This window comes from Conger conger, chromosome 11, assembly GCF_963514075.1.
Source record: "Conger conger chromosome 11, fConCon1.1, whole genome shotgun sequence".
Lineage (NCBI taxonomy): Eukaryota > Metazoa > Chordata > Actinopteri > Anguilliformes > Congridae > Conger > Conger conger.
Window position 1 is genome coordinate 34,668,839 of NC_083770.1, and position 125,584 is coordinate 34,794,422.

Genomic DNA, 125,584 nt, shown 5'->3' on the forward strand with positions numbered 1-125,584 from the left:
CAGCACAACACTGATTCTCATATTGACAAACACCAATAACAGACTCCAAAGCCAATCAATAGCCAAGAATCAAGACTAGATACTGAAAAGAAGCAATTGAACACATTTGACTAATCACACCTTTGAAGCTATTTGTCCATAACATTATGGTGCCCTGAAACAAAGGGGGTGTGGATTAACCACATGTGAATTGTTAGATTACAAACATTTTGTCATACAGAACCAAATCAAGAAAAAAAATGATTTGTTGCAAACAGTATGGCGGTCATTGTATGTTTGTATAAGTTCCTCAGGATGGGAGTGCAATTAAAGCAAATGGAGGACATAATGTAATTTACTTATTGGAAAAGTAGGCCATCTGATGTAGCATCTTCTAAAATTCATGTAAGTGCTATAATTCCAAACCCCTCTGTCAAAATTTCTTTAATAAATGTCTCGTTGGGACAAAGGTGTCCATTCGGAATCTGATACCATGACTGAATGATGGATGTTTGACTTCTGAGCGTGATGAAATTTAAAGGTCATTTACAAATCAAAGCTCGGCCCCAGACGGACGTGGAGTGACGTTACACGCCCGTCTCTCTCGCTGTGCTTTCTTTCACTCCCCTTTAAAAGCCATGTCTGTCCCTCTTATTTTTAGCAGCACGTTGGGTGGTAGAGACCCAATTTATTCCAGCATTTTCCTTCTTCACCGTTGGCATCTTCGTTGATTACTCAAGACTGCTTCATTAAAGGTGAAGTGCGCTAAATATGCATTTCCTTCCAGACAAATTCTATTTAATAATCACACAGAGGACTTGTCATGTTGTAGAAAGGGGAATTTCCAAAGTTTACATGGCCCCATTTGACTGCAGAAAAGACTATGACAGTGCAGTGGTGCGAGATAAAGTCAGTATTATTTCAACATTCAGTATGTATCTTGTTTAATCACAAAAAAAAAGTTTTAAGTGAAATGTTTGCATTTGCCAAAAGCCTCAAAAGACAGGGGATTAAATTGATCAGCCCTAATGCTAACCTCAGCCTGTCCGCCATCAAGGTGTATCAGCACAGATCTTTGACAACTGCTAAATTAATGATACCGCTCCTTGCAATAACTTGATACAGGATCAGTCAGAAGATGCCATTCGCTTATAGGACAGGAATGACTGAAGATTATAAACTAGCAGCAGCTACACATTGGCATATGCGTGTGATGACAGTGAGGAAGACCATCCCAGGCTACCGTAAATGTTGTTACATAATTTACACTGACCTAGCTGGTCTCTTTGGGCCATCCTCACTTTACTGGAATTCACACCATGTTATTCACAGATTGAGTGCTTGCCACTTGAGGGAGTCAGTGAGATTGGCTCTGGCTGTTGCTACCAGTGGGCTATCTGCTGCCTGGCTGACAGTGCCTGGTCTGCCTGCCATGCGACGCTGTTGCTGGACATAACGGTCTGTCATTATTCTCATGTTCGGTTAGAATTTAGAACGATTCAATCTTGGTGAAGCCAGCCTGATTTATAATATTGTGTCTCCCCAAGTTATAGTAAGTCTATAGGCAATTCATCGTCAAAATTTGCACAAAATTTAAGGATATCCAGAACATATTAATAGCGTAATGTAGCTAAACCAAAACATTTGCAGAGCCCATTGCCAGTGTACTAGACATGTGAAATACCATTGAGTTTGCTTTTGAAACGGGTGAGATATTGAGGTTCAAATTTTGTTGTTTTACATGGGAGAGCTGACCAACGCAAACATATACTGAGCGTTACCACAACCACGCTCAGTATAATTAGTAAGTGTCAAGTAGTCCAGTCACTGCTGGAGCTGTAGTACCTTGTGATTGGTTCAAGCAAGTCCATGATCCACAGCTCATTGTAGCCTCCCATTATGGGGTTCATTTAATCTCACCTATCAGTGGGATAGGAAGTAGGCCTGTGGATGAGGTAGCTGACTGCAACAGGGGTCAGGCCTGTGAGAGGAGGGAGGCAGAGAAGAGGCAGACTCCCGGGTAAGTAGCAGCTCATGTAGAAGCGGTGGCTAGTGCAGATGCTAGCTCCTGTTTCAGATGGTCACAGCTCCCCTGTGATGTAGCAGATCACTGATGAAATCGCCTACCTCCTCCATACGCTGTGCATCTCAACCTGGGGGGGTGGGGGTTTAATCATTCAGTTCTGAGTGTATTTCTCCTCGTGTTTACATTTAACCTCGTCAACACGAATTAAGGAGAAAGAATATCTATCAATCTCTCTATTTCTTTATTGTTGTGCCCCCCCCCCTTCCCCTCCCCACCCCACCAGTGTCATTGTTCCTCTCTTTTCTTAGAGCTCTTTTGTCAGAAGCCACTTGGGAGAAGAGAAAATTACAGACTACCTGGTAATTAGCAAAGTTCGGCGCAAACTAAAATGTGTGGCTCTCTCCGAGCTCCCCGCTACCGGCAGCTTTCTCTTAGCAACTAATTAAGTCCGCCTCTGAGGTTTCAGACAGCGGCAGTGGTACATGCTACAACAGCAAAATTAAAGGGGGGTGGGGGGGCGGGGTGCGTGTGAGTGAGAGCAATTTTTTTTATAGAAGAATAAAAATGACACCGCCATTCCCGGGGGGTTATTATTGTTTCATACTTGAATGGATTTTTCAAATAGAAATAACAGTGGTGGTCACCATTATGCGCAATTCCAAATAGCAAGGCTCACTCTGTTCTTAATATTCTTTAATTATTATAATGTCATTATCCATATCTGGCAATGTAGCATGAAAAAAAGAACACCGGGGCCCACTGGGTATTAAGCGCAGGTTTTTAATCTTCCTGATGCTGAATTAAATCACATTTTTAAAAAGGCATTATTAGCGATGCTATCATCAGCGCTGTGAGTGAATATTGTGGCGCCGACATCATCAAATGAACCCATGTCTTTCACGGACTGAGTTTGTTTAATGGTTGCCATTATTACTGATGTGGCAGAGTGATTACTGTTTATGTATTTTTGTTTGTTTCATGTTTGTTTTACAAGCTTAATGTTCCAGTCAAAGTTAAGGGTTGTAATATGATTGTGTACAACACACTGACTGTCTAACATTTCAGCTACCTTTTTGAGACTTTGGAATGGAGAGCTCTAAAATGATTTGAACAGCACAAAATAAAGGCAAATAACACAATGCAGAGAGACTGGGATCGGCATAATGAAACAAAAATCAAATGCTGACATGAGATCTAAGTGAGAATGTTTAAAAAGACAATGCCTGTAGTTTCCGACTTTGACACCAGTGCCATCAAGTGTAGACTGTATTTGAATTGAACAGTGAATTGAACCAAATCTATTTGGACAAGTAGTAGATGATTTAAACATAGCAGTGTGATGTCCTTGCAAAAATATTGCAACAGCATCACACTGTTTTATGACACATTAAATACATGTTTCTAGGAGCTTCAAACAATTTGGTTTGGTACCATAGGCCTACAACAAAATTAAACCCAAGGTTATTTGGTTGGATTTCTCCAGTAGTTGAAGGTCTAGACAGTATTCACTAAGTAGCTAGAAGGCCTGCAGTGGCATTAAAATCCTCCAAACAGCCAACATGTATTTCTCATAAAACCTTTTTTCCAGGGAAAACCTTCGGCAACCTTTAAAACACTGAATTTAAAAATAAAAAATAAAACATTTATTTTGTTTTTGTGCTACATGGAACCACAACCAACAACAAAATTATTTTAATTCAAAAGAAAAGGTCAAACCTTCCTCTTCTGGATTCGCAGACTCAGAGGGGGATGGGGCACATCCTTGTTGTGATGCAATCCATGGGAGACACACCTCCACCGGTTGGCAGTCATTATTTTCTTCTCAATTAAGAAGAGCTGAAACCCTCGATAACGAGCTAAAAAAATGCCACATAATTAGAAATACACCGCAAACACTATTATTGTCAGGAGAACACGACGGTATAATGAAGCAATTATAAATGAGAGGCAGTGCGCTCGTTATTAATTTCGGCTTTTAGGAATCTCGAGACGGAGCGCGGTTAAACGTTTGAGCGAGAGCCGGGAGAACGCTGAAGGTGCTTTAAACTGGCGAACCCACTTGAGGTTGCCTCTTTGAGGAGAGACTCCTGTGGGAGGCAGGGGGACTGGTAACTGCCAGCTTAGACAGTTCTGTTTGGGACTACTGTACCAACACTGGCCTTCTTTCTGAAACCGGGTTGGGCCGTTGCTCCAGTCTCGTGCGTTACTCATTTTTTAAAATGTGGCAGAAATATGACTCGGAATATGCAAATAGATAAGTCTACTAGCTTGCTTGATCACTTGTGCCTGATCCATGGTGCGATAATTGTTCTTAATTGTTTGTATGGGTGCATACGCCTCTTTGCATGTGATGTGTTCATTTGTGTGGGTTGAGGGAGATAGACGAGTTTTTTTTTGGAGCTCTGGAACCTGCCGGATAAGTTTTAAGGATGAAAAGACAGGGCCAATTTCTGGAGAGCTGTCTCTTAAGCGCACTTTTTGGGGGGATCTCATCACATTTCAGAGAAAGAAAATTCCTTAACCCTGACTGGGGGGAAAAATCACACCACGTATTGATCTCTCTTTGAAATGCACGCGGCGCTCTGCGTCTCCTTCTTCTTAAAACCGCGCAATTAAAAAAAGGAGTTGCATTTCATTAAAATAATAAATGCTTTCATTTCGCCCCCGCCCCTCCTCCCAGACTGCCAAACATACTGGAGATGTGCAGACGCAACTTTTTATTAATGAGTTGTTTTTCCCTTTGATTTTGCCCAAATATTTAAATTGCCCGCGACGTGCACAACTCCCCGGTTCCTTGGGATAGCCTATTTGAAGAGATTCTCTTCCTTGGCTTTTTTATTTTATTTATTTATTTTTCCTCCAGCTCGGAGGCATCAAACAACAAACACGTGAACAAAGACGAAAAGGGGGAAGAGTAAGAAGAGTCACTCCTCTTTGTATATACAGGGAATTGAATTCCAAAGGAATTGTCCTCCTCGGATAGAAAAACCATCTTATTAACAGACAGAGGTATACGCTATGGGCCCCCGCTACATCATTATTGTCTGGAGAATGCCGATGTGTGGAGGGGCAATTAGAATGGAGAAGCTGTGAGCTCGCCATTATTTTAGCGTTTAATGACCAGGCAATACGGCGGGAGCTTGATGTAGAAATGAGGGCCGCGGCACTAAAATTATGCATAATCTGGCAAAGCTCAGCGCACCCCCCGCACGTGTTTCCTTGGTCTTGAATAAATTTACATGGAAATGCTTATTTCTCTAATTTAGGGAGAGGAATTAGAATATACATTACAAATCTCTCCACCTAAGACACCGACTGGATTCAGTTTAGAGTTTTTTTAATGACTGCGTTTTTTTCCCCCTACCAGCTCTTTAAGGTTATATTGGATTTCTGTCATCGTGTTATGGAGGAAGGAAATGTGTATAATTATATATTCGGTAAAGGGAGGGACTGTCTAAAATGCATTTGAAGCTTAAAAGAAGGAGGCACCAGAATTAATCTAGGTGTTAGGGCACTTTCCCCAAAACACGAAAACTCTGGATGACCGCGGTGTTCTGAAAATGTGATTTTCTTATTTATTGGTGCTGAATGTGTATTGGAATTATGTGTTTTCATACCAACGTGTGCACTGATGTATGTGTATATGTACGTGCGTGTGCATGCAAATTTGTGTATTTACAAGCATATACTTAAGAGACATCCTTTTTGTACATTTGTGTGCTTGTGTTTGTGTGTGGAGGTGAGTGTGAGAGAGAGAAGATATGTGCATTGGGTATGGTGTAAGAAGTATGGCCAGAAATACAAAAACAGGTTTAAGGTCCCTCTAAACACCCCCACCCTTACACAAGTAACCAAAAACTGGTGGCCTTGTTCCACTGTTGGTACTGTGACTACTACCTTTGTTTATGCTGTTCATATCAGGTCAAGCTAACTTAATTCTGGCCAGGATTCAGTCAAAGATTTATCCATCCAGGTTTCACTTACAAATAACTTCCAAACATCAGCATTTGCATTCAACAATCGGTCATTTTCTCAGTCTCAGATACAAAGCTTTTTTTCTTCAAATTCAAGTTTTATCTTTGGCTGCCACTGGGGTACAGGGGGTAAATTCTCCCCTTACCAATATAGTGACAGAAAACAAATCATCATATAGGCATTATAGATCCCTACATTTCGCTACAATGACATAATTGTTCAAATTAAATGGTGTCTGTTGAAATTTGATTGATTGATTTGACGACCCGATTGGCTCCACGGTCGACGTGGCGACAGCCCGGTCTGAAGGGCCCGGGACACTCTGCAGGTCTGCGTCGCCTGTGATCCGCACAACGTTGTCAAAGCCAGCTCAGCTGCACAATATGTGGCTCACGCGCCTGCCGCTGTCAGCGGGCGTAATTCCTACGCAGGGAAACTCCAGCGTGTGCGTAAGTGATGGGAGCGAGAGTTAGGAGACAGAGTTTTGTGCTGCTGAGACGCGCTCATCACTCTTGATCTGACTGTGTCAGGCCCGAGTGTTTTAGTGCCGCTCGCGATTAGGAGGAGCTGACAGGCCAAGAAAGCAGCAAACAGGAGAAACGTGTGAAATTAACAAGGTTTTGTGTGTGTGTGTGTGTGTGTGTGCGCGACTGTGTGTGCCTGTGTCTCTGTGTGTGCGTGTACATGTGTATCTCTGTGTGTGAGAGTTTGTGTGCACATGTGTGTGCACGAGTGTGTGTCTGTGTGAGAGTTTGTGTGTGTGTGTATGCTTGCAGGGGTGCAGGGTGAAGTGGAGTGTGGCAGTCACTTAATCTGCAATGTATCAGTTTAGGCAGCACTGTGTTACATATATCGCACTCTGAAGAGGAAAGCCTCTACCAGTCTTATCACTCCCAGGCCACGTGCTTCTTAATGTCGTCTGACAGTGGGGGGTAGCGAGTGGAGTGATGTGATGATGGGGTAACGCTTTTTTTGTTTTGTTTTTTGAAACTCAATCCACATGATATTGATGCGGTCACCGTTACTATAGGTGAGTGGTGCAGCCACAGTGATGCTTACAGGGATTGAGGGGCTTGATGTTACTCACTATTGATGGGCTATTTTCATTGGCTGTGTAATCATGAACATTCATAAAGGATGTGGCCAAAGGTAGAATATTCATAATTACCACATCAGCATGGATAATACCTGAAATTTCCAGCAGTAACCACGGATCCATGCATATTGCCACAAACATATGTAGCACAGAGGAAGGCAGAGTTGACAGAATAGACTACATTTACAATTCTGACAATCTCCCATGATGCCTTGTAAAGGATGACATTAGATCAATACCTTGATGTCTACAAATTAAACAGCACAGCTGAAGTAACATGATGTGTTAATGGTACTCATATTTAGCTAGTGAGTTAGTACTCTTGCTAACTTAGCAAGGACATCTTAGCCAACTATTAGTTTTGACTTATGACTATGATAACCATCTACTGAGCTTACAGATCAAAGATATGCATCGGCATTTATCACACTGAAACAATAACTTCCACATTGTCTCCAAGTATGAGTGTCATAGCACATGCTGGGGAGTCATTGTTTTGACATTTAACTAGCGATCAATTCAGTTTTAAGTTGAAAAGTCTGTATTGACTTGCAAAACCTGCATAGATTTGTAACATTGTTGCCTACAATCAACTAGTAAACAGAAAGGATACGTTCATGAAACCCTGTCAATCTAAGTACATAGCAAACACAAAATAAGGTAGCACATCTCATGAGAGAATCATTGGCAAGCAAACATACACCTTAACCATCTAATCCAAGTTGAAGGCTTCTACATTGTTGTTGTTGTTGTTAAATTTACACTGTTACATTTCATTTGTAATATGACTGTACACTTGCTATTACTAATTAATTAACAAGAACACTGGTTCACCTAATGTGCCCTTTCTGTAAATTGTATCACTAGCATGAGCAAGGAATGAAAGCTAGCCAATTTACAGAACATTGGGCATTTTTCTTGGTCAATGTTATGAACTAAAGAAAAACATTCAAACTATCAAATAAAGGATACAATGTACCAGTTGTTGGCTGGCAGCCAACATTATGTGCTTTGAAACTTTTACCCCAGTTAAGCAATTAACATAATCTGTAGTGAGCAGCAAAAGCACTTATTATGGAATACCGCTTGTTTGCTACATTAGCACTTAGCACTGTCTGTGTCCGTCGCATCATTTTGGAGTTATATTGCTCTGTGTAATTCATGTTTTGATGCTCCAAAATGTTGAAAATGAAAGGTGTGTGTTTGAAACACAGATTAATTGGTCAAAATGCAGTTCTGAAAGCCAGTGCGACCTCTGTCTGGGTACAATGGCCTGAATGGACACCTTTCAGTTCACCGATGGTACTGAATGTGTAAATACCCAGAAACATTGGTTAGAACCCTTTAGAAACGGATACCTTGGCCTAAGTCTTGGATGAAGGGACCATAAGCACCAGTGTAGATACTACTGTATCTGGCTTTCTGATGAACATGAGATCTGCTGCAAAGCAAATGGTAGCAAATTCTACTGGAGGCAACTTTGGAAAAAGAAGTAACGCTGCAGACCTTCCTAACAGTGTGGTGGGGGTCAGTTGTCCACCTGTACTGTATGTATGGACTGGGGGAAGGTGACAGGTGAAGCCCTGGGCACCTGTATTCTCTTGGCTTTAAGGCTGCCGGACTGACAGGACAGGAGCCCAGCTTCTGACCTTACAGAGCCAAGGTACACTGAACAGCACAGCACGGGGCCAAGTAATGGATGTGTGTGTGTGTCTGCCTGCTAACCAGAAGAAAGAAGAGAGCAAGGGATGGAGGAAAGAACGTGAGAAAGAGAGAAAGCAATAGAGTGAAGAAAAGAGAAAGGGAGAGAGAAGGAGTGAGAGGGAACATGAGGGAGAAATGGAAAAAGATGATAAAGTATTAAAAGTAGGGCAAAAAAGTTATAGTCCAGAAGTGTGTTCAAGATGGCAAAGATTAGCGGCAAACTACAGGAGGTCAAAAAATCTAAGACCACTAGTGATTGGTCCACTGTTTTGCATTATTTTGGTAAATGGCAGGCATTTATATAGCGCCTTTATCCAAAGCGCTGTACAATTGATGCTTCTCCATTCACCCATTCATACACACACTCATACACCAACGGAGATTGGCTGCCATGCAAGGCCCCGACCAGCTCGTCAGGAGCATTTGGGGGTTAGGTGTCTTGCTCAGGGACACTTCGACACGGCCCGGGGGGGGATCGAACCGGCAACCCTCCGACTGCTCTTACTGCCTGAGCCATGTCGCCCCATTTTCTAATTTAATAAAAACATAAAATATATGTAATTACTAATTATATTATCGGCATACCAATTTGAGTGAAAAGTTGAATCTTAATACATTAATTTCAGAATTTCTTAGTATTTGGTATGTCCACCTTTTGCTTTAATGGCAACATGCACTCAAGCTGGCATGGACTGATTCATGTCAACCTAGCGTTATTTAACAATGCTCGGCTTTTGTCAGTCTTCAAGTGTCCCCATAAATGTTCAATGGGGTTGAGGTCAGGTGGTTAACTGTGCAGCACTCCTTGCTCTTCTTTGGTCAAAAACCCCTAAACTTTCTAAATGTCTTAGAAAAAGACATCCCAGATTTTCAATGTAGTCTCAGACATTTGCACCCCACTGTATGTTTGCAGAAGACAGATACAGTACTTTTGAGTGATTTTAAATTAACATTCCATTTTGTTTTCCATAATAACGGCTATTTAATGCAAATGGATGAGACTTTGGTCTAAAAAGTGAATTATAACATGCCAAATTTTTGTCAAGTTTAGTTATTTCGGTTCTGTTCAGAATATGTTGGTAAACATTAGCTAATGTTCACAGTCTCGAGCACATGTCAGGTACAAGGACATCAAGTTAAAACTCCAAGCTGGTTTTCTGCAGCTTCACAGTTTGTACAGTTGTCCGATTCCGTGCGATGGATTTACTAACTATCCACAGAATTAACCATTTTGTCACAAGCAAGTTGTAGTCATAGGCTCGTCTTTGTCCTTACAAATAAGGAAGTGCTTTCACAGCCAAGTAAACAGCTCTCTCATTCGGTCAGTGGCCGGGTTCAAGGTCGGGTGGGCTGCTTTAATGGCCAGTCTTCATCACAATAACAGCACATAGATCCTGTGTTGGGGTAGGTGGCTTCGATCATGAGTGAAGGAGGCCAGAACCATCCAGAACAGAGGTGTCCTGCTGACAACGCCACCTGAATCGGCCGTTTCCAAATTCCTTCACCACCGTTCCACAGCCTCCTCTCCACTTTGGCTCAGAATCCACCCTCCCACCTTCCTCTTCCTCCTCCTCGTCTACCTCACCGTACACCAGCTTTTACAGTCAGCAGGACTGGGTTCTGTCCTCTTTTCCCCACGGCTGAGAGTAAGGCCATCTGTTCCCTTCCTTCCCAGATCTCTCCTGCACAGCGCGTTACCCAGTCACCAGACTGCAGTCCCCGGGGCAACCCCCGGGGCCAATCAGGGCCCTTCCCCCATCGACGGGCAACTCATTGAACCCTGCACCTGTACGGAACACTGCTAAGCTTTAGACGACTGCCGCAACAACCGATGTGAAGAGAAACTATTGAGAACGCACATATTTAACCTGTGCAGCATAGCTATTCCTATTCCTGTGAAATGTTTAAAATGGTGTAATGATGCCGCACAGCCTGACAAAATAAACCCATGCTGTGATGTTATGTCTATTTCCCATGGGGATGCTTATCTAAAGACATGGAGGATCTTCTCGACATCTCTGCAATGTCCTTTAATAATTTTTATTCATATTATATTTTAGAAGAAATAATTTCTGAAATATGAATTGAGCGGCCCCAAGATGAAGACGTGACGTGACATCCCGGGGTCACCGAATGTCAGTGCCGGGACGGCTAATTCGCAGATCGGGCACTCCGCCAGACAGCCCTCTCCGGGTCCTGTGAGCCAACACGCCTGTTTCGGAGCCAGTAATACGGACAACTCAAGTTTCTTTGGTACCCCAGAACCCGAGGCGGGTAGCACAAACATATCGATATGAAGATCTCCTCAACGTAGGAGTCTGAACACTCCCTCCACCAATCGGACAGCCACGCTCAGGATCTGTGTTCTGGCTCTTACCTGATCTCTGAGATCAGCTCTGACAGAAACGGTCACAGCGGGCGTGTGCATCACACGTCCTCTCCAGATCATCTTCATTTAGAAGGAGGCCATTGCATCCAGCCTGGGATGAGCATTACTATACCGCAGCCTGGCCCATTCAGTACCGAGCGCTCAGGGGAGATACGCTAAACCTTGTTCCTTATAAACTTGTTTCTTTGATGGTACTCTTTTATTTTTACTTTCGATAAATCTAATATGCATACTTTGAGCTTTTGCTGTTTATGGTGGGATGGGGGGTTATGCTACTTTATAAAATGTATTTCTTTCAAAGAGAGAAAATGCAAACAAGTCAGTTTTCTTTTTTGTAAATCTCTTACTGCATCTATGGAGGAATCTTCAAATAATTTCCTTGGAGATCCACTAATTTGCAGCAGGTCGTTTCAGCACACCATAGTCAGTCTCTGTTTCAGTTCAAGTACCCCCCGACCCACCCATACACCTCAAGCACTAAACTACATTTGAGAGAGGGAAGGGGCGATGCAGCCTTGTTGTGCAATGGCAGTGGCCAAGGGAAACAAATAAAACAAACAAAAAATAGGCAATAGGTTTCCATTCAGCATTCCACCGCTACTGTTTGTGTGAGTGTCTCAATAATACACACAGAGAAAATCTGAAATTATTTCTGCAGCTCTTGTCAAGGTGCTGAAGTGAGAAGGGTAATTGCTCGCTGATTGTTGCCATTAACATCTGATGGCGAAGTGCTCCTCACTCTTGTTATATTTCGATTTCCATTGTGTAATCTGGTGTCACCACCCACACTCCCACCCACGGGTGATTAGCTTTGATTACTGAACTGTCGTTATCTAATGAAATAAGTCTAATTTAACAAAGCTAGCCACAGATGAACAGAGGTAATTGACACCTGTACTGTCTTGTGCACACACAAACAACAAAGCCATGTAAATGATTTATTTTATTTTATTGTGTATATCAAGTCTGATTTCAGTTTTTTGGGTTAATGCTACTTTCAATTAACTTTACTTCACCACGAAACTGTCTTACATATTACCTCGGATAGGGTCTTACTGGAAAAATTGCCCTAATAAAACTACTGCCTTTTCTCCATGTACGGAAATGGTGTGATTTGGAAGCCAATTTTCTCTATGCGCTGCTGTATCTATTTTCAAGTATTTTGCAAATATAGTTCTTTAAAAATTGTCTGTTCTGAAAATGTAGGTATGGTTATAGACAGGCACACAATGTTTATTTCTGTACAGCACTTTTAATACATTTCAGAGTGCCACATTTGTTTTGGTCAGCTACAGCATCAGCATGTTTGGAATCAAAACAGAGATGCATAAAATAATAGGCACCTCATACCCACAATATGGTGGTGGATCAGTGATGTTTTGGGGTTGTTTTAATTCCATAGGTCCAGGGGCACTGGTTGAGATCAATGGTAATATAATGGATTCCATAAAGTACTCTGGAATTTTGGCTGACAATCTGGTTGCCTCTACCACTATGCTGAGACTTGCCTGCAGGTGGACTTTTTAGCAAGACAATGACCCAAAGTATACCTCACAATCCACACAGAAATGGTTCCTTGGATAAGAAAATCAATGTTCTGCTTTGGCAGAAGGGTACTTAGGCATCGGACCTCGAAAAACTGAAAAGGATCTTGAAGGCATCTGCATACAGGAAAAAATCCTTCCAAATGTGTTCCTTAACCTTGACAGGCATGACAGGGAAAGCTCTATGCTGCAATCCTCACAAAAGGAGGTGCTAAACTAAGGGTGCCAATAATTATGAAATCTTGACTTTGATGAAATGTATTTTTTATTAATTGAATGTATACTTCTGGTTGGTTCCATTGAAACATTAATACAGTACAGTACAGTAATTAGTACAGTATTTTTCACATGATGGCATTTTCAGTTTCTAATTATTTTGTTTATTTTTTGTGCATTGCCAGACAGGGGTGCCAATAATTCTGGAGCCCACTGTACCTATATACATACACTCACTGAGCACTTTATTAGGTGTAGACCTGTACACCAGCTACTTAATGAAAATATTTAATCAGCCAATCATGTGGCAGCAACTAAATTAAAAAAGGCATGCATACCTGGTCAAGACCAAATGTGCGAAAGGGGAAGAAATGTGATCCAAGTAACTAAGTAAAGTAAGATAGGGTGGTTTGAATATCTTAGAACCTGCTGATCTCCTGGGATTTTCACACACAACATTCCTTAGAGCTGGCAGAGAATGGTGTGAAAAACAAAAAACATCCATCCAGTGAGCAGCAGTTTGGTGGGCAAAAAATCCTTCTTAATGAGAGAGGTCAGTGGAGAAGGGCCAGGCTGACAGGAAGGTGACAGTAACACACATAACAATAGTGGTATGCAGAAGAGCGTCTCTGAACACACAACGTGTCAATCCTCTTCAGTGAATAGGTTACAGCAGCAGAAGACCAATAAGTCTAATAAATACCTAATAAAGTGTTCACCCAGTGTATGTACATAAACAAATAAACACATTTTGAAATAAACAAATAGCCCTATAGCAGGTTGTGGTACATATTGGCTTCCTGTGCCACTGGGGCATGAAATCCTTGTTTAGCCCTGAAGCAGTCTGATTAGTCAGTCGACTACAAGAGTCCTCTGTGCGGATTCTGATCTCCATCACTGAATTTCCATTTATGGCAATAATTTCAATTCATCATGTAACACTTCTGTGTTACTCTGGGTTACAGGAGTCCTACAGATACAACATTAAAATTATGCCATGGATGTTTTATGCTGTATAGTGGGAATGCTCTATAATAAGGAAGAGGTGCTATCACGCATGTTAAAATGCATAGTGTAAATTCTGAAAGCCTCCCACTCTCCCTGGCTCTCACAGAAAAAATGCCATTACTGTAAGTTGTATTGTTTTATGCAATGTGAACAGCATACGGATCCTTAAACCTCAAAATAAAAAGGGGATCCTCTTATTTAATATCATTTATCATGTTAATATCATGTTGCATTTTCTTCTTTTAATAATTCTGTGTCATGAAACTCTTGATCATGAAATTCCTATTGAATGGGTTACACAATAAGGATTTCATGAATGAAGTTTGTATTTTATATTATGTGAATCATAGCTGTGAGGAACATGCACTGTCAGGGTTGAAGGTGATTGACAGCAATGCGGTATTTATGTAGGCTTCGTACTTTAGATGCCTAATGAAATAACATTTTTAATCCAAATTTATCTTGCAGCAGGTAATGGGTCAGTACAGTATAGCACAACAGTGGCACATTTTGGTACCAGACAAAAATGTGAAAAAAGTGGAAAGAATCCTATTCACTTTTGACGAAGTTCAGAAAACGCCTCGTGATCTAGGACTGCTGGTATCTTCAACGGTCTGGCTTAAACCTGCGAATCGGCTCGAGAAGTTCGCACACGGAGCCAGTGCCAAACGCTCCGGGTCTCCACACGATGCGTAGTGCGGGGCCGGGCCTCGGAGTGCAGGCGAAGATGGTGAGAGAGCGGTGTTTCATTATTAACGTCTCTCATCACCTCTGGCAGAAGGGTTTTTGTTTCCTCTTACTTTTAATCTGCACGTACCCCACACGCTCACGGCGATTTCATTTAAGTTTTAATATGTGCTATTTGACGTTTCTTCATTTTGCCTTCTACTTTAATTTAGCCTAACTGACAAGCAGCTACATTGTTTTCGTTCCTGTTTATTTATTTATTTATTTATTTATTTATTTATTTATTTATTTATTTATTTATTTAGGTCAGGGAGGCGTTTGCATTCACATGGTACAATATCACATAATCTGCGGTTCGTTTCTCACTTGTAGACTGCAATAGCCTATGATCGCGTTGAGGGCAGACGCCAGCACTTGGAGCGGTGACATGGTAGCAGACTACGAGTCTGTATCATGTCAAGTAGATTTGCACTCTCATTGTCACAATGAAGACAGTGCTCCCGAACCAGCAGTCAGCTGCCAGTCATAAGTGATCTACCTTGCCCAAATCACACTCCGGAGAGATTCACACACATGCCGCCTCGGAAAGCTGAACACTCATCAATATTATAACAATTATAGCCTAATTATTCTAACACTGTAGCTCCTCACCTTCAGTGGAGGCTACTTAAATGCACAATGATAAGAATATAATACCCCCCGCCCCCAACACATACACAGACACACACAGGAAGTTCACTCTAAAATCCCCGTGACTATGCTATGGATTTCACAGACTTTCCCAATGGCTTAATCAGCAAGTCCTCTTACCCACTTCTGATCGATCGAATGTCTGAATTAAAACGTGTAAAAAGAATTATGAACGATTTTGATTGATATAAATAAAACCGTATATTTATTGTTTCAGGCTCGCTTGCCGCCAGTAATTCGAATGTACTGCTTAATAACAGTAATGTGCATTAATCTGTAAACAGCTTTAGCTGTGACAGTTTGCATAGAGTGCAACGCTAATGGTGAACCGGTTAAATTAATGGTGACGCACACCTTTCATTATCGCTATTAGATTAGGTGGCGCCAATTGATGGATTCACTTGTTGCCCACCTAAAAGCATTACCGCGGTTTACATCCATTTGGTTTTAGAGCAAATTCTGGTTTTAATGTCATGGCCGCTAACTGCTGAGTTGCTCTTTGTCTTTGCCAGCCGTTAATGAATTGAACCGGACGTCTTTCAATATTTTTTGAAAGGGCCGTTGCTTACATTTTCAGGAAATAAGACTTTTTGTGTAGGGGATGCAGCTTGTCTCATCAAGCTGAAAGCAAAGGTAAAAGTGAGTGACAGTTGATGAACCTCCTGCTAAACAATTCCCAATTTTAACCATGTAATATAACTACAAAATACGGTAGGCGATGCATTTCCTATGGACAAAACATTTGACACTTTAAAATAAATAATAAATAATAACATTGTTCCACTCTGTAGGAAGCCCACCCTACATTCAGAGACAGAATAAACGATTTGAAGGTTAAATTATGACTTTTTTTAAAATATGAAAATGCTTTCTGGACATTTGCAAAGTGAGTCGTATTTGTGAATTAATATTGTGCTTGATTGGGGACACTAAAGTTTTTGTAAACACCCTGAAGTCAACATGTAGCACTAGGGCCTATTAAATGCACTTTCACTGCGGGCCGACGTAACATATGTCGGTTATTGATTAAGAACGCACAGGTCAAGATTAAACTGTAGCTCACCCTATTTACAGACTGCATGTGCACGTCTATTGAATTCATGCGTCGGTATCGTTTCGATAGGTTGGATGCCGCTGACTGAACAAGGCTAGGTCTGTAAACAGCAATGTATGGCAGAAGTAATAATGCTTTCGTGCGCTACACATATTATATACATTTAAAATACTAAATCAGCAGGGCAATGACCAAGTTCTTGCTTGAAATGAACTATGAATGTTTCCACACTCTCAATTTCTGGCATGCAGAAAATTAAACCGTCTGCATAGACTACGTAGTAGGAAGTTGCTGCGTTTCAGTCCGGTCCATACGTCATTTGCTCCATTTGCAATGGCATATTTTGTGAGGAAAATCGATTAGGCTACAGACTGCATGTTTATTAATAGCAAATATGCGAAAGTCTCCCGCCCCTTCCCCGAATGCTAAATTATTACGATAATGATAATGGCTGAACATAAATGTTGATAAATCTTTGGCTCAAATGTTTTAAAGGGGTTAAAATATTGTAGAACACAATCTCCGTGCCTATGTGTTTTCTGTGTCTAATACTGTATCTCGTAAGCAATGTGATACTAAACTGTTTTGCCAATATTATTAAATCTTTAATATACCGTGTTAATATATATGGGCATGTGTGACTGTGCTGGTTACTTAACCATATAAAAACTCATACATGAAAATAGGATTAATAATCCCAAAAATATAGTAACATAAATAATAACATGTATTATTATTATTATTATTATTATTATTATTATTATTATTATTATTATTACTGCTACTACCACTACTACTTGTCTATAAACATGTTGGGGAAGTTTTTGAGCCACTGGAAAATGAGCGTATTGACATTTTAATTTAAAGCAATACGTTTAAACCCCGATTAAAATAGTAGTAAAATATAAATAAAATTTAAAAAATCCGAATGGAAACAGAACGCAAGGAGTTTTGCCGAATAGGGCCACCGAAACGTTCTTATTAAAACGTTACTTAAGAATGTTACCATATATATTTTAAAATCACGTATTTTAGCCTACTAGGCTACCGCATTGCACAAAGCTAGTTCTAGCATTTCTGATGCCACAAAAAGGGTCTTACTGGGGGAATTTCAGGTTGTTTATTTCTTTTTCTTAACTGGCACAAAGTCCCTCATCATAAACACAATTAAAGTGATGTGATTTATTCTAGATTTCTTTTTTTGGCATTTCGGTTTTTAACATTGCATTTGACTGGGGTCTGTTATTCCTCTGCGTTCTTTGTCTTTCAAAAGCTGTGGAGACGGTCGTCACGAATGATACGCTTGCCATCTGGAGGAGAATTTTGGCAAACCACTTTCAGAGCTCACGGTCAGCTTTCTTCCACTATGTTGCCTCCACTCTCCAAGCATATAAACCGTTCAATCGAATAAAAAGAATAATTAATGTCTGTAAGACGCTTTATAAAAACCGAAGGTCGCTATAATATAGACATTATTTGGGATGATACATTTTTTTTTTGAAATTTCAAATCCTTAAGCCCTTGCGTTTTACTAATGATAATGGAATATCCAACATAGAGTAGAACATATACATTATATTATACTTCAGAAAATGGATTTCCATATCAGTTACTATCAATGCTTAATTGTTATTATTGCCATCGTTAGCCTCCTAAGAACCAATTATTTTAATTGATCTCGTTGTTAATAGTGAATGTGACTTTTCGAAGTGTCTAGTTTTAGTATATAGTTTTAAAAACAACGAGGTAGGCTAATGTGGATAATTCCTGGTACGTTCGTTGAAATATACTGTTATTGATACAGACAATATCTATGTGTTATTCCTTAAACATATGTATCGCGAATTGTAAATTATATTCAAAGAAGAACCCCGAAAAAACATATACATAAATTTAGATCTCAACAAAGCCAGCGCGGGCAATGCATTGGATTAGAATGCAGACTAGTCTATATACAGTTCTAAAAATGAATTAAAAGTAGAAACAAAGCTAGTTAATGCCCCACATCTTCGTATTAAAATACAACCACCCTCATGTGCCAGTGATATTCTTAGTCTTATTTGATCACATTCTATGGACCTCCTCAAATAAGGTGATTGCACCTTTCCTAGAAAAAAGCAATTTGGAAACTGGTCTTTAGGGCAGGTTTTGCACACAAATAAAAGTGATTGTTTTTACTGCTCCAAGGTAAATTCAAAGCGACGTTCAAATAGCAACTTAATTTGACCTCAAAAGGTCACATATGGGTTTGGCTGCCATGTTGACATTTTACCGCCAGTGACGCTGAGCCATTTCAAAAGGCAGCTGCCCCTAAATTAAAAGTCTAGCTGCGCAGGAGCACCAGATGGCATTGTGCCACACAGGCAGGGCCACAGTCGTGGTAGGACTCACATACAGTATGTGAATGGAAGGGACTTCTCAAGTCCACTGAAGTGTTGAAGATACAGAGATAACTATACCTTTCCACTTCTAGTACCAAGATATAGTAAAACTCAGCCACTGAGTAACATACTTTAACCAATCTGGAACCTAAATGGTTAAATTCTGTTCCCCCCCCATGGTCCACTTTTTAAGCTATTCTAATTCCTTGCTATTACCATATGACCACACTGGTGTGGCCAAACGATACCGTCTTTACCATTATATTTTTCATTATTAAATGGTAAATGGTTGGCATTTATATAGTGCCTTTATCCAAAGCACTGTACAATTGATGCTTCTCATTCCCCCATTCATACATACACTCACACACCGACAGTGATTGGCTGCCATGCAAGGCACCGACCAGCTCGTCAGGAGAATTTGGGGGTTAGGTGTCTTGCTCAGGGACACTTCGACACAGCCCGGGCGGGGGATCGAACCGGCAACCCTCCGACTGCCAGACGACTACTCTTACTGCCTGAGCCATGTCGCCCTCATTATTAATAGTAGTAGCAGTAGCAGAGGAAATAGTTGTGCATTAGAAGCAGAACAGAACATTTTTGTCAACAAATTGTTGTGTAAGTATAGTAATAGCTGGAACAGTATCAACACAAAACTTATTGGAAAGGTGCAGTTGTGGCATCAGCCTACCATTAGATGCAAAACTACATTATGAACGAAATATAATTAAATATGAAGATAACGACTTGAAAATGTTTTGCAGTCGGGACCAGAAGGCGTGGGATCTGAACCAAGGTGGTAAGCACTGTCCTTAAGGCCACCCTGGTGTTTTGACCTACTGACCAACAGGCCAAAAAGCCTCCAGATAACAGCTTCCATTCACATGTTGCCTTGGAAACATGACAGGAAGTCACAGGAAGTCCATAGGCCTTCAATCCTCTGGTGGGATGTCCCAGAGGCACTGCATCCTGCTGTCCCAAAGGCACTGCATCCTAGGAGGAACCGGTTCTTTGATAGAAGCCCTGAGATCCGGTTAAGTTCCCACCTCCCTCCTCTTACCTGAAGGGCTAGCACAGCTGCCACAATGTCAGCATGCATACATTATGCAAAGCTGACGCTCCGTTGCTAAGCATTACAGGGAGGAACAGTACAGATGAACTTTACTGAGTTTAATGAGAAATATTATCGATATTGTATGTATCAAATATAGTATTAAAATATTGAAAGCTTCTATTTGATAATGTGCAATAACATCAGAAGCCACAGTTCTGCGTAAGCATGTATGTACAGTACAGTTTGTCTGCTAGCCAGAGTTGACAGGTAGCATGAAATGAAGCCGCACTAGACACTACCGACGGACATGTCAGGTATGAGTGTTCCCGAGTTTTTGTCATGTTCCTCAGAGTCCTTCCAGCAGGGGATGGTTTAAAGGGTGGTGCACGGTGGCTGACAAGCTCCGAGCTACAGTCACATCAAGACTACATTTCTGGCCCCAGGCAGAGAAAGAAATGTTGACCGACAAAGAGCAGCGGTTTAAATAACTTCCAGTAGTGCCCAGATGGAAAAATCAATACAAACGACACCACGTCATATTCAGCTTTTGCACAAATCAAACATATTTTTAGTTGTGTATGGGCGTACGGGGAATTGATGGTAGGGATTTTAAATTTAACTGAGGAGGGGGCTCGAAGAAGGAATAAATTGTGATTCTGGCACTCGCGCTGCAAACTTGCAGTTTGGGGCTAGATTTGTGTGTTTGGGGTGGGAGAGAAAACAGAAGGCATGGAAAGTGAGAGAAGAATGGGAGGGAGGGAAAGGAGGAGGGAGGAGAGAGGGAGGGAGGAAAGAGGGCTGGGGGTTGGCACTCGTCGTCCTCCCCCGAGACGAGGAGCGCTTGGTGCAGGCCAGTGTGTGAAGTCACGCGAGCTCCACGCTGGACTGATTATCTGTGATTGCAGTGCCATCTGGGCCAAGCCCCTGGGCTGTTTATACCCCAATGCAACAATCTGACAGCAATATGTACCAGAGGTGGCACGAAGAGGCCCTCTCCAAATCTCCACAGACCCCTGCCATAGACTTCCACATATACTATCATTTCACATATGGTATGTGGTCAATTGTATAGACTAGATTTCTCTAATATTTTCTTAATGGCTTATGCCTGATAATTGTTTGTAAGATTTTAAAGCAAACATGACCAAACTATAGCCGGAGGGCCACACTTGGCCCACCAAGCTCTTAGGATTGGCCTGTTTATTTATAATGTTTATAATCTTATAATGTTTATTAACATTAAACATAAAATGAGACAGAAATGAGGGGGAAAATATCTCAAATGCTAACAAAGTTCTGTTTGGTTAATGAAAAACATTGGATTGTTTATGAAATAATTGATATACATAAATTTATGTATTACTGTATCCCAATAACAACTGAATGTACTTACAACACAATATTGCCTGTAGCTGCACAGTAAAATGTCCAGTGTCATTTCAACTCTAACAGAGTACATGAGTCAAATAGGGACCACATGTACACCACAACAGCGGATTTAACACTGAATATTTTACTGTGTGTGCTCACATACATACTAATTGGCCATGCAGGGCCATGATGTATTGGTTTGCATGGTATAGAGCAGTGGTAACCTCCCTGTTCCTGGAGATCTACCATCCTGTAGGTTTTCATTTCAACCCTTATTTAGCACTCTTGACTGTATTAATTTGTAGCACACCAAGATGGCTAGCTGTTGAATGACGTGAGCTTTGTTAGGGTTGGAATGAAACCCTACAGGACAGCAGATCTCTAGGAAGAGGGTTGGTTACCACTGGTATAGAGGTTACCACCTCAACCTATACCTTAAAGGTACAATAGGTAAGATTTTTGTGTTAAAACATTGTGACAAGACTATTGTAAATCCCTTCCTATCATTGAAAAAGGGTCACTGACATGTTGACTCAAAATATGCAGTTGATGAGCCAGCACTCTGTACCAAAACATTGTATAGCTGTACAATAATTCAAGCTCATTGGTTGAAAATTGGTTCTAATTGCCACAGCCAATGGCATTTCAATGTCAGCGCGTTCACAGAGAAGGGGTGGGATAAACAGTGTTCTGGTTTGAGCGTGTTTGTTGCTGCAATTCCTCTCTTGACCATTAGAAGTCCGAAATTACCTATTGTACCTTTAAATAACAAGGTATTTGAGTACTTATTTTGGTTTAATTTGGCCCACTAAGCTTTGGAACCTGCGTGTTTCACTGTTTTTTCACCGTTGCAGTGCAACCCCATTTAAGAAATCTGCAATTACAATCGCATGGAAAATAGGTGGATATGCTAATTTGTCGGTTGTTATTTACAGATTTCTCTATGGTTAGATCTCCTCATTAAAGAAAGCTCATTGACATTAAAAGAAAGGTTGGCTTAAATTGGAACTTTATTTAACATGCAACTGAGAGGAAGCAGCCCGGGTCTCAATTTCCGCTGCAACGGGGCCGTCTTATAGAACAACAATCAGATAAGAGCCGTTCAGGGAGAGAGGTTCGCTCTGGAAGACAAGGACCCCCATCCACGTAGCCTAAATGAACCCAATATCGCATGTGCGAAATGGGCCATCTCCAGAACCCGGGAACACGCAGCCGATTGTTTATTAATACAGCTAATTAAGTTTCCACACCAAATTTGAATTTAAATGAAGGCTCCTGGAGATATCATCAAGAGCAGCAGGCACCCCACTGCGTGGTTCTCTGATACAAAGATTACAATTAGGGCAGGAGAGTTCTGGGCTACAAGTGAGGACAGATATTAGACGGGGGAAAGGCTCCAATTACAAAACCCTCCATATAGTTGTCAGTAGCAATTAGATGTTTGGTGAGAGCTTTCTGTTTGAGCCTCTGAGATTGGGTGACTGGACGCCACTGCCCTTCCTCACAGCACATATTCAATAATAATGAATTCATATAATCAAAGCCTGTTGTTGCCCATTGTTTAATGCCTGAAACATTAAATAACACTTATAGATGATAGCTATTATAGAAGATACCACTTAATGTATATCCAGAACATTTATTAATGTGCCATTTTCTCAGCTTAAGCCTAGAACCGGGCAACTTGGGATTGCTTGCATTATCATATCCATTTATAGAGATGGAAGCCTTGCTGTTGAAATTCAGATTAAATATGTTACTCGAGGGAGAGTCTAGAATCGAACCTGGAACCTTCCGGAAGTGGTCCCTAACCTCCAACAGTTCACTGCTTCAGCAAGCTGCAGCTGAATGCATTTAGAAGCGCACTTCCGCTCTCCCGCCCTGTTTTCACCTCTCCCTTCGACAGAAAAGGACTTCATCCCGCAGTGTATTACGGCCATCGATTGGCAAGGGAGGCTGCGGTTGCCGATGTATCAGATTTATGGAGTAAAACACCGAAAAAAAAAAAAAAAAACTAATAAATTCTTTAGTATCGACCTTGAGAGAGACGGGACTTTGTTGTCTGCATGTTTGTTTTCATTACTAGTTGTTCTGCTTTGGGATCGAGTTAAGAAAATATCTTCCCATTGCATATTAGTGTTTTTTTTCATGTTCTCAAAAACACACTTAGAAAAAAAACGACAGAAGTGAGTTGGCCAGGCTTTGGTTCTACAGGGCTAATTCCCCTCCATCACGGCGATATGAGAACGGTAGTTTCATGGAGAAGAGAGCGTCGTAATCTATCATTTAAATCATTTCCGCAGCAGTCCGTTCCCTGGCTAATGCTTCCAGTGGGAAGCTTGTTTCCCACCTAAAACAGCAGCGCGCTGCAGGAATCACAACACACAAAGAAAATAACATTATGTCCAAATTCTACTGAGAGAAGGAGGAATGGAAATGAATTTTAAAACTACTGTGCTTCCCCCGATGTGCTGTGCAAAAGGATTTATTATTTATATATAAATATATATTTTTTGGCAGAATTTTGATAACAGCAGTGCTGTCTTGAGCGGCTCTATGGAGCAGGTGAGGCAGATTTTTTTAGTCCCAGCAGGTAGTGGCACCTTTCCCTCAGGTTATTATTGGCCACTGCTGCACCCCTCCAGGGGCTATGTGCAATGCGGGAGATATGTCAATTTCAGTGGCTGGGGTAGCCATCATCAAGCCCCCATCAACCCAGATATAGTACAGGATGATAGTAGAAGCTAACAGGATGTACTGCTAATGGGGCTAAACACACACACACACAAACACACATTCAGATAAACTAACCCTGAGACCATAGTTAAATACAGCCAGTGGCCAAATGGACAGACCAAGACACGAACAGACACACACACACACACACACACACACACACAGTCAAGGCAGAGACTCGCTATAAGGCAAAGATATTTTTATTATTTCAGACCACACTTAGACATGTTTAAGCGTGTCTACCCAATTCATCTGATCCCAGAAATGTCTTAAACTTTGTATCCACTCAATGTCAATGCTCATGTGCATTGTAACTCTCACACAGATTGAAAAACCAATTAAAGGGATAGTTGACTTGAATATGTCAGTTTCAGTGTAGGTTTCCAATGGGCTCAGATAGATTGTGTATGATGAAGGGTCTTTTAGGTTTTTGACAACTTTCCAGATTTATAATGGTGGGTATCAGGGTATCCAGCGATTTGTTTTCTTAAAGAAGACAATACAATTTCATCAGTCCACTTACACAAAACATCTCAAAGTTATTCAGGGAATAACCTTCAGTCTCGGGGTGTCCATGATGACTGAAGTGGAATACTGCAATTTACAATCCTCCCAGTTACTCAATCCTCATGCCCTAGATCCAAAAAAATAATAATTAAGTTACCACTTGTATCTTAGATACCATATTTGGCTAGCAAATGCTTGGTATTTCAAAGAATATTCTGTATAAGACATTTCCTATAGTGGTAACTGAAAACACAAATCACAACACTTCCCCTGGGTTTAATCAAATTGATTAAATATGTAATCAATATTGTGTACTAGCTGGGATGCTAGAAAAGACATTGATATTGTTTGAACCATCTGCACTGATCATATGAGAGTACAGGCTACGATGGACATATCAATTTCATATCAATGCACTTTCTTTTACGCCAAAGTCAACAACATATTGTGATATTCATAATACAGCCAAAATACGTAATTGTTTTGGATTCAAATACTTTTCTACACTTTTTTTTCTACCCATTGGAGATATGATGATCCCATTACCTGCAAATGTAATGTGCTACAGTACAGCTCAAGGCCTGCTTGATGTCAAAGATTCCCTCATAAATTCTTTAAATTTTTTTATTAAATGCTGTATGTGCTATGTTCCCTTGTAGCTTTACACCCTATACATTTGTTTTTATACGTGTTCTTAGAGGGTTTAGTGAGTTTGCAATAACAAATTTGACATTTTGGAAGAACATTTTTCTGCATTTCATGAAATTTGGGTGAGTAACACATTAATGGAAATCTTTTCTTATAAAAATTTGCAGCTGTCTGGGATTACCGGAAGCGAGCCAAAGTCTGCAGAAGAACTGCGGCAAATTCACTGATGCATTTGGAACAACCTGCCAGACGATTTTCTTATAAAAATACAGGACAATGTAACCAAGAGAATTGAAAGGGAAAGGCTGCTCACAACAAATATATTGATTAGTCTTTAACCGTTTACTGCTCTTTATTGCGATATGTTTTATTATTATTTTTGAAAGCATCTTTGCTTTACAGAGTTTTGTGTACTGTATATGCATTCAGCAAGTGACGCACAGCCAGAAAAACACAAAAGGTCATTTTTGTTTGTTTTTGAGTTTTTAAGCTTGCTTTTCTTCAGACCCAGAGGTTAAGCTTTGGGACAATTCCCCTATACACCAATGATGCACCCACTGTGAGTGCAAATGTGCTCTATCCAAACACATTAAGTCAGAGTATCTGTAACCCAACCAAGGGAAAACCACGCTGACTTTTTATTCAAAAAGAAAATAATAATACGCTTAAGGGGTTCACATTATAAGTGACTTATTAGGAGACTGGGTATATTCCAGAAAGGATATTTTTCAGGCCATTACTCTGGAACTAGTTAGATCAGTACAGAATAACAGCCATAATGTTGCCTATGGACATCATCAGGCAAACGCATCAAAAGAGAACCACAGGACTTACTATATGTGCAGAAATGAAAGCACCCAAAAATCCTCATCAGTATTTATTACAAAATATTTCATGTAAAATGATCTTTGAGAAATATCTACATTCTTTGGGTGAAGTGTTGACAGTCATGCAAGTGGTCTGTATGCATCAGGTTTCTGCAATTTAGGCAACTAGCAGATGCTTTTTAGCTAAACTCAAAAAAGGTGCTTTTAACATGGTAAGCACACGCCACCAGAGGTAGAGAATTATACAAGACTAACCACACAGAAGCGTGGACACAATTTATAAAAAATAAAAGAAATGAAAAAGGAACACATCCATGCTTACACCTCGTACACGAGAGTAGAGACAACATACCTTAAATGGCGACAGGGGGAGTCTTATTGGTGGCAGTGTAACTGTCACTGCCGTAATCATCCAATCATTCAACACCTGTGCTAGAAACTCCATTCAAACAGCTCAAAAAGAAAAAAAAGCAGGACAGGGAGATCAACTTCGTTTTTAATTAATTTTTTTATAGAATAATATAATACATTAATCACATTAAAGACAGAACACCCCTCCCCCCCACCTATGCCACATTGTGCAAGTTTGTTCATGTTCATTTGCTTGTCGTCCATCTTGTCTATCCCATAGAGTAGACAGACAGACCGCTGAATTTTCACTCCAGACTGGCACCAAAATTTAGGGGCAAACTACCGAGGCCAGTATTCACACTATTGTACACATAAACAGGTTTCAATACGGATTGGACAAGTCTTCTTCAATGGGCCTTAGAATGCATGAGCACTTTATCAGAACATAAATTTATCCACAATGTGTCTGAATTAGGCTTAGACATTGTTTAGGATGCAGTAGCAATGCTTTTACAAGGGTCAAACTACTGACAGCTAAGGGCAGGAAGTCTGGAAACCTTTGACAGGAAACACAACTCATTACAGAACCAGACTGAATCCAGATTATACACGTGTGATTGCTCCAGTTTCACTTTGGTGATCAGTTAAGAGGTCAACATTCTCTGAATGATGCATATAAGATATAAGACAGTGTTTAAATGCCTGTGAAAAGACATTCATTTTTTTTTTTTTTTTTTTTTACCATGGAATGGATTCTGGAGTCTATCACTTGAATTGTTATCTTCTACAGTGAGGGTTTCATTGAAAATTCTGTTTTCAAACAGGCCCCCTTCCTAAACCCTAAGTACAACATCTGAAAATAAGCATCTGAAGGTATTCACATTGGCATGTCCATCTTTTTTGTAGCTATTTCCGATTTACATCGATGGAAGAAGGAATAAAAAAAAAAAAAGAAGCAAGACAGGTCAGAATGAAAGCTAACGCATCTAATTGCCTGAATCTATGATACTACTGTTAATGTCACAGGCGCTATGCTTTAATATGAGTATCTCACGGCTAAGCACCTATTAGTCGAAAAATGCACACTGATCAACTGATATGCTTGCCTTGAGCTCAGAGCCATTACTGTTTATCCCAGTGGAAGGTAATCATCACAATTTATTTTTCTTCTTTCTACCAGTATCTCGGATAAATCTGCAGGCAATCCAAGAAAGCGTAGATTAAAGCTTCGACATTCAGCGTGAAATAGGCATGACAATTTACTTCTTGGCGCGTACATACCTTTAAAAACAATAAAATCTAGAAAATAAAAAACAGAAAAGCTAAATTTGGCATAGGTTTTTGATATGTCTTCATTGAGAAAAGAAGGTAGTGAATGGACAAAGAGTCGTGGAGGAAAACTCTTCGCTCTTCCAGGTGCGGAGAAAGTCCAACTCATTCGGTTCAAAATAGACAGCGTTCGGTCTCAGCTGCCCACCGTAGTGTCCTGCTCAGTAAGGGGTTGCCCTTGGGAATGTAGTTTCACAGAGTCATTGCGTTAATAATAACCAAAACAAAGCAAAAAAGACATGTCATAGCAAAGGGTCAACTAATTACCGTTTGGTGAACAACCAGACCGGCAACTGCACAGCCAACTGGCGGGTGAGATGTACTTTATGTATTTTAATGTGGACTGTGTCACTAGCCAGTGAAGCGAATTAATATTTGTTTGGCCAGAGCTGCCCACAAGGCATTGCCACTTGTGAATGATCTCTCCGAACTTTGAAGTTATTGACCAGTGTATGACCAGCAGAGGGTCACCATCTTGAAAAACCCTCACACACAAGTCACTGTCAGTTAACAGTCACAGTGTTTGGATATTTTATTGGCTTTTCTGTAATATTTTGATTAAATATAAAATGGGGAAACTGCTTAGAAAATACATCTATAGACATACAATCCATAAGCGAGTAGCAAAGTGCATTATTTTAACATTGGAAATTGCGTTCTTGCCTTTTAATAGCTGCAACTAGAACATGGATGGCTGCCATTTTTTTGTGTTTGGCTGAGCAGCCCTACACTTTCGACTTTTAAAGGACTGGGGAAGAAGAAAAAGAAATACAGAATCCCATCCCTTCTTTAAAAATAGAGAAATACAACAGAAACAACAGTGTACAACCAATTTTAACAGTCCCTTTCTTTAAGTTGTAAGGAGGTAGACTTAAACGGACCAACTGCATTTTTTTTCTCCCCGCTTTTGTTTTTCGCATTGATGTACTTACATCCTGGATATTATGGGTGCAATTATACAATTTTGCAATTCTATTGTTCGTGAGCAAATTACAAAGATGTTGTAAAGACACACAGCTCCTTTGGACCAAATGACCAGCACGACAGAGCCAAGTAAAATGCGGCTTTTAGGATACAAGCCAAATTGATGGATTCGGATTTGCAGTGCCCAGGGCCAGCAACGAACTTGGAAAAAGAAAAGGAAGATTTGTTTTTCAGCCTTGTAACAGGGTGCCTGGGGTCTCAAGTTAATCTGACAAGATGCTCAAAAGTACTCTAACACAGGTCATGACCTGCTTTCTGTGTTCTCCAGAAGAGAGCACCATTGCCCGCCCACAGTCTACTTCTAACGCTCACGCCACGCCACTCCACTCAGTCATACACCTCAGCCCAGTCCCTCTGCCCAAAAAAACAGAACAATAAATAAAGTCTATAATACAAACTATACATTCATATTCATGAACTAGGCCAAAAGCTGAGATTCCCAATGTTCAGAAGGATTTTGTTCTCGTGAGGTAGCCTCAATGACAGGGTTGCGGGTATGGCAGGGGAGGGTTCGGTCACGGACACGGTCCACGCTCGAGGCACGCTTTGTGTGCGAGCAAAGGCCTGACCAGAAAATCCAACACAGACCTACGGAAACTAAATGGGGTAAAAACCATGAAGCGGACAAAACGAGGGCAACGTAGCAAACCGCCGGTGGTGTGCTACGAACCGACGAAAGCACCCGGAGCCGCTTTCTTCAGACACCGAGAGAACAAGGCCGGCATCTTTCATCCTCTACTGCCGGAACTTTCTCCGCACACCAGCCTGGCACTCAATCCTTCTCCAGCAAGGCACCGAATCCGCAATGCTGACTGTTCAGAGCAACCCGATGAAGCCGTTTCTCATGTGCACAAGATACTTCTAACCCACTAAAAATTGTTAGGATGATCTATCTGGCAACGGGATTTTTCTTCTTATAGCTCACCTCATCCAGTCTCTAGTTTTGTTTTCAATTCAGCCTCTTTAACATCATTCTGCCCAGTATCTTAATACAAGCAGTAACATTTTAATGTGTTTTTCCAGACAAAGGAAAATATCAATAAAGCATTAAACAGACAGCATTAAATAACATATACAGATAGATCTAAAGACAAGGGGCCGTTTTTTGTCCAGTCGGGAAGGTTTTCTTTTTTTCAGCTCGTTATGTTCCATAAAACAGAAATGACTGGCGTGTGCTTCCCGGGTGATTTGAGTAAAAGAACCGGTCACTTGAAAACACAACGTGGTCGTCGTTTAGCGCGACCTACTCTGTGAACAAACCAGAAGTAGTGAACCCTACGCATTTGATCTGGCTGGAGAGCCTGTACCCTCTCTGTTTCACAGGTGGATATTCTGGCTGCTTCCATCCGTGGTCTGCGTGTCTGGGGAAGGAGAACGCTTAGTGCTTGTAGGCAGTGTCCTGTAGGGGCTTCCAGGAAGGAAGGGAACCCACAAACAGCCTGAAGAATTCTGGTCCCTTCTTTTTAAATTGGATTAAATATTAAATTTTAAATCATATTCATGATCCTGTTTAGATATAGAGCACCCAAACCCCTCACCGAGAGAGAGAAAGAAAAAAAAAAGACAGAAAAAGAGAGGCGGAGAGAGAGGGGGGCAATTTAGTCGCTCAAGGTTGTTCCTTGTAAAACCAACTTTTTCCTCCTTGCTTTTGTTATTACGATATACTCTTTGATACTAAAATGTCTCTTACTCTATGTACAGCTATACAATACAGAGTGACAAACGGGGAGCAGGCGTGAGCGGGGGGGGGGGGAGGGGGGGGAGACGTGGGCGTGAGCGGGGGGGGGGGGGGGGGAGATGTGGGCGCGGTCCCAGAGCAGTTGGCTGGGCGGTGGCCCGTACAGGTGGCAGTTCTGCATCACTTGCGGTCGTCGATGGTCTTAATGAATTCCACCGCTGCGGTGAACTGCATCCACCAATAGCACTCCTCCCCACTCAGCCGACTGGCGTAGAAATTATTGATGTACTGGATGGTGGACAGCAGGCAGGGCGGGTTTGCCTGGGGGGGGGGGGGGGGGGGGGGATTAAACGGGGGAGGAAGTTAATGGCTAGAAGCCACACATATGCACGCTTGTATCATCTTTGCTTGCATGTATGTGAATTTACAGTACAATACGTACATACATACATACACTCACTGAGCACTTTTATAAGGTATTTAATTAGACTTATTCTTTTGAGTTATTGGTCTTCTCCTGCTGTAGCCTATCCACTATAACAGATTGGACACGTTGTGTTCAGAGATGCTCTGCTGCATGCCACTGTTGTAATGTGTGGTTATTTGCGTTACTGTCACCTTCCTGTCAGCTTTGACAAGTCTGGCCCTTCTCCTCAGACCTCTCTCATTAACAACGTGTTTTTGTCTGCAGAACTGCTGCTCAATGGATGTTGTTTTTCGCACCATTCTCTTGCTAACTCTAATCATTCTAAGATCAAGGTGAACAGCTGAACCTATTGATCATGTCTGCATGCTTTTATGCATTTAGTTGGTGCCAAAGGATTAGCGGATTAAATACTTGCATTAACAAGCTGGTGTATAGGCCTACCTAATAAAGTGCTCACTGAGTGTACATACATACATATACACACATACTGTACACTGAGATTACTTCATACAAAATATTGAAACATGAGAGTAAATGTATTGAAATGTATAATTAATTTATAATTTAATTGTTTGAACATAACATTATTATGTGTCGTTTATTATATGCAGCCTTTTTTCTTCATTTTTACCAAGGGTGCCAATAATTCTATATATATATATAATATATATACACTCACTGAGCACTTTATTGGGTAGACCAGTACACCAGCTTGTTAATGCAAATATTGAATCAGCCAATCATGTATATAATTAATATAATAAATACCTAATAAAGTGCTCACACATACATATATATTTCCACATTCCATACAAACACAAATGTCTACACAAGTGTCCACACAAATTCAAAACAAAGCATTGAATTATAGACATGAGAAAAATATCTGCCCCATTTCTGAAGAACAGAAATACATTTTCTTTCTAAAGTTCATTTTCACCAGTTCTAGTTTACTTTGTTTGGTTAATGAAAAACACTTAAGATATGTCAGCCCATTATGGTCTTAAGAATTATTTTAAAGTCGGACGCCTGAACAGTAAAGTTGCTGTCGGTCTAGTGGGAGAAAAATGCTGTTTCAGCGAGGAGCCCTCTGTCAAACTCACTGATATGAAACTGTGCCGTGATTAAAAGAGAACTGATTAATTTGTAGATTAATTAATGGCAAAGAAAATAACTGACTGACAGCCCTTGAACAAAATGCACATCATAACCAACCGAACATTTAAGACTCTTTAAAATTAATTATCAGTTAAGAAAATAGCCACTGACAGGGCAGCTATGTCTGACTACTCGCAGTTTAGACAAGCATTTCTGCAGCTTTCTTATGCAACGGTGTGTGCGTGCATACATTTCCTTCTGCATGTTACTACGCTTGTGTGCGCGCGCCTTTTCGTGCGTTTTCCATCTTGCACATTACTGGATCACACGCGTGTGTGTCACCTTTATTAGCACGAACACGAGCACAAAGTCGTGTCCACATTGGCCAGGCTCAGCAGGTTCATGATGGTGGAGCACGTGTGTGTATGTGTGTGTGTGTGTGTATGTGTGTCTCTCACCTTTATGAGCACGAACACGAGCACGGGCACAAAGTCGTCGGCTCCGGGCAGAGTCCTCGTTGGCCAGGCTCAGCAGGTTCATGATGGTGGAGCACGTGTGTGTGTGTGTGTGTGCGTGTGTATGTGTGTGTGCGTGCGTGTGTATGCGCGTCTCTCACCTTTATGAGCACGAACACGAGCACGGGCACAAAGTCGTCGGCTCCGGGCACAGAGTCCTCGTTGGCCAGGCTCAGCAGGTTCATGATGGTGGAGCACATGCGCAGGATGCACTGCACCTTGTCCCGCGGCGTCTTATATGCGCTGATGGTCCGAATCTCTGACTGCGCAGACGGCCACGGAGCCTCCTTTAAGTACACCTGCACGCAAACCACACACACGCACGCGTTATGACACTTTACACACAGTCAGCTAACGCTCTTCTGCAGCACAAGGGCTTTCACCTGGGTAACATTAAGCAACGGTACTCACTACAAATCCACTAACTATGACATGACCTAGCGGTTAAAACTGGGCTTTGTTTTTTAAGCTAATTTCCTGGTCTTGAGAATTGAGAGATCTTAGCGTTTCAGCTACCCAAAGCAAGTCAATGATAACATTACCATTGTATGTTATACTTGCCATTGCCTGATACAATGAGACATTGTATGACAATGCTAAGCTGCTGTTACCCACGCAATCAGTGTACGAGGACTTAATTCCCATATAAGAGCTACCAGTTTCCAAACTGTACAACATAACGGCGCCCAGAAACTACACTTCCACAACAGCAAAACACTTTTCACAAGCCCATGTAAAGTCAATGGTTGGTTTCAGATATCTACACATCCACACTACACACCAACTACACACCAACTACACAAATGAACCAGCTTGAATACAGCATATTCCTGGTTTGGCCAATAAGTCCTGCTGGCATAAATGAAGGAAGATTTGTTCAGAGTAGCAAACACAGATATGTTTTTTCCACTGCGGGGGCAGTGCATTGTTAAAGCGAAGCTCCGCTGAAACAGGGCTTTAAGAGTGAGGCAGCCGCACTACGGCCCTGTTTATTAATTACCTGAGATGTGCTTCACTATAAATCTGGCTCAAGTTTAATGAACTTGTGCACACGAGTAGAAAAATGCACTCCTGTGGTCCTAATAAATCCAGGCCAGCCACACTCCATAAACGCACGTCTCTCCCTGAATGTACGGGCCATCTTAAACATGCACCTTAATCTCTGCGTCCGGGGGACAGTCTGCGACCGTCCACTTCCACGGATCCAATGCCTAACGCCTCCATATTTAAGGAACGTTTTTACAGTTTAAATATCTCCCATTGTGACAAATATACAAATGTTATGTACTCTGCAGAAAAAACCGAGAGAACCACAACACTTTACGGGTAAAGAAAATATTTATTACCGCTAGCCTGTTCAGTTCTTACTTTAAAACAAAAAACGCCGTTGTTTTAAAACAAAATTCAGCTGTTGCCCCCCAGTACCGACACAGAGTAAACTCTGCGTCTGGTGGCACTGCCTGGGCGACTGCATCGGCAGGGGTGTTAACGAGAGGAACGCAATTACCCAAACTCTCAGACACCTGCACACACCTCAGGCCTGTTAGCTCTGTTAGCGCTACAGCAGCTGTGGGCACACAACCTGCCTGTCATCCCATTCACTGATGAACTAAAGCTGCTCAATTGAATTTTTATTACTTTATTTATTTTACATGTTATTTTCACAGGTATCTAAGAGCCGTTAGACTTAAAAACAGTCAGGATTTATAGATTCGGAAGTATTTCTGAAAACTTGGAACTAGTACATGGGAAATCTGACAACCAAAACCTCACCATCCACTGATGAAATAAATCTGTTCTATTTTCTTTGTTGTTTTCACAGGTGTCTAAAAGGGGTTACACTCGAGAACAGTAGGGTTTATCATATTCATGAGCATTCCTGATAATTCCCATATTTCATTTCTAGTGTTGTGACAACCAAAAGTAACCATACACCAAATTAAATGAATAAGTAAATGTATAATCACAAACAAAATAGTTATCTATTTTAAAAAAAGGCTTACATTTTTCTACTTTTCACAAACATAAAAAGATATTCAGAGAATTGGTCGCTAAGCAGTGACAGTGCTCAAAATGTAAAAAAAGACCTCAGATGAGGTAAAACCTGTTAAATCCTGTTGAAGATATGAACCCACATCGCCCTGGTCACACAGGCGTGATCCACAACCACAACGTCTCACTGCTGCCGACAGGCCAGAGAGTCTTACCTCTGGAATCTGAAGAGCTTTGTGATTGGCTGTCACCACTTTGGAGAGGCGCTGAATGTGTTCCTGTAAGACCCTGAAAGAGATGGGCTGTCGTGATGCAGCTGTAAAGTTCCACACATCAGCCTTTCAGAGCGCCTGTAAAATGACCCTCAAGATATTGATAGGCTGTAAAACAAACCTTGTATATTGCCCAGTAAACTGAGAAAACCCACAAAAAAAATAAAAAAAATAAAAAAAATAATTCTGAATAAAGAAATTGTAAGGTAAAAATAATAAAATAAAAACGTATTTTACAGTGATACTAACCTAAAGAACACAAGGGAATGCTACAGGAGGGTGTAAGCAATTTATAGACAGGGCTCATGTTTTAAGATAAGTCCAAATGAACATGCATACTGTAAAGATATATAAAGTGCATGCATGGACTTACTGTCTGGAGCACCTGAGCCTACATTAATTCAGGGTGCTAAGGAGATCAGAGGTTCTGTGCAGATGTTGCCAGTGTACCGGTGACGATGCCCATGTTTTAAAAAAAGTCATTCTGCTGAAGTATACCGGAAGTAGCCTACACAATTGTATACTTCATACTTAAAGTACAATTCAAGCTTATATCAAGTACGCTTAGGGTATTATTAGTACTGTTATTACTATTGCGTAGTGTTAGGGGTTAAAGGCCTGCCTACACCAACTATAACAATAATGTTTGAAAAATCCTTCTGACTCAAGTGGATGGCACCACACCACAACTATAAAGACAACGACAGTGACAAATGATATCATTGTAATCAATGTTTTTTTCCAGCTGCATGAACGATAAAACACGGAGAGCCAATCAAAATCCCTCTGAATTTATAGGGTGTCACGACAAACTGCAGACAACATAGCCGAAAGGCTATTTTATAGAACATTATCGTTTATCAGTGTGGATGCTCACATTGTTATGGCCACGGTTATAGTTATAGTTATAGTTCTTGGTGGGGATGAGCGTTAAGGGTTAAAAGCAAAAACATACATATAAAGAAACCACTTGTCTTTATATACCATACGCGTGTCTATCTGAGGCTATAAACTGCCAATCCACAAGGTGGCAGCCTGGGCTAATCTGGCTGGAGTTGGAAGGATTACTTCTTCATGTGTAGTCGCTCGTTGAACAGTTTAACCTCCCGTTTACATTTAGCGCCGATAACGGAAACTTGTGGAAACGCAGCGCACATTTGCATCATGATAGGAGAATTAATTCATCATGACTTGCATCGCTGCCCGTGTTCGCGTTTGCGCTCCTGGTGTAGAGTATATAGCAGGCTGAAGCCTCAGGGTGGGCGTGGGGCCTTACTGGTCTCTCAGGATGTCTCCGTCCTGGTTGGGGTAGAAGGCGAGCTTGAAGATGCGGTTCATGACGCTGCGCTCGATGGCCATCTGCGCGTCCTGAAGCTGCTCCTCGCTGGCGTACTGCCAGATGGCATCGTGGGCCATGGCGCCGTAGAGGTAGCGCAGGAAGTCCTCCACCGACGCGGTCTTGTCGTCGGCTGCCGTGCAGCCCTGGAACGCTGGGGTGGGGGCACGGAGGATGTCGCGTTATAAAAAAGAACGGTTTCTCCGGAATATTCTTTCCATTCAGTTCAACAGGAAAATTTGTCAGGAGGAACTATTCATTTTGTATCTACTGCATATCTGGCAGCAGCACGGTGGTTTGAGGGTCATTTGACACCTTGGACACTAGATGACTAAAAACCATTTAGCCATGTGTTCCATACTGTATCAGCATAATTTACAGCTGAATCTAGTCCCACCCCCCAATTCCCATAAAGATCCATTTAAATGCAAAGAGTTTTAGTATCGCTTGTAGGACAACCAAAAAATAAGATATCCAGACAATGATGATGTTGAGACATCAGGAAGTCATGACATGCCAAGGATATGCAACAAAATACTAAACATGACTACTTTCATTTACATAACATTGCTATGTCCCAAGCATTATGGCCCTGAAATGAAGGGGGGGGGGGCTTGTATAAACACTGCTAGTATTTCTACATGGTGAAACCAAAATATATAAAAATGTCCTTTCGCATGTGGTTAAAGTGCACATTGTCCGATTATTAAAATATAAATCTCAAATTGGGGAGTACAGAGGCCCAAACATCGTGGAGGCCACTGTGTGCGGAATATGTTCATTCCGATTTGACTTTCTTACATCAATTGGCTGACTCCCAAAAATGGTATAAAAAAAGCATCATTTGAACTTTAATTGCAAACTTATAACTAAAGTTAGTTTTTACAAAAATGTGTTATTGTTTTTATCAATATTATTTGAGGTGTCAAGAAGCTGCACCAAAATATATTGCGTTGTAATAGAACTGCGCTGCAGCCTGAACTTAATTTGCCATCAAATCAGTCTGCGAACAGAAGCTCAAAATGTTTTCATGCTCAAAATCCCCTCCAGTATTTCAAGCTTCACAGATATGTTCTGATGGCTTTGTTTCTTCATAAATTTCAGCTCAATTTTATATCTCCAAAAGCAGACAAGAACGACTGTTTTAAGTTAATCTCTGGATGCCACAAGGGGACATTCAAGGTTTTTTTTTCCAACAGTCTCTCAAGAGCAAACTGAATAAATAGTATCTGACAGTAACACAGTGCACTTTGATATCTTTCCCTCTCGTATCTAGCATAGATCAACCGAATCGCACAGTTTCGGTTAGTATCACCAAAGGCAAAAATAGAGACATTAGTTGACCAACTTTGCTGAATAAATGTAAAATAAAAAAAAGATGAAATGTGTTTTTAATAAAATGCACTGCACGATGAAGTGCCAATGGACAGGCGTTAGAGTCTGGTGCCCTCTAGAGTGTGTCCTCGGCCAGAGTAGAGCATGCGGGGCAGGTCACATGACTCCGGACACCGGCAGAGAAAGGCCTGGAGCTCGGAGGCAGGGCCAAGCGAGCTCATTCCGGGGGACGTGAATAGCTTTCCGCAGGACCGCATGGGGAGCGGTGCTCTTTCAGAAAGCCCAATTTTACACCGCGCTGCCATTTCCACTGAATTAATATTCACATTACGAGGTTACCTCCGAGCCAGCGCTCCCTTGTCTTAGAAACACCCCCTCCTCCCTCCATGGCGCCCCCATAAAAAAAACATCCAGAAGATCATCAAAAGTGCTTCTGCATGCAAATAAACTCAAGGAAAGTCCACGGATGGACAAGTGAAGCTTTGAGGAATCATCCCGGCAAGGGCTTCCGATAAGTCGCGTGGTTAGCGCGCGCAGCTAAACTCCTCCCCAGGGCTGCATTTTCCAGTACTCATTGACTTTTTTTTCCTCCGCGAAATTAAAATGAATTTAACTGATGATATAAAGTTAAATGACAACAGTAAATGTAAATCTCCTGATGATCTTTCTGGAGCAGCAGCCCAAGGCAGCGCTTAGCATTAATAGGAAAGACAGGAGTAATACAGACAGAGAGAGAAAGAGAGCATGAGAGAATGGGTTATTATAAAAAGTACTTTGTGCTCAGAAATATATTTGAAAAATGGAAAACTTGACACAGAAGGAGACCTTGAGAGGGAGAGGGAGGGGGAGGGAGAGGGAGAGGGAGAGACAGAAGGTTGGAAAGAAGAGAGACATTTTTGTTATATTGTAGTTTCATTATGTAACCTCTGCTTCGGTAACACAAGTGCCTATATTTGTCATGTCAATAAAGAAATTTGAAATTGATAGTCAGGCCAGGGTGGAAGGGAGGGAGAGAGATAGATAGACAGACACACACACACACACACACACACACCTCTGATGAAGCCCTGCATCTTGGCCTCCATGTGTTCGAGCAGCAGCCGGACGCAGACGGTAGTGAAGTAGCGGTTGGCCACCTCCTTGTCCCTCAGCACCCTCTGCAGCAGGCGCTCCAGGTGGGCCTGGGAGGTCTGCAGGCCCTGCCGACACCTGGTCAGGTACGCGATGTAGGGAGCCCGCTTCCTGTAACGGCCAGAGGCATCGCGTCACAGCACGCACAGGTTAGTTGGTCAGTGAACTGTACTTAGTTAATCACAGGTAGGGGATCCAACTAAGACAGGGGTGCATGGTCCTAGAGGGCCGGTCTGCGTGTAGGTTGTCGTTCAACCAGTTACCTTGGTTTTAGTTTTCCAACAATTCTATAAACGAGGATGCACTTTCCGTCTGCAGCTGTAGCTGGTGCTCATACAAATTTTCAGACCAAAATATGATTGAACTAATTAAGTAATTGAGAGCAGAAGTTGGCAGAAAGTCCTGAAATGGATCGGCCCTTGTTGTGCACCCATGAACTAAGAGGACACAACTCTTAACCATAAAAGTTAATTTCTCAGGTTGTGCCTTTGCAAATGTTAAAATTAATACACTGAATATAAAGCTGTTCAGGATTTCAGTGCTTACCAAAATGGCTCCGCAATTGAAAATACTAAAAGTATGAGTGAGTAGAAAGCATAGACACATAAAAATAAATAGCGTGACGGCACTAGACACTCCCGCTCTGGTCTTTTGGGTGCACCTGCTCAAACCCACCCCGCACCCCAGGGGATTGTGGGTACCTGTAGTCCTCGGCGATAGCCGCCAGCAGCTTCCTGCAGGTGCGGCCGTCGAAGCGGCTGACGCAGCGCGTGGTCTCCTGGATCTGCGCCATCTGGCTCTTGTCCTGCAGGTTGATGGCTTCCGCCAGCTGCACCTTCAGGAAGCACACGATCTCGTTGTCTGGGAAGGAAGAAGACGTGAAGCAGGGGGTCAGGCAATGAGCGCCGTCAGGAAGTGAGCAACAGACACAGAGTTCCGCAGACGCAGTTCTCCACCAACGCAGCAGGTCCTGTCAGGAAGTGAGTGGCACACATTAAGTACCATGGGGCTCAAGGGATTCAGTATGATACAGTGGGGCTTAGTGTGATTCAGTATGATACAGTGGGGCTTAGTGTGATTCAGTATGATGCAGTGGGGCTCAGTGAGATTCAGTATGATGCAGTGGGGCTCAGTGTGATTCAGTATGATGCAGTGGTGCTCAGTGTGATTCAGTATGATACAGTGGGGCTTAGTGTGATTCAGTATGATGCAGTGGGGCTCAGTGTGATTCAGTATGATACAGTGGGGCTCAGTGTGATTCAGTATGATACAGTGGTGCTCAGTGTGAATCAGTGCAGTATAGTGGGGTTCAGTGTGAATCAGTATGATGCAGCGGTGGGTGCTCAGTGTGAATCAGTATGATGCAGTGGTGCTCAGTGTGATTCAGTGTGATTCAGTCTGATACAGTGGTCCTCAGTGTGAATCAGTGCAGTATAGTGGGGTTCAGTGTGAATGAGTACAGTGCAGTGTGGCTCTGTGCAGTATAGTGTAGTGCCAGTAGTACAGGTAGACAGTAGACAGAAAAAAGTATGCCTGTTCTCTGTACCTTCATGGTCGCCGTGGTCAGGCAGGCCGTTTCGGGTAGAGGCCGGGAACGTGATGGGACAGACCACAGAGTCCGCAGAGCACAGGGCTAGTCTCAACTTCTTCTTTGCATCACTGCCAGAGAACAACAGAGAACCGTGAAGAGCACAATACGACAGACAGAGAGAGACAGAGAGAGACAAGAGAGACAAGACAGACAAGACAGACAAGAGAGACAAGAGAGACAAGAGAGACAGACCTGAATGAGAACTTGGAGTCCTGAGGTTGGGCTGTCTGGCTGGCTGAGTCGGGCAGGTCGTCTGTGGAGATGTTCTGTAGAACCTCCTCTCTGGGAGAGTCGTGAACACTTTCTCCTTCTGCTCCACAGGCCTCTACAAACACACACACACACACACACACACACACACACACGCACACACACACACACGCACACACACACACACGCACACACACGCACACACACACACACACACACACACACACACGCGCGCGCACGCACGCAAACACAAAATACAGGCCTCTGTTACAGAGGGAAGGGTTCTATGTGTGTGTGTGTGCGTGCGAACATATGAGGTGTAGTGTGAGGTGTGTGGGGCATGTGGTGTGTGTGTATTTGTGTGTGTGTAAGTGCATGCAGTGAGGTGTGTATTCTTGTGTAAGTGCATGCAGTGTGGTGTGTATTCGTGTGTGTGTAAGTGTATGCAGTGAGGTGTGTATTCTTGTGTAAGTGTATGCAGTGAGGTGTGTATTCGTGTGTGTGTAAGTGTATGCAGTGAGGTGTGTATTCTTGTGTAAGTGTATGCAGTGAGGTGTGTATTCGTGTGTGTGTAAGTGTATGCAGTGAGGTGTGTATTCTTGTGTAAGTGTATGCAGTGAGGTGTGTATTCTTGTGTAAGTGTATGCAGTGAGGTGTGTGTTCTTGTGTAAGTGTATGCAGTGAGGTGTGTATTCTTGTGTAAGTGTATGCAGTGAGGTGTGTATTCTTGTGTAAGTGTATGCAGTGAGGTGTGTATTCTTGTGTAAGTGCATGCAGTGAGGTGTGTATTCTTGTGTAAGTGTATGCAGTGAGGTGTGTGTTCTTGTGTAAGTGTATGCAGTGAGGTGTGTATTCTTGTGTAAGTGTATGCAGTGAGGTGTGCATGCGCTCACCCTGGCTGTCATACGATGTGGCGGTGCCTCTCTCACTGGGGCTGGTGCGTTTGATGTTCCTGTACTTGTCCAGGATATCTTCAGCCGCCTGGTCCTGCGTGTTGTGTCTGGGTAGAGGGTCGTCTGACAGACACACGGACAGACATAAAGGTTAAAGCCTTTGTCGCCAGCAGGAATAAGTGCCCTACCTCTCTGTCATTCCCAGTGGGGGGAGGGAGCAGGGTTTCCGAACTGCCTGCGATGACGGCACACGTGCGCACCAACCTTGAGGGACGCGCTCGGACAGCACGTCGTCCTTCTCCAGCTTGTCCTTTTTCCGGAACGCCGCCATCGGAGCTGCGGATAGGCGATGTCGTTAGTAACCAGGGAAACCAGGCGAGGGAGGGCTCAGTGACATGGCCCAACAAAACACAACCACGTTTCATAGTGGGAAAAACGTAACTATTTCAATTGATGTGTGGCGGCCAACAGAATCCCAAAAGCATTTTTTTAAATGACTGGCTAAAATGCACTGCTCGGGTGAAAAGAGATGATTCATATGACCATAAAAGGCAGAAAACATTAATTCTCTGATGTTTCATGTTTATGCTAACAATGATGCTATAGAAAGGCATTTGTCCATTTGTCTCATTCCGAGCTCTCATTAGCCAAGCAAACAAGGTATTGTGAAGGGCAGCTCATTTAGCATGCTAACTGTGTAGCTAAGCTAGTGCACTGCGGCTAGCTGCATGCATGCGTTTTAATGGATGCAGGTAGGCCTACATCCGCTCCCCCATCCGAATTGACGAAGGATGCTGCGGCACGCTGATGAGCCATCGGGTGTTCAAATTCAAAAAAGAAAAAAGGGGAATAGAAAATTCCAAATATTAATGAACAGAGCAAGACTTTTTCCACACAGGAGATTTCGGCAGACCGCCACACTCATTTTTACCGGTCCAAAAACACTTTTTAAAAGGTCCTACATTTACGGGTAAATACATATCCCAGTTAAGAACAGAGTCACACCGCGTGGGAGCTTTTACAAGCTAAGAAGGACATACTGCAGCGATGCTGGAAATGGATAGCTGCTAGCAAATTAAAAACAGCACAGCCTCCTTAGCACTGCAAATAAAAACTACGGCATCATATATACACGTGTATATATGTTTGCGAACGCCATGAAATGTACACGATTGTGAACAGCGCATAACGTAGGTAAGGCATTTGTAAAGACAAACAGGAAAGGTTCATCTTTCTTGATGTAATGAACAATGCGCTTAACGGGGGACCTAAGTTCTTATATGGAGGTGCCTGCTATTGACACTTTCTTTTGGGAACTGTCCTGCATGAGAATTAATTTGATTATCTGCCACACGCGTATCCAAACGTTACGTGACGAACGGCTCTGAATCTTGATCAAAATCAATGTTTATTCAGTCACTCGTCCTTGTGTGTTTTCAGTAGCCTTACGTTTAACCTTGCACTGGGCCATCCTCACTTGGATCTCCTGGGTCTCGGGTTGAGATACGAAAAGCACAGAGGCCTTGAAAACGTCTCTCGGGTAGGAGCACAGCCATTTCTGGGGCACGAAGACTATTTTTGGCGCCCTGAGCATCCGAGCGAAAACACACTGATCATCAACTCTGACTACGGAAGGACGTCAGAGACAAAAAAACCCAGGTGCAAACCGCAAGCTTCACCGAGACGGCCTGACCGCTTTCCCCCGCCCCGGTGACATCGCCTTTAGGAGGAGTCAGGTACTGTGTGAATAATGTGACAGCCCATTGGAGGTTTATAACTGTGTGACACCACGGCTGGCATGGAGGCCAATGAATTCATGAGGGGAGAAGCTACCATGCACGGTCATTCATTAACACGGTGGAATCAGTGGAAAGAATTTGCTCTCCATAGCAGAAGCTGGGTTATCGATTTGAATCGGTAGGGTATTGATGGCACTCCCACTTGGGAACCCGCTAAACTCATGAGCTGAAACTGTTCTGCAACAGCGAGCGAGTGAAGCATTGGTTTTTGCACCTAAAGCAGCTAATGCTATTAAAGGGGTTTCCCCTCAGGTACGCTAGCACATGTAATGTAGGTAATGCTAATAAAGGCTATTTTCCCCTCAGATACGCAAGCACATGTAATGTAGGAAATGCTAATAAAGGCTTTTTTCCCCCTCAGGTAAGCTAGCATATGTAAAGTAGGTAATGCTAATAAAGGCTTTTTTCCCCTCAGGTACACTAGCACATGTAATGTAGGTAATGCTAATAGAGGCTTTTTCCCTCAGGTACACTAGTGCACGTAGGTAATGCTACAGTAATATATGCTTCTCGGTTGGATACACTGCCGCGTGTAATGCAAAAAGAAACCAGCAAAACAAAACCAACATAAATGAGGCCTTCAAAATAAGCCACGTCACAACACGGCCATAGCTGTGGCGAAGGGGGCATGGCCAGAGGAATGGCGGACGGCAGCTGAAACGCTAGGTCACCGCGCGGCTCACAGCTCAGCTTAGCGAGGGGAGGGGAGGGGGGGGGGGGGGCAGCGCTACTGCGCGTTACCTGGTCCTTCGCTTTCAGCAGTCCAGTACAGCACTGTGTGAGGAACAACAGACACGCTCACTAACTCCACTCCCGCCTTTTACCGCTGAAAACCTACGTCTGGGCTGCCCAGCCCTGTTCCCGGAGGTCCACCGTCCCGTTTTCATTTCAAACCTCCTTTTCCACATCTGATTCTATTACTTAGTGGCTCAACAAGTTCTCTAGCTGTTGAATGAGGTGTGCTTTGTTCGGGCCGGACTTAAAACCTACAGTACGGTAGATCTCCAGGAACGAAGTTGGGCAGCCCTGGTCTACGCCTTCACAGTCAGACAATACCTGCAGTTTCTTATCTTTTACCACTGTAACTTAAGCCATATGAAACCTGAAATAACCTTAGACTGACATGTAGCCTACTATTAGGACTGGCAGGAGTGTGAATCACAGCACAGCACAGCAGTGAAACAGCACTTCCACATCTCTGTTACCCTTATACGTTCTGAATTTCCATTAAAAAAAACATGCACCCCAGTCAGTGGCTAACTATTTAGCAATATTTTAACAACCTACTCTATAGACAATCTATCGTATTAGAAACATTTTTAAAATATTTGGAGTCGATACAAATGACGCAAAATGGGTGGAACATCATCATACAGACACTATGAATCTATACCCCCCCAAACCTGTATCTTCCAGTTACCTTTTGGTATGGCCGAAACAAAGCGTTTTTTCCACCAGGGTCTGTTGCGATCGGACTTCTCATCATCGCTGTCTTTCCTCTCCTCCTGCAAGTACAAAAAATGGTGGGGAAATTACCCCGCATTCCTTGATCTATGCCTCTGGTAGGTGGCTATGCACAAAGTGTTGCTCATGGCCAATAGGTAAGTGATGACGGACTAATAACAGCCAATGGGAAGGCCAAGGGGGTGGAGAAGCGCAGACCCATTACAGCGAATGAAAAGGTTAAGGGTGTGGAGGAAGGGTGCACTCATTTCAGCCAATGGGGAGTTTGGAGCGATGGTGGACCTATTACAGCCATTGGGGAGGTCAAGTGTGTGGATAAGTGCTGACTCATAACAGCCATCGGGGAGGTCAAGTGTGTGGAGAAGTGCTGACTCATTACAGCCATTGGGAAGGTCAAGTGTGTGGATAAGTGCTGACTCATTACAGCTATCGGGAAGGTCAAGTGTGTGGATAAGTGCTGACTCATTACAGCTATCGGGAAGGTCAAGTGTGTGGAGAAGTGCTGACTCATTACAGCCATCGGGGAGGTCAGGGGGCGGACTCACGTCTCCTTTCAGCGAGTCCTTGCTGGGCGAGGACGAGGGTCCCAGGGAGAAGCCGGAGGCAGGCTCGCGCTCCTCGGTGGCGGCGGCCCGGCGGTTGAGGCCGGGGTCGCTGGTGGGCCGGCGGCCGGCGCAGACGATGTCAGAGCTGCGGCTGCGCACCAGCCGGTCGGGGTAGGAGTGGCGCTCGGCCTGAGCCAGGCCGTGCAGCCCGAACAGGGAGTGCCGCGCCTCTGACACAGGGGGGTCCGGGGGAGGGTGGGGTGGCCGGGTGCAGTGCACCTTGGGCCTCACGATGGTGCCCGTGGAGGAACCTGTGGGGGGCAGAGCCGTGTGAGGTTACTGGGGTCACGTCGCCAGGGGTGCACTTGTGGAAGAACTCAATGGTCGTGTTTTTCTGCTGTAACATAGCTAGCTAGCTAACGGTCACTGCCAGTCGCTGCTGCGAGTATAACCTGCACCGGATGCGTTTCTTGTTATGGTAAGAGGAATCCTGACATTAAAGTACAAGCACGGCTCAAATGAATGAAGAACTATTTTGTCTCACGAGACGAGTGTGCGTGTTCTAACACACGTGACACATTGAGTGTCGAGAAGGTTCCAGAAGCTGCGGAGAGAGCTGTCGGCGAGAGGCGTGCCTGGGGTGAGGGTAAGCCACCTGTTCCAAGGGTACGCTCTCTCTCCTGAAAGCCTTCCAGAGCCGGCCTGGCGGCTAGCGCAGTCAGACAGGGCCCGTGCCAGTCCGCCCGCGGTGAGGTCTCGCAGCCTGCCGCCGCACCACCTTGCCGTGCGCCCTGGCGCCGTCTCCACGGCAACGCGGGGCACGGACCCCATCCTACCACAAACGCTCAAGAAACGGGGCTAGGGAAATAGAGAAAATCTCTCCCAAATCCCAAAAGAGTGACCCCTCACAAAGCCTGGAGCCCCAAAAAAAGGATATAGGAATACTTGGGTGTCTATTTATAGCACAATAATACTGTGTCCAGTGACTGGGTGGAAGGGAAGGGGAGGGGAGGGGAGGGAGATAGAGAGAGAGAGAGAGAGAAAGAGAGAGAGAACAGGAGGGAGGGAGGGAGGGAAAGAATGAGAGAGGATGGGTAGAAGGGGGGAGGGAGAGAGACACAGGTTCTCTTGTTCATTATTTTTTTCCCCCTCCATGCTGTTCGTTTGAGCCCGTGCCATTAGCGGGGAGTTAATGATCCCGATTTTAAGCAGATTACCTTCTCCGGAAGACAGGGGATCAAACATGGCCAGCAGGGACTCGGCCTGGGATGGGGGAGACGTCAAGTGGTGCCCTCCTGGAGGGAGAGAGAGAAATGGAGAACCTCAGCCTCCCCCACCGCTGGCGCTTACGCTCAATAAGTATAACGGCACCTCTGCCAGAACTTACACTCCGTCTGACCTTAACTGCACCTCCACTACCACTTCTACTTACGCTAACGCTAACTGCACCTCTGCTAGCACTTACACTCGATGTAACCTGAAGCACACACCTCCGCTAGCACTTATACTCAATCTAACCTCAACCACACCTCTGCTAGCAGTTATACTCAATCTAACCTCAACCACACCTCTGCTAGCACTTATACTCAATCTAACCTCAACCACACCTCTGCTAGCAGTTATACTCAATCTAACCTCAACCACACGTCCGCTCGCATCAGAACTCAAGTCTGCAACTACACCTCTGTTCGCACTAAAACTGGGTTTGTCTTTAACATGCCTCAACTAGAATCTAACCTCAAACACACCTCTGTTAGCACTCGGCCAGCCACACTGTGTGTTATTAGATGGTTAGTGGCCTAAACCCTAGGGCTGACAAAACAGGATCTGGGAGAACTTGGTCTGGAAAATTTGAACCATTAATTTTACAACAAAAATTCCTAAAGCTGAAACTTACTGTTGACAAAAATGTGGAGTGCTGGCTGTAAACAATAAGCAGGTTATTAAAATAACGGCAACACCTTACTTGAATCCGTCACCATAAGGCAGACATAACATCGCCATACACATGATGGCATAACAGATGATGTCAGGTCATGTCAAATTAAATTAAACTGTCATACTTTTATTGGTAAATGTTCTGCTGTTACTGTCATGAAATTTACCAATAAAATTATGACAGTTTTATGCAATTTGACATAACCTGACATCATCCGTCATGCCATCGTGACAGCGGTTATGTCAGTCTGATGGCGAGGAGGCAGGTAAAGTGTTACCAAAATAACTTTATATACACATATATACACAGTGAGTGAGCACTTATTAGGTATTTATTAGACATTTTTTAGACTTATCAGGTCTTAAACTGCTGCGGCCTATCCACTTAGAGGTTTGATGCGTTGTGTGTTCAGAGATGCTCTTCTGCACTAAACGCGTGGAATGGCCTTTCCAAAGTCCTGACCTCAACTCTATCCAAAATATGTGGACTGAGCTTAGAAGTCAGGTCCGTGCCAGGAAACCAACAAATTTGGTTGAACTCCAATTCTGCCAAGAAGATTGGTCAAATATGGTCGTCAAAAATTATGCCAGAAAATGTGCTCAGGGACATTTAAATATTAGGTGTGCTGTATGTATACGTTTGACCCTGTAAATATAATTTTGACCCTGTGTTGGTTTCATAAAACCCACACGAAATTCAAATTTGTGTGCCAAGTTAGATTTTTTTTTCCAATAAAGATGGTTTTTGCACAAACATTCTACCACAGAAAAAGAACAATTGCAGAAATCACTGAAAGTGCAATACTGCCATGACATACATATCCGTGATAAGTCTGTAAACTTTTGACCACAACTGTACGTATACATATACAGTATATTTAAATGTTCAAATCCTCAGTTGGAGAAGTTCAGGACAGATGTGAAGTCTTTTGAGGAGACACGGTGTAAACATTTGCGTGTGAGCTGGATGGGGAGGGAAGGGGCCGGGCCCCCTGGAGGGGTGGGCGGTGACAGCGATGGATAGGCCCTGATGGCGTCTGCCCGTTCAGAGGGAGGAGTGATGGTCGCGGAGAGAGACTGAGTGACGGCCTGCTGCTGGCCCCTACCGTGAGCCGACTCGTCCCCATCTGGACTGGTCACCGAGTCCTTCCCCCCGAAGTCCGAGCTGCACTCCGACCGCAGGTCCTCCATCTTGTTGGGGATGTCTTCCGAGGTGGCACTTATGCCTACTCGCCGTTGGCCCACCAAATCATGAAAAACAAACACCAGAAAGGGCAGTGTGAATAACGACTCCCCACCACAGGATTCAGTACGACTTCCAGACATATTAGATGCATTAACCTTTAATAAAAAAACTAATACTACTGAGTACATCACTAAAAACACACTGTAAATGGTTAGTCAATATTCATGAAAGTCAGTAAAAAATGTTATTAGGGAGGAGATCAGGGCTTCCGAAATGTCACCCAAGGGTACAATTTTTGCCGTCGATAAGTTACCCTCCCATCTCAGCACTGCATACTTAAATTTTGCATCAAAACTGGCACACTTTATCCTCCCCTGTAACAACTCGTTTACTAACATGTATAACTGCTGACAAGCCATTAAAAATATATTCTAATAAAGCAATAAAATATTAAGCATTTTCATTTTTGAGTAGCGCACTAAATATAAAAATATTACACAATTACATAACGTTACATTGAAAGATGTACATGTAAAATAGATTTCAATAGTGTTGAAATATCACTAAGCATACAGCAATACATTTAAAGAAGAATTGTAACAGTTTTCCGCATTTCAGAATGTAAGTTTTTACACTGGGAGGTGCAATTACGAATTGATAGGTCATTTTAAATAGGGATTAAAAATAAACCCTTGGCTGAGAACTTGCCTTAGCGACATTAAATAATCTATTCGGCCCACTTGCCAACATTAACTAGAGTTAAAAGAAAATCTAGTCTTGCAGGCCCTTCCTCCCCATTTCTTATAGGTGGATATTTTTTTATCCATATATTATTTATCCATGCATTGCCAATACATTCTTGGTTGAATGTTCTCAACCAAAGGTTTTGTGTCTATAGCTAGCATGTATAACGATTCATGATTGCAACGTATAGCTAGTCAGTGCCAATCTTCACTGATAATTCTGCCTTTCTTCAGTCAAATCTTATGGAGACGGCAACTGTGATCAACACGGTATTTGCGTATTAACTGTAGCTGGCTAGCTAGTTAACTCGCTGTCATTAACACAGTAATTGCCATTTTTCTGTCTAGCTAGAACGTTCTCTTTTGGTCAACTCGAACGCTTCTTCTTATGTCTGTCGGATCTTTAGATAAAGAACAGGGTGAAGAGAGCTAAATGTGCCTAACCAGAGGTCCTGTATGCCCAGGTACACAAATGGGGGGGTGGCAGACTCCACCTCAGACAGGATCATAGGCAACAGCTGGCCAGACGGAGAGCAACAGGAGAGTGGCGGGGCGGGGAAAGAGATGGAGCGTGGGCCCTCGCAGAGAGCGTCTAACTGCCCCCCTCCCTGTACCCATGCCCCGCGGGGAGCCCTAAACTGGCGTCAGAACCCCCGAGGGACGCGACAGGATGGACGCAGACAGACTGACAGAGAGCGATAGCCGGGGGGAAACCGGCGGAAACCATCAATCCAAAGCGTAATTAATGAAAGGGCGACTTCTGCACAGTGACAGCGGTTCAAATCGCACCGGCTGCACGGACACCCACCCACCAGGCCCAATGCAAAGGCACGGGCCTGCCCACCAGGCCCAATGCAAAGGCACGGGCCTGCCCACCAGTCTGAAACTACGTAAGGAAATTACGGTGTATATGTTGGAGGGACAAAAGGTGAGAGGTTGAGGGCGCTGCGTACCGGAGACCACGCTGAGGCCGGGGGTGCTGGGGCGGGAGCTGACCTCCCTGACCTCCGTGTCGTCTGAGGTGCTGCCCACCCCAGAGCAGCTCTCCAGCTCCTGCAGACGCTCCTCCTGCTTCAGGTCCGGGGCCTCTGGGGGCCAAAACACACGGTCTGACATCATTAACACACATAAAAGATATACAACCAGGAAAACAATAACACCCCCCCCCCCCCTCCCACCAGTCACCCTGAAGGACCCCAAGTGAACCCACATTTAGCTCGATATCGCAGCATTCCTTCAAGCTCAGCTCCAATATCACTCCACAACCTGACATTTCTTTCCTGAAGTATCGTGAATGCAAACAGACACACCTCAACGTGCACCACATCCATAAAACAGAGAGTCCAGTTGCAGAGAGACAAAGAATGTGTTGGCTTGGACCAATCACTTTCTTCACTGAATATGAAGAAACCATGCCAGTGAAAATGAGAGATTGCCTAAATCTCATCAACAGAACTTGGATGTCAGTGGAATATTTGTGAGGACCATTGTGGAAAGGCTCTCAGCAACATGTTCCCAGAACCTCAAAATATTTGGACACCACACATGAAAAAAGGTAAGAAGCATGCCATCTGTCCACAATGGACAAGCAGGGCTGAAACTCATCTTCATGATAAACTGTTTTACGGGAGGTCAGGTACACCCTATCAACAACATTATTGTGAAACACCTGGAGACTGGGTTTATAAAAGCTTAGTTATGTGCTTTAAACATTATCACCCAGAAAATGTATTAACGCAGCAAATTTAATAAGAAATGCTTTTCTGAGAAATAACAAATCTGCCAAACTGCCCCCCTCCCCCCCAAAATAAGTGTTGTCCACTGCACTTTCCCGCCAACAGGTCTTCACCTAAAAACCCCAAAACTCTTATTCACACAATCAATCGCTTCCATTCTCACAAAATTAAACTGCCGTTTAGTCACAGACAGGGAAATGGGCAGGTATTCAAAGCACTCGTCCTCCGGTGTGAGAGACAGAGGTAAGGAGAGAGGGAAAGATGAACGAAAGAGAAAGAGTAGGGAGAACGAAAGAGAGAACATACGGTCGCCGGCAGAGAAATCATCAGAGAGAGAAGAATGAGTGTGAGGGATAAAGGGGAGCAAAAAATAGCGGCTGATTTAGAGAATAAAAGAATGAGGACACGAATAAAGAAACATCAAGACCGAACAACAGATATTTCTGTCCAAACAGACACAATTTCTTCACGCAGGACCAACCCGGGGACCAGTAGAAACCATCCACAACCAGTCACTTTCATCCTGCAGGACAGGGATCATTAAATCTGACCTTAAATCCAAATCCAGCCCTGGTTTTCTACCCTCCCGGGTAATTAACTGAATAATTAGCGCTGCTGATTGGCCTGGCTGTCTCCGTACACGACACCCAGGTAAAGGGTGGGTGGGAAAACCAGCGGTCCTCTGGCCCCTCGACGACCGTGATTTGACGATCCCCGCTGCAAGAAAAACCTTCGAAGCCTCGTGCTTGCTGGCGCGTCAAACGCTCAGCGTTTTCACCTCCAAGCGCTCTTGCGACGTCTCCTGGCCTCCCATTACGGACGTGCTTAGCGCACACCTTTCGCCCGCTCGTTATCCACTCACGCAGCTGCCTGGCCGCTCGAGCGACGCCGGCTAACTGCCTTGTCCGGGGGCACGGAGTCAACGCCCCACCTGAGGACTGACATCGCAACCTTCGCCGGTTACCAGGCGGGCTCCTTAACCTTCCAGTCGGCCGTCAGGAGCCGGTGTTCGCGCGTTCGATCCGCGCGGCCGTTACGCGCTTTTAATCGGCCGCCGCAGCTGGAGCCGGGTAATGCCTCGCAGAGGGCCGGCGCCGCTTTGGCGGGAGAGGCTCGTTCACCGGGCCGGGAATTCGCCCGCGCGCTCGTTTGCGATAACGTGCTGGCAAACTGCTCTTCCGAGTCCGGTTTTACGCCGCTTGGCCGCTGAAGACACGGAAGGCAGAGGCGGCAAGAGGAGAGACTAAAGGAATCAAAACACCCGCGCCGATCGAACCTCGGTTAACACGGGGCTCCAACCCAGACCCGGGCTCAAATAGTATTTGTTTTGGATTCAAATACTTTTCTGTGCTCTATTGATCTTGCCTGGTGCATTTGAGCCTCCCGAGAGGAACAGATGAGCAGGGCTTACACACATGGGATCATTTAATTTGTTCCAATCCAGCAGGCAAGCTTAGTCACATGGGCGGTTCCATGATAACCAACAGTACAACTGCAGGTTATCTGAGTCCAATACAGCTACATAACAAACTGACATATGCTTTTATAATGCTCAGGAAGAAATATCTCTCAGCCTCTATGGTGCAGCTGTGTTGGGCTACACCGGGCTGAACCCAGGTCAGCTCCAAACCCGTTCCAGGGAGCACTTCTTACGCTCCTGCTGTTTTTCCGCCGTACACATTCCACAAATGCCGAGCAGCGGCGCTCACCGAGGTGTATCGCAGAATATTCAGAAGCGGGGACATGAAACACGCAATTAATCAAACAGTGAATTATTAACCGCAGTACGGTCAGAGGGAACGGGTGGAAATCCGCAGAAGCGCTGCATCTGCGCTGGAGGAGAAACACAGGATGTAAGTTAACTGCAGAAATAGCGGCTCAGACCCGCAGAGGATATTATAGCTGCGGTCTGGCGGCCTCTCTGCGGGATACAAAGCTGAGATTACGGGGAGGGCTGCGGGGGAGGGCTGCGGGGTGCGGGGGAGGTACGCGCGGTATTCGCGGCTCGCCGTGGCAGCGGGGCGGACGGCCTGCTCTGCTGCAGGTGCAGCTGCAGGTGCACCTGCCGGCTCGCCGGGAGGAAGCAGAGCCGCCCGTTACCCTGGAGACCGGGAGTAGGCCTCAGAGACCGTAAATGCTCGCTAGCACACTGACAGTTTTAAACATTTATTTACGGGTGTGCATATTTTATATATAGAGAGAGGGAGAGAAAGAGAGAGCGAGAGGGAGGGGGAGAGGGAGAGAGAGAGAGAGAGAGGGAGAGAGAGAGAGAGAGAGAGAGAGAGAGAGAGAGAGACTCTCACACAAGCACACGCTCTCACATAAACACAGCAGAACACATGCACAAGCTCACTGATATACAAACACACAAATACGAATGCGTGTACATACTGTACTCATATAATCACATACGCACAGACGGGGACTCACACACACAGACACACGCGCACACACAGACACACACAGACACACACAGACACGCACCTGAGTCGCTGGGCAGCACTTCCACGCTCCAGGCCTCGCTGGTGGTCTCTGAGATGGTGGAGCCGTAGGGGTCCAGCAGCAGCGGTCCCGAGCCGGGGAGGCAGAGCAGGCTACCCAGCATGCTCTCCACCGTCGCCCCTGGCAACGCACACACAGAACAACACGAGGTCACGGGCACCGCAAGGGGAGACTGGAAGACTGTCGTGCGGGCTCGAGGGGGGGCGGGGAGGGGGGTTAACAGCCGTAACGCCCCGTCCTCTTCTCCCCGCAGTCTTGCGCCCGTGACTTTGGGTTGATGACGAGGTGAAGCATTAGTCACGGCCAAATTAACCCCCAACCCTCCCGTCCACCCCCCTTCCCCACCCCCCCACCAACGCAGCCGGGCCTTCAGTGACCACGGTCAGCCTGTAACCCAGGGTTAAAAACCTCGACGAAAGCAAGCGTGAGAGGGTCAGTTTCAGCAGCAGGCCTGTGGAGCGGCCAGCTCCCGGGTTCAGCCCCACGCCCGCTTTCACTCTACTCTCCAAACGAGACGCTACTTCACACCTTTGTGTTTAAATGCGGTATAAAACCGTCTCTCTGGTAGCACCAGGCCGGCGCGTGTAAGCTAGCTGTCTGCACGCGCGTCGAAAACCCGTCCCAGGGAGCCCGCTGTTCCCGCCGCGCCCGGGCGATGGTCTCCGGGCGTCGGCGGGGGGCGTGGCGGCGGGAGAGCCCCCCCCCGCCGCCCCTGTTTACAGTCCTCCAGGTCGGAGCGCTGAGGCGCCCGTCTTTCAGGTGCGTGATTGAGTGACTGGCGCCAGCCGAAGTGAAACAATTACAATTTCTGCCTCATTATCATGGTAATCTTATCAGTGGGATAATGAGGTATTAATGGATATTTAATGTGCAGCTCATACTCCGATCCCTTGGAGAAAACACATAAGGAAATCGCTGTAAATTCACTTAATGATGGAAAAGTCCCCCAACGCCATATTCCGAGGAATGAAAAATGCGGGATGCAAATGAGAGAGAGGCAAGGTCAATAAGACTGCGGGGACCCCCGTGAATGTCAGCCTTTCAAATAATGAGAGAGAGAGGGAGAGAGAGAGAGAGAGAGAGAGAGAGAGAGGGGGAGAGGGGGAGAGGGAGAGGGAGAGAGAGAGAGAGAGGCAGGAGGGAGAGAAAGAGAAAGAGGGGGAGAGAGAGGGAGAGAAGGAGAGAGGGAAGGAGAGAGAGGGAGAAGGAAAAAGGGAGAGACGAAAAAGGAAATTCATTTTATGCAATATTCATATGCTTTAGCAGTACAAATGTGTGTTTGTCAAGCCAATAAAGCAAATCAGAAAGCAATTTAATTGACAGGGGAAGAGGGTGAGAGAACAAGAGAAAGAGACAGAGAGAGAAAGAGAGAAGAGAAGACAGGAAAGAGAAAAATAATGATCAAATAAATTAAACATTTTATACTGCATGAATATAATATTTCCCCCCCCTCGCCATGCAATTCAATATTTTGAAGAGAGGTTCTCCAGCAACAGTAACCAGTAACCAGCAGGTAGGCAGTCTGAGTGAGGGATATTTAAGCCATCTTTCACAACACATCATGCTCTAGATCTTGTATCCTGACAAACTTACAGTACATTCTATGTACCCATACTGAGAAATAGCTACACTAATATTCACATTGGTGGATCAAACACATTAGTGTATTTAAAGTTGGAGCCAGTCTTTTCTAAGAGCCGGAAATATAAAAAAACTAATAAACATCGGTGTCCAATAATAGCCTTCATCTCCCTGGTAACAGAGAGGCAATCTGTCAATGGCCCACCGCAGTGCAGTTAACATGGGGCAGACCGCTAGTTTACAGACACTGGCCTGGTGCAGCCGGAGAACATTTACACTACATTTACACACGCTATCAAGAAACATCTCATTCTCAGATTACAGTGATGTAGCAGCAAGTCACTAACTGTATAGTATACAGAGCTGGACCCATTTTAGACCTCTTTGCAAAGTTTGGAAAGAGGTATAAAATGAGAAGAGGTTGGGTTATTAAAATGTACAAAAAATATATAAACCGTAGAAAAAACATTGTTTCAGAGACAGGTTTTCAACAATTGATAAAAGCAAATCTATAGTAATGCAATATTATTTTGGTTTCAAATGTATGTGCAGCTTCAGGAAAGCACATGAAAGGAAGCTGATATCGATAAAGGATACCTCGGCAATAGCACATGGCAATAGAAATATGCTATTTCAAAACTACACCACAAGGTGGCAGTGTTTCTAAAGGAAGTAACTGAAATTGCAAAATCAGAGCATTAGAAAATATCACAATTTAGTTGAACTTTAAGAGTACTCTAATTAAGCATACACATGAAGTTTTCAGAATGCAGAGTGCATTATTCCATGACCGACAGATAACAATTAAACAGGAGCCTACCTTCTGCACGAACAGAATTAACACAACTATAAAAACATCCAAAAGCATACAATTCAACATTTTATATTTATTATTTACCAAACCCCTGTTCTGCATTCATCTTCAGCCAAGTGGCAGACCAAATCTGACCTCAGATCAGTAATGTCAGAGACTGTCAAAGGCCTGATCTGTCAGCTGATCCCAGATCAGTAATGTCAGAGCTAGTTAAAGGCGTGATCTCTGTCAGCTGATCCCAGGTCAGTGAGAAACGCTCACCAGCGATCTCCTGCAGGCGGTCCTCATCCACGTTGGGGTCGAAGTCGCTGCCCAGCACGTCCGTGCTCCACGTCTCGCTCACCGTCTCCGAGATGTCGCGGTCGTCCGTCAGGCCCATCATGTCCCGGATCTCAAACTTTCGCAGCTTGTCGTCCAGGTTGTCCTGAGTGGTGGCTGGGGCGCACAGTGATGACATCATCATCATCATCATCATCATCAGTATAACAATGTCACACTTTCAGATGCTTCTTAAGCCACAGGCTATCAGTGCTGGGTCAAGTATGTAATTGTTTTGGATTCAACACTTTGAAATACTCTCAAGTATGAGGTATCACCGCCTTCTGGTCCTCTCGGTTGGCTTAATTGCTCCAGGGAAGATCAATCGAGCACAGAAAACTACTTAAAATCCAAAACAATTACGTATTTGAAGGAGGTCTGCTGGCTATTGTATGACCCACCCTAATAAATTCTCAACCTTAAAAGCTTACCGTTAAAGACCATTCAGCTACCCGCTAAATCGTTTAAATGCATGTTCTGTATGCATATTACATCAAGGCCTTAGTGAGGCAGCTAAAATTACATTTTGCCATAGCCCGAAACAAAAATAAAGGTTAATGGAAAAACGGCTTATTCAGATTTGCCAAGTAGCTAAGACGCCACTGGCCCTCACAGGGCTTAATAACGTGCTGTGTGACGGAAGCCTCGGGAAGCCATTCTCCCCTGGTGCAGGCGCACCTGGTTGCCCGGGAAACAGGCGTACCTTGCTCGTGCTCCAGCAGCTGGAGAGCCTCCACGCCGTTACTCCCGGACGGCCCCGCCCCCAGCTCCGACACCGATTCGCCCTCCAGGTCCAGGGACGACACGGAGTTCGAGCGATTGGACGGACCTGTCGGGATTAGCATATCAAAAAACCTTGTTCGCCATCTCCCTGTCCGCATTAGCCAATAAAACCATCCGTCACAAATCAGAAGCTCATTTAGTCTGGTGCCTCCGCGGAAACGTCACCCGCTGGGGGTGATGCATGCTGCCTGTTCACTTAACATGGCAGGTGCTGTACAGAATTATGTCAGCCTTGTCAGACAGCACGCTGCGTCCCTGTCATTCAACAGTAAGAGCGGCTAATGCAACTCAAAACTGTGGCTGTTACACCTGGAGTACTGGCACTCAGACTCAGACACACACACACAGACAGACAGAAAAGAATACAAAATAATAATAATCTTAATTGAGAGAGGAACTGAAAAGCAGGCCTTTAACCGCTGACTGAGTGTAACTCACAGAGAGAAATGGTGCCCTCTGGTGGCGTAAAGCTGAATGCTCACCTTCAGAGATGCCCTCCAGGTTGTCGCTGCAGAGGGAGAAGCGCAGCGTTTTGTCCGGTTTGCCGTGGAGCTTGGTGTCATCTGCCGGGGCGTCGCCCTGTGCACCGTCGGTCATCTGCAGGACCTGAGGGACAGAGGCAACAGCCCGTGTCACCGTGGTAACGGCCCATATCACTGTGGTCACAACCCACATCACTGTGCTAACAGTGCATGTCACTGTGGAAACATAGCTCATGTCACTATTACTAACTGCCCTAATCACTGTGCCAACAGCCCACACCACAAACCCTTGTTTTAAATATTCACACAACAACCAAACTGGTTTCAGTGCATCGCTGCTTTCAGTAATAATGAATCTATCAGAAAAAGTTCTTCCATGGCTTAATTATAGCGTCTGCACATGAAATTCAACAAGTACAGCAGTACAGTACACCAATCCTTAATCACTCCCCAATCCTTAATCACTCCCTACTCCCCAGCTAGACCACTCCGGTCTGCCAGCTCTGGTCGCCTTATGGTTCCCTCACTACGAGCACCTGGTGGTTGAGCTGCACGTTCACGCCTGTTTTCCGTTCTCAGTGGTGGAATGACATGCATACCACTGTCAGGACAGCAGAATCCCTCCCCCTATTTCGACGCAAACTAAAAACACACCTTTTAAAACTTTACCTTAGTCCTACCTCCTGATTTCCCCCCCCTTTCCGATACCCCTATCCCTCTTGTCTAACCCCCGCAAAAAATATGTTTGGAACAGCACCTCGTGTATTTTCCTAGTTATGGATGTGTTGCTTTAACTTGTGGAAGAACCTATGCACTTGTAAGTCGCTTTGGATTAAAAGCGTCTGCCAAATGACTAAAATGTAAATGTAAATGTACGCAAAATGTATTGTATGTATAATAGTAATAATAGTAGTAACAATCATCATCATCATCTTTTCCATTCTTATTTTCATTTGACAGCAAACTGATACCATTAATCCATGGGGTTCCCCTCTGGCTCATTACCACATTCTTACCACGTTCTCTGACATCATCCCAGGAACTATCTGAGGGGCAGTCCCCAAAGATATGACCAGAACTTCCTCCGGCACCACTTCCTGTATGGACTCCTGGGAGCTGACCTCTGGCTCCCCCTCCTGGGCAATGTTGGAACGGCTACGGCTACGAGAGGCTGCTGGGGGTGGGGGTGGGGGGGCAGGCATTAGAAAAGGTTGTTTTAACTTTGACGCTAAACAGGGAGCGGTTCACAGGCTTGCACAACATCTAAAGCAAAGCTGTCTTTCACTCACTGAAATCCAGGATGGCCACAACACAAACAGAAACTACACATGGGCACATATGATAGCCAGGCAGACGCAAGCAAATGCACACTAGAGCCTGACCAACATATGGGATGGCTGATATAGTGGGCCGTTATTTGCATTTCTGTACCCTATGTATGTATATCGGTAGTGAAGTACGGCATGTGGCCGATACATAGGACAAATATATTCTTTAACACTGACATATGGGCATTCCTAGGAATCCATCAAACGTTTCTTGTGGCCCACAACCTCACGGCTCACGTGAACCTTCACTATCGATAACGTTACCTCTGGCTTTACTCAGGGTAGAGCAGGAGACTGTCAAGGCCAAGTACTGTTGTCTCTATGGTAACAGGATTCCAAACTCCTAATCATTTTTTTCAATTTGGTATTCATAATCTTTCAAAGACAAATCCCATTGAATTTATTCTGATAGTTTTTCCTCTGTGCTCTCCATGTATATAAACACTACTCAAAAATAAAGTAATGAAGTGAAGCAAAAAAAACAAGATAAAAAAAAAACAAAACTATCCATGAAGAATTTTTGGTGTGAGAAAACCGCAGTGTGCAACACTGAGGAAGTGTTGAGACACTTTTTTCAGTTGAAAACACATTTTTGTTGAGCGATGCAAAGCAAAAACTTGGCTTAGACTAGTAACAAGCAGTCGGCTGGAAGCAAAGTTATGAACAATGGCAGAAACAGTCACTGCCATTTCTGCCCATGGGTGGCTCATCCACCTGCTGGCAGATCCTCAGCATTTTCAGACATATGTTCACTCGCCTCTTGTTTATCACAGATTATAGTTGGCAGGTTACTGTTTGACCTCTGCTCATCTTCTCTTGTTTATAGCCGACAGTAAATGTATTTCTGAACATAGAAATGGATACAAATCATCACTTTTGTGAATTCGAGAGCACACCAGGGAACATGCATGAGGACAAGTGGAGATGCCTGGCTGGTGGAAATGCAGAGAAGCAATGCTTCATGGTTGATGATTCACTAATTGACTGATAGTATTCATGGTTAGCGGTCAATATAAAATTGGCTTATATAATGTTAATAACAATTTACAGTTAGTTCTGACCTTGTATTGTGATTGGCTGACAGACATTCGAATGAGTGACATCATCACACGAGAAGACACGCCTAACTTGGCAAAACCAAACTATTGTCAATGTTTAATAAAAAGAATTAGCCAGAGATTAGACTCCATTTTGAATCGAGTGGAAGAAATCGACATTTCAAACAAAGGTGGGTTTAGGCAGCCGTCTTGAGCGGCGAAAAACAGCTCTGTGGAGAAGAAGCAGGACGAGGATAAAAAAGCGGAATTATTCCTGCTTCTGGAAGATCCGAAGAGGCCAACAAAGTTTATGCGTGGCATTATGCAGAGGATATTTATCTCCGCACTTCAAGTCTAGCACCCTGCCCAAGGGTTCTACTGCAGCGTCTCAACATGGAGTCCACCCAGGGCGCACGTTTGAATCCTAAATCGCTGAGAGCCAAGGGTTTGAGAGTGGGGCCTCACGAATAAAGGCTCAAACCAGCAATCAGCTGGGTGCACTTTTAAACCCTAAACCAACCGGTCCTCGCCCCATGTTGAGAAGCGTAATCTTAATCCCCCCGTTTCATAAATATTCAACACCGTCTGAAGAGCAGGACGGTTCCTGAGTGACGATAACAGATTTAACAAACAGCGATGTCTAAATTATAATCTACCCAGCCTCTATGATTATAGGCTCCAATAAAATCCAATTTACCACCATATTAGCATTTAGCCTAGCCTGAACTATTGACACAGGGTCAGCCAGAAAAGGAGAGACCTCTATGGCCTAGTCCTTGCTGAGATGTATTTCAGAGAGGTTTTTCTCTAACTTCACTTGCTATTTTTGGGATGTTCAGCACTGGTCTTTCCCAATTTTGCAGCGAGGCCTTTTTGCGGGTCTCACTTCAAAGAGGAATAAGTAAATAGAACTGAACTGAAATATATTTGCTATTTATCTGACGCTTTTAACCAAAGTGACTTACAGTTGATTAGACTAAGCAGGGGACAAACCCCGCCGGGGCAATGGGGGGGACAAGGGCCCAACAGCTGCTTATCATGGCTGCACTGGGGCTTGACCACCGACCGTCCAGGTCCCAGTAGGGTACAGGCTGCTGAATCAAAGGGCTGTGTAGACGTCAGTGAGGGCCAGGGGGCACACAGGCAGCAGTCGGGCATGGCGCTATCAGACTGGCACGGCGCTGCAGGGGGCGCATGGGGACGATGCACACGGGCACGAGCACAGGGGCACGAGCACACGGGCACGAGCACACACACGCAGGTGAAAAGTGCATGGGGAGGGTGGCGTGGGATGGCACGGGTGGCGCAGGGCTGGGGCAGCATGGTCAGGCAGGCGGCATGGTCAGGCAGGCAAGCAGGACGGGTACACGGGGAGGGGCCGTGCCCGTTCCTCTGGCATATTCCCCACGGGGGGTTGGGGCAGCACGTTACCCACCGAAAGGGGTGACTAAGGGGATGTGTGCAGACAGGGTGGCAGAGGAGGGGTCCCAGGAGGTGATGGCCGCTATCTGTTGCCCTGATGTTTGACAGCGGAGGAGGAAGAGTTAGAGAGAGAAAAAAATGAAGGGGTGAGAGGGAGGAGAGGAGGAGGAAAGAGGACACAAAACGGGCAAAATATTTGCTCCATCAACCGGTGAGCTGGGCCTCTCAAAGATCAAAAGGTCCAGCCCAACCCGGAAACCAGTAGAATAACTAATCTTTCAGAAGAAATCTTAATAAACTTAAAAGGCAAGCCCATTCACCCATAGGCCACACCACATTCCCCTTTTGGCCAGTGACAGAGTTCATTGTGTGGGGAAACCGTTCCAGTGCAAAGCAATATACCCTGTGCCTTCAACAACAAATACTCATTATCTAAATTTCCCTGATTAGAATTAAATGAAATTGACAGGATCTTACAAAATTCATGTTTATAGGTATGAAATGTTGTAGCTAAAATCACATATGTACCAGCACTATTTCACTGCAAGCCGAAATTACATTACGCTGATAATGTGGTGCACAAGTTTAAGCTAGTTCTGAATATTCTAGCGAACAAAGTACTCTTAGACTGGGGTCTAAGATTAAATCATTACCGATCATATACTTTAGTAAACACCCTTCGTAAATGTAGAGATGGCACTAGTTGTATAGCGCACCGCCTTTTGTTAAGTGGACTCTCCACTTTTGCAGAGAACCACTGCTTGAACACAAACCCATTTAAATCCAAACGCGCGAGAGGCATCAATTTCCCGTGTAAGAGGCCGCATTCGCATAAATCTCCCTCCAGAACGCCAAGGTGCGCGTTTCTTCATCTACACCCATTATAATTAAGAGGACTTCATTTGTATTTTCTAATATAATTGGTTGTCATTGCCGTAATATTGCCCCTTTCCAGATGTTGTTAATTGCTCCTCTAACTAAATGAGCACCTCATTAGCTTCCCCTCGTAGCGCGGCCGGCTCCGCGCTACAACTCATTTTAACTCGCCAGGCACTAAACCCTCGACAGGTGTTCATTTTTTCCCATAAACGATACGGCTACAAGAAAGCGAAAAAAAAAAAAAAAATGGAAGACGAATTGAAAATAGAAGGCGAGTCTCAACCTAGCGCCGGGTTTCAAAGGTGTCTGGTTTCGAGCCTCCGCCACGCGTGTAGGTCACAGAAACTCATTAAACGCCTCCTCCCCTCCCCTCTGAGACGCTGCGGCTTATTTTTAAACTATCCTGGGATGACCCTGCACGCAAAAAAAAAAAAAACTTTAAGAGTTAGTGGTCATTAGCATGCACGCGGGGCCTTGGGCGTGGACGGCTCTAATAGGTACCTATGGGCAGGCGGTTCTTCTTGTTGGCGGGGGTGGTGGCCGGGGAGAGCTGTGGGGTGTTGGAGGGGGTCAGCTCCAGGCTGTTGCTCTTCACCGCGTGGGATTGTGGGATAGTGGCCAGAAGAGTCTCCAGGGCTAGGCGTTCCTCCTCAGACAGCTGGTCCCCCGTCATCACGCTCCGCACAAACTCCACCTGGGGGCGGGGCGGGGGTGGGAGGGTAAAGTGTGTGACCATTCATCTTCCCTTACTCGCAAGAACTTTTCCTAAACACTACCTGGTGTTTCCCTTCTCAAATGTTGGCTCGGAGCCAAAATGGCCGCCCTCGTAATACAGTGCAATTGGTTTCCGATGCAATGTCTACAACCCGAGCAGCAGCACAAACACCAAAAAAGAAAAAAGTGCAAGAGACAAACCAGAGCAATACGTCAGCCTACATATAAAAATCTAAGTTTTCCCTAAAGTTCACTACACAGTCTTTTTAGGAAAGATGTACATAGCCGACTAATGAGTGACACTACTGGGCTGAGCCGAATCGGGTAAGTGCAACAGAAATGACAATGGCAAAACCAGGAACCAGAACTAAAGGAGCCAGCCTCTTTGCAGCCCAACAGAAAAAGTGTGAAAATAGCTGAGGCAAGCCTCTGTGAACTCCTGAGGAAGATTACACAGAAGACTAGTAAAATGTTCAGTGTTAATTCAACTCTACTTTATACGAGTCCACTATGGCCAGAGTTAACTCGTATAAACTTTGTTAAGAGTTGAATTAACACTGGACATTTTACTGTGTAGAGATTCAGGAGACTCCTTAAGGAAGGGAATGCACTGAGTCAGCAAATTGTGCGGTTCTGCCCGCAGGCAGACTGAGCGTTAACTCAGCACGGTCAGAGGCCGTCGGGCGAGCTGCCCACAGGCCTGGAGACCAGTCCTCGTGCCTGTTATTAGCAGAGCAAAAGGCTTTAACTCACACTACAGCGCGCGTCAGGTTCAGGCTTGTTACTCCAGTCCCTGTCTGCCAGGAATTTTCCTCACTGACACAAGAATGCTGCTGCATGATCGATACAGGGAGCAGGGCTTTGGGCCTCATTTTTATATGTTTTGAGGGCTGTGCGTTTGGGAAGGCTGTACAAAATAGGAGTCTTCGACCTTTCACCAGCTCACTGCCTCTCTGTTATATCTTGCCTTTCTTAAAGAGCGGCACTGTGTTACAATACAGACTTTAATTATTTGCTTCCTCTTAACTGGACATATGATGTAATGACATTTTTCTGAATTTAACTCAAAAAAGGGGTGTTACCAAGTGTCCTTGAATTAATGCATTACACCAATTCCTCAAGAATTTACACATGTTAAAACTGACATGAAAATGTCTACTAATGTCAACATGAACATTCACTTTATATAAAAAAAGAAAAAAGAAAAGTGAATTAGCAGCTAAAACGTGTTACATTCTGCAATACATCCTCATGGCCTGATTCACTCACAGAGAAGATGAATTACGTTAAATGCCTTCCCAGCTAACACAAAACATTGTTACAATGTTATACCATTGACAAAACATTCAAGTAACATTGTGAGAACATTCTGTGTTAGCTGGGTTAGCCTCCGTCTTACCAGAGCGAGCAGCTGGTTGTGCGTCATGTACACAACTGTCCGGTTCAGGCCCTCAAGCAGGTTCATCGTGGACATGGGCGGGGTCTCCACAGCCCTTCCACCAATCACCACGTCCAGGAAGGCAGCCACACAGCTCTGAGAGAACGAAGCAGCCAATGAAATCGCACATTGGTCAAAGGAGAGCAGGGAGAGACATTTTTATTTGCATGACCCCAGGGTTAGCGTCTCTCGTGGGGAGTATCAGCCTTGTGAATATGATTTATATCAGCGGTGTCTTGGGAGCAGGAATGCACACGCTCGCTGAAGCTCTTACTTTATCAAACTTGGACAGGCCGCTCTTCCGACGAGGATCTGCTTCATCAGCATCTGCCATGGCCAACTGCTGAAGCAACTGCCCCACCTTCCAGAGAGAGTTAGAGAGAGTTAGAGAGAGTTAGAGAGAGTTTGAGAGAGTTTGAGAGAGTTTGAGAGAGTTTGAGAGAGTTTGAGAGAGTTTGAGAGAGAGAGTTTGAGAGAGTTTGAGAGAGTTTGAGAGGGAGAGTTTGAGAGAGTTTGAGAGAGAGAGAGAAATTAAAAACAATAACTCAGGACACACAAATAAAGAGGTCATTCAAGCCTTTACTCTACCAAATCAGAAAAAAAACAGAAAACTGAGGACAGCCCCCGCACCCTCCCTGTAAGGAGCGGTCCCCTGTGTACCTGCATGAGGTTGAAGCGGGCCACCTCGTTGACGGGCGCGTCGGAGATGATGCCGTACTGCTCGGGGTTGACCACGGCGGGGCAGATGAAGCAGGTGAGCAGCAGGTGGGTGCACATGCTCCGCACCTCGGCCACCTCCAGCCGCTCCACCCGCGACAGCGTCCGGTACATCTGCGACACCACCCAGCGCAGCCCGTGCGGGAAGCAGTAGGTGTTCTGCCGCAGCGAGCCGATGAACTTGTTGACCAGGCTCACCAGCTTGGCCTCGTTGACCTCCACGGCCGCCTGCACCTTGCGGCGGTAGCCCTCCGAGCCCTTCTCCCCGAAGAGGCGCTCCTGCTGGGCCGGGGTGTAGCGCTCGGTCAGTTTGGCCGGGTCCGTCTCCAGGTGGTCCTCGTCCTCCACCAGCAGGTGCATGATGGGCTCGTGGAGGGTGGCGGTGAGGAAGAGCTTGGCGGCGTACAGGCCCTCGGTGAAGAGGCGGAACAGGACGCTGAAGGCGCACGTGCCCCGGCGGAGGAGACGGCGGGGGTTGTCGCTCTCCTTCAGCTCGAACTCGATCAGGTACCGCAGCACCTGAAACGCACACAAATGGTAAATGGTTGGCATTTATATCGCGCCTTTCTCCAAAGTGCTGCACAATTGATTCACCTACTCATATACACTCACACACCAATGGCGACTGGCTGCCATGCAAGGCACCAACCAGCCCGTCAGGAGCATTTGGGGGGGTTAGGTGACACCTAACTCAGGGACAACTTTGACACACCCAGGGCGGGATTGAGCCGGCAACCCTTCGAGTGCCAGACAACTGCTCTTACCACTTCAATGACACAAAGTAAAACGCTCAACGTCATCGTACAAAGACATGCAGGGGACACTGCTCTATAAGCTTAGTATTAGCATTAATTAATTAAAGGAAAACCCATTTGATATTAAGGTTTATAATTGGTTGTTCTTTCATACTGCAGTATGATCTAACGGTATGCACATTCAACAATTGTTGAAGTTAGAATGAACAAAAACACAACTTTTTGCACAACTTACTGAAACTAAAGTTCTCCTACAATGCATTTCTTTCTTTCTTTCTTTCTTGGCTACAGCCATGCAAATCCCATGCACTGCAGTTTGGAAAAATGAGGCAGTGTGCAAAATAAAACACTGGTTTGCTGTCCATCTGGTGCAAATACTACATAGTGTCACTGTGAGGTCAATAGCTCAAAGTGTACAGGACAACTGCCACAAAACCTGCATTAGGCTGTCCAAACTTGCTGCAGATGGCAAAGGTAGAAAAGAACACTGAAGCCTTCATGTATCATACATTTTCACAGCAAAAGCAGCATCCAATTACCAATGGTGTGCTAATGCATTAATCAATGCATTAACTAATGTTGAGGGTTAAGGTGTCGACCAAACCATTTATTTGTGATTAGTTAACACACTAGTTACAATTTTTGTAAATTCATTAGTGGATGACTGGTTCACGTTAATGCATTAGCCGATGTTAATTAAGGCAACAACAATCTTGTGCTAACGTGCTACGCCCCTTCCCACGGGCACCCCGGGAAGAAAGATTAGTTTTTGCCATCGTCATTAAGCAGGAATCATTAAATGAACTTGGGATTCAGTTAATACACCACCTGGGGAGTGCACAATGACAACTTCATCTTTAGCATGCACACAAACTTTCTACCCGAGTTTGAAAAGTCAAAGCGCCGTTTCCTAAACACAGGCATTCCTGAATATCATCTCAAATTACCCCGACAATGGTTATTTTTTATGAAATGTGGAATGAAATGTGGAGTATGTCAGGGGACGTCCAGACTCCTTGCCACACAGTATTCACTCTCTGGGAGAGTGGGATTCATCTTACACAAACCAGCCAGCCCATCCCCAGGTTATCTTTGGTCGACAGTTGTAACTGGCGCTGTATTTGATGACAGGTTTGACTTGTCTATCTAAACCCGAGTCTCACAGCGTCTCCGAGGCCCTGCGTGACCTCACTCCAGAGCTCAGACATACGCACACACACACCCGTGCTCACAAACACTAACAGATACGCATGTATGCACACAAGCCTGGTGTGATATTCACAGTCGTCTCTGGACAAGTATCCTAAAGGGAGTGGGAAGGTTTATAGGTTGACAACCCTAACAACGCATTCTTCATTCAACAGCTAGAGACCTTGTTGAGCTGATAATTAGTAGAATCAGGTGACAGTATCTCAAGAAACATGGTTGGGAACCACTGCACTACAGAGGGAGAGGGAAGGAAAGAGAGAGCGAGAGAGAGTGAGAGAGAGTGAGAGAGAGCGAGAGAGAGAGAGAGAGAGAGAGAGAGAGAGAGAGAGAGAGCGAGAGAGAGCAAGAGAGAGCGAGAGAGAGGCAGTCCTCACCTGCAGCAGGTAGCTCTCGTCCTCAGGCATGATGCAGTTCCCATAGAGCGAGGTGAAGACGCTGTGCACCACGCCCTGTGCGGGCTCCTGGTTCAGCCGCTGCCCCGCCACCAGGCAGGAGGCCACCAGCCGCGGGTTCTCCCTCAGCCGGCTCAGGAACTCCCCATACACGCTCTCCTGGAAGCCCAGCGTCTTGTAGCCGTCGACAAACTGCGTGTCCTCCAGCACCCCGGCGTGCTGGCAGCATTCTGCTGGGGACGCCTCCGCACTGGGCCAGAGAGAGAGAGAGAGCATCACCATCACTACAACCGCTGTTACGAGTATATCTACTACTATTCCTCTTACTACGACTACTACTTCTACAGCAACAATGCGCAGAAGACTGTGTCCACTTTAAAGTCATCGCGTGTGCTTGTGTCTGTTTGTCGGCAGTCAGAGTTGTTTAGCCCAGGCTTATGATGAAGATGTTTTGCTTAAGAGCTCATTCAGCAGGAACAAGAATAATATGTACATGGCTAGAACAACATAGAATGTGCCAAGTGTATAGATTTGAGGTAAAACACAGTATATATATCAGAGAGCTTGCAGCTTTGTATCAGAGAAAGCACCGTGCTGATGTATTGTTAATAGTCTCCATGGTGCAAGCAATAGAGTGCCTTATCACAGTGGGCCTTTCCTTTTTTATCTACATATGTCTACCGCACAATTACAACTGCCATTACTGACTACTACTGACTACTACTAATATTGCTACTATTATGACTACTGCTACTACTGCAATAAATACTGTATTCATAAACCTACTATTAACAATACATTAATAGTATGTTTATAATTTAAGCAAAATAATAACAATATCAGAACAATAATAATAATAATAATTATTATTATTATTATTATAATAATAATAACAACATGACAACAATGGCCATAAATAACAAAATCGTGTAGCCCAATAATGGAATGCATCCATGTACGTTTTTGCGCCAAATCACACACCCAACATGCTGTACAGAATGAACAGGCAACAGGAATGTGTGTGTGTGGGGGTGGGGGGTACATGATGGGGACCTGGAATGTTGGTGGTTCAAGCCCCCCGGTGTAGCCCCAATAAGATCCAGACAGCTGTTGGACCCTTGAGCAAGGCCCTTAAACCCGCATTGCTCCAAGGGCAAGTCACAGTCCGAGAGCGTACAGCAGACAGGCTGGACAGGGGCCCACACCCTGGCACACTCCCCTCGCAGGTACACTGCACCTCCTCGTGTAGTACTACGAGATATATGCATCTGCTGTGTAAGGCTATTTTCACCTGCTCCTGTAAAAAGTCTCGATTGCTCAGCAGCCAGCAGGGGGAGTACAGACTGTTGTTTAACAAAGAGACCCGCTGTACTGCTACCTCAAACCACACTGATTCCATGTTCTCCTGTCTGCTTAAACAGGATGGCGTAGGAGGAAGGAGAGGCCTGGCTCAGCAGAACCAGGTCAGTTTTATCAGGGGTTTTCGGGTCAGGAAGGTGTCAGGAACGCTTAACTGTCCTTCTGCTCCTGGTGAAGCCAGGGCAGGCACTCCTAAGAACCGTGAAAATACACTGGAGAGCTAAAATGGGTTTACCTACTGTACTGGAGACAAGCCTGTCTTGTTTTTAAAAATAAAAATAAGAAACACAGAGCTGTAGTGGCACCTTAAGAGTGCACACAATGGCCACAAGCCTGGGGCAAGAATACGCCGGACCTCCAGGGTGACTCTCTGGAGGAAGCGTGAGCCGGGGGGTAAGTAATGTCACCCTGCTTCCCTGGATGAAAATAGCCAAAAATCACACTGCTCCTTCACCACCATGACTGCTGTGCCATTTTGAAACCGCACTGGCTTTTAGTTCACTGAACATTTTTACTGGGAGCTGGACCGTAACACTAGGGCAATGCTTATAAGCACACACTGGAACAGAGAACCATTAACATGTCATAAAAAACTTGTATAGCAAGCAAATTGAACTTGTATAACAAGCAAATTAACCCTGCTTCTTGTGAACATTACCTTCCGGAAAGTTCAACTGTAATCGCTGTGCAGTGTTTACACACACACACACACACACAGGACCGAACAGAGACAAACATTAACCTACCTTAAGGAACTTGTAAGGCAAGCACGTGCTCTAACAGGCTAAGGGTGCGTATGGGTCAACAGTTGTGTTTGCTGTGCACTGAGTAATTACGGAGACTGAGGTGTATTTATACATGACCCGTATTTATATTTTTGTGGTACCGTACCGACACAAGACCCCGGGGACAGAGGTGGCCAGCTCACCTGGTGAGGATGAGGCGGTCCAGGTTGATCCGCTGCTGCTTGGCGATCCAGGCGGCCCGGTAGAGCTTCTCGGCCGTCTTCAGGACCTCTGCGTTCAGCCTCTGGATCAGCTGCTTCTCCGAGGCCACGTAGAGCCGCTCCTGCTTCAGGTGGTGGGCCAGCGTGTGAACGTCCGGCTTCACCATCTTCTCCAGCTGGACCCGACTGGACAGGGACTGGGGGAAGAGGGGGAGAGAGGCTTAACCAGGCACGTTCGTACATACGGACGTACATACATCACAGCTCAAGATCCCCGTGCTGACATCACAGCTCAACATCCCCGTACATACATCACAGCTCAAGATCCCCGTGCCGACATCACAGCTCAACATCCCCGTGCCGACATCACAGCTCAACATCCCCGTACATACATCACAGCTCAACATCCCCGTGCCGACATCACAGCTCAACATCCCCGTGCCGACATCACAGCTCAACATCCCCGTGCTGACATCACAGCCCAACATCCCCGTGCTGACATCACAGCCCAACATCCCCGTGCTGACATCACAGCTCAACATCCCCGTGCTGACATCACAGCTCAACATCCCCGTGCTGACATCACAGCTCAACATCCCCGTGCTGACATCACAGCCCAACATCCCCGTGCTGACATCACAGCTCAACATCCCCGTGCTGACATCACAGCTCAAGATCCCCGTGCTGACATCACAGCTCAACATCCCCGTACATACATCACAGCTCAACATCCCCGTGCTGACATCACAGCTCAACATCCCCGTGCTGACATCACAGCTCAACATCCCCGTGCTGACATCACAGCTCAACATCCCCGTGCTGACATCACAGCTCAACATCCCTGTACATACATCACAGCTTGACATCCCCGTGCTCTGAGGTCACATATTTCAAATGGGATACAACTGCCAATGGAAGACCGCTTTCGTGAGCGCCATTCGAACGAGCTGAGCTAATTTAACTTAATAGAAAGAGGAAGAAAAAGGAAAAGAGAGCATTGAGGGTCTTTTGATGCATTTATCCTCGGGTGCATTCTAAAGATGAAACGTGAGAAAGCACTGGAGGGGCTCTACACAAGCGTCTCCACAAAAGCAAGCTTCAGGGTCCTTGGACCTTCAATTTCACACCATAATGTGAGAAAATCGAATGGGTCCTCTGTCCTCGAGCAGAGTGCACACCTGAAATTTCTTTTGATGTCTCAGTTTACTAATTTAAAGCGCGGCATTATCGTCTCTGCACGTTTATGCAAATGCAGTTTTGAGAGATAAAGCGATAGCCTATTTGCTTATTCAGGTTCCTGGCACAGTTCTAGTGTCCCATGGTCTGGTTGGCCCCACAGGGCTACGCAGAGTTGACACTAGCTTCTTCGAGAGTTTCAATAGGTCAGGATTATAGTGACTTGATGATCGTTAGCGACCGGTACTGACCGATGAACTGACCAGCTATCCACCTGCTGGGGTACACTTGAAGCGTCTCCCTCTGTCTGCGTAAACATGACCTGCAGACTGTGGTGTGAAGAAATACTGGCTGAAATTATGCACAAGTTTGTCTGGGCACTCCCAAATAGTAAACGATGATAAAATATGATCTTATATGATTGGCCATTCCAACTTAAAGGGGAAGTTGGGTCAAGAAAGATATTTGTATTTTGAGAACAGTCAAAAAAAAAAATGGGTCACATTGGAAGATGTTGAGCGACAGGCCTTGCTGAAAAGGCCTAATTCAGCACTTTAAAGGAATATGTAGTACGTTTTAGCTCCTATTGTCCACAGATTCTGGCCTTTTTAGCAAGCCACATTAACAGCCATGTGACAGCACAGAGGTTTCCAAACAAATTTTAATTAAATTTCAACTCTCAGGTTTGTCAGACTGCCTCAGACTCAGGTTTGTCGGTGAAGTTGGCAGAAACTTATTTCCTGTTAAAGGGACGGACGGAATAAAAGTGAATACGAGGAATAAGAAGAATTACGTAAACAACCCTGAAGTCATTTCAGAAGGATGTCACATGCTATACAAGGCACCGATATTGTTGTAAAGAAGAAAATACGCACAAGCAGGGGGCAGAACTCTGCTCTGAGGAAAAGGAGTCAAGACAGCCTAAAATAAAAACATCTTTTAAAATAAAAAAATCTCTTAATAATGGCATGAATTCAGTCCCAGAGCACATCAAGGGGCAATGTAGACTCTCCACTGAATCTAAATTGCAAGTCTTTGGATTTTGGGAAAATATGCCAATTCAGGTACCAAACTGGGGCAAAGTCTGGACCAGGTTCAAAGCAAGTGCAGTGGGGAAGTGGAGAGTTAGCAGCAGGGCAGTGATCATGGGATTCAAATTATAATCTCGACGGCACGAAAAGCTGAGTAGGCTGAAGCAGAACTGGTAAGAACTTTCGGCCTCTAATCAAAACTCCTCTGATTACTGCAGGCCCGACATGCTAGTATTGTCACATTCTAATACCATTTGTAAAGATAAATACGGTATGCTGTGAGACCTGAAAATGATCAGTCGTGCGTGTAAATGCAACTGAAAGGTGTTTAAAAGTTGAAAAAGGGAGAGGTAAGCAGTTAAAAAGAAACAGGAAGAAGCCAGTGTCCTCAGGGGAGCGGCCAAAGCGCTGAGACAGCTGGCCGTCAAATTCACAATTCGTGCGGCCATCAAAGCGGCAGTGTGGCTCGCGTTTAACGAGCTTCGGCTATCAGCACAGGGGGGAGAGAGGGAGAGAGGGAGCAAGAGAGAGGAGAAGAGATTCTTTCCTTTCACTGTAATTGTATTTCACAGCTATTGTTTCCTTGCATTATTGCTGCTCTATTTGTTTATGTAGGCTACGTGGTTCGGCAACACGAATGCGCATTTGTCATGTTAATAAAGCAAACAAAAATAAACTGAGAGACGGACAGAAAGAGAGAAAGCAGACACTACCACCCGCGGCAGCTGGACCCAACCACAGAGACGCAACGCAGACCCCCTCCTCCTGAACAATAGGACCCCCTCCCTGTCCTCGCCAGCATCTGCTAAGATGAGGAACAGCAGAGCGGCTGAGATATGCAAATGACATTAGTCTCCCTCGCACACACCGACCAGAGAGAATGCATAAAATTTGAATGATTTCCTGAAGCATTCCTTGACACAAAAGGGTCTTTGTAGGTGGATGCCAACCAGAAATTCAGAGGCGCTGACGAGCCCACAGAGGGAAAGAGGAAGAGAGGGAGAGATGCAGGCGCTGAAAACGCAGCCCTTGAGGACAGACTAAACAACCCACCCCCTAAACCACAACCACGGCACGACCATAACTCCGCTGACTGTGGCCTGTAATGGAATTTGCCGTGTTATTTCTACACGGTCATGCCAATTTCATCACAGTGTCATACTGTGTAACGTAATTACAGGCCGGGTTCAGTGTTCACAGACATCGGGGTCTCCTGTCCTCCAGGCTCCTCCCCTCTCCCTGTGGGGCGGGGGGGATTCGGGAGGGAGAAAGCACAAGTCGGAGCACGCAGGGACACGATGTTCCGAGGGGTCTTCAGACAGAGCTTGGTCAGGGGATTTAGAAAGAGGGAGAAAATGAACGCCCAGATGACCCCCAGGGGCACCTCCGACAGGAAGCCCTCACTAACCCCGATACCACAACCGCACAGCTCCATGCTGTAGTCTGTCTGTGAACCAGACCAGGTTCAAGTCAAAAAGATTTTTGACTCACCAGGAGCTGCAACCACTCTGACTGCCTTTTGCAGTTTTGCCACCTAGTGGCAAAACACGGTACTGCTGCTAGCTTTGGAAGCGAGCCAGTCATTAACTATCTTTTCCACACGAGGCTGCCTTCCTTTGGTTGCAGCCAACATCTAATCCGCTAAGCCCGATACATTTCCCGGGCATGCACACAAACGCCCACTGGACAGACTGATCGAAGCACAGAGACAGGTGCAAGCACAGGCCCCCTTTCCAAGTTCCGAACCAGAACAGCGTTCATCATGCCAAAGGACGAAGCACCAACGAAGAGGGGGAGGGGGGTGGTGCGCAAGTAGCCCATGAAGACATAGAGCAGTGGCGGCGGGGGAAAAGGAAACAGGAAGTGAAACTTTATGGGAAGTAGAGAAGCCAGTAACAGAGAGACCAGGATGTGACATGTGAGGACAGGAAGTGGGAACCAGTGAGCCAAGAGCCAGAAGCTTTTACCTCTTGTGCAGCCCAAGGTCATTAATGAAAGTGCCATGCGGAAGCTTTCTCCATGGAAAGCAATGACTGCACCCACTATGCCATTTCTCAGATGTTCAACGCATTCACAAAGGATGAGAAATGACTGATGACTGATTGCAATAAAACTAAGGAGAGAAGTTTTTCTATGTCTCGTCACAAATCTTTTATTTTTCTTATAACCTCAAAATGAAACTTATGAAGCCAAACTGCATTCAGAAAAGAGCATGTAAGCCCATTAAACATTGCAGTAGGTGATACAAAGAGATGTAATGATGATGGCAAAGATAGTGAAGACAGCGTTGATGATGTCACCCCCCTCCCCAGTAGGTCCCATAAGCTGACTTGGCAGATAATGCAATTAGATAATAACTGCTTAATGGCCATGGCGAGAAACTAATTTCTTTCTGCCCAGGGAGTCCGTGAAGCAGAGCAGATCGGGCCAATATAGAAGGTAGGCCTAAATATAGGGCTAGCTTCCATTGTGTCGCAGACTTGCTGATCTTTATAGTTATAGGCTGATTTAGCAAGAATAGTGAATAGGATGAGCCATGCAGAAGATTAAAGATCAAGCATTCATGCAAATCCTTTAAAGAACAGTGACTCTATATGCCTGTGACTCAGATGAGAAAGTTATGTCTCATGCTCTGATTTCCTCCACTGAGTTCTGCACCTTGATAAGAGGCCCACTGTCACAGTAAAGGGGAGAGGCTGAACCACATTACAAAAAAAACCTGATCCACATATGTTCTCTCACACTCACACTCAAGCTATATATAGATACAGTTCATGCGTCCGTTTCCTCTTTCACTCAACACACGCAGGCCAGAAAGCTACAAAGTGCCACTTTTAACTACTGGAATAATAATAGCCTAATAGCCACTCAATTTCTAAAAGCATCCCGGGATCAGTTCCCCTTCCGACTTCCCTGGTCTCAATTGGCCCTATTGCAGACGGCGAGCTGACAGCTCTTATCCCCACATGCTTGAATCTGGCCCTACATTACATTGCAGAACACGCCAAGCAGTCAGAGCAGAGATGGTGTTCCGCAATGCAAACAGTAACTGGAGGAAAGCAGGTTCAAAATGCGTGCACCCGTAATAACTGCACAAAAGTGACATCTTTTTCTGCAGTGACATCCTGGGCAGGTAATGAGAAGCATTAGGAGACGAGATGACCTCCTGTAAGAGGGTCACAAAGGTAGATCTCCTTTAAGAAAGCCAGATTCTCATGGTAGAACTTTCACCTGGGTCAGAGACTTCGCACAGGGAAATTTTCAGCATCCAGGCCCAAGTCTTCCTTCAGTAAGCAGTTAATCAATTAATTTCATCACATTCCCGCTGCTTCTAGTTCTACAGATCCGGATGCCCATGAAACCCTCAAAGCATCCGACCAGGCAAACACAGCAGGGGGTATCTAACCTCCAGGATAACCATCCATAAGCAGCAATGAATGCGTTTCATTTTAGCGCCGACAGCCTTTTAGCCTTCCGAAGGCCCCCTGAGAAAACTTTGGATGTTTGTCCCCTCTCTCGGGTGATGGAATAACCTGCAGGTCCAAGAGATGCTTTCTGATACTGCCGCCACTGCCAGGCAGAGTTCTGTTTTTTTGTTACCCAATAAACGGGTGTCATAATCATTCACACTATATCCATACTCAAAATAGAGGCAAAGACACCACACGCCTTCTTGTTGTGATGTTCTCCGTTGAGAGGAGTTAGTGCTGGTGACCGCCATTTTTTTCCGCTCTGCTTGGTCATCGCAATAGAGTTGGCTCTTCATACAGAGTAAGCCACAAAGTCACCGTGGCATAATCCTGCTGACTGATCCCCTCCCTCCCTGGGCTGCGCTAATGAATCTAGATTCTAGATTAAATCTAGATTTTCACAGATCGTTCAGATTTCATGTTCATGGTGATCTCATCTCAGACTGAGATCACCAAATCAGGAACAGTTCAAATGAGGTCATTGTGGCATAACTGCCCCTAACATGTTCTTGGAAGCGAAAGCCAGAATCTAGCAGAAGTGAAAAGACAAGAATGACCAGCAGAGACTAATTACAGCTACCAGGCTTCAGCCTCCTACCTCAAGCATTCCTTATATAATACTGCCTTGATAGTTAAATACCGAACGCAGGTTTAGTTCAAGGGCCCAACAGCTATACTGATCTTATCGCAGCTAAATCGGGGCTTGAAACACCAACTTTCTGGGTCCCAGGCATGTACCTAAGTCACGGCTACAGGCTGCCCCTGTCCATTCAAAAGTAAACATTCAAATATTTGAGCAGATGGCATGTAAAATGTTACCTATATGAACAGTCCTGTGAATATACTGCTGTCCCCTCAACAAACAGACAACCGTAATTAATAACAATAACCACTGTGATAGGATGCAATTCCTCTCATTCTCAACACCGCTCCTTGCGTGTTAGCGGAGGTCTTCAGATGCCCCCTGCCCATGCCAATGCTCTGGAACCCTCCCAGTCTTACCCCCAGGCACCAGTATCCACAAGCGGTCCAAGGCCCTCATTCAGGCGACTTGGGCTTACCTCAAGACTTTGAGCCCATCGGAGCACTGGGGCAACCACATCCACCCGTTTGAAATCTGCAGCGAACTTCACGGTCAGCTCGGTTTTTCCCCAAACGGGGACGGGAGAATGAACTGATAATATCGATAGTAAAACTTGGTCCTCCCTTGGTCCTCGCTATTTTTAAATCTCAGCAGCCCCAAACATCTGGCAAGGGACATAGGTTAGCAAAGTACGTCCAGGCCGACAATATGAACAGGGGATGTTTACAAGAACATGGAAAAGAGATGAGGTGCTGTCACTAGGAGAAAAGATAACATTGTTGAAAAGGTTTCCATTAGCATTAGTAACTTAGTGCACAGCAAGGAAAGTTCTTGATAAAGAACAGAAGTAGAAAGCATTGTTCACTAGTTCACTGTCAACATCTTCCTACATGGTCATTGCTATCCTGGCAACTCCATGAGTTTTGAGTACAGAACAGTTGGCAGCCATCTTTTTCCCCAGTGGCAGTGTAGAGGTTCCTGTATTGTGAAGGTTGCACACGCGATCTGGAAACGTTGGAGTGTTATGCAAAGCGATTCGCATTAAGGCTTCAGAAGTCGGCCTGTTCCATGCCGCGTCAGCTAACCATTGCTCTCCCAAGTTTGCCTTTTATAATCCGGCAAAACTTATAAGAACAACATTTTAATGTGGTTTGTGCCTCCGGCTTTTGGTGCCTTATAACAGATAACTAATAACAGAATTAAAAGAATATAGAGTGGAGAGAAATGTCTGAAATATGCAAGGGGAAAAAAAACACCCACTAAATAATGAGAATCGGCAGCAAACAGACCCCGGTTTACAACACCGACTCTAAAATAATGACCTGTGCATGCAAATGTACTTTCCGGAAAACAGGGGGGGGAAGGAGGGTTGGCAATTGCTTTAGAGGTGAAGGGGGGAGGAGAGACAAAGGAGATTAGCAGAAATGCTAAATCAACTGCAAAAACAGGGACGAGTGACACAGGGCACATCCTCACCCGGCGGTCATTGGTGCGTTCTGAAAAACATGTTTATTTCCCTCTCACTTTGTGGATGCGATTCCTGCCAGGAAAGCTTGGTCAGACAAGCATATTTTACCCTCTGTATATCTATTTCTCCTTCATTACGGAGTGTCCTGAATCCCGCTTCCTGCTCCTGACCCTGGTGAAACAAAGCCTGTTTGCCCCACGCAAACTCCTCACCCCCCCCGGGAGGAAGCAGCAGCCGTGTGGTTAAAGTGCTTTCTAAGGACCATGCACGCCACATAGCCAAAAAAACTCCCGGGAATGCAGAAGACACGAGACCAGACCATACCATACCAGTGAATATAGAGGTGCATGGTGCAGTGTCCTTACACAGAGGCTCTCTCTCATACACACAGTGCAGAAAGCTGCAATACTCTCACACAAACACAGCATTAGGCACCCATACACACTCCCAGACACACAGGAGCCACACTCGGTGAAGAGGAAAGGTAGGCATGGCGCTGAGGGCCCAGCGGTAAGGCCGAGCGGCGGCGGCGGGCGGAGAGGGCACGGCAGGGGAAGAGAGCCGCAGAGCGTCTACAGAGCGCAGACGGAACAATGCCCGACTGTCCCCAGCGTCCTCCCACCCACCTCCCCACCCCGTTGCCATGGCAACACATCCATGACACTGGCTCAGCACAGCAAGGCCTGCTCTTCTCTTCACCCGCTGCCCTCCACCCTCCTCCTGGGCCACACCTCTGCCACGCAGCACTCCACTGCTCCTGCAAAAACCACTGAACACTGAAGCATAAGCTGGATGCTATTTAACCCTCTGAAGAGTAGCTGTTTTGGAATGTTTCTTTTATTTCAGAAACACAAAAAATTCCAAAACACTGTTCTAAAACTCAATTTCTTCCAATTGCCAATAGTGACTGTTACATCATCAAGAGCATTAAGAACATTCTAATCACAGTATCTGTGATCTTGCACCTTAAAGAGTAAACCAAACAGTATAAATCCTTGCAGGAGCATGACACCGTGATAAGGAAATGCAACATTTCAGCAGTAAGGTGCAGGTTCAAAACAGGTGGAATTGTAGCGCTGTACAATTGGGTTAAGGTATTTAACCTGGATTTCTTCAGTAAACATTACAATACATTATAGTTATTTAGCAGGCGCTTTTATCCAAAGCGACATACAGTTCATTAGACTAAGCAGGGGATGTTCCTCCCTGGAGCAATGTGGGGTTAAGGGCCTTGTTCAAGGGCCCAACAGCTGCACTGATCTTATCATGGCTACTTCGGGGATTGAAACCCAAACTTTCTGGGTCCCAGGCATGTACATAAGCCACTAGGCTACAGGCTGCCCCTGTCCATTCAAAAGTAAACATTCAAATATTTGAGCAGATGGCAAGTAAAATGTTACCTATATGAACAGTCCTGTGAATATACTGCTGTCCCCTCAACAAACAGACAATCGTAATTAATAACAATAACATAAGGACTGAGTTGAGATTACGTAACACTTGGGAAAGAAGTACATAAAAAGTTGAATGGGTTTCTAATTTTATCAATGAGAGATTAGCTGTTCCACAACAGCTTCTCATGGTTCTGTCCTCATTGTGCAGTGCACAAGAGCAGCTGTTGCAAGCAACAACCTCTCAAGGTTTAGCATGTTGATACGAGAATTCCACACGTCTACTTGTCATTCCTCTGAGCCAGCAAACGCCCATAAACCCCCCCAACAAGATGTGATCACCACGGCCAAGGGCTAGTGCCTCTTATAATCCCCAAAAAGTGGCAGGAATTCAAAGCTAGATTTTGTATATTTTTGGATTTTTGGGATGTTGGCGATTGCGTAGGGGGAGAACAGGTGAAGATTGGTGGGGCGGGGGGCTTGCCAGTCTTGCAGCTGCCTGGAAAGAGAACAACAACTGTGGCGTGGGATTTGGCAGGATTTGCCCTCAGAGAGGAGAGCGGGGTATGTAAGCCAACAAACTCCAGCTGACATTCCCCAGCACCCCCTCTTTTTAGCCCCCAAAACAAACAGCCCCCACCACCCCCTCCCAACTTTAACTGTGCACCAGCCTGCCCCCACATCACCCTTGGACAGCAAAGAGGCCTGAGTTGGTACTCTGAATGCAAGACACGGTAACCCAAAATCTACCACTGTATTGTTTATTCCCCCGTGTTTGGTGACTATGGCGGCTATCAACAAAAGTGCATATAACCATAAAGCATTCGGAGATAATTTGAACGTTCCAGTGTTACAGCATGGAAGAATTACTACAAAGAGCAACAATGTTAAATGCCAGTGTAAATCAACCAGTATGCGTTCTGAATTGTGCACTGAGATAGTTTCCCGTTTCTAAAAATCTAACAGCTGTGCAAATTCAGTTCAACTAGTTGACGGCTTGGAAATATAGCGAATTGCAGCAAGAGAACAGACATGGCCCCTAGTGTTAAACCACCACGTTTCACTGAAACATTATTGACGGCAGAGACGCATTGACGGCTTAATTTACAAATTAGTTAGCATCCACGTGTTGCTTTGAAAAAGTCAATCGCAGATGTCATTTTAATTGTAACTGTTAACTGGGCGACTTGTTGTAAGCGACCACTCCCATTCTCAGGTGCATTCAGACATAGGTTAAAATGTTTTAGTTCAACTAACGTTAGCAGTCTACCAGCTAAATAGTGATTAACATTTGTCACGCTAAATATATAGCTAATAAACTACCAAAAAAAAAATACACATCAACACAAGCTGAAACGCCAATTAGTGTCAGTGTTCGACAAGGCTGTCAGGTATGCCATGCCATTAATCTAGCGGATGTTAGCCAACTAACGTTACAGTAACCTACAGTCTAGCTCTGACCGCAGGCATTTGTCTATAGCCTATATCTTTCTTCGCTGATGACACTAAAACTGACATTCACCAAAAGCAGGGGGGTTCGTGGAGGTCTCTAACGACTATGATATTATATCGAGACTATGAAGCAGAAACGTTAATGACACTGGTCATCGCAATCCAGGGTTGCGCAAACGTTAACTTTACTTGCGTTTGCTAAATCTGGAATGCGACACAACCCAAATGACAGATTAGCCAGCTAACCCAATGAAACAGCAAGCAGCTAGTAAAATATCCAGCTACCATACGCTAGGCGTAATGTGACAAGTTAGCAAGCCGTTTTCAGTGGTTAAATGGTAGCTAACATTAACCATTTCCGGTATCTTTTGCTTGCTTGGATCTGACATAAAGAGCTAACTATATAGCTAACTATTAGCTAAAATGAATTTACCTAGCTAGGTAGCTAACTTCGTTACCCCAAACACCTAATGTACAATGCGAACCTTGCTAAGCACAGAAACGCAATTAGCTAGCAAATTAAAATGTTAAACTGAAAATTGCAGCAAATCCCGCCTTTATTCCAAAGGATCAGTACCAGATAACCCTTAAATTCACACGTAGCTACGCTAGCTTCACTAACGTTAGTCAACAACTTCAGTGTCACAAACACGCTGACTGAACATTTAAGCGTAACAATCACTAGCTAGCTACTAGCCTAGGCCCAACTAGCTAGCTTTTTAGCTCAATCGCTAGCTACATATAGCGTATGACAACGATCCTGACCAGCAACAGCTAACTCCCATTGCAAACATGCACATTATCATTAGCTAGAAAGCTAGCCAGTATAGATACAGCAAAGTAATGTTGAACCACACCAAGATGCCGTCACAGATCAGTTAGCTAAATATCTACTCACTGAATACACTTCCGAAATGGGTCTTTCTGGTTGGGTTTGTTCGTACGTCTTTATGATATAGCCAGCGAGCTTGCTACTTGAGTATTTTCTGCTTTCCCCTCAGTCTTGTCACCTAAAGACAGCTAGCGAGCTAGCTACCTCCCTTTTGCAAACCTACCCCGTCCCAGATACGCTGGCTGTCATTACTATGGGACTTGCGCCATCCGCATGTGCGCACTGATGAAAGGAGGTGCCATAATATGTGGGATTTGTAGTTTTTCATGCCACAAATGTATTTGAACAATGAATTCGCTTCAGCTCGGTCTGCCATAATTTTATATTGATAATAATAATAATAATAATAATAATAATAATAATAATAATAATAATAATAATAATGATAATGATAATGATAATAATAATAAATAGTAGTAGTCGTAGTAGTAGTAATAGTAGTAGTAGTAGTAGTAGTAGTAGTAGTAGTAGTAGTAGTGGGCGTATTACACTATAATGAAAGAAAATACCCACGGCTGGATGTTCTAGCTGAAGATTTAAAACTCACACTGGCCCTGACTGATATCAGTGTCAGATATGAAGAAGGTAAGTGCATTGCCCTGTTATTTTAAAGTCTAGGCAGTATATAACCAGCAGATGGCGATGACATTACATGGATTTGAAATTTTAGAAGAAAAAAAAAGATCACGTCCTGTGAACTCGCCATCCTTGCTATGATTTTAAAGTATTGTCCCTGTGAGGTAATTCTAAAATATTTTGGGAATTCTATGAATAATGTCTAAATACAAGATATGATTTTTTTTTTCTGGACAACATTCTGGCTGCATCTGGAAAAATTTAGAATTTTTGTTCAGTGTTTTCAAAATGTTAAGTTTTTTAAATAAACAACAAATACCTAATTCACCAATGGATTTAGTATTGATCAACCAAGCACAGTGCTGGATGATTCACGTCACAAATCATCCATTGAAATCATGGTCAATAAATCATTGTGCCATTTTGCACTTGTACACACAACATGCTCATGCTTTGAATCAACCTTATCCAAGCAGTAAGTATACGTGAGTACACATTCACGCTGAGTGTCCAATACTTTGCAATGGTTGCCGCAATGTAGGATGCAATTTCCCTGGCACAACAATAGATTAAACCTTTGGGGCAATTTAAATGCGAAGGGAGTTTTAGTCCTGTCAGTCATTGAGTGGTAATCATTATGCAGCATGTGCTAATTCATCAGTTAGACATGGTGTTGCCCAGAGAAAGACATAAAAATAAATGAGGTCTTCTCACTGCACAGATGCGACCATCTCAGTAGTAAAAAGATTGCAGTAAGCTCCTTTTCCCTGTGTGCCATTATTTTAATGGTGCTGTGTTTTGTATGGATATGGTAGCTGTAGGTGGTGTGAAGTGAGACTGAAGGTCTAAATGGCTGGTGCTTATAAATAAGTTTGTGCTGCATGATCAGTAACGATGAATCAATACCCTCTCTGATTTTGCACCTCCACACAACTTGATCTGATGTACAGGAAGCAAGACTGCATTCCCCTGAAAAACAGGGAGATCGACCCATCCTCCAGTTTACCTGTGTGAGAGGAAAGACCAGGTGTCTGTATCACAAAGCAGGATTACTGAGTGAGCTGGATAACTACCAGAGTAAAACCTGTAAAATCTGTAAAATCGACTGAAGTAAAAAGAGCTGTTCCAGGTTTTACTCAGTGCTGTTATCCAACTCACTCAAATAATCCTGCTTTGTAATACTGGCCCCAGACTGAAGAATTAGTTTACAATGTGTCTGCACCAGTCTATGTGATAACCAGCCGCTGTGGATTTCATGCTAATTAAAGTCACTGGTGGCACAGCAGAAGATAAGTTGTAGTTAAACATGTCAGGCTATTGGATAGAACTGTTATAATATTGGTTTGAATTTTTTAATGATTCAAATATAAGTTCCATGTTACATGCTACTGAAGTTATTCAAAATGTACTGTACCAAGTGTTGTTGATAATTCATGACATATTGCAGACAGCATTTTGTGGCTTGTTGTAGATGCACTAAAGGCTTGGGTGCACAGCATGCCACATTTTTGATATTATAAGAAGAAACCTTGGGAGGAACCAGACTGAATAGGAAGAGCCATCATTCTCTGGGTTCATGCAGACAAAGTGATAGTGACTTTTCAGTCCGTCTAATCACTTCAGGGCTGGTTTTTAAAGATTCTGTTTCATTTCATATTATATGCTTTTCAATTGACCAATGACTGTTTCTTGACATTATACATTATTATACAGATTACTGATGGGTACAACAGTGTGCCGTATGTGTTATCCTAGCAGTCACGCTGTGTGTGGGGGGTTGTGGGTCATGTATTGGCTGGTGCAGGAAGCACTGCCGGCTGGGCTGGTTGAGCGTGGTTACAGTGCTCTGGGTGATCTCAGGGGCATGCGTGTGACAGCCATGAATTATACATTTAACCAAGCAGAGAAGTAAGATCGACCATGTGGTCCCCTTGCTGAGGTCATTTTGCGGTCCCCCTCAGTGGCTTGCAGGAGAGGATGGGGGTAAATACGTACACAGAGCATGGAAAACTGTTCTGGGCAGGAGCCAATATTAAGGTTTTAGGATTCTATCTATTCTCACACCACTTTCTGTAACTGTGCAGTGAAGATTTCCATACATTAGCTGGCCAATGACTGTCAATGACCTGAAATGGCAATGAGAAAAAAAATGCAATGCAATACAACATAGTTTATATGATGCTGGTGTTTCTTTCGATTTTCTAAAAGGAGCTTTTTTTTTTTTCATTATAGGCAAGGTTGCAGCACAATATTTACAACAAAATAATAATAGTAAGACCAGATAGAAAAATAGCATGCTGCCTGGTTTCCCAGTTTGTGTACATTACTGGCCTATCCTGCTCCTACCAAATTGCTGAAGCAGGTGTGGGCTTGGTTAGTACTTGGATGAGAGACCTCCTGAGAAAACTTGCTGCTGTAAGTGGTGATGGCGTGCCAGTAGGGGGCAGTAGCCACAACACCCAGCACAGTGATGGGGACACTGTGATGTAGGAGACGTCGTCTTTTAGTTAAGGTGTTAAACCAAGGTCCTGACTCACTGTGGTCATTAAGGATCCTATGACACTCTTCACAAAGAGTAAGGGGTTCCCCGGTGTCCTGGCTACATTCCCACTGCATCCTGCCACCAAAAGCACAAAATGGCAGCTGTGCATCACCCATGTGGGTGCTGCACATTGGTGGTGGTTGAGGTGAGTTCCCCCCTCATCACTGTAAAGCGCTTTGAGTGTCAGGGCTATATAAATGTAATGATCTATCTAAATGCGGCAATGACACAACCATGGGCCTCTCTACTATACATACAGTACTGTGTAGTTTCAGACACTGAGCCATCTCCCGTTACCCCTGCCTACATTTCATTATTTAACCGTTCCATATAATTGACATTGAACAGAAAGCGAAAACGAAGCCCCCTGGAGACTTGCTGTTAGCCAGCCATTCACACACCGTCGCTCAAGTCCCAAAGTGACCGTCCCCCATGATTTAGCACGCCTCCGGAATTTAAAAGGAGGGGTTAAACCCCGCGTGACCAGCGGCAGCTTGCGTCGGGCATCTCCGCCTACCTGGAAGCGAAGCGCGAGCTGTTCGCTCGGCGGTGACAGCAGGCTCCCGCAGCGGAATAACGAGGGCATTGTGGCATGCCTGCGGCTGACCTGTCGCCTCACCGCACAAACAAGCCTGCCCCCGTTTTTCTCCCCTTTTTTTCTGTCTGCTGCGTGGCAGCGCCACCAAACAACCTGAAAGGCCCCCTTTGTCAAACGGACAAATTACCCAGGAATTACCCGTCAAGCCGAAAAAGGACTCACAGCAAGGAAAGTCACGATGCACTTAGCTGTAGTGATGGCAAAAAAAAAAAGAGATAAAAGTAATGTATGTTGTTATTCCTTTTAATTATACCTTGCAGAAGGTAAAAGGCAATAAAAATAGAAATAAAAAACAGCTTTATATGTTCAACTTAAAAGTATTCCCATCATTACATTTAGTTAGTTCTAACTTAGATTTTAGTTCTAAGGCTAGCAATGTAGGTCTCATTTCAGAAGTGTGTGAACTGTTACTTTGTTGGCTGGTGCAGGGGATGGCATCTATTGGCTTTGTCCCTACAAATAAAGCTTGTGATTTGTTATGCAAAGGACAAACCTGAATCAAACGACTGAATCATCCCCCCTCCCAACCACCACTCCATTGCGTGGTGTTTGCTTTCTCTGTGAATCAAGGGACAAGCAAGCAGGTTCAGTCTTGTGTTTCCAGTTCATTTATTAAATATGGTTTATAAATAGTATGCAGTGAAACAGAGGATGACATTTTAAAAACGATACAATGAAGAACATCTTCCCCATGTTTGTTTTTTTTTTTCATTTCAACAGGAGCTGTTCACTCATAATTTGAAAATATCACCCTCCATTAGTATGCATGACATCATTTACATTTTAGTGGAATTAAATATAGAACTATTTTCTCAACCAAAATACTTTATTATTTGTATATTTTTCAAAAAATATTAAATTATCAAGCAGATCAGTCTATATTTATTATATTTATTATCATTGTCATGACAAAAGGCCAAAATATGGATAGCATGCATTCAATCAATCATTCCCTCTGAACTGCTTGCAGAAGAGTCTGAGGGAATCAAACACTAACATACAGTCCCACACATCCGCGCACACATAGCATCTCCTTGTTAAACAGAAAGTCCACTGCAGCACACGGTTGGGCGAAGCAATAACAGCAAAAATGAACACCAGCACTGGAGAGCAGTGAACAGATAACAGGCCATAAACCGTGTCAAAGGAGGGAGAAATAAATTATAACAAGAAAGGATGTTTCAAAAAAAGATAACTAGTGCATAACATCTCAAGAATACTGAAACATTGTGGCCTTTTTTCACCAGGCCTTCTTGTTCTTGTGAGTTTGCAGATGAAGTGCCTCCCTGTAGCTGAGTACCAATATGTTGTATCAGTGCAGTACTTTCAAGACTGTTCGTTGAGGAAAAGAAAGACAGAAGATTTATTCTCTTTGTCTGAAATGTATGGCACATTTTAGGGATGGTGAAAGGCTTCTTCATCTCCAATCTGATTTTATAAATTAGTAATAATTCTAAATCTGCAACTGTAACTAATTCACATGCTGTACATTAACAAACTCCTAGTTTTACATTGTTGATTTGGTTAAAGAATTCACAATCTGTGTTTTTACAATAGAAACATATTGAGGCATTGCAACAAGCCGACCACAACACACATTTACAACTGTAACTATGTTAGCTTTCAGAACCACACAGCAATCGCGGTAAACTCTGATACAGTAGATTAATGAATTATAAGGACAAACACTGGTAGTTACAAGAGAATCTCTATTAAATAGTATCCATTATAAATTATTTCACGGTTTGTTTTTAAGTGTGTCCTCTAATGTTTCTGTTTGAATTTTTGGAGGTGAACATAAACTGACTTTTACAATTAACTGCACATTTGGTTTCTAATTGTACAGTATGAGCTACATCTTAGATAAAATGAATACAGACCATACTAGTATTTTCTTTTGTTTGCAGCTCCTTCATGTGTATTGAAAGCCAGATATCAACTGCCAACAGAACATTTGTCAATAGGTTAAATCACACTACTAGGACTCAGATTCAGCTTATCAGAATATCTGTGTTTCCTTAGACTACTGAAATTTATTTTGGAGTTGACCAGAACTTTTCCAGCCTGGAAAATATTTTTGAATCTAACTCAGTGGGTAAATCTCAGTGGTATACCTGAAAATATTTAACTTAAAATGCTTTTCAATATAAATATCTTATATAATAATGCACAAATAAACAAATTTTACAGTTCCAGTACTGTAAAATGATCATCAAAGTACAAAGCATGTGCATAATGTTTATACTAAACATTTATGTAAACTGTTCGAAAATGACTAGAAGACACTGCAAGCAATTAAGACTGGGAAAAAAATGCTTAATGCAGGTAGAATGAAGTGGATGGATTTGGTGACATGCTCTTAGTTCAATTTAAATAAATTTGACAATGAAGCTGAAATGTCACAAACGAGTGACCTATGGTTTAGACCAGAACTGCCCAGCCTGTTCCTGGAGATCTACTGGCCTGTAGGTTTTCACTCCAAACCTAACAAAGCACATCTCATTCAAAAGCTAGAGATCTGTTGTTGAGCTGCCAGTTAGTCAAATCAGCTGTACTGAATAAGGGTTGAAATGAATGGTATAACTAATTCCATTGTGGAATGGTAGATCTCCAGGAGCAGGATTGGTTTAGACAATGTTAAACCCAGAATATTGAAATTGGCAGTAAACCACAAGAATGCAAATGTAAGACAACTGTAATTGAAAAAATAAGATGACGTGAAAAGAAAATGGTTACGAATTACAAGACCAAGTGTATGTCAAGAACCAATCCTGGTTGACTAAATGTGTGCATGTGTATCTCATCTTCTTTAATGAATCCAACAGACAAAAAGATGTAACTCCCCTAAGATGAACAACAATGAATGGAATTATTATGAACAATGTCAGCTGGAAAACATTAATAAAACTTTTTTTTCTCATAGTAAAATACATATCTACAAACATTAATAGTAAATATGCTTGTTGCGTAACTATATACATTATTCATATAGCTACACATACAATGGATGACATCAGAGGTGCAGTCGATTATATAATGTCATCTAGAAGATGGGGGTTAGCCACCCAGTCTAGTGTCCGTGGCTCAGAAGCAGCCATAATCATACACATGAACTGCTTCCCGGTCCTCTTGTCTATGGGGTAGATGGTGGTAGGTGTGAACCTCTTGTTACTCTCTACAAACTCTACAAGTTGCTGGTAGACTTGGGGGTTCTCATGGCGCAGGAAGACCCCCCTGGTCCGTAGCTCCCGCTGGATGTTGATGAAACAGATCTCCCGGGCCTTGCGACCCTCTTCTCCCTCCTTGTCTATGTCAGATGTCCCCGGGGGCGGGGTGAGGATCAGTGTCTCCATGTCACTTTCTTTCTTCAGCACCTTCCTCTCTGGGCTGGTGGAGGCTAGGGACACCTTAGCGTACTTCCTCACAGTTGGGGCTTGGACCCTAGGTGAGGGTCGGTCAGGCACTTGTTCACCCACGGCGATAGATACATTCAGGAGGAAACATTCGCTGGGGTCGTATTCATCTCCAGCCTCTTGGAGCTCCTTGCAATAGCTCCCCAGGTTGTCCTTGAAGCCATCCAACTCCCGCAGTGACAAGTAGGTGGGGGCCATGAGAAGGCTCTCCAGACCATACTGCAGGAAGTTTTCAGATGACCCTGGGTTGGGGAACCCCAGGAAGAGGACCCCTCTCCCCCGGGAGAGGTAGCCCACCTTGGCAATGCGGGAGAACGCCTTGTGGATTTCCCCCGTCTCCCGGCAGAACTTGATGACACGACGGCACATGCTGCCCACGCGACCGTACAGGCAGCTTTCCTTGTGGACATCCCAGTCCTCCCGCCTGCAGTTGCGGGAACAGTAGTATGTGTAGCAGCTGTGGCAGGACTTGAAGTAGAGGCAGGCATTGAACAGGGTCTCCGTTCTCCCGCACTTGCTGTTGGAACACATCATAGTGTCATCCTCATCTGTGCTCTGGTCTGGTGAGCACTCATCTGTGCTCTTTTGTACCCCATCACAGCCACTGTCCAGATCCTGGTGAGTTTCTGGGCTTATTTTTATGGACGTAGGCTGCTTGTTCATGGGACCCTGGTCCTCTGGGCTATTGTCCTCTTTTTTAGTGGAGGGGTCCACTTCGTCCTCATTGATCAGCTTCTTGAGCTGGTCCAGAAGGTCCTCGCTAGGCCTCCTGCTCGATGGAGGCTTGTAGTCAATGACCAGGTCAGCCAGAAGCTCATCTAGCTGCTCAAGGCTCTGCTGTAGGGAGTAGCTGTTGTGGGTCTTCTCTTTGGCGGTTTCCTCCGGGTAGGAACACAGCTCTTTGACACCGGGACAAGGATCCCTGCCAGAGTCCAGCGCATCCCAGCTGCCTGAGCGGACCTCTGCCTTACTGAGTTTGCCTGGGCGAATGTCGTTGTCAGTGATAGTGATCTCTGGAGTGACAAACCACAACCTTCCTGTGGTGTTCTTCAAACCATCAGTCACACCAGCACCTCCGGTGCCCACACCTTTCTCCAGCAGGGAGGTCTCCGACAGGGAGAGGGCTGCATAGCGTCTGGGTGAGCTGGAGAGGTTCACCACCACAGGCTGACGACGGGCCTCTGGGGACTGCGCCCTCTTCCCCTGGTAGAGGAGGTTCTCATAGCTTCGCCCACGTTGGACAGGCTGCTGCTGTTCCACATGCGGTGGGTTCAGAATGTTATCCCAGGACCTGGAGTAGGGCCTAGCTTCTGCCCCCAGCCTGGCTGGCTCCATGCAGTGGTTTGTGTACCAGGGGGTCAGCACTGGCTCCCCTCTCACTCTTTGAGGGGTGAGCTGGGCGGAGGGGTGGTGGAAAGTGTACCCTGAAACATCTGAGCCATACCAGTCCTCGGAAACCCGAGGGCGTTGCCGACCCTCAGTGTGGTAAGCTCTCAGGGGAACGTGATGCTCTAGTGGTTGTGGCGGTGGAGTGAAGGACTCATTCGTGTAGAATATCTTAGATGGGATTGCCTGGACTGGGTATGTCCTGGGGTCCTCCCTGTAGTATGCCCTAGCAGGTGGGGTCTGGATGATATAGGTCCCTGGTTCACTGGTGGAGTAAGGTCTGGGGTACGCAGACTGGGTTGGGAACTGGCGGGGCTCTATTTCAGAGTAGTATGGCCGGACGGGGAGGGTGTGAAACATGCGAGTCCTGGGGTCGTGGGCATACGCTGCCTTGGGGGTGTGGTTCTGACTGTGGATGCTGTACTGATCATCCGAATAGTATGTTCCGGAAACCGTAGCCGGGGAAGGGTACCTGCCAGGGTCGTCCGTGTAAAAGAACTTAGTCGGCACATTGGGGATGGAGAAGGCCCTTCTTTCCCGACCACGGTACTCCCTTGGGGAGGGCATCCCCTGCAGCGGTATCTCCACAGGCTGGGTGTAGCTGTTGGGCATGCTGCTGGCGTACTGGTATGCTTGCCTGAAATCCCCACTGTAGCATTCGCTGGGTGTCGGTGTTCTGGAGGTGGAGATCTGCCGGGGGGCACTCATGCCGTGGTGCCGTTGCCAGAGCACTGCCGGACTGACCCTCCTAGCCGTGTGCTGCAGCACCGCCGCGTCTGGCTTGATGTCTACCCGACATTTGACGTGGGGGCTGGTGGCTGGCTGCTGCTGCCTATCTGGCCTGCTCTGGTCAAAGCAGTCGGTGACGTAGAGGGGCGAGTAGCAGTTGGATTCTGCCCGTTGTGGCTGCAGCTTGATGGGGTGTACCTCGTTCATCAACGGTCCCCGGCTAGACACGTAGACAGGAGGCTCTCGGCGCGGTGAGGCCTCAGACTTCTTGGAGGTCTCCCGCGATGCCCGTTGGGCCTCCCGCCCTCTCCTCAGCACAGGAGAGGATACCTCAATAGGCACAGGGGTGAAAGTGGTCTTGACTCTGGGGGTGCTTTTGGACCTGGCCTTCTTTTTGAGCTCAGGCCTGGTGGCTTCACCACCGGCCACCTCGCTGACTACGTGCTGAGGGCCCAGCCGGGTGTTGAACAAGTCAGGCGAGGAGAACCTCAGGTGACCCTGCTGGGCAAGGGCGGTCCAGGTCACATCTGGGTTAGCCACATGCCTCTCTGACCTCCGCCGCAACGGGTACTCCATGGAGGAGGAGGCGTGGGACTTGGGGTCGTCCAGTGACTCTATGTAGTCGAAGCTGCGGCAGTGCCTCTTGTTGATCTTCTCCTGATTGTCCTCCAGCTTGCCGATTTTCTGGGAATCACATTGTTCAGAAGAGTGGAGGGACTCGGTGCGGGAGGAGGGGTTCACTTTTATGTCTCGATATACAGTCGATGCCAGTATGTCAGGTGGATCTGTGCGTGTCATCTTAAAGGGACTTGTCTAATTCCCCCTTTCAGTTTGTTTTGAGGTTAATGCTCTCTGTAATAGGGGAAATAAGAAGAAGAATAAAAGAAGAACACATTAGATCAAAATAATGTAATACTTTATGTTTATGTATGCTTGTTATGTTAAAATAAATACAAATTGAAAGCTTGAAAGCTTGAGAGCTTTTCCTTTGGAAAAATACAACTGCAGAATTTATTATATTCACTTATAATATTATATGACATTACATCACTGTCATTTGGCAGAAGCTCTTATCCAGAGTGACGTACAATAACTGCAAATCATAACCTGGGAACAATATTACAAATATTGTTCATTTTAAATTTTACTTTTCAGGTGATATTACTGTGAAAATAACTTCCCAACAAAAACAGAAAGAAACAAACAATCTTTCAAGACAAATATGGATTATTTAATGTGATGAGCTTGTGCACTTGTAGATTTCATTAATATACAATAAATTAAAATTAAATTACTTTTCAAGTAATTTTATTCATCAGGATCCTATTATAAGGAAAAAACGGTTTTAAGCCAGGTATTTTTCACCTTGCTGGGGTGATTTTCTGTCAACACCAAATACTTCACATGAAATGTTCCTCCTGTCATTGAGTGGAATCACATCAAGTCTCAAAATAAACTGAATAAATCATGAATGACCTTATTATGGTTATCATAAAACATCTTATGACTAATAGTCAAATCAGTGTCAGTCAGTAGGACAACGTGGCATAACTGGCCATTGTCTCTCACTGTGTGTGTACAATACAGCCAATAGCTGGCATCTGGCCTCCCCCTGAATACCACAATTTCTTCAGTATTTCTCGTTCATGGTACTTTCGACCTTCTTCGCTTTCTTGGGAGGGGTGCCAACACCACCCTATCCTCCAAACTGTCAAAAATGTTAATTATTTGCTAGATTTGGCGACACTGATATATCACAATATGCAATAAAACGGAAGGGGTATTTATCTTGGTTTGTAAGAAAAGGCTGTATTCATGTACCTGTGATCAATCACTCTACACAAGATGTTTGACACTGTCATCTCCATTTGGTAGCATGTTACAATACTGTTACTGCACATGAATTGATATTAACTAATGCAGTTGTTAACCAACTAACTACTGATGAGGTAATTTTTACAGCAGTACAACTACAATTTAATACCAATTCATTTTGGAATGAAAAACCTATATATGTTTATCATATGGTTTGCTAATGTAAAATATTCATGTAACTAATACATTATTAGCAAGGTAACAAATACTGCTTAATAATGAATGTATTTGTACATCATTAATTCATGATTAACAACTACATTAGTTAATGCCAATTCATGATTCTCACGAAGTGTGACCCTCATTTTTTTGATTTGGCGTTAATTGTGTTTTACAATGAAACTCTTACTCTTGCCAAGATGTGCTTTGGTTTGCACTCCACCAACTCATTGCCTCAAAGGGGTGTTTTCACTTGTGATTGCCTGCTAATGACTAACTAAGTGGAAAATCCACTTTCTTTCTTACCAATCCATCAATCAAAATGTCAGCACAATAATGCCACATACAATAACTCTCTCATATGCACACTCAGCTCTGGTCTTAACGTCAGGAGACAAGAAGGAGAGTGTTAAATTAAGCAGCTGCAGAATCCTGCCTAGTCCAACAGTGACCGTGCGATATGAACTGATGCCTTAACGCCCATAAGGAGAACATTAATTGGACAAACATTAGTTCTGATAAGTTCTAATAAAATGTACCCTATATTTTAAGCACAGCCTATACGGTGATATTATGAGTGCATAACTTTTCTTGAAAATAAATGTGTTTTCCACCAATGCCAGAAAGAAGACACTAAGCTTTTAAAAATAAATGTGTTACTTAATAATTATATTTATTGCACTACTGTTTCTTCTATAAAAAAGTATAATGTAGAGTGAATTGTTTCCTGCACAGCAAACAAATTTACCTTAACTTCCCATATTTTGAATGCCATTTAGGATATTTAAGCTGCAACCTCCTCAGTCAATTCAGCAGGATACACACTGGCATGTGTGTCCTTGTGTAGCCAAGCAACCCTTCCTTTCACTTATGGAGTCCATTGGTCCAGCTTGTAGCAGAGAACTTTATTTGCTCAAGCAGACTACAAGTGCCTCTTCACCAGAGTCGTTGTGCTTGGAATGATATTACCGGCACATCCAGCCAACCAAAACCCTCTCTCCCTGGGTGGCCATGCAGCCAACAATGCGTATCCAGTCAGCACTATAATGGCTAGGGTTTGAAACTAGACTGTGTCAACTCCGACCTGGCCTTCTGAGACTGTGTGCAGGAACACCCATGGTGAATCTGTAAGGGAAAGGTCAGTGATCTGTATAAACCCAATTCATATTCATAAATATGCTGCATTGAGCATTATGTAGAAAGAGTTTCAGCCCAGAGTTATCTATTACAAAAGGCATATGATAAATCACTATGTGCTAATGTACTGTATATGGTATATTTTTGTGCAGTGCTCATTACTGTTTTCTGGGAGCTCAACTTCTTTAATTTTTGTTTACACTGCCATTTTTTAAATTAATACATTATTTTTTTATTTGCCACATAATACGTCCAAATCCCACCGTAATTTGGAATACCCAATTATCTGCAACCACAGCCACATTCATTTGTGAACCCCACTGCCAATTTTCTTCTCCTCCTCAACACTTTTTCACTGACTAAGCTTGTACAGAGTGGAGTCTGACAAAGATCTTTCATAGACAGCTTTGACATGCACTCTACAGGTGTCCAATAGTGGTCGCTGAAGGGCGATCAAAGGTGGATCCCCAACAAACTGAGCCCTCCCATACCCTGGGCGATGCAATTGGCAATAGCACGTCACCCTGTGGAGCTACCAGCCTCAGTCAGTACTGCGACCAGCTGGATTGTAAATACACTGATGTATTTTGAGTCCATACTTGTTACAAGGCTCATTAGCACAGGATGATAAAGCATAGCGTTGAGTCTGATGGAGAAGCCTTTCCCTTGATGAGTGTGTCATTCCACACACCTGTACACCAGAACACCTGTACAGGTCTGACCACAGATGAGCAGTGTTGTACTATCTCTCTGTCTCTCACAGTTTGGGTCACCCGCACCCAACCAGTCCTCTGAGATGTCAATCACACGAGACTCCTGTATCAGAGCTGACAGAGAAAAACAGTGTTTCCCCTGGAGTTCATCTGGGCCCTGGAGCCTCTCTCAACTATCAATCACCCAGCACACCTGTCCAAACATAATGACAGCCCTGTTCACCCTGAAGTGCATAGCCAGTGGAAAAGAGGGGTGATCAGACAGATGCAGGCTACTGCCAGGATAGGAATACCGCCATTAAAATCCGCAAGAGCACTGTCAATGGGCTGTATCTTCTTCCTCCGTGAATTTAATATTGAGCATGAATTTAAGTGGATTATCTCTCTCTCTCTCGCTCTCTCTCTGTCTTTTGAAAGTAAGCAGTAAATCAGTTTCGTAAAAAATAAGTTTTGTCAGACATTTTCTCAGTAGACTGATTCAGTTAGTAATTTGGAGTGTTTAAGCTTGTTTCGTTTGTGCTCGGCAAGACAGCAAAATGCCACAAAACTGGAATGAAGCAGTGATTCCATTTTTGTTCACTCACTGGTTGCATTTTAAAGATATTGGGGTCATGCAATCATGCACACACACACACACACACACACACATGCACACAGACACACACACACACACAAGAACAAACACACAAACACACACACACACACAAACATACAGTACACTCACCCACACATACAAGCGGACACACACACACACACAGACGTATGAGGGCAGGCAGGGTGGGGAATTTACCTTTTCGCCCACCAGTCACACTGACTGGTAGATGCCAAAATTTCACCTGTCACCTCACATTTTTACCAGACATTTTTTTTTTTAATCACAGAAAAAAATGATTAGTCCCATTGCATTAAAAACCCTAAGAGAATGGATTTGTAAACGAGCCACTCTACACAAGCTACTCTGTCACAATTTACCTCAGTGTATAGGTATGTTCATTTAAATCAGTTGGGCAGCACTGTTCTTGCTAGGCCGTCTCACAGCATTAAATCAAGTTTAATCAGAGTTGTACTCATACACACAAGGAGGTTAGCGAGTGTGGCTAACGCTCGGCCGAACAGAGCAAATCATTACATTTTCTTGAGGGTGGTGTGAATTAATTTTCCACACTGGTAGACACTGACATACACTTATGCACTTACATTCACAACACACATACACACAAATGCATACTCACACACGGACATGGATGCATACACACACTGAAGCATACACACTGAACCATATCCCATAGAAAAATATAATATTATAAAAAAGGAAATGGAAAACAGAGCAAGAAATAATAGAGTAATCAGTTTTGCAAATGGCGAATAAATAAATGAAATGCCTCAGGATGACTCACAGGCTAACATTGTACCTCACAGCATTTCAGCCGTAATTACTCTACATTACTGTGTGGTGATACACCTGAGGCAGCCATTAGAAGCTAATCCTCAGCATGTGAACTCAACAGTTCTACTATTACTAAGGGAATGATATATTTTGTCCTTGCAATGTAACCATCTAAAAGTCTGTATATATCAGCAGATTTCCCCAACTCTAGCAAGTGAAAGTAATGGGGGAGAGTGCGCAGATAATGGAGTGCTAATGTACTTTGGTTCAGTTAGCCTTCCAAACCCCTTGCTCACTTCTTTTATTTGTATAAGGTAGGGGGAAAGCTGACAGACATGGCATCAGATACAAGAAGCGGGCCAACTATGGATCAGCTCACTCCCAGTGTAAATACCAGCACTGATGTCTGTACACAGCCAATCTTACTAAATACACTCAGCAGCTTCAACTTCAAAAATAAAACATGTTATTGTAATTCAATTCAAAGGAGTTTAACTTAAAAGTTAACGACAACTGCATAATTAAACAGATTAGGCTGCACTACTCAAATGTTTCAAGGCAACTGGCTTCCACAAAACATTTGAGTAAACTGTACCTTTAGGCTTTACAGTGTGCAATATTGTCCTAGGTGAGTATGTGAATCTCAAATGAGTTTTTTATTGCAACTTAATTAATTAATGTAATTGCTGTTTACGATAACAGCCATGGTGGAGGAAGCTGATCAAGACAGGTCAAGGTAGGGGCATGAGTCTTAAAACAAAATAATGCGCAATTCCATAACAGTGAATTATTCGCTGAACTGAATTGTTATTTTGAATAGTACCAAGCAGTTTAACTGGTTGACCAGTTCAGACCAGCTCCCAGCTTGACAAGGTTCGACCAGCTCAAGCGATGTTTTGAAACAGTTGGTAGCTGGTTGACTAGCTGCCAGTGGAGACAAGCTACCAGCACTAGCTGGTTGACCAGCTCATACCCAGCTAGACCAGCTTTATAACCAGCTTGGCCATACTGGTTGACCAACTCATACCCAGCTAGACCAGCTTGACCAGCTCAATTTTCAAGCTGGTCAAGCTGGCATAGCTGGAATTTACAGTAGGGCAGTCCAAATAGAATCTGAATTATGTACCAGTCAGACAGGGTGCTGCGCTCCTACTTCTCACACACACCACACACACACACCGATTGCCACGGGGCATCACAGGGTCACCTTCACGCCAGTGCTTCATCAGCTGGTTCCAAAAACAGAGCCATGAGATCATTCCCTGCACACCTGTCCAATTTTTACACTCGTTTCACACTGGGAAATTGCAGTCGCTTAGCACTTTGGGCGTAGCGCTGCAAATCATCTCAATTTGATTACATTGACTGTCAAGGCATCTTAACGAGCAATCGTCACAGCTGAGTGAATATCTATATGATCCATAAAGCCTTGCAAATATAGGGACACCGGGACTGGGGAGCTGACTCACGGCAGTCTTTCAAACATGGCATAAATAATCCAGTAGAAAAAACACCCTGTAATTTTTTTTCCTGTCAGGTGGCTGAAGCTAAGCCCAGGCTGGGTTTGGTTAGTACTTGGATAGCTTCTTTAGGAAAGCCAGGTTGCTGCTGGAAGTGGTGCACGTGGAATAATAGGGAACAGTCTTCCCAGGAGACCAAACAAGAAACAAGTGCATCCTACTGAAGTCTTAACATCACTTGTCACAAAATAACACTTTACTGCAAAGACTAGAGAGCTCCCCATGGACTTGGCCAAAATTCCAAATTTGGCGGTGTCCATCTCAGACCTCACCATACCCCAGTTTAAATGGCTAAATAAATCCTTCCCTGTCCATCTCTGCCCATGGGAAGAGAATGAGCTGGCGCAGAAATGTCTGCGTGTGTCACTCAGGTATGTGCCGCTGTTATGTTCCTGTTTCTGCTCATGATTCTTTTCTCTTGGAATAGTCATTCTGCCTATGATGGAGTTGAGAGAGATCAAGAGTTTATCAAGAACACCTGGCTACATGCATTCTAAGGGACAAAAATGCCCATCCCCACCCACTTGGAGGCCTCTCTCTCTTTAGCTCTCTTTAGTTGATTCCTGCTATCTATTGTTATATGTATTATATAATATATTATGTTATGTTATGTTATATTTTCTTCACACGTTGTTGCCAAGGACAAACGTTGTTGCTGAAGAGTCACTATTTTGTTTTCTCAGGAGGAAGAATAACTACTGGTTTAAAATTATGTCTTCTGCAGTCCTGCCCACTTCCACATCCAACATTTACACATCAGCACTCTGATCTTGGTTTGTTTTGTTCTCTTGTGTCTATGGTTTCATTTTGGGCTTTTCAGCACCTTATTTTGTTTGAATAGCATATGGATTTGTTTGTTACAACTGTGCCCTGGTTAATATAAGACAAGTGGATTTTTTGGACAATGACTGTATTATAAAATTTGGTTCCCCACAAAAATGAAAAATGTAAATAACATACTTAAACAATCATAGTTTATAGTTTGTGTATGCGATCTTTCATTGAAACTGGTGCCTTGAATGAATACTTTGTCTCACTGTAAAATGGTGAAAGAACAGTCTGAAAACAATACGCTTGGTCACGGTTGTTGTGTTACACTCAGGCACAAGCAGGGATGTCCGAACCATCTTCACCAGCTGTGGAATTAATCAACAGAGGGAAAGAAAATAATTACAATGAGAGTTTGGGACTGCTGAACAAGGGACACTTTAAACGCTCCTCAAAGGAATATATATTGGTGTTAGGAGAACTGAGCAAAAACAAACAACAAAAATGTTAAATTAATTAATTCATGAATCTGCTCTTCAGTTCTAACTGACATTTTTGACAAAAATGAATTCGTGTCATAAATACATTGTTTATATGCCATTAAACATATTTGGTATCTTTACAGCTCAATATCTCAAAACCACTCAGAACACAGATTTTTTTTTTTTTCAAGGCCTCGGTCTATTCCATTAAACAACAAAGCAATAAACAAATGGAGTAAACAAATAAACAAATGGAATCATTATAAATCTCCGAATAGATCCCAGTTTGATTAGCCTCCCACCACATCCTTACATACTGGAGGAGACTCAAATAACTGTGTTAATTATCAAAACAAATATAAATTTGATTTCCATCCCAGAGTTCTAATTAAGCTAACATTTTCATGAGGCAGTGCTACGGTCACCAAAATAAGCCCCAGCAAGAAATTAGAACATTGGCGGGAGATTCCTTAGGCCTTGGTAGATTCCTCAAGCTGCTAAATTGCTATTGGACGACTAACTGCAAAGCAGCAAATGTAGATCATTCACGATTCATAATTCATCATTCAATGATGTTCTGAAATTTATGTTCTGATGTTAAAAAATACACCTTCATCGTCTGCTCACCTAAAGCGTAAACAAATTGCTTTAATATTATGGATGGTTATTTTTAAAAGATTGTATTGGATCTCACAAAGTTTTTTGGATTGGATATCACAAAGTTAACAGTTCATTAGCCTATATATTAGCATGGATCACATGTATGTTATTCAAATGCTATTAACTAACCTTACATGTGAATCAAAAGTTATAGATTAACAGTCATGCCAACACAAACCCTTTCCCCTTACCAAAAGCTAACTCGAGCCAATAAAACATCCTGATTCGCCCCTAGTAAAATAACTTTGGGACCAGCAATCTGTGTGAAATACAATTGTTCCATTTAATGATTCAATGGCTTCTTGACCACCAGTGCTGACCTTTGGATGTGTAAATTATACGTCTTGAAAGGACACAGTCATATACCATCTTTATCCCAGACAATCCCACACCTTGTTTCATACATTATTCAGAAGCTTGTATTATGTATTATGGACAACTTGTATCAGTCCTATAACAAAGTAGCTTTTAATGATTCTCTTTCAGCTCATCCTACAAAGATCTCAGCCTTTTGCAGTTAACAATATGAGTCATTGGGTAGAATAACCCATTTATAATAAATAGACCAATGAGCTAATGGGCCTACTTTGAGAGATACTCCATTCATTTAGAGATCATCATTTATATATCATTATTTTCTTGTCCAAGCACAAAGGCTTGCCGATGACTGCAGGAATACACACAATGCTGTTCTAGAAATCCTCATTGAAAAAAAAAAAAATAGAGATCTATTCAGCTTTGTTTAATAAGACAAAATGGCACATAGACTGAAACAGCACTTGTGTGCCACAGTCCAACATTGTCCACTGGGAGGAATTAAAGGGCCTCACATAAATAGTTGTTGCTTAATCTGGAACTATCAATGCCATCACTTCAACAAGGCAATTAAAAGGGGGATTTAAATGAAAATACAAACAGTATACCCACTTCGTGTGCTGAGCAAGGTCATTAATGATTTGACGAGCATACCCAAAGGTCACATAGGCCACATGCTAGTGCTTCCTTTTTTAATACAAGCTTGCAGTAGTACGATTCAGATGTCCTACTGTCCTGACATCTGCGTGTATTGAAAGCATGCTTTGTGTTCCCTTTGCCCTGAGTCCGGTTAAAGCAATTTACAGCACATTTTAGTGAAGGCGATCCAAACAGAAACACCCTTCCCTTGGTTCCCTCCCAGCCCCTCCCTCTGAGGGCCATCTGTTCTTGCTGGGCTGGGGAGAGATGGCACTGACCACCCGTCTGCTACGCAACCAGACACTGCCTCCGTACTGCACTTTAGGTCCTCTGTGAGATACACTGACCCAGTTCAATGTTATGAAAGGTATTTATGAAAATTAAGCAAACCCTACACCTTATATTTAAAACCACATCAAACCACCATAAGAATCCCTCTGAATTCCATCTCACACATCTACACAGGTTGCACTGACCCCACCCCACCCCACCACCCCAGTTCTGATATTTACACACAAAAAACGAGATTATACTGAACATGCTTAAACCTTACATCCACAAGCAATGGACCACCTATTTTTAACCCCAGGCCTTACATCCAATATCTCCATATAGATAGACCTATCTACTGCAGGACATTGATACCCTAACCTACAAACTCATCCAAATGGAAGTATATTCCTCAACGGTATTCCTGCATTACATCTTTACCCCTACACTACATCTCAGGACCAAAGCTATGCTTTCTGTTCTCTCCTATCTCTGCTGTAGGTCATATACATGGAACACATCTGACAGCCAGACTGACAGACATCTGATACCTCCCAGAGGCAATGTTCTTCTTCCGCTGAGTTAGTGGACACACAGCCACACACGCCTCTGTGTGTGCCTCTGTGTGTGCCTGTGTGTCCACTAACTTAGGGGAAGAAGAGCATTGCCATATCTACATGCAGGCACACACACACACACACAGACACAAACACACACATAAGCACACACAAATGAACACACCCACCCAAGCACACATACAGCACACACAAAAGCACACACATGCTGACACACAGAACACAGCACACAAACATACACAGTAAATATGAAACACTAAAATTTGCAACACACAAAAAAGACAAAAAAACAGTTAATCCGATCCAAATTGAAATGCCTCAAAGACATAAACCACACATTGAGAGGTCAGACTAGCTGAGCCAATACACAAACAATGACCAGACATATCTGAGACAGATATATCTGACCGCAGACCAATTTCATTTGGAAGACGCATATGGTCAGAGTCAAATGGCTGCAAGCACAGCACCCCAGGGTAATTTTCCTCTGACATGATAAATGTTTTTAATTACGAGTATTTATTTTTCATTTAGCTCTGCCAGCTTTCCGGAAGCCTAAAGGACAGGGGACCGCAGAAAATCTTCCTGTGCCGCGACCTTCCGCAAATCAGCCCTGACATTTGTGTCCCCCACAGCACACCCAAAAATGATCAGGGGTGGTTGGGTAATCTGGAGTTTTATTTCACTACTGACAAACTGCCTGCTGAACAAACTGATTGGCAAATATCGAGCAAACATTAAAGGCCTAGACGCATCAGCGTTCTCTTCACAGACTCACCAGGGCTCTGATCACATCTCCTCTGCCCCACGGGCCGTAAGGAGCCCCTCTCACATCCGTGCGGGAACCCCGCTTATTTATCCACAGTGTGGAGACAGGAAGGATGGGCCCTGCCGCTGGAAGTGCAAGCTGGCATCCAGCTCTCGCCAGGCTGGTGTCAGTCTGTTCACCGTTGGCACGACAAGAGGGGGGTAAGTAATGAGTAGAGGGCTCAAAGGCCTTTAAAATGGTTCTATCTTACTCTCCCGAGGGCACTCAGGTGAGATCATTAAAGTGCACTTACAATGCAGAGTCTGGGGAGATTCGGCATCCAAAAGGGTGCCGGGTCAGTGTTTCCCTATGTGTTTATTTTTAGAAAGCCGTGAAAAAAAGTATATTTCCCTTTCCTTCTGTTCTTGTCATCACTTCCACAATGATCTGATAGCATGCTAACACCCTTTCAGAGTGTTGCTCCTCTAGCACCCTTGGCAAAAGACAACAGCATAACATCTCATTTATTAATCCTTTCCTCAACAGAGAATTGCTGTTTTCCTCCAGTCAGCTTCCACATCTTCACTTTAATCCACTTATATCTCTGACCCCAGGACACAGGGTAATTATGTCCTACTCATAAGGGCTCAGAGGAGAAGTGGCCCAATGATGGATCAGACATAATGGAGGCATACCCCCCTCTAGCTTCCCTGAAATCTTCAGACACCGGTGTAAGTTACAGTAAGAGACAGCGTCTGCAAAACTGCTGTGTGCATGAAGGTCAAATCGATAGATGCATGACAACTCAACTGAAACCAAATGCCAATGTAGTACAAAGCCTCAAGTCAGGGAAACAGAAAAAGGCTCCTATACGATACTTTGGGACATAACTTTCTGTTATCTCGGGCACTCCACTCCATTTAAAACAGCAAATGCAAAAAATGATCCAACACGTTGTTTCCCATCATCTTTTCATTTTTATGAATTGTGAGACCTGTCATTTCCCCACAAAAGTGCGTAAACACAGATCTGAGTATATTTTTCACTCTAGATTAAATCAGGTGTCTTGCTTCAGTCAGCATATTTTAGCTCACAAATTCTAGGAGTTTTTGAGGTTATCCAAAAATCTGAATATATGGCAGTTTTTACTTTATATTCTCTACAACACTTATCATCACAGTCTGTAACAATGCTTATAAATATAAATGTATGCAGTCCACATGCAAAGCACTTTGAGCTACATTTTATGTATGAAAGGTGCTATATAAATAAAGTTTATTATTATATATGCTCTGGGGCTATGGTGTGCCGTCAGCAGCCCACTGATTTGAGGCAATCAGAGGGCCTTGCTGTGCTGAAGAAGGCCTTTTTTTAGCATCAAACAGGTCAGCAATTGACAGCGCATGGTTTCTTCCACCAACAGTGGGGCGAGCTTGCTAGTTTCCTGTTGCTGTTCCATGTTTGCTTGTGAAGGCAATGCCAAAATTTGAAACAGGCCACATGAAAAACCAACTGTTTAAATACTTGCTGGAAGTGAACCTGTGCTCTTGTTGTGTATTTTCTGTGTAAGGTTTCATGTATATTTCATTTATACAGTAATACATAACGCTTGTTGTTCATTTCACAATCCACTCACCCAACAATAGTGCGTCTTCAGGACAAAGTTGTGCTGTATTTCAATGCATTAAAGTGTATTTGCGCCGTTCACCGAACACCAAATTTTAGTTCTATGAAGATTTTTCAGTTAAAGGACTGTATTTAATTTCCTAAACTGAACGAAATGTAATGGAACTGACCATAACCCCAGGACTAAACACCCAGTGCTGAGGATACTCTTCTTTTTGGCTGTCTGCAGACAACAGTGGTTTGCAATTTACTAGCTCTTGAAGGGGTTATATAAGGAGAATAAGTAATTTATCAGACAGAGCAAGAGCAGATCAAAGAGAATTGTGCCAAAGGATGTGTGTGTGTGTGTGTGTGTGGGTGGGTGGGTGTGTGTGTGTATGTGTGTGTGTGTGTATGCGTGTGTGGGTGGGTGGGTGTGTGTGTGTGTATGTGTGTGTGTGGATGGGTGGGTGGTTGTGTGTGTGTGTGTGTGTGTGTGTATGTGTGTGTGTGTGTGTGGGTGGGTGGGTGTGTGTGTGTGTGTGTGTGTGGGTGGGTGTGTGTGTATGTGTGTTGGGGGGGTATGGGGTTGCCACACCGCTACACTGACAGCAGGGATGTCTTGCATCACCTCCTCCCCCTGAATGCTCAGGCTCATCTGGCAGCCGTTATCTCGCTCCACTCCCTGGCCATACCCCAGCATCTGTTTCATAAAGGTCCCCTCCAAGACACACAGGGTGCTGTGACAGCAAAATTAATCAAAACAACGATGCAACCTTTTTTATTTCAGTAATCATACTATAAAAAGTACAACTGTGCAAGCAACTGCCTACCTGTCACAACACATGCTGAATTAAATGCCAAGAGACATGACTGCCCAGCTCTGCTAAGTAAACACAAGTTTCTTCTTAAAATTAAATATCATTTTACACCTGTCACACTGGATTTTGGACCTGCTTTCCAGAACCTCAGATGCCCTGTAGGCATCCGGGAGAGCTTCTGTAATCCTCCAGCACGTCATAAGTAGATGCTCAAATCCTGCCTCTTCTGTCAAATGGAAAGTACATTTTGTAATATAAATGTCACATAACACGGTTAAAAAAAAAAAATTGTACATTAGCTAGAAACAGATACAGAACAAATCTATTTGAATCAAATTGAGCTACATGGATGTGTAATCTGTAGTATTCACGCTAACACTGAGAACGCACCAAGATTTTATATTACACATCTTCTATATCTAGGCTACTACAGCTCTGTTACTGCTATTGAATTCATTTGGAAGGTTCTATCATTTTTGAGATCCTGTGTAAATCGATACTGTTAAAGCAGGAATCATCAATCTTCACCTATTAAATTTTGATTTTTTTGTTGTATTATGTGGCTTCCTATTGGAACCGGGATTAACCTGCCTTTTGGGCACACCAGATTATCCGATATCGTCGGAAACACTGATCACCTCTGAAGTCTGAACTTTTACCTTTACCAACTCTAGCCTGCATCCCTTTAACATACACCATGCCATTGTTTCGCAGTTATTTTTCGTCTAAATGTAATTCACTGGTCATACATTAAACAAGCAATAGCCTACTGCTAAGCATTTTTAATTTAACTATAGGCTAGTAACTACACAAGCAAGAGCTGAATGTAAACCGCACATATCGGTCATAGAGGTTTCAGCACTATTCGCGGTCTAATAATACGCGTTACTAATAATAAGTCATTATATAAGGAGCGAGTTTCTGAATCAGATCCACTTTCCGCTGTATCAGAGAGTGAGCGCCACAACAGTCCCCAAGCCACGGACAGCTTTGAGACTATGCGAAATAAGCACAGACGCTTCATCGCCTAGATACCATACAGTAAACTCCGTCGTATCGGCGGTCGTGCAAAGGTGGAACACGATTTGTTAACAATGTGAGCGGATTATGCGCTCCCCAGTGGTATACTGAACTTGTTTCACTATACATCGCCGCCTACGAGATGCGTGTGTGTGATTGAATAAAATAGGTAATTTTATTTAGGCCATTTCACATTATAATACATTTTCAAAGAGAAGCGGGTTCTTCAAGAGTTTATACTGAACATGAACACACTTAAGAACACACTTACCGCATCCATGCGTATACTACATGCACACACCTTTAATTTGATGGACATCGAAGCCCACGCATTGGCTACTCTACCTACAAATTGGTTTTAATTGATTGCGGTGATTGCAATATCCACGGTATTAAACAAAACCTGAACCACTTTGACTTAGACCGTGTTGAAACATAAGGTGACAGTGGGTTGATTATACTATAACACTAGCTATAGAAGAGCTGCCGTCCTAAAATTGAAGTTGGCTAGGTATTGGTAATGTAGCCATCGACCCTCGACATCATGATAAGTAGCCTAAGCATTCTCACATTAATTAGAAATTAAAAGCAGAAGACAAATTCATGTTGCCAAGGTTGGTAAATTGACTACACGAAATATTTGGGTCTTACCGTTATGCACCGTAATCCAATCGCATGGTCACCCATTTTTATCATATATTATACGATGCTACGATGAAACGGCGAGTGTAATCCTCGTTCGTTTCGTTCAGTCATGTAGTCTCCATTTCTTGCCGGTGACCGTGCGTTGTCTGCACCAAATGCGTAGGTTACTTCGAGTGTACATTTCGCGCAGATCCCCCTGTTTCCTATGCGTATAGTGTGCAATGAAAAGGGGTGTGACTTGCGCGCTTGTATGTAGCCTACGAGATGCGCGTGTGTACGCGTTTGAGTGAGCTAGCAGATACAACTACAATTGGTGATAGGCTGCTGGTCTGCGTTCGATGGCAATCGGAATATGTACGCTATCAAAGGTCTTTATTAATTCCGCCTCTATCGGTCTTCGTCGACAATGCAGGTTCTGGATTAAATCTCTTCCCTCTTCCCAGTTGTTGTGGTTGTGATATTGTTCCATATCTGCTCGCCTCATTTCCTGAGGGAGAGAGGGTTTAATTTCACTTTGACGGTATTGTTTATAGCCTCCTTCATTCAATTGTCACCTCGCTTGTTCAATTCCTCTCACCAGTAGTAACGATATACATGGGAGCAAGCCCTACGTGAAACAAAAGTTACTTTTCCACAGTTCTAATATCCCACAATTGTATTGTTTGTAACCTGCTTCAAATAGGCTACGGAATGCAAACAACGCATAAGAGGAATTATTTCCGCATCAAGATGTGAAAGATGAGCATATATACATGCTCTCTATTTGAGCCTGTACTAGTTGATCTAAAAATGTCCACTACAGAGCCTATCATAATAATAACAGAGCCCTAAAAATAATGGTAACACTTAATAATAAGGTCACATTAATTGGTATGAACTAATGTTAACATGAATGAATGATTTACAAATGTATGTAATATGTAATATTTTTACATAAACAAACCATAGTATAAGTGTATAATTAGTTCAGCATTAACAGATACATTAACTGAGTTGGCATAAACTAATCTGGTTGTTAGCATGTATTAATGATGTACAAATGCACTAACAAAGCTGAACAGCTTAATTTTTCAGTTGTTAGATAGTTAGATTATTTCATCCCAGTTCGTGTAACCTTTTTTTTAAAGTGTTACAATAATAATAATAATAATAATAATAATAATAATAATAATAATAATAATGCATAAACATACATTTATATAATATATATATTTTAGCAATGATAATGTCTTACATTTATATATATATATATATACATATATATATATATATATATGCATACATTTTCTCATGCTCAAAGCACTCTTCAACCATCACCAATGTTTTGCACCCATCTGTGATGCATGGCAGTCGTTTTTACCAGAATGTCCACCACTCATCAGTTTCGGGGGAGAAGGAGATAAATAAACCGGGAGATCATAAGGTGGCAGGTTGGGGAGCCAGGTTGAGAATTTAGCCAGGATACTAAGGGACTCCATATGGTCTTTGCGATAAGTGGGATCTGTAATGACTGCAGTGAGTCAGGATCTCGGTTTAACATCTCACTCTAAACATTCTGTTATTTAGGCCCTAGCTATCCCTGGGCCAAACAATTCAGTCATGTGCTTTATGTTGTCATACTTCAACATCCATGATTAGGGCCACCAAAACCCCTGGGTTGGCTCTGGGCCAGTGGCTACTTTTGCTTACTCACCTCCTTAGCATGTGAATAAATACAACCTGTTTCTGTTTAACCAGATCCAACTTCTGTAAATGTGTGGATCATTCTCATTTGTCATGCAGGGTATATTAATCCATTCAGTTCAATGGAAAAATGTCCAGTCAAGAAGACCCCAGAAAAACTATTCTATCTATCTATTTTGTAATATTTACACAAAAATATATTTTTTATGGTGCTGAATGTCAGCAGGTACATTTAAAAAAGCATCAATTCACAAACTGCAAGCAGACTGTTCCAGTAAATGTGTACGAGACTTATGTTCATGGCCTTACGACTAATCGTGCATGAATTGTACCTTATCTGATGTGTTTGGTTGTTTGTTCTATGGCCATGATATGCATTGGTTTGTAAGTTCCTTTGGATAAAAAGCTTCTGAACATTCTAAATAAAAGGTAATGTAAATGTATTTAACAAACATCTTTGCAGTGGCACACTTGCACTGAGAGAGGCACACAAGTCCAGGCTTGTAGGTCATGTGGCAAGAGTTTGTTTGCTGTTATTAATTAGTAACATATTTCTCATGCAGTTCAACCACGTTGTGTATTCATAGCTCTTCATGCCGTAGAATGCAACTGGTCTAATATATAGTTGAATACAATATTGACAGGCAGGACAATGGAAGCACTCACATTAAATATAACATATACATCACCTGAGCAAGGAGCAATAGCTTTTGCTGACAGGAAATGGATAGTTACATAAGAGGTGATCTAAGGAGTCTGTAAATGGCAGGCCAATGCAGCTGGTCAGAGGTGCCACAAGCGTTATTTATTTACATTATAAAAACACTGGCAAAATGTAGTGAATGCAGGGGATTGAAAAATGAGGATGGCTATCATTGCTCGAGGGCAATCACAAATACCATCACAAATGTCTTATCTTGTATTTACACAGGAATTAAAGCAATCTGTTTGGCTTTTCTGCAGCGAGCATCTCTTCCCTTTGCTCTCTCTCCTTCCCTTCCCTCTCCCTCCATTCTCTCCTTCTCTCTCAGAGGCAGCTGTGACTGATTCTAAATGGCTGAAGTGTTCGTTCCTAACTGTGACAGTATTTTGCATAACACAATGAGAATTGCACACACTCCACACACCGCATACTCCACCCACCCGCACACACACACACACACACACACACACAGATTCTGTGATACAAAAGGCTTTAAGCCGGCGCACAGCCTGAGGAAACTTATGATAATGTCAGAATGAAACAGCAGTATTTCTTCCTGTCCCAGTGAGCAGCAATTGCCAGGCCCATAAAAAAGGAGCCTCTTTACTGAGCGGCTCCAGTGAAGTGTGTAATCGGGCAGTGGATGAAGAGCCTTTAAACACTGACCTTTCGTCAGCGCAAGGAAATGACTCTGCTCCACACACCTGGTCTCCTCTTGACAGCGTTGGTGTCACCGCTTTTCTGGATTGATCGATCTTCACCATCACGACAGACCTTTCATTAAGCCCCTGTCCCAAGCACGTTCTGGGACGACTGACCTTGAAGCACGTTAATGCAGAGAGGAGAGGAGTAAAGACACACAGCCCTCCAGAACTGTAGATTTGTCTGAACATGGTCATTCGGAGCAGGGACTAGTGCAGAATCCAAATCCAGCCCTGGTTTTCTTTTCTCCCAGGGGATTGATTGAACAATTAGTGCTCTGATTGGCCAGACTGTCATCACACCTGGCTTCCAGGTAAAGGAAAACCAGCACTGAGTTCATGGACCCTGATTTGATTATCCCTGGGCTAGAAGCATTGTGGACCCACACATGGGCAGTGTTAGAGCTTACCCATAATCCTATGTGAGGACACTGCCATTTTGATGAGTGGCAAAAACAGGCAACAGGTACAGGTGAAGTTCTGGTTTGACTTAGTCAGTTAAAACATTTTTTAATCACACCGCTCCCAGCATCAAAGGTGTTGGTCTGTCTAAGCCCCCTTTCGGTTCCTACTTTGCTTTCAGTAGTTCTGTTTTCTCTCATTCAGTTGTTTAATCTTATTTCCTGATTATCGTGCACACCTGATTATCTATTTAAACCTGTCTGTTTTGTTAGTTCAGTGCCAGATTGTAATGTGCTCCTACCATTCTCTCCAGCGGTTTCTCAGTCTGAGCTGCCTGTGTTTCAACTCATTTTGTATACCTCTACCACCATCTTTTGAATTATGCTTCCATTCATGTTTGGCCCACTGTGCTTGGACTTTGTTTGGACTCCTGGTTTGTGATTTTGGTTTTTGTTGTTCTGCCTGTTTGGACTGCCTTCTCATTATCGAAACTCGTTATGGCCATGATTCGGATTTCCTTTGCTGTGTCTGTTAGCCCCGTTGACAAACCCCTGCCTGGGCTATTGACTACGAACTGTGTTACTACATTCCTATCTGCCAACATCTGATCTTTGCCTGTTTAACCTGCTAGTTTGCCAATAAAGACTGGTGTTCCTGTGTTCTGAACCATGACAGCTGTGGAATTTATTACATGTGGGTAATAATATATTGCTCCATCTGGAAATACATTAATTGATTAATTGATTATTGGCACATAATGCTGACATATTTAGCTTAAATTATGTAGTAATGAAACAATATAGAAAGAATACTCTTGCAATAATAATAATAATAATAATAATAATAATAATAAGTAGTAGAAGAAGAAGAAGAAGAAGAAGAAGATGAAAAGAATTTGAGGAAGACTACTTATTCCTAGCGATATTGTAATTTATTAAAGTACCTTTGTATCTAGGGCATTGCTTTCGGAGTCTGGTATTTACCGTTCCTCTCCATTGCATATCACGATGGGGCCCTTTGGCTGGCAGAGCCCAAAGCATCTCCCATCCGACGCCCAGCGTCTCCATCTGTCTCGCTCTGTTCCTTCGAACAGCAAAATCCTACCAGGCCCACGGCAACATGTCTGTGCCCACGTATCAGAGGGTGCCCGGATCACCACAAGACCAACTCCAGTGTCTGGGCACAAGATGCATTAAAACTGTCTGTGATTTGTGCTTCTTCCTGGTGTGAGCATTGGGCAGGAGGTAGGGCATGGGGTGTGGGCATTAGCACCCGTCAGTTTGCATTAGCAGGCATCTCACGCTCTTCTCAGACTCTTCGAGAAGATTAAATCGATGCTCGCCCACAAATCCTTCCCAAGTTAGCCAGTGACCCATCAATCAGTCTATCACTGGGCACAATCCGTGCCGGACAACTGAACCCTGGTGCATCTGCACAATTGGGCCTGTTAAAGTGCTGAAGCCTATTATTTCATAGATGTCCAGCATACTCTGAATCTTCCTAACCTGTGCAGAGAGAATGAACTACCTTGTATCTAAATTAGAAGAGAGAGGAATTTATTTTAGGAAAGTTATTTTGTGTTGTTAATCTGCAAGTAGTCTGGAGAGGTGCTACTATAGTATTGTGGATCGAGCTATAAATTAAACAAGTTCTGAGGAAAGGACAACTGTTTAGCCCCAAAACTAAACCACTATCTGTTAATCTGTGTAACAGATTAATGAAATTATATGAATAATACTCATGAAAGGCATGCTTTTACAGTTTATTCAAGGGGATCTGTTTTCACCCAACTATGTCTGTCACCTACAGAGATCAGTGCAGAGCTTTCTGATTGTCTTAGCTTGAATTATGCACCCCACCAAGGAAAGAGAGGCAAATATGGTTTACCCAAAATGTGGATCAGCAAAGTTTGGAGTAAGAGCCTACATGCTCATGTCAACCCATTCCATCAGATCACTCAGATGAGATCAACTCACATCACATCACAAGGATCTCATAACCAATCAACAATCTCCTTGCAGCCTTGGTGACAAGCAACACGTGTTTGCAAGTTTATTGTAAGGCCTTTTGAGTTGAATGATGTCAGATCAAAGCATATTTCACGGTGGGGAATTGCTCACATGGCAACATCTGGCCATATATGCTGGGAGCTTCCCATGGGCATGCCCCCCTGGGTAGGGATATCAGTGCTAGACTGGAGGCTGCTCCCAGCTCCTGCCCACTCCCACGGAGACCATGAGATGACTGCAGGTCCCATCTTGTAGTACAATTAACACGGTGCATCTGCTATGCTGTGGTCAAGTCCAAGCCACATTCGAGCACCCTAATTATGTAATTGAGGGAAATTCAAAGCACTTGGGCTGTTGGAGTACTTCACCGAACCCCTCCCCTGAATGAAGATCAATGCAGAGTATCTTAATTTGATCAAGGCAGCACTCACAGAATCAGCAGTTTGTGTTCTAAGGGCATTGCATGGCCCACATTTGGCATACACTATGTACAGATTAATATAGTGGGTGGATAGGCTAAGACCTGGCAGAGTAATAGATGGGGTAGTCTATCCAGTTGAGTTTGAGCAGTATTTCTGCTATAAAACTTAAAAAGCTTTCCTCCCACTCCCTTGGAATGTAGCTCCAGAGCAGAGTCGATATAAACCTTTTATCCAAAAAACCATGTTTGATAAAAACAACCAGCACTGACAGTACATTCACAATGGCAGGAACATTTATGAATTATTGAGCTGTTGTGCTACATTTATTGATTTATTGTATTTACGCCATTATTTGCTGTTAGAGCTGCATTATAATCTTAAAATTGTAACAGGGCAGTTTTAGAGATGGGAACCCTATTAGCCACGCTGTTAACTCTGAATGCATTTGGGGTTAGCTGTTGCAGCAAATTTGCTGGATTGCCGTTGCGATGATAATACTTACAGATCCTGACGGCAGCAGACTTTGAATGCCAAATCACTCCCGCAGAGACTGGACCAGCCACAAAGCTGAACATGCCGCCACCAAGGGCCTATACGGAAAAGTACACAAAGTCCTGAGCTATGTCGCACAGCTATTGAAAAAGTGACAGTCTGTCTCACTACTCTCATGTATTCAAGACTTGCACAGATTAGTGCACAGTTAGCAGGTGTCTCACTTAGGTCCTTTCGTTCCATAGCATTAAGAGAAGCAGTTCCTATGGCTCCCTTGTGGCTCTTACCACCAGTGCAAGCTAGCCCCTATAGTCAAAGGTTTGAACTTCAGCCTTGGCTGATCGTCATAATGACCTGGAGTGAGCAGGTAATTGGCGTAGTCTGCTCCTCCCATCCACCAACCAAGGCACATCAGGTGCATACGGTTACCTGTGAATCTGTCAGTGCGATATATACCTCTCCTCCAATCAGGGCTCTCTCTCCTGTAGTTCGGTGCATGTGGTGAATGCAGCAGTGCATGGCGCCCATTTTAGATGCAGTGCTCCAGCTGTGCAACCGCGTGTACACATCGCAATGCTAACCCGAAGGGCACAATCACTAAACCAAACTACAGAAAACAACAGAGAGCAGTCTTGTGCTTTTAATTGCCATTGATAAGGAGGCAGCACGGTGGTCTGGTGGATGGCTCTTACAGTATTTTGGTGTTGTATAGCCGTATTGACTCTTGTTCCTGAAGGTCTTTGTATTGTTGTGAATGGTGCTGCTCTTTCCCTGGTGCTGATACAGTGACCGGCCCCCTGAGCACAGAGAAGGGGCAGGGTCCTTCAGTCATCCAGTACAAAAGAGCCCTTATAACGCTGGAATGATGGGCTTTCTTTGTTATTTTTCTTTCAGTTGAGGGGATCTTTTGAAGGGCAGCTACCACAGATGCTGACTCGGACCTTGTTGTGTTGGTTTTCTCATTGTTTTCCTTTGTTTCATACGGAATATATGGAAGTTCACTCAATCCTAAAGATAACTTGTACTGTGTCAGAAAAGGAAATGATTTTGCATGGTTCACTCATCTCATGGCATTAAATACAAATTTCCCCAAAGAGGAATCTCATTCCGACTCACATTAATCATTAAACAACCAGCACTGACCCAGATCGGGTCTCAGACTTTACAGCAAGTAGACTTTTCGATCCATTCTCAAATGAGGCTACCAGGAGTGACTTAGATCCAGCATCAGATTAAGTGGCCAATATTGAATGGGGGTATCTTATAGGTTCGGACACAGCATAGTGAAATCCTACACCCTGCTGAGCACTGCTGGTTGATGGGAGTACCGCGCTTAGCACCGTATTTCACTTCCTGTTCCACGCCCAGTCTGCAGGAAGCGCAAAAGCCTTGGCACCAAAGTCAGGCGCCAAACAACAAGCTCACACTGAATGGAGAAGATGCAGTTGCCATGCGTAACCGTTGTACATCTGGGTTAATGCGTCTGCGGTACATACGGGGGCAGGGCGGGGGTGGAAATTACAGTAATTTCTCTTCCAAAAGATCAGCAGAGACGAGGGAAAATTTATTTTTTGCCGCCCCATTTCTGGAAGATTTTTCTAAATGTGCGTGGGATTATTTTTGTTCATTGCACCTGTTAAATATTCAATTTTCTTTGCCTTGAGTTGTTAAATGCAAAGTGAAAATGTAATATTTAAAACACAGCACATAGATGTTAGTGATTTATTTATTTAATTTCCTTCTTCAGTTTTTTCAGGCTGAAGACTCAGAGATGAAAATTGAGGAAAGGCATAGGGTGTGACATTGGGAGGCAGCTGGGTTTCTAGTTGAGCTGGTAAGGAGGGGTTCACAGACAGGCTGGGCAACTCTCCAATCCCTCCGCTGCTTCTGTCCTTTGTGATCCAAACAGAGAGGATTATGGGACAATCAGCTGATCCAAAAGCTCACCATCACTGATAAAAGCCTTAAATCTGTTCATCTGCAGATCCTGGAGCTGTCTGAGCCATCAGGAGTTCAGGCCTCAGAAGGAGAGGTACAGGCATCACACACACACACACACACACATATACAGACACATGCATGCACTCACGCATGCGCACACACACACACACACACACACACACACACACACACTATTAAGTTTGTGAGATTTGGATGCATTTCAATGGAGATTCATAGAATAACAATCAAATACAATTCCTACACATAGTAGCCCTTTCACACCTTCCAATTCATCCATCCATCCATCCATTATCTTAACCCGCTTATCCTGAAAAGGGTCGCATGGGGGCTGGAGCCTATCCCAGCATACATTGGGCGAAAGGCAGGAATACACCCTGGACAGGTTGCCAGTCCATCGCAGGGCACACACAGAATTCACTCACACATTCATAACCATGGGCAATTTAGACTCTCCACTCGGCCTAACCTGCATGTCTTTGGACTGTGGGAGGAAACCGGAGTACCCGGAGGAAACCCACGCAGACACGGGGAGAACATGCAAACTCCGCACAGAGAGGCCCCGGCCGACGGGGATTCGAACCCAGGACCTCCTTGTGAGGCGCCTTCCAATTCATACAACCTCCAATTGAACCTGTCATATTTACGCACTGTAAGCTTTGAAGTGCGTTGTTTTGTCTGTGTTTGGGTCACAAACGCCAACATGCTGGTGGCATCATGCAGATGCATATGCATTTGTGAAATTGCACGCCACATGCATACACACACCCAAGCACGCACATGCACGCATGAACACACATACACATATTCTTTAGATGTGTGAAATGAGATTCTGTATTGCACTGCCAAAAGGCTTTCAGTCCACACAAGCTTCACACTGTAGGCGGCTCAAAGAAACATACACATATGCATCCACATGAACACACACATGCATACTAGTGGCATCATGCGCATGCATAAGCACATATGCTCTTGCAAAATCAAACACCATATGCGCACACACATGCACATACTGGCATCGGCACAAGCACAATCCCACATGCCACAATAATACAGTCTGATGATTTTTTAAAAATGGAAATAACCATTGAAAATATAAAGTGCATACAGTACTCTCACCTCACATTCTTGTGTAGGTTTCATTTCTGCGGTGTCGTACAGATGAAAAATGAGAAAGTGTGTACCATGGCTCAAGTGAATGATAAGGCTGTATTGCAGTTCATGAAGAAAATTATTGCTCATGGGCAAACAGTAGAGGGGAAATTATTGGGGAACTGCGGTGTAGATTTGAAATATCGAACTTCAAGTAATCTTATACTGAAAATATCTTTCAATGTGGCTGGTCTTTTTCCCTCTGTCTCTCTCCAAAAGGAACACTGTACAGAATATAGGCGTGTGTGCAACTGTGCGCATGTGTGCAGCTGTGTGTGCCTTGTAAAGACAAGCAAATGCACTTTTATACTTGTGCATTACTTCACAAAAAAAGAAAGGCAATCTTAGCAGTATCTATGGAAACAAGTACGTAGTCAAGCCAGAAAAAGGGAAAGAAAAAAGGGAAGGGAAATGGTGTGCTGAGGAAGGAACTCCCCAGGGAAGTGGAAAAGGAAGGAGAGTGCTTCGTGTGGCATGGTTCTGAGGGTCTGGAGGGGGTTTTGTGTGCAGTGCACAGCTCACACACATTTTATACACACTCACCAAGGGGTTCCATCTTTACTGGCTCTTCTGGGTGGTGCTGAATGAGAGGAACCACCTTTCATTTTTTACAATCTTGTTTAACTTTTTGGGGGTGTTGGGGGGCAGTGGTTGGTGCCAGGGCTCATTGTTAGACCCCAGAGTTAATATGTATTATCGTGGATAACTGAAATGGTGCATTGCAGGTGATGCAGCATCAGATAATTACAGGGCCAGATGAGAAAGTCTAGTTATGGGTTTTCTCTGCCTTCTTCTAATGCTATAAAAATGAAATAGTGGGTAGAGGCCTGCAAGCACCTGAACCCGGATAAGTAGGGCCTGAGAGAGCTAGAGTTTCCGAGGAGCTGCATCAGACTCCCTTTATAACAGGACTGGAAAAACTGCACAAACACTTTCTGTTCATTATCAGGCAACTAGGACAAACATATGACCGGGAAATTCACAAAGCTACGGGCAGTCTAGACCTTTAAGGGTGTATAAGAAGCTATTTGAAAAATATTTGTTTATTAAAATTTGTGTACAAAGGCTGGTTATCTGATAACTTTGTTCTCCAATTTTTCTGGCAACGTGGGGAAACGAACAGGCGAGGAATAGAAGGGATCATAGAGCCAGACTTGGTGAAAAAAACCCCACAAAAGACAACAACAAAACATAAACCTTTTGTTCCTGCTTAGTAATTGATCATCATTTGATTCATGATTGTATTTTTCTTGCTCTCGCTCTCATTGATGTATTTTAAGTACCCCAGGTTCACCAGAACACCAATAATATTTAAAAGAGACATTTTCACTGAAGCATGTAGATTCACTGCAGTTAAAAAAATAAGAATAAAATGATTGTACACCACCCTCCTCGCCACCACCACCTCATATTGCCCGTTCACCCCCACAGCATCTGATCAGTCAGTGATATTTATATTTTGGAATAGCTCATAGCTCGTTAAAAAAAGTAAAAGAAAGCAAATTAGCAGCTTTGGCAGCGCAGCAAGTTCACACTACATGGTTTCAGGGTAGCCAGGGGCCTGCTCACAAAGTGGGGAATTTGTGTTTTCTCTGGCCTTTCCTTGTTTCCTTGGCCCAGTTCTGCAGAGGAATGCACTGCCATATCCCCCTGTACCCCCCACACCCCCCCGCCCTTTTTTAATAAAGATTGTGCCAGCTATGACTACAAGGCTTGACAATAGAAGCAGGCACAGGACCATGGAATGAGAGACCACTTCAATACAGAGTTTATTTTGGTTCAACTGTTCAGACAACATCTACGGTATAGTTCTACTACCCAGCACAATTATTTCTCCTGGCAATTTCTCCTTCTGGCTATACTATCTTCTCCAACTTCATCTTCTAATTGCTTATTGTATTCATATACTGTTTCTTGAGGGGGATTCATTGTAAAGCTTGAAGCTGTAATGTGTGTAATTGTCAAGTGTGCCTTGGAGTCCAATTATCTTGAGAAAAATATATTGTCTTCCTTAGCTTTTTTAATTTCAATTACATAATTTTTTTTCCCGTTTGTAATTTATTGCAAATGTTCAAATCTAATATAAAATTGAAAGCATTCCCCATCACAAGTACTGCCAGCTGCACCACATGAGGTTGCTGGTATATTTATCATTACAGCTTAAATGTGTAATATAAGAACATATAGTATATTAGTACCTAATAGAATCCTAGTACTTCTGGTCTAGAGACTTCTTTATTCAAGTAATTGTTCTTTCCAAAGCAACATACAAGGCTCTGATGGTAGCATATAACCATGGTAACTAACTACATGCCCCAAAAACAATTGCTGATTGGACTACATATGTAGTGGAAAGCCACTGAAAAAATGGATGAGGTGAGAAGGGTCCAATACAGAAGAGCAGCTTGGCCACAAACGTCTTGCAGTGAGAGAATGAATGAATGTAGGAGTGGCCAAGGCTACTATGAAGGGAAGTGGTCTCGTATCTTGAAGTTGAGGAACTGTCTTGAATAGACGAGTTTGATGACATTTTGAAACGGCAGCCGGGGCTGGTGCGAGCAGCATTCTTCAATAAAGAAGTTGCGCTTGCTTCAGGAAAACTGAAGGCTCTGCCTGGCCCTGTGGGATACTCCAGTTACATAATCATCCTTTACATGTGGCACAGAATAGACAAACATTTCCTGACTCAATTTTTACTCTCACTTGGGTTTTATTTGTTCTACTGCCGACTGTTTTCTTAAAATCTGTGGATAAACCCCTTCTGAAAAAAGGTTTAAAAAGAAGTTTCTGAGCACGGTTTTTCTCCTTGTGTGGGGACCACAACACCCTTCCGCCTATCCCCGCCTATTCTGCTCTCCTATTCATCTTACCCTGTTATCTCACCTGCGTGAATTTTTAATTTCCCTCCCTCATTTGCATATTAATAGGGGTTTACCCAGCAGCCCCTGCAGGGAGGCAGAGGCTGCAGGACCAGGATGTGTAAGTAGGTCATGGCTGGAAACAGGGCTGGATGTATCTATTTTATGAGAGTAGATGAGGTTTGGGAGGGTTTCGGGGGGGGGGGTGGTGTTCCCTCTTTTCCCAAAGCGACAGCGCCCATTCTTAGGTCCTTAAAAATAGACTTGCGTTCAGGTCAAAGTCTGAGTAATCCTACTTTTAGCTTCAGCGTGTTAATAAGCTCTCTTCTAATTAGGAGAATTCTATCATTTCGTGAATGCAAACATCTGGGTCTGAGCAAGATTGCCAAGGGCGCATTGCAGAATGGTCGTCATGGGGCACATTACAGAATGGTCACCATGGGATGTGTTACAAAATGGCCACCTTCTCTTTTCTCCCTAATGCATTGCACTGAAAATTGAAAGAGACCCACTCTTTTATGTGCCAATCAATCATTCTACTTCCCGAATTCTTATCCTACTGTTTGGTTTCTCAGAGATAGAGACAGAGTTTTCCAAGGAATTCTTTAACCCCTTAAGTCTCACCGCTGGTGCGGGGTTTTTTTGTATTCATGCCTTTTTTCACAGTGCAATTTTCAATGACCGTGGTAACAGGATATACCATTTGAATGCTATTATCTACATTTTGTATAGATGCTCTAGAACACCATGAGCAAGGAATCCGTTATTTGATTTAATATTTCTGAGGAAGACCCCATTGAGCATTGAGGTTGAGCATCTGAATGCATTCTCAAAATATTTTATTATTATTCAGTAAGCTTATGAATAAGGATCCAAATTGTAAAATTGTGGAATGTCTTTGACTTGTTGATAGGGGTTGGGTATTTGACAAAAACTTCAATCAATGGAGGTCAGTGAATATATTAATATACAAGATGTTATTATTGTCATTATTGTACATATTTTTAATGATCTTCTCAACCTTGTGTTGTCTTAGGAGAGCACAAGGGGAGGGAGGTTGAGACAGAGAGGTAGGGAGAGGGTGACAGGTGGGGGAAAGTGCAAACACTATTTTTCAGGATAAATAAGCAGTAAGCAAAATGCAGTATTTTCCACCTCATAAGACTCATAATATAATTTAGTTCCATGTGAGTTTTCCAATGTCTTTTTTGGGAAAGTGCCTAGACATAGTTTAGAATTAAAAAATATGTATATGTATATGTAATTTGAAAATTTGTTCATTGTCGTGGCTGTGGCTCCATTGTGCTTCTAACCGCCACAATAATCTGTATCCATTCAAAAACAGAAAATCTTTCCAGTGAGAATAAAAGCTTCCTCTTTCACTGTGTTTGGGCTTCTGTAACTTTGCTTTCGTAATATTTAGAGTACTTCTGACTCTTGGAAAGCAAACCCCAAAGGGTTCCAATTTCAGAATAGACCAATATTATGCCTATAGTCAAAAGGGTTCAAGACTAGCAACCATTTTATTTTGGGTATGTCATTTTCAAGCTTGTGTCAAGAATAGGGATGATACTTAAGGGGTTAAATACTTAATTAAGGACCTTTTCTACCTCAACTTTCACTCAGTACTTAGAAGGAACCCAGGGGTGTTCTGACGGAAGAAAAACAAGAGAAGGAGGAACTAAAGGCCATTTAATCTATTCTTGGACCTGTTCATCCACATTAATGTTTCCCTGAAACAGAAATTGCTTCACAGAATAGTTAGATACATACTGAAGTATTATAAGATCTCCTTTCTTAAAATTTTCCATGGTTTCCTTTGCCCTTGTTGCTGTGGGTACAAATTTAAACATGTATTTGAAATTTATTTTAAACAGAACTGAACAGATGGTAAATCTACATTGACATGGTAGCACAATAACTCTTATCCATAGCACTATATACACTCTTATCCATAGCTGCATATACACTCACTGAGCACTTCATTAGGTAGACCTGTACACCAGCTTGTTGTTCTGACCTAATTTCAGAATAGGGAAGAAATGTGATCTTAAATCTCTGAAACTCTCCTGGAATTTTCACCCATAACATTCTATAGAGTTTACAGAGAAAGGTGCAAAAAATAATAATAATAATAATCCAGTGAGCAGCAGTTCTGCAGGCAAAAATGCCTTGTTAATGAGAGAGGTCAGTGGACCTTTGACCATACTGGTCAAAGCTGACAGGAAGGTGACAGTAATGCAAATAACCACACATTACAATAGTGGTATGCAGAAGAGCATCTCTGAACACACAATGCGTCAAACCTCTAATTGGATAGGCTACAGCAGCAGAAGACCAATAAGTCTAAAAAATAAGTCTAATAAATTCCTAATAAAGTGCTCACTGAGAGTAGTACAGAAAGTTCCAGAATAAAATAGAGTTTGACAATTCTATTCTAGCGGCACTTCTATTCCAGTCTGAGCACTGTGTTTGGCCAGTGGTACATAACTCACACCCTTGCTGTCAGGTGATATAAAGTGCTGCAGACTTCTCGGACATTTGTAAAGATTTTTTGTGGAACTTTAAAACCGCTGCCCTGCGAGGAAGCCTGGCCTGATATGTGGCCCCCAAAAGGAGGCTCACGTGCCAGCATGGCCAAAATCCATAGACATCAGCAGGTTATCGGACGTATAGAGCTCAATGCAAATGAAAGATCTCCTTCTTGGGATGCTACAGTCATCAAATCAGAATGTTGGAGGGAACCAGAATTGATCCTCTCTGTAATTGCTATTGATCTTCGACCCCCCGCCCCACCCCGTCTTTCAAACCGGCCAAACCCTCTTACGGAGACCTGGACTATTCCACGGTTCAGGCGTTTAGGCGGGTAGAACTAGAACGGGAAAGGCCCGGTCCAGGATGCCGGTTCTTCTGTGGGTGCTAATGGTGGTGGTTGTTCTCCAGGAGAGAGTGAGACAGAGAAAACCCACCCCCTATATCCAACCACCTCGCTTTGTGGCCTATGCTTCAGATGGGATCTTGTCACACAGGGTTATTTACACATCAAAAGTCAGCAGCTTTCTCTTGATGTTTTAAGAGAGGGAGAAAGATGCTCTCTCTGTTTCTCTCCTTTTTCCTTTCAAATTCAAATATGTTTTGAGAAGTTTATCACTTTCCAAAAATGAATGAGACAAAAATACATCTTTGTAAAGTAATGTTTTCAAGTGATAAATAAAAGTCAATTAAGACAAACAAAAGACACCTTGCCTTGCCTAATCTATCTGGAGTGGTTATGTCATGTGTGAATAGACTCGAGACAAATGTTTCCATATAGGAGACATGTGTGAACAGGAAACCCACTACCTAACCCAGATAGAGTAACACGTAAATAAGCTTAAGTTACTTTTGAGGCAAGGATATACATTTTGACCAAGACATGAATCATAAAAGATCCGAGCATGACAAGGGTGAAACGCATTCCAATGAGGGAAATGGCGAGTAGTGAGTGGTGTCCCACTCTCAGTAGAAGCCGATTGTTTCCTGGAGGCGGTGGGTGTTTGTGCGACGAGGCGGTTGAAATGGTATAGGGACGGAAAAGAAGAATGTAGTGGATCAGTGCTAGAATTTGTTGGGGAGCTACCGGAGAGGGTGATATTCGGCCAAATGAGAGGGTACTACTAAGGTGTTATTGGTGTCAGGAATATGGGGACATAGCTACAGTATGTAGGAAAAGGGTACACAGATGTAGAAGATGTGGGAAGGATGAGTGTTCCGAAGAGCATTGTAGGTTGTCAAAAGGTCAGGCTGTTTTCACTGTGGGAGAAATGACGAAGTGGGTGTGAAACATTGTGAGAGAAGAAAGATGGAGAGTGAGGTGGAACGGACGAGAGCAAAGAGCAAAATATCACATGCAGAAGCAATGAAGAGAGTAAGGGTAGAGAAGGGAATTGGGAGGAATAATGAACAGGACAAAGGAGGGTCAGTGTAAAATCAATAAAAGGATGTGTCAGAGAGATTATGAATATGGATTGTAGAAGATTTTTGGCCTTTATAGCAATGGTAATAAATTGTGCAAGTGAAATAGAAATAGAAACAGAGAGGATTAGAATGGTGGTGGACACAGCAAGGGATGTCTTAAATAACTAACCTAAAAGGGGATGAGATCAAGGGAATCTCAGAAAATGGGTTTGAGGGCAGTCAGACCCCTTTTCTTTAATATAATTGTTTTCTTTATTTCAAGAAGAGAAACATAGTAATACAGTAGGTGGCAGTAATGCACTAATATTCAGTTTACCAACTTCCATAAAACACCAAAAGAAGAAGAAGAAGAAGAAGAAGAAGAAGAAGAAGAAGAAGAAAGAAGATGTACATTTTGTAAGTAAAGTATTATAAATTACCACAATACTGCAGGTATCTGCCTCCTTCCAAACTAAGGTACATTTTTATTCTTCCAGGATCACATTTCCCAAATGTACCCTGAAGTACAGTGATGTTCTCTTTGGGTACAAATGAGTATGTCTTCCCAGCAAAAAAGGTACAAATTGATTAGATATTGCTGGCTAGGGGGACAATTTTATGTACCTATAGGGTACCGCCAGAGTTACATGAATTTGTACCTTTTTAAGCACTTTTCTTACCGTCATTTCTGAGAGTGTATGAAGGGAAAAGGCAAAACATTCTAAGATGGTGCATCCACCTTGGGCATTGTTCTTCTGCAATGTACTCACCGTAATGTTGAGTTATTACCTGATAGAAAATGGTCATGAATCATGATCAACCATGATAACTTGGGTTCCCACCATCCTGAACTGTCACAGAATAGTGTTTGTAGGAGTGGTGAAGGATAAATAAATAGCTATCGCTGAAACAGATTGGGTGGGTTTCCTCCGGGTACTCTGGTTTCCTCCCACAGTCCAAAGACATGCAGGTTAGGCTGATTGGAGAGTCTAAATTGCCCATAGGTATGAGTGTGTGAGTGAATGGTGTGTGTGCCCTGCGATGGACTGGCGACCTGTCCAGGGTGTATTCCTGCCTTTCTCCCAATGTATGCTGGGATAGGCTCCAGCCCCCCTGCGACCCTGTTCAGGATAAGCGGGTTCAGATAATGGATGGATGGATGGATGGATGAAACAGATTGGGGTCAAATCTTGTTTTGGATTTAAATACTTTTCTGTGCTTGGTTGATCATGCCAGCTGCAGCCGAGCCAACTAAGAGGGCTTCCGATATCCCTGTTGTCTAACCCTAACCCTTAATTTTTTAAAATAAATTTAAAATGTGCACTTACGATGACTGCCTTTTTGTTTAGAACAGCCCTTTATGCGTATTTTCCTAGTTATGTATTTGATGCTTATAACCTGTGGAAGAACCTATGCACTACCAAATGACTAAAATGTAAAATATTAATGTAAGGTGAGGTTTGCAGCTTTTGAGAGTGTTTCATAGGTTCCAATACACCACGCAAACTCAGTTAAGAATCCAAAACAATCACATAATTGACTCAGGTCTGCTCAGAGGATGAATTTCATGAGAGATGTATTTTGATGGTTCGTAGTTACATTCCTAGGATGTGCATGTGATAGCTCTGGTAGTAATACCAATGGATTTTGATAGGCTTACAGAAACAGTCTTGAATTGTGCTTATGTTGGCCCCAGTAGGAGGCTAACGATTGACCAGTCACAGTAGCTGTGTTCTTTTTGCTCTCTTTCTCACAGCATATGTGCCTGAATGTACAAATGGCGACACAAGCTAATCCCACTGACCCCAGAGTGGTACTTGTGCTTAGTGCTCTGAAGTGCCCTTTAATGCCAGTGCAGGCTGTGTAAGGGACTACTGTGCAATTATCTGTAATTATCTGTAGCATCACCCGGGGAGGGCGGCTTTCAGTCACTCAATACGGTCTCCCCTGGCCAATCAGGGGCCTGCTGCCTGTGCCAGCACCATCAGATGGGCAGTCCCCCGGTTCATTAGCTGTGGCAGTTCAGCTGGTGGACTGCAGAGCGGAAACAATGTTAGATGGTTTCATGAGACACACACAAACCCATACAAAACCAGAGACCACTGATTTGGTGCTGGGACAGTCGAGAAACAGGAGACGCATAAAATCAGCCAAAGTCCAGTAGGGGTCTGGCTAACACCTCCAAAATAATCCCACCATTTTCATTCCCATGGCAGTTTAACAATAGCAGGAGCAGCAATCATACCAGTACTGCACAAGATGAACAGTGAACCCTACACAGATATTGCATTAGAGCTGTGTAATCTGAGGGTATTTATATACCTTTCTGTAAGCAGTAAAAACCCTCTCACAGGAAAATGATCCCTATTAGAATGTGCTGAATTACCAGAGAAAACGGTCTGCTCCCAGTCTTAATGCCACAGTATAGGATGTGAAAGCTTATCTGCTTTTGCTTTCCAGTAATCTCTTAGTTCACTCACAAAGCTTCCCTGAGCTGAGAGATATAGGGAAACACTGATGTCCCTGGAGTATCCCATTTGCGAGAGCTTATGGAAAACCTGATGTCCTCAAGGTGTTATTATCATTTACATTCTGAAGATTGGATTCGTTTTATTTTGTTGTCCAGCACTAATGGTACCAGCTTGTTCCGTCTCCCTGCTCCTAACTCTGTTGTATAGAGTCTCTGTGTGTGTGTATTTTCCTCTACTTTATCGAGAATTGCAGTGATGCTTTCCCTTTGTGTGGGCAAGCAAGTCTCCCACTCAATTATGACTACATAGTACATAAACCCACATCCACACACAGAGGAGTCAGGATGCATTGATGGCAGAGGGAGCTGTTTCCAGACTCAAGTTGAATAGAAATAGTCATGCATTTATTCTTCAGGGGTATCGTATTGATACTTCATAAACTTACTTGCGGGTTCTCTGTAGAAACTATTTGAAACAATATTTTACTATTTCTAGTTCTGTTTCTCCCTCGACTTGATAAAGCCAGACAAGTGCTTCAAAACACAAATGGCTGTTTCATAATATAGGAGGAGAAAAATGAATAAAAGAAAACTGGCCAATAATTTTAAACGTGCTGATATACTGTAACTGCTGCAAATCAGGAACTGTGAACCTAAGCCAATTATCACACAACCAGGCACTGTGAAAGAAGGCTGTGATGCAGTAAAAGGTATGGAGAACTATTTTCTTGCAGGTCAATGTAATGTGTACAATAGCCAATGGTTAATGTGGCGCACTGTCACTCATACTATATAGCGAAGCCTAACTGTGGGCTTACTGAGCTGCCCTGCCTATGAGTGGTCAGATTCATCCGCACTTCCCGTGATCAGAGAAGTGACAAGGCCATCTGCTGTCACTCCACTAGCCAATCAGCAAGGTGTCAGCACTGCTGCTTTGTACCTATGAGACTATTGCACTCAGACACACACGCACCTAAACAAGAGAGCTCATTTGCATCAGCACCGCAGGGCTAGGCTTTTCCCTGGCATTCGGTACGTCTAACTGCTACTTTTGAATATGATTACAAAGCCTTTTTTAAATTGTCCTTTCAGTCACACTTGGTAATGAGTCAATTGAGAAGGGGGGTGGGGGGTGGGGGGGGGGTGGAGAAGGAGAGAAAGAGACAGAGAGAGAAAGAGTGAGAGAGAGAGAGAGAGAGAGAGAGAGAGAGAGAAAGACAGAGTGGGGGGTGGAGAGGGAGAGATGGAGAGAGAGACCGAGAGAGAGAGAGAGAGAGAGAGAGAGAGAGAGAGAGAGAGAGATTCCTGCTGGCAAACACCTCCAGCTATTTTGAATCTTGTTAAAATAAAGCAATGAGCTTTGAGTTTCCATATGGACCTTTTTACATGTGCAATATTAGATTACAGTGTATAAGACAAGTGAAGTAATGAGCCCTACCATTTATCTGGGCATACTACATACAGATCAATTAAACAGCTGGAAAACTGAATATAAAGACCTGTTATCAGCAGTGCTGTCAGGTCAGAGAAATATTTCCAGCCCAATGGACAAAAAATGTGTGGGGTAGGGGTGGGGATGGAGAAATTGTCCCCCAGAGAGATGGGAGGGGGAGGGCGTGTTGTGACAGAC

General features: G+C 43.8%; 2 protein-coding genes across 12 annotated transcripts; both read right to left on the reverse strand.

The window, feature by feature from the left end:
* Positions 1-26,381: 26,381 nt before the first annotated feature.
* On the reverse strand, positions 26,382-80,751 carry gapvd1 (GTPase activating protein and VPS9 domains 1). 11 transcript variants are annotated; one of them, XM_061259848.1, is made up of 29 exons: positions 80,591-80,751; positions 69,104-69,318; positions 66,799-67,066; positions 64,404-64,979; positions 64,018-64,104; positions 63,705-63,839; positions 62,093-62,285; positions 60,726-60,806; positions 57,942-58,096; positions 56,926-57,049; positions 56,364-56,489; positions 55,604-55,777; positions 52,930-53,067; positions 49,663-49,797; positions 47,887-48,006; positions 46,060-46,137; positions 44,843-45,153; positions 44,254-44,338; positions 43,575-43,607; positions 41,299-41,370; positions 41,035-41,157; positions 40,124-40,256; positions 39,887-39,999; positions 39,042-39,201; positions 38,264-38,451; positions 35,815-36,028; positions 34,482-34,554; positions 32,376-32,573; positions 26,382-30,555 (listed from the first exon to the last, which is right to left on the reverse strand). In XM_061259848.1, the coding sequence occupies exons 2-29, from the start codon at positions 69,286-69,288 to the stop codon at positions 30,415-30,417; spliced, it is 4,419 nt and encodes a 1,472-aa protein (XP_061115832.1). In that variant the 5' UTR covers positions 69,289-69,318; positions 80,591-80,751; the 3' UTR covers positions 26,382-30,414. The 11 variants fall into 11 exon arrangements, with proteins under 11 accessions (XP_061115832.1, XP_061115829.1, XP_061115831.1 ...); XM_061259845.1 differs by having other exon boundaries at positions 49,663-49,818; XM_061259847.1 differs by having other exon boundaries at positions 57,942-58,099.
* A 4,134-nt stretch (positions 80,752-84,885) lies between these two features.
* LOC133140746 (apical junction component 1 homolog) lies at positions 84,886-105,399 on the reverse strand. Its single transcript, XM_061260915.1, has 2 exons — positions 105,174-105,399; positions 84,886-90,680 (listed from the first exon to the last, which is right to left on the reverse strand). Exon 2 carries the CDS (start codon positions 90,624-90,626, stop codon positions 87,330-87,332), a length of 3,297 nt encoding a protein of 1,098 aa, XP_061116899.1. The 5' UTR covers positions 90,627-90,680; positions 105,174-105,399; the 3' UTR covers positions 84,886-87,329.
* Positions 105,400-125,584: the final 20,185 nt, after the last annotated feature.

Bases quoted from the DNA above. Each gene is read 5' to 3' on its own strand.
- gapvd1 (XM_061259843.1), bottom strand. From the start codon at position 69,288: ATGGTGAAGCCGGACGTTCACACGCTGGCCCACCACCTGAAGCAGGAG. The intron at 44,339-44,842 runs GTGAGTCCGCCC...TTGTACTTGCAG, and splicing joins AGGACTCGCTGAAAGGAGAC to GAGGAGAGGAAAGACAGCGA. The intron at 40,257-41,034 runs GTGAGCGCATGC...GTGTGTTTGTAG, and splicing joins CACATCGTATGACAGCCAGG to AGGCCTGTGGAGCAGAAGGA.
- LOC133140746 (XM_061260915.1), bottom strand. From the start codon at position 90,626: ATGACACGCACAGATCCACCTGACATACTGGCATCGACTGTATATCGA.